Here is a 143,559-nt window from a genome sequence, read left to right on the forward strand (position 1 = left end):
GGGCAAGTACTGTCTCTGGTCGTCGCGTACGAGCACTTTCACCGCCACCTTCTTGGCGGCGGGCGCTGACGCCAGCAGGTCGGCGGCCATCTGCCGGCGCTTGGTCTTGTAGCGACGGTTCTGGAACCAGATCTTCACTTGCGTCTCGGTGAGCTTCAGCGACGCGGCCAGGTCGGCGCGCTCCGGCCCGGACAGGTAGCGCTGGTGGTTGAAGCGGCGCTCCAGCTCGAAGACCTGCGCGTGGGAGAAGGCGGCCCGCGAGCGTTTCTTGCGCGGCTTGGGCGCCGCGGGCTCCTCCTCCTCCTCCGCGCCGCCCGCCGGTCCGCCGCCACCGCCGCCGCCGCCTCTGCCGCACAGCGCCGGGACGCGTGCGCTTCCGGGGCCCACAGCGTCGTCCTCGGCCCTCGGGCTGCGGTCGCCTGCGGATCCCAGGGGGAACAGAAACAACAGACCGTCAGCGCCGCAGAGAAGCGAGGTCGGGCCTCGACCGTGGGGCTGGGGTAGGGTACGGAAGTACACTTTGATCCCCTAAGAACGCTTGGGGTGGGTGTGTAAGCCGCGGGTCCCCGGCAATCAGTCTCGGAACCCTGTCCCATAGTTTCTCGCATTTAGGCCTGTCCTGCGAGGGAAACGCACTCAGCCTGCTCATCCACGCTGCGTGGCCAACATCCAGTTCCCCGCCTTCTCTGGGCCCCAGGCTCCCCTCGGGATCGTGGGGCACTGGGGCCCGAGCACCTCCTCCGCTCTCGGCGCTGAGCCCTAGGGTTCTAGACTACTCCCCTCCCTGGGTTCCCCGGCCTCCCCGCACTCACGCTTACACACACAGTCGCAGCACACAGGCGTCCACTGCACACAAGGGGATGGTGGGGGCCCGAATCCCCGGGACAGAAGTATTCGGGACCTAACCCACCCACCCACCTACCCCCAAGCACCCGGAATTCTGCGGCGGCCGTGGCAACAGGCTGCTCCAAAGCCTTGGTGGGCTTCTCTCTCTCTCTCTTATTGCAAGGAAATGAGGGGAGGGCTAGGGACCGAGGGTGAAGAGAGGGAGGTGCCCCCGCTTGGAGTCCCTGAACCCCAAAACGACGCCAGCTCCTCAGCTTCCTCCTGGATCTCCACACAGCCCCCTAACAGAGAGGTCCAGAGCTCCGGCCTCTGGCAAACACTGTTTACTTGGAGCCAGCGTGAGGCCTACATTGGCGTCGGCCGACAGGGGTGGGAACGGGGGTCTTTCCGACCAAATGACCTGCCAGCCCTAGCTGAGGCTGTCCCTCTCCCTGCTACCTTTGGGGTGACCCACACCAAGCCCTTCTGTCTTCAGCTAGCTGCAGGGTTTGTGGCCAAGGTCTTCGCTCCTCCGCCCTTCCCAGCTCTCCTGACCCTGGGGTCTGGGAGAGGTAAATAAGCCCCCCCCCCCACCCCCCAAAGCCCAGGCTGGGCGGATGGACGACCTCGGTACCACTTAGGGGTCGCCCTCACCACCCATCCTTGAGCTGAGGGCCGGGCCCTGGGCGTTTCTGCTTTATGGGCCAGGGGCCAGGGCACTGGCTACCCGAGGTCTCTGGGCCCCGGCTCTTCCCTGCCGCTGATTCGGGGGATCTGGACCCAGACACGGCCGAAGCACTGGCGACGCACTTAAAGCCAGGGCGCGGCGTTTTTTTCCTAGCCCCGGCTAGGGCACATTTGTCCCTGGACCTCTCAGGCCTCACCGCAGGACGCAGAGCCCTGCGGAGTTTCTCGGTTCTCTCTCGGGCTCAGTTCCCGGAGGATCAGAGCAGTCCGCGCCAGCGCCAATAGCTTCGGTCCCCGACCAGCCACGGGGCCCCAGAGCGCAGGGTGCACACAGCAGGCCCACCCCACTCGGCGTGTTTGCCCTCCTCGCCCGACCTCCCCCCCCCCCCCACTCCGCCCGGCCCGGCCCCCTTCCCCGCGAAGCCCAGGCAGACCTGAGACGCTGGCCGACATCTCGCTGTCGCTCCGGCCTGCGGCTTCCTCCTCCAGGTCCTTGGCGGCGGGCAGCTCGCAGACCGGCTGGCCGAGGCCCAGCGTCCCCCCTGCGCGGCCGGCCCCGCTGGCCCCCGGCGCGTCCGCACAGCGCCGCCCGCCCTCGTTCTCCTCGCTCAGCGCCGAGTCCGAGTCCCAAGCAACCAGGCTCTCCGCGGTCCGCCCTGCAGCCGTTCTGGTCCCCGCCGGCGACGCCAGCAGAGAGTCCTCCGCGCCCCCCAGAGCGCCCGCGTCTGTCTCCCCGAAGAGTCGCCAGCAGCAGACAGCGGGAGCCTCAGCCACTGGCACCGCGGTGCCCCCGGGCACCGGGCGCCCCTCTGGCGCGGGCAGCCCGCCGCGCTCCTCTTTCTTGTTGAGGATTGCCTGGATGGAGAAGGGCGTCAAGGTGTTGGCGCCGCGCACAGCCATCTGCGCCGCGGGCCGGAGCGGCCGGCCGGCCGGGCGGCTGGGGCGCGGGGCAGCTCCGAGCTGGACGGAGCGCGCGGGCCGCCGCAGCGCGAGTGAGCCGGGCGCGCGAGGCCCCTGCAGCCCACTCCTGCGCGGCCCAGCAGCCCCCGCCCCCCTCTGGCCCGGGATCAGCGCCGACCCTCACCCCCACTTCCGAGGCCCACCCCGCGCGGAGACCCCCCTCCCCCCCAATCCAGCGCCAGACGCTCTCCTTTCGCAGCTCAGCTGGCTTATCTCATCGCCTCGCGCCCTTAGGGGCGGGCCGGGGTCTGCCCCCTCCGAGGATGCGGAGGGCGGATCGGCGGGGCCCCCGCCGCGGCCGCAGTCCCCTTCTGGGCGCCTCCGGGGCGCACGGCCCGAGTCACTTTTTTCTTTGCGCCTCGGTCTCTTCCCGGGCTGCAGGATTTCGCTGCTGGCCCGTCCTTTCCCTCCCCGTTGGTCGGGCTCTTCCGGAGCCCACCCCCAGCGGCGGCGGCGACGACGGCGGCCTCTGGATTCCGAGAGGCGCGGGGCACCTTTTTACCCCCTGCTCTGGTTTTATCTGTTTCTTCTCTCTTTCCTTCCCCGGCGTTCCACCGTATCCCCCCCTCCCGCCCGGGTGTCATTCCTCACCGCTGAGTGACAGCCTCGCGCCACGCCCCTTCACTGGGCCGTCCCGGGCCCTCCCGGCCGCCTATTGGCTGGCTCCAGCTGGGCGACGTTGACTTTAACAGACAAAACTGGGCACGTTGCGCCGAGAAAGTCAGGGTCTGACTTAACCCCTTTCCTCCCAAGCCCCGGTCCTCGAAGCATCCTCCGGCGACTGGGAGGCTCACCCACCCACACACTCTGTCCGAGAAGCCACGTGTCTTACCGCTGCGGAAGGATCCGCCCATTCCAGCGCTCTTATGGAACACGCTATTTAATAGTCGAGATCTGGCGGTGGGAGCGTGGGGAGGGGGGAAATCCAAAATAACGCAGTTCGGTAAATCGCGCGCGCAGTTTTCCGTTCTCTAGGAAGGTCCAAAGAGAAGGACAGGATTCTGCTGCTGCTTTTTTAAAAAACCTCTATGTTACAGATTCGTGGCTTCCTCATTGCTAATTCTTTCCGCTGAAATAATCAGTTAATTAAAATCATTAGAAATATTGTTTTTCCTTCTACACCTTACTTTATTGATTCGATTACTGTAGAGAAATCAAAAAAAAAAAAAAAAGGTGGTTCAGTTAGAGGACTAAAGTCAGGCGAGAAATGAGAAGGCATCTTTGGGAGAGTGTCTGGAAATCGCGCGGTCATTTCCCTGGACGGTTAATACTGAACCTAATTGGAGCTTGTTACATTTTGCACCAGGATGGAGGAGGAAAAAAAAATCTTTCCATTTGTTCTTTACATATTCTTTTACTTGTGAGTTGAATGAGATTAGAAAAGATATGTGCTTGCTTAAAGGACTGTATAGATATTACTGTGGCAATGATCTTGACGACATGAAATTCTCTTTAAAAAAGTAAGTCCTGGACTGTTTTACATAACAGAAGGAACCAAGCTAAGAAACACAAATATCGTGGCATGAAAACATTTGTTACTTATTTACGTTATTTATTTTTAAATAAAAAAATTTGCTCAAGTGACATATGTTACTGTCTTCCATAATTTTACCGAAGGTGTAACAATGCCAGAGACACAATTTGAACCACTGAGTATGTTTAAAGAACCGTGATTTTGGTTTAGTAAATGCTGGGATTGGTGGTGTTGGTGTCACTAAAATAAATAACATTTCCCCCTGTTCTTGCTGTTTCTTCTTGTGCACCGCAGTGTGAAATACATGCACTATTCATAATTTTCGGGCTCAGGGTGTACGTTTGGGAGGGCTTTGCCGTGTCTACATTTTTCCAGCACTTTAGCTACATGATGCTTTGTTGCATCCCACACACGGCGGTGCAGATCCGTTAGTGTACTTGGGTGAAAAATTCGCACTTGAAGACATCATTGCCCTTTACAGCTCTTTAGGATTACATCACTTTTAAGGGAAAGGTGCTTGAATTTGGTGTTAGCATCTGGCCAGTGTAAGGAACGGACGCTCTTCAGGCCGGGAGGGGAACAGAACAGGATGCTCGTGAGGTTTCAAAAGAAAGCGTGTCCTTTCCTCCCTCCCGCTGACCTTTATTTACTCTGTAAATGACCTCCCTCCCCCACCATCCTGTTATTCTCTGGGGAGCGCATCCTGGAGGACATTGACACAGGTCGCCCAGAAGGTGAGAGATGGGCAGGTGTGAACTGTGCGTCCCAGAACAGCTATGCGTTTGTGGGGTCAGGACTTGGCGTGGACAAACAATAGAGTTCCGCACCCACAGGCAACCGAGATGTTTTGGAGGTCGAATGACCTAGTATCAGGGTAAGTTTGGGGGCTGCACCAACACTTGCTTGAAAATAGTAACTACTATTTCCTTGCCCCTCACACGTATTTATTTATTTATTTTTAAAGAAACCCAAATCAGAGCAGGATCTGCCCTTTGCCAGTCTACGGCAGAGGCTGACAAGGCGTTAAAGAGGCAGTTCGGTGATTCTGAGTTGTCCGTTTTTCGTGCGTGCCCGGAGCGCAGGAAAGTGGCCGCATTCCGAGACTTCAGCAGGCGAAAGCGACAGAGACTCGTGTCATCTCCGGGCAACTGCGGCGGCTGAGGACCTGAAGGTCTGGTGAGTGGCTGCAGGCTGGGCCGGGAGGTGGGTAAAAGTACACCGGTCTCGAGCTACAACTAGAAGCTGCTCCTGGTAAGGCGTTGGCAGGCGGGTGAAAAGGCTTTGGGGGACGGTGAGCAGACGTAGTAGTAGGCTGAGGTTGCCCGGGATACGTGCAGAGTCCAGGCCGGTGAGTGGGGGCGTGTGGCCAAGGCTCCGCAGGTCAGCGCGCGTAAGGGCCGCGGGTCGGCGGGGAAGGGGCGCGTCCGCGCGGGCGCAGGGCCCCGCTTCCGGAGCTCGGAGGGCGGTGGGCCCCGGGCGCGGCCGCGAGCTCCTGGAACCCCGCGGCTGCCTGACCGCGCCTGACCTTCCGTCGGCGCCGCGCTCTGGCCTGGGCCGGCCCCGCGGATCGGCGGAGCCGGGAGCCCCGGCAGCCGGCCAGCCTTCGAGGAGGCGGCCGGGGAGCTCCGCGCCCGAGCCTTCCCCCCCGGCCCCTCGCCCGGCTCTCTCCTAGTCCTCCCCTCCTTCTTCCCCCCCCTCCCACCCCGCTCTCCGCTCCCTCCTCCGCAGTTCGGTTCTTGCGCGCCCCCTGCCCAGCTGCGCCCTCCCGCCCCGGGCACTGCACTGCTCCGCAGCGCTGCTGGGCGGCGAAGCCTGCGCGGGCCGCGGGCGCAGGGTGGGAGGGGGGTGCGGGAGACGTGGGGGCCGGGGAGGGGGGACCCGGCTCTCCCGCGCGCACCGAAAGCTGACGCGCACGTCCCGGCGCTCCCCCGGACCTGAGTCCGCCGGCATTTTCCCGCGGGGCCACCGGGGGCGCGCCCCTGCCGCCCTCCACCTGCGCCCTTGGCCGGCCTCGGTTTCCGGGGGAAGAGACCGCCTTCTGTGCCCGGAGTGGCCCGAGGGAGTGGGAGGCCACGCGGGACTCGGCCCTCAGACGCCGATGACCTTGACTGAAGTCACCTGCTTTCTCTAGGCCAAGGTCTCCAATCCTTCAAAACGAGGGCTTGTATCTGGTGCCCTACGAGGCCAATGTGGAACGGCGCGAACTGGCGAGCAGGCGGGAGGGGGGAAGCGCGCAGGCCCGCGGAGCCAGGTCTAGGTAGAGGCTGCGCCGGGGACTGACCGCCTGTCTCCACCCGCACTTGTCCACCTCCACCTCCCCCAGGCTTCTGAGGGCACTTGAAACACCCGCAGCACCCCAAGCCCCAAGCTCTATGCCGCTTTCCTGCCAGCAGACCTCAGCTCCTGGCCTCCCGCGTCAGGGCTTTTCACAAACGTGGTCCGGGTGTATCAGTCCGAAGACAGCAGCTTTACTGTGGACCAAGGGAGTTTTACATTTAAACAAGTGTTGTTTACCAACGTGTACCAGCAGTCATGGCCTATTGTGTTATTTAACCTACACAACCGTGGACGTGTGGTTAGTAGAAAACATTGTTATCCCCATTTTATAGGTTAGTAAACTGAGACGGGGTTTAAAAGTGGCGAAATCAGGATTCAGTTCTGACTTTGTCAAAAGCCAATCTGGTTGGGTTTTCTACCCTAACCGTTGTCTTCTCAAACCTTCACATTTATTCTCATTAAACGTTTTCCATGGCCCTCCCTACGGATTTCTGTGCTACTCATTCATCAGAAAAGGAGCTCAGAACTTAAGGAAATCAAAGAAAGAATCCAGGCAGGCAAGTCTAACGATTTTTTCTGTTCCGGGCATTTGGAAATAAAGGACGCTAAGGCCTGCACATCTGAACCTAAACCTTGTTGTATACAAAGAAAGAAACACAGCATTATCATTATAATCAACAAACTAAACCGTGCGTAGAGGGAGACAGCCAGGTGATGGAAGTTGGTTGGGTTCAGAAATAGGGGGACCTGTGTTTGCTCGCGGCTCTGGGATGCGGTGATACGATCTCACGAAAGATACTTTGGAACTTCGTTTTCCTACCTGTAAAAAGTCAGGACTGGAGATCACCTCTCCTGGTGAAAAAGCCCTGGGCGGACTCCCGAACCCGCCCGGGTACAGTGGAGGACGGGCGCCACCTAGCGGGCGCCCCTGAGGGATGTGTGGCGTACCCGTGTAGAGACGAGCCGGGATAAACAGCTTAGGCAGGAAGAAAATGTTGGCTTCACAAACGGGATGTCTTTGCTCCTAGTTTTCTGTTTCCAGAGCCTCACGTTGTCCGTGATGTAGTAGCGGGGGTGTTCCATTTTAAAAACTCACGCAGACGCGTTCGGGACCCCCCACTGGAGACTTTCCCACTCCAGGCCAGGGGAAGGTTGGAGCCTGGAGGGACGTACACGGACCGGTTTCAGAATCGAAGTGGTTGCAGTGGGGAGAGCCCAGACACCTCCTGGCCTAACAGCCCCTCCATCCTCTGTGCTGGCTCCGCGGGCTGCCTCTCCAGAGTGCTGGCTCCAGGCTCCTGATGGGTGGTCATATAGAGCACACGCTCTCAGTGTGTTTAAATGGTGCGGTAGGAAGGTTTTTCTGTTTCTTCGGAAACCAATTTCTTCAGGACACTAATTGGGGATATTTCGCCCTAAACATCGGAAAGTTCAGGCATTAAAACGAACCCATCTTGTCCATCAGGTTTTTTTTTTTTCTCATTTGGGTTGTCGGGCGGTGGGTGATGATGGTGATAATCTGAGGAGTGGGGAGGTTAAGTCACAGGAGCAGGTCTGAGTAGTTAAAGAGGAAGATGTTATGTGCTGCTGCTTGGTCGAGTCTGAGATGCTTGTAAAATACAAAGTCTTCTGGGGCGCTGGGGTGGCTCAGTCGGTTAAGCATCCAGCTTCGGCTCAGGTCCACGATCTCACGGTTCGTGGGTTCGAGCCCCGCGTCGGGCTCTGTGCTGACAGCCGGAGCCTGGATCCTGCTTCGGATTCTGTGTCTCCCTCTCTCTCTGCCCCTTCCCGCTCATGCTCTATCTGTGTCTCTCAAAAAATAAACAAATGTTTAAAAAATTAAAAAATACAAAATCTTCGGGGCCGCCTGGGTGGCTCAGTTGGTTGGGCATCCGACTTCAGCTCAGTCATTGGGTGTGAGATTCGAAGCCGAAAGAGATATGGAGGAAGAGATTTTTAGAGGGAAAAACTAGTGCCCGGGCACATGGTGGGGAGAGTCGGTGAGCTCAAGGCCCCGGACACGACACTCCTGTGGCCAGAGTGAGGGGGGAGGGGCAGAGTGGTCAGAGACCAGACAGCACAGAACTTTATAAGCCACAGTCAAGGGGGTGACCTTTATTCTAAGCATGATTGGAAGCCACAGGAAGATCGGAGGCCCAGAGCTAACTGAATATGAGTTGCATCTGGCTGTTCTGCAACCAAAAGATTCAGGCGGCGGCGAATGGAGAATTGGGGAGAGCAGCTAGAAGCTAGTGAGTCCCTTAGGCGGTGCTAGAGATAGAAGAAGAGATGGAGGGGAAAGCCAGGTTTGGCATCTGTTCTGGTAGTATGTTTTTTAATGGGTTTTATTTTGAAGTAACCTCTACATCCAATGTGGGGCTCGAACTTACGACCCCAAGATCTAGAGTCACCTGCTCCACTGACTGAACCAGCCAAGTACCACAGGAGTATGTTCCTTTTACTGATTTCTTTTAAAAAGTCATGGTGAAATGATTATAACATACAATTTACCACCTTAACCATTTTGACGTTTGCAGCTCAGTGGCATTTCCGTACATTTACGTTGCTGTGGGACCATGACCCCCATCCATCTGCAGAATGCATTCTTCTTGCAGAACTGAAGCTCGTTGAACTGTACTCGTGAAATTAGCTCCCATTCCTCGGTAGCCTCCATTCTACTTTCTGTCTCTACGCATTTGACTGCATTCATTTCTTCCTGTAAACGGAATCCTTCACTATTTGTCCTTTGGCGACTGGCTTATTTCACTAGCATATTTCACTGGCTTATTTCATTAGCATAATGGCCTCATGTTTCATCCATGTTGTAGCATATGTCAGAATTTCTTTTCTTTGTTAAGACTGAATAATACCCCATTGTGTGCATATATACCCCATATTAAACAATTCATTCATCCCTCAGTGGACACTTGGGTTGCTTCTATACATTGGCACCATTGTGAATACTGCTGATATAAACATGGGCTTACAAACGTCTCTTCAAGACCCTGGTTTCAGTTCTTTTGGGTATACACCCAAAAGATCATATGGTAACTGGATCATATGGTAACTTGTGTTTAATTTTTTGAGGAATCCCAATGCTGTTTTCCATAAGGGCCGCACCATTTCACATTCCCATCCACAGTGGCCACGGTTCCAGTTTCTCCACATTGTTGGCAACACTTGTTTCTTGTTGTGTTGTGTTGTTTTTGCTAGTAGCCATGCTAATGGGCAAGAGGTGGCATTTCACTGTGGTTTTGATTCTCATTTCCCCAGTGATTAGGGACATTGAGCTTGTTTTCATATGCTTATTAGCCATCTGAGTATCTTCTTTGGAGATGGGTCCGGTCTCCTCCTTTGCCCATCATTGAAGTGGTTGGTTTTGTTTTGTTTTTTTCATTATTTTTTTTAATGTTTATTTATTTTTGAGAGAGAGAGAGACTGAGTGTGAGCAGGGGAGAGAAGGTGAGAAATAGTCATTTTGGACAACGGGGAAGGAAGATTCCAGGGTAAGGTAGAACAGCTGGGCAGGATTGAGGGAGTCTTTGGGACTCACATGCCTACACCGAAAGTGTGACCGGTTAGCACGGATGTGTCCTTCTGTCCAGCTACATTCCCCGGCTCTGGGTAAAACAAAACAAAACAAAACAAACCCAAAAGCCAAAGAATGAAAAGAAAAAAAACCAAACAGGTAGACTGGTAAACAGTTGGGCTTCCCGAGGTTCGGGTGTTGCGGGGCCGTGAACAGAGAACAAGACAGCTGGGGATTTCAGGCTCGGAGCCAAGGAGTCGAAGCTGGATCAGGGCAAAATGACGACACGAGGAAGGTGATGGATAGATTTAAGATCGACGGCTTAGAAGTTCTGGAAGAGTAAGATGCGTGCTGGAGCATGCGTATCAGGGATATGAGTTGGAAAGAGCCGTAGTCACAGATTGGGGAAATTAGTCAAGACTTCACAGGTACTCAAGTTGTCAGTGACACCGAGGTCAAGGGTGACGGCGTCCGGTGGAGGCGTTGATCACTGAGGGTGCTCTCCGGCCTTATTTCCCCCAATATTTCTTATTTCTTATGTCTGCCGTGATGTTCCCACGAAACCCTCCAACCTTGGCTCCTGTTTCTTCCACCTACCCGCCGTCTGCCCTATTCCCTATGGTGGAGATCCCACTGACCCACAAAGTTGGCAAAGAACACGGAAGCAGGAAAATGTACTTTTTTTTTTTTTTTTTCAAAGATACTGTCCTCCACCTGCCAAGCTCAGCTCACGTATTGCTTTAGTTCGGAGTCCTTCTGCTCCCCTCCCACCCGTACGTGTTGTGACCTTTCCCTCCTGGAAACGAGGAAACCCAGTACTTTGGAATGATTTGCTGGGACACCTGACCTGAGCACTTTGTCTTTAATTTTTTTTTTCCACGTTTATTTATTTTTGGGACAGAGAGAGACAGAGCATGAACGGGGGAGGGGCAGAGAGAGAGGGAGACACAGAATCGGAAACAGGCTCCAGGCTCTGAGCCATCAGCCCAGAGCCCGACGCGGGGCTCGAACTCACGGACCGCGAGATCGTGACCTGGCTGAAGTCGGACGCTTAACCGACTGCGCCACCCAGGCGCCCCTAAGCACTTTGTCTTTAATTAGAGCAACTCATCTGGGCAAACTGCCACCCAGCGATGATTAACAAAGATATTTCATTCGAAAGTGTGGCTTTTTTAGAATAGCGTTTCCTACATTACAGTATTTGATACCTTTTCACATTTTTTTTTTACCATCTGTAGCCACCTGTCATCATTAGTTGCTTAATAGATTTATTTAAATGACTACTTTTAAAAACTCTTTTTTTTGGTTTATTCATTTATTTTAAGAGAGAGAGCTGGGGAGGGGCAAAGAGAGGGAGAAAGAATCCCAAGCAGGCTCCATGCTACAGGTGCAGAGCCTATCAGGGGACTCAAACTCACAAACCGTGAGATCATGACGTGAACCCAAGTCAAGAGTCAGATGATTAACCGACTGAGCCACCCAGGTGCCCCTAAATGACTACTTTTTTTTTTTTTTAATTTTTTTTTTCAACGTTTATTTATTTTTGGGACAGAGAGAGACAGAGCATGAACGGGGGAGGGGCAGAGAGACACAGAATCGGAAACAGGCTCCAGGCTCTGAGCCGTCAGCCCAGAGCCCGACGCGGGGCTCGAACTCACGGACCGCGAGATCGTGACCTGGCTGAAGTCGGACGCTTAACCGACTGCGCCACCCAGGCGCCCCAAATGACTACTTTTTAAACTTGAAACGGGGCGCCTGGGTGGCTCAGTCAGCAAGCGTCTGACTTCAGCTCAGGTCATGATCTCACAGTTCGTGAGTTCGAGCCCCGTACCGGGCTCTGTGCTGACAGCTCACAGCCTGGAGCCTGCTTCGGGTTCTGTGTCTCCCTCTCTCTCTGCCCCTCCCCCACTCATGCTCTGTCTCTCTCTCAAAAATAAATAAACATTTAAAAAAATTTAAAAAAATAAACTTGAAAAAGATTTATTTTCAAAAGAACCTTTGTAGAAAGAGCATGTATTTGGATATAAGTATGTAAATAAATGGGGCACTGGGAACCTCTTGCCAAGTATAATCTGAAAAACCATGGAATGCCAATAAAACAGCATTAGTAAACTAGCTGGGTAGAATGGGATGCCGAAGACTGGGGGCCTGAGGTTGGCTCTCTTACAGGAGCGGCTCGTCGTGTGCTGGAGAGACAATACAACGTACAGGCGTCAACCTGAGCCTCTCTCTCTGACCTAATGAAAAAGACTGAAAGGGAGTTGACCCAACAGAAATGTGCAGGTACGTTCTCCAAAGACATGTACCAGAATGTCCATAGCCTCGTGTTCTAGTTTCCAAAAACCTGGAAACCACTCAAATGCCCATTCAGAATATCATGGATAAATCACGTATGATGTAATCCCAGAATAGGATTCTATGCAGCAATGAAAATCACCAGTCTACAGCCACAGGCAGCCACGGGGATGAATCTCATAAACACAATGTTTGTTTGTTTGTTTGTTTGTTTGTTTTTCTTTCCTTTCCTTTTTTTTTAAATTTAAATTTTAGTTAGTTGTCATACAATGCAATATTGCGTTTAGGAGGAGAATTCAGTGATTCATCACTTCCATACAACACCCAGTGCTCATCCCAACAAGTGCCCTCCTGAATGCCCATCACCCATCTAGACCATCCTCCACCCAATGTCCCTCCATCAAATCTGGGTTTGTTCTCTATAGTTAAGAGTCTTGTGATTTGTTTCCCTCTTCTTTCCCCCCACTTTCCGTATGTTCATCTGTTTGTTTCTTAAATTCCACATATGAGTGAAATCATGTGGAATTTACCTTTCTCTGGCTTATTTTGCTTAGCATAATACATTCTAGCTCTATCCATGTCATTGCAAATGGCAAAATTTCATTCTCTTTGATGGCTGAGTAATATTCATATATACGTGTGTGTGTGTTTATATATATATATGTGTATATATATATATATATATTCATGTCTTCTGCCCATTTCTTTACTGGGTTGTTTGTGTTTTGGGTGTTGAGTTAGATAAGTTCTTTATAGATTTTGGATACTAACCCTTTATCGGATGTGTCATTTGGGAATATCTTCTCCCATCCCATAGGCTGCCTTTTCGTTTTGTTGATTGTTTTACTGTGCGGAAGCTTTTTATCTTGATGAAGTCTGGATAGTTCCCTTACCTTCAGTGACCTAAACACAGTGTTTTAAATGACTCCCTGTCGCATCCCCAGTGCCTGGAGGCGGGGGGGGGGGGGGCGGGGGGGGTCTGGCACATCATAGGCCCTTGGCAAATATTTATTGAGTGTATGGTCTCATTTGATCCTCATACAGCACAATGAGACTGGTGGGACAGGAATCAGAATTTCTAGTTACAGATGAGGAACCTGAGACTCAGAGGAGCCAAGTGGTTTATTCAAGGTCATCCAGAGCATGGCCACTGCATTGGGATGCCTGCTCTGTAAACGGGTTAGTTCTCCATCATCCTCAGTTACACAGCTCTTCCCCTAGCTTTTTAACACAAATAACATATTTCAGTTTCTTTTGTTGTTGTTAAATCATCTTCTGAGGCCCAACTTGGAGATGTTTATTTCCATTATGAGATATTTTGGACCGGGCTTTGAAAGGGAAAGGGCCAGAAGGCTGTGCTTTCAGAGAAAGGGGTGTAGGGTGGGGGAGAAAGCTCACTGGGGAGATTTATGTCAAAGAATTACAGCGAACTGTCATTCTGTCTGAGTAAGTGTGGCGAGGAACAGGAAGGGCAAAAACAGGATGTCGTGGTAGCACGTGGACTTCATGGAATGTCAGATGAACAGATGGGCCTGAGCTGTCCTGGGAACTGTCAAAGGAATAAGCTCGAGGAGGCTTTGGAGAAATCCCTGCACAAGTGCAGGTGACCTGGGCTGGAGACACGTGCTTCTTGTAGGTCAGAAAGGATTCTTAGTGAAGTACACAAAGGCAATGCAGTGGTATCTTCTGTCTAAGCTACGACTCTGCAGTCAGTCTAGATTCAGGCCGGAAGGAAGTAGGGTTCCGGGGATTGGAGGGGGGACACATTTATTGAGACATGGATTTCACTTAAAGGTTAGATTTGCTTTTTTTTAATTTCAAGAACCCGAAACAGCTAAGTGTATCCTTTTAAACGCCAATCGTGTTTACTGGGGAAAGAATTTTTTAAAGGACCAGAGGGCCCCCACAATGACGGGGGTGAAATGAACAACGGTGTCTGAGGGCAAACAGGGACGCGTGAGCCAAAAATAGGAAAAGGCAGGTCTTGTTGAATACTTCTTTTCGGTTGAAAAACTGTTGACTATTTCAAGTAAGGCTTGCGGAAGACTGACAAATTGGTTTCCGCAAATAAAAACAACTCTGAGTTTTGATGATAAACTCATTTTGAAAAGATGACAAAAAAAAGCATTGCATGGATTCCGCGAGTGGTCATAGGAAACACATTTATTAAAAGTGAGCGGAGAGGCTGATCCGTCAGGAGATATAAACTGAGTCAATGAGGACACAGACTTCTGCAGAGGCTTTGAAAAATGTATTTGGAGTTTCCGCTTTAGGAACCATGGCACAGAAGGAATTTAGCAAGGCCCTACTGCAACGAAACGCCCAGATGCTAGTTGAATTACATACCGGGATTGCAGACGTCAAGTGCAAGCAGACGTCAAGTGCATTGCTGAGCTTGCTGGAGAACGAGGGAAATGTACAAGCCGCCCGTTGTTCCTGGGTGCAGAGCAGGGTGTGGGGGGTGAGTCGTCAGGAGTGTGGCGTGTGCCAATTACTAAGCTACTGTTTCTTCATCCCGGAGCCACGCCTCTCGATGCTGCTTCGTGGCATCGGGACCGGCCGTCTGCAGCCCTGGTTTCTCCCTGGGCGGCTGGCTCTCCACCGTCTGTCAGCTGGAGGCACTAAAAAGAGACTGAGGCTGAAGCCGGGGAAGGGATTTGCTGCTTCCTGTTGGCTCCCTCTACCCTTGCAACGTTTCTTCGCCACAGCGGTGGCAGCTGATGGGTCACCGTTGGCTTCAGTGTCCGATTTTTCCTCAGTCTCCTGGAACGAGCCCCCCTGTCCTGTGTCGGGCATGCCAGCACCACCCAGACAGCCTTGCTGCTGAGTCTGAGTCCCTGAGCTCTGCAGGGCTTCCCCTCCGTCTCCTGCCACACTCAGTCTTGTCTTTGCGTTCCCCCAAGCCACGCTGGGGTGATGGTTGCTTTCTGAAGTTACTCTGTGTTACGTCTGTGTGATTCCCTCTTGAGCTTGTTAGTCAAAGCCAGTTCCCTATATTAAATGATTTATTACAATAACTGATGTGGGTTCTCATATCCGACTGGACCGTGATGAAACAGGTCTAAAATGATTTTCTATACTGCTGGTGGGAATGCAAACTGGTGCAGCCACTCTGGAAAACAGTATGGAGGTTCCTCAAAAAATTAAAAATAGAACTACCCGGGGACCCAGCAATTGCACTACTGGGTATTTATCCAAAGGATACCAAAATGCTGACTCAAAGAGGCACATGCACCCCAATGTTTATAGCAGCGCTATGGACAGTTGCCAAATTATGGAAAGAGCCCAAATGTCCATCGACTGATGTGGTATCGGGACCCCCCTCCCTCCCCCCCACCCCTGGTGGCTCAGTCGGCTAAGTGTCTAACTCTTTTTTTTTTTTTTTAATTTTTTTTCAACGTTTTTTATTTATTTTTGGGACAGAGAGAGACAGAGCATGAACGGGGGAGGGGCAGAGAGAGAGGGAGACACAGAATCGGAAACAGGCTCCAGGCTCCGAGCCATCAGCCCAGAGCCCGACGCGGGGCTCGAACTCACGGACCGCGAGATCGTGACCTGGCTGATGTCGGACGCTTAACCGACTGCGCCACCCAGGCGCCCCTAAGTGTCTAACTCTTGATTTCGACTCAGGTCATGATCTCACAGTTCATGAGTTTGTCTCATGCTGATAGCGTAGAGCCTACTTGGGATTCTCTCTCTAAAAAAGAAAAAAAAAAAAAAGAAGATGTGGTCTATATACACAACGAAATATTACTTGGCGATCAAAAAGAATGGAATCTTGCCATTTGCAACAATGTCGATGGAACTAGAGTGTATTATGCTAAGCGAAATAAGGCAGAAAGAGATAAATATAGTATGATTTCACTCATGTGGAATTTCAGAAACAAAACAGGTGAACACAGATGAATAGAAGGAAACAATAAGGTAAAAACAGAGGGAGGCAAACCGTAAGAGCCTCTTCAATACAGAGAACAAACTGAGGGTTAATGGGGGTGGGGGTGGGTGGGGAATGAGCTGGATGGGGGATGGGCATTCGAAGGGCACTTGGGATGAGCACAGGGTGTTATATGTCAGTGATGAACCACTGAATTCTACTCCTGAGACCAATATTTCACGGTATGTTAACTAACTTAAATTTATAAATAAAATCAAAAAATAAAATGATTTGCTATAATGTAATACGAAGAATATGATTACCATCAGGCCTTTAATCCGATACTGAGAGATGCCCTGAGAAAGGGATTAGGTGACCTGGAGCTAGAAATTTCCAGGCAAACAAGTGATGGCTTTTGCTAGAGACTTGATACTCACAGAATGCTTTTAGCGGGATGTACCTGGGCCCTCCAGGATCGCTTGTAGCAACAACACAGCAAACGACCCCACCCCTTGGAATTTGTGATTTATGGGCATAGCTCCTTGGAAAATGTCACACAGGCTGTGTCGCCATCTGGGGAGGGATGTGCCATGACTGAAACGTCTTCCTTCTGTGTAAGCGATGGAGCTACAGGTAGTTTTTAGAGACCTTATATGCCAACATGGGTATGTGCGTGTCCTGGCCCAGATCTCCATGCTTGAGTTGTGCCCAGCAGCTATGCGTGTGCTTGACGTTGTTACAACCCTTGACGCTGGGCGAGAGCTCCCATTTATGATGAGTCTGACCTGACAGTTGGTCCTTTGTGTTCTTACAGAAGAAATTTCTCAGAATGTTACCGGGGCTTTGTCAAAATATGATGAAGGTGTGTGATACAGGTCTTAGGGGATCCGAGGGACGAGAGCGGTGAAGGGCATCCCCAGGGCAGTGGTTAGAGGACCCCAGGATGTGAGGGCTGCCAGTCCACACTGGAGAAGTGGAACTCAAAAGACTGATTGGTAGAGAGCTGTTTTCAGCAAGATACCTTCTGGCTTTAGACTGGGAGAACTTGGCCAGATTTCTTTGGGTACTTGGCTTGCCTGGATCTCACACGAACACAGCCCTTGCTTTCCTCTCCACACCCCCAATGTGAGACGCAAAACATAAAACTTGTAGAAGAATAGCTATTTGATCTCGAATCTCAAGACAATAGCTAGCTACAAAATGAAACTTATATTCAGTGACATTAAAATTAAAAACCGTTCACCAAAAGTAGTGCAAAGAAATGAAAAGATAATCTACACAATATGTGCACGTGTGTTTGTGTGTGTGTGTGTGTGTTTGAGAGTGTGATATTTGTGACACATATACACAAAGATTATTGCCTCCAGTACTAGAACTATATATTTACATCTTAAAAAATTTTTTTAATGTTCACTTATTTTTGAGAGAGAGAGACAGAACACGAGCAGAGGAAGGGCAGAGAGAGAGAGACAGAGACAGAGAGAGCAAGAGGGAGACACAGAATCCGAAGCAGGCGCCAGGCTCTGAGCAGTCAGCACAGAGTCCGACGTGGGGCTTGAACTCATGAACCGTGAGATCATGACCTGAGCTGAAGTCGGATGCTTAACTGACTGAGCCACCCAGGCATCCTATGTTTGTATCTTTATATAAAAATATATGAAGAACTCTCACAAATCCATAAGCGAAACACAAAGAACCGAATGAGAAGATGGACAAAAGGCATGAACAGGCATTTCTCAGAAGAGGAAATGAGACGGAAAATAAACCCATGGAAAGATACTCCTTCCACCTTCTGGAAACCAGTGCAAATAAAAACCCCGGTGAGATATTTTACCTCCACCAAATAGGCAAAAATCACGAAGTCCTCAACTAAAAGGTCAAGAGAGGGAAGCGTACAACAGGAGGACAGGTGGTAAACCTGTTTGGGAAACACTTGGACCTTACCTCGCAAAGCTGAAAACATGCTTACCTTAGAGGTTAGCGGCTGTGCCCCTGGGGCCGAAAGCTGGGCATGTCTTGAAGTGGAAAATGGGGGTACGCTCATCTGGCCGTCAAAGTTGTCGGTCTGAGCTGGTCCTCTGGTTCACAGGCTGATGGTCTCCCCAGGCAGCAACCAGCCTCGTCCTTCTTACTTCAGAATTCTGCCCCTGCGGTAAATGTAATTTTCTATGCGTACACAGATATGAGTAACTTTGGGAAGGTCTGCCCACAAAATATTCATAGAATGCTCATGGAAGCATTGTTTAACCCAGGAATGACACAAAGACCAGTAACAGGCAACTAAATGGCTTTAGTACATTGTGGTCAAGTCTTTCACTGGAATCCTACACGGTGGTGAAAATGAGCCAACTGGAGCCACACCCGTTACTGGAGATGACTTTTAAAACACGGTGTGAGGGGCGCCTGGGTGGCTTAGTCGGTTGAGCGGCCGACCTCAGTTCGGGTCATGATCTCGCGGTCTGTGGGTTCGAGCCCCGCGTCGGGCTCTGTGCTGACAGCTTGGAGCCTGGAGCCTGCTTCGGATTCGTGTCTCCCCCTCTCTCTGGCTCTCCCCCGCTGACACGCTGTCTCTCTCTCCCTCTCAAAAATAAATAAACATTAAAAAAAAAATATTCTCTTTATGTAAAGTGTAAAAATGTTCACAACTTGCAATGTTGTTTAGGGTCGTATGCGCATGTAGTAAAATGATAAACTTGTATTTATAATGGTCATGGTAACCTTGTGGGCATGCTGGGAACTTCCAGGAGGTGTTGGTATTTATGATTCTGTGTCTCAAGCTGAAGGGTGAGTAAATGAGATTTTAAAGAACAATTCTGTCAATGGAGTCTGCTTAAGATTCTCTCTCTCCCTCTCTCTGCCCCTCCTTCACTTGCGCGCACACTCTCTCGTTCGAAAATACATACATACATACATAAATACATAAACAAACCCATTCATGGGGCGCCTGGGTGGCTTAGTCGGTTGAGTGTCTGACTTTGGCTCAGGTCATGGTCTCGCAGTTTGTGAGTTCGAGACCCACATTGGGCTCATTGCTGTCAGCATGGAGCCCACTTTGGATCCTCTGTCCCCCTCTCTCTCCTCCTTCCCACCTGGGCTTTCTCTCTCTCTCAAAAATAAATAAACATTAAACAAATTAAAAAAATTCTTTATAGCATAGGTACATACATCATATATATGTATATACACACATATACATTATATATATAATCTTAGAGCATATGTATATACATATATCCATACTTACATACTATGTATATTATCTTATTATATACTTGTATATATCATATGTATGTACATATATTTTATATATGTATATATAAAAGCTCTCTATTCTTTTGATTGTAAGAAATATTCCATAAATACGTAATATTTTAAGAGTATAAAAATGTAGATACGTAAAATCTCATTTTCGTAAAAAATCTATCTACCTATTTCATTAATTCAAAGGCACACTTTTGCCTCCCGTGTTTTAACACCTCTGGAATTAGAAAGTATCTTTTTTTTTCAAGTGTATTTATTTATTTTGAGAGAGAGAGACAGAGTGAGAGAAAGAAAGAGAATCCCAAGCAGGCTCCACACTGTCAGTGCGGAGCCCGACTCGAGGCTCCATCTCCCAAACTGTGAGATCGTGACCTGAGCCGAAATCAAGAGTCAGCTGCTTAACCTGTTGAGTCACGCTGGCACCCCAGAAAGTATCTTAAAATTGCTACTGATCAAGTGGCAGTTAGGCTATAGTTATCGTCATGTGTTCTCGTTTCTAACTACTGATACTGCTGTGAATGATGTGCATCATGGATTCTGTGTGCTTTGATTTGAAACATCATTTAAAGTGTCTTTTCAAAGATTGCAATCATGATTTGGCAATAAAACAGAGGTAGTGTGTATTCAGAAAGTCCCAGGAACCTGGCAGCAAGAAATACCTGACGTATCAGGGAGGCAGATACTGTGTTGGAGGAAAAATACCTGTGATTTCATCTTTTCTTGCAAAGTAACCACCAAGTTCCGTGTGAGACAAGAAAGGAAGATATCCCAGAGCAAGTGAGGCTGTTCCATCTTGTTCCTGAGCTATTTTTCAAAGGATTATGTGGTGGATTCCCAGGCACACAGCTAGCGGTGGGAGGAAATCATCAATCCCTTTCATTTCAAAGCAACAAGTGGATATGATGGATTCATGCCTCTGGTGAGACTATGATGAGTGTCATACTCTCAGTTTTTTCTTTCTTAGTATATAAAGTAATGATGATGCATTTTATAGTCAATAGCATCTTAGATTTCATGAAATATGGCATATGAGTTTTATATGTACGTAAAAAGAAAAGTCTGGAGGAATTGTGTATCAAAGTAATAACATATCTGACTTGTGGGCTTACGAGTGGTTTGGTTTTTTTTTTTCCATCTTTGCCTCCTGTTTTTTAAAATGTTTATTTATTTTTTGAGAGGCGTGGGGGAGAGAGAGAGAGAGAGAGAGAGAGAAAGTGCAAGTGGAGAGGGGCAGAGAAAGAGGGAGAGAATCCCAAGCAGGCTTCGTTTGAGGGGATCGATGCCACAAACCATGAGATCATGACCTTAGCTGAAATTAAGAGTTGGAGACTTAACTGAGCCACCCAGGTGCCCCTGCTTGGTTTCGTTTTTAATTTTTTCCACAACCAAGACATTACTTTTAGAACAAAAATGCTACTATTTAACAAAATTCAGGTTTTATATCATTTGTTTAAAAAGGTCAAGCATACAACTAAGAGGGAGCGAGGACGCTCCAGCCTACGTGTGTCCGCGGGTCACCTGGCTCCTGCCACAGCAGACACTGTCACGGCCACACTTGTGGACGCTGACGAGGCTCACGGCATCTCGGTTCCAGTCCCAGCAACACGTAGTGTGTGTGTCCTTAGAAGTCAGTGATACAACCTGAGTGTCGCCTCTCCTTGCCATAGAACAGGGGGGCCGATATCCTTCACAGGGCTAAGAACCGAGTGGAGTTTTCAGTTTTGAACCTCATCAGTTTCCGTGGATGTTGAATTACGTTTCTGGGTGTGCAGGTGTATGTGTGTGCGTTGGGGTGCGGAAACAGGGGTTTTAGGTTTAGTAACTTCCGGGTTAAACTAACCTGATTTCTTGGAAATTTATGTGCACTGCTGATACATCCAGTGAACTTTCCAGAAGGGCCGCAGGGTGAGGAAGCCTCTCCTGGAACTAGTGCTTTGTGTGATGTGGAGCTATTGAAACAGTTATCGCCTCCAGGAACTTTCTGGAAAGTTGACCTGGTGGTAAAGATGGCACCCATCATGGCCTCCAGTTCTCCCTGCTCGTCAGCTTCTAGAATGCTCTCTTCTCTAAGTTCTAACCTTGCTTAAAACTCGCCTTATACTTAAAAGAAAGCAAATAATGACCTCTTCCTCTGGTCTGTCAGGAGTTAGTCCTTCATCTGGCTTCTCTCTTCCCCCTTCCGGGTCCTGTGCCTGGACAGCAATCTCTGTGCAGCACAGCTGTTTCACTGATGTCACCCTTCAACACCTGGGTTCAGACTCGAATTCCTGGTGCCAGGCCTGGTGCAGGAGCTTCTCAGATACATATTCCCCAGCATGGTGGCTTCGATGGGAAGACAGGCCCTCGATTTCCTTCGCCTCAAGGAGGTGTCCGTGGATGGTGAAGAACGCCTTATTCTTGACTTCATCATAATGATGGCTAAGCAGTAATTCGGGGAAATGTAAAGTGATCTTGCACATAGGATGAATACAAGACACGAAAATCACAGAAAGCAAGCAAACCTTTCGGCATTTGAGTTCGAATCGTCAACCGCCAGCCTCAAATCGGTTAGTAGGTTGACCAGTCGCTCGATGTCTGGGCTCCACTACAGGATGGTCCTGAGGTCGGTGGGCCTGCTGTTGAATTCCATCAGTGGCCCCCTCCCACGGGGCCTGGCACGGAGAACCCCGACCTGGGGGTTAGGAGAGTTGAGTCCCAACTTTGCCACCAACCCACTTTGAGATCTCGCCGGGAAGAGGAACACTAGATGGCCATTCCTAATTGGGGTGCTTAGGGCAGGACATCGTTCGTAGGTTGTAGTCTTTACACAGCCTAGGTGGTGGTGGTGGGGGTGGGGGCATAACGTGCAGAGGCCTCAAGTTGGCAGGGAAGGACTGTGGTCGTGCACGACCAGCTTTAGCTCAAGAGGAATTAGCCACATCACTTTCCACCAGGGGATTTTTCTGCCCCTTCGGGAAGTCTTGCTGGCTTATTCCAGCCCTGTCTCAGCTCTGCGATGTGCTGGTGTTCATGTTGCTCGCAGAGGGGCAGAGAGTGGTGGGGACAGTGGTAGCTGGGCGGACACCAGGGGAAGCTACAGGCATTTGGCACAGACGTTTCTGTGGAGGCGAGGGCGGTCTCGTCCCCTGCAGAACGTTCAGCGTTCTGACCTCCTCCCTTCTACTAAACGCCAGCAGGACTGAATCATCGTGATGACCGAGAACTGCTCCCCTGTAGTTCCGGTGCCCCATGGGATGGTGTCCCCTCCCTACCTGGCTTTTAGAACAACTGGAAGCCACAATGGCCTGAGTTCCCACCAGAAAACTGCATTTCCCAGTGCCGATATTTAGCTCCAACTTTATAAAGAGGCAGCATTTCCTCCTGGTCCGACGACTCTGTTGCTGTCAGGCCATGCCCAGAACAGCTGTGACCCAACCGCATACGCAGGTTTCGCACTGAGAATACAGTTTGAGGTGTTTCTGGTAATCCAGTCTAAACCCCACGGTGCAGAGACTGTGGCTCCAGGACTTTGGGGCCTTGGAACCAACTCTGGCTTCTTCCTTTGACTAAGAAAAGCCACTTTCCATTTCTGAGCTTTGGTTAAATTCATCCACTTAAATGAAAACGAGTAACTCTTCTTGTTCTTGTGTCCAAGGTCCCTTCCAGATCCAACATTCAGTTCTACCGAGGGGCCACCACGGACTCATATTTGAAAGTGAAAATGGAACAGTATCTCCAACACTAAGTATTTGAAGAGAAGAAGTGTTTTTCACAGGAAGAACATTTAAAATACGGAAAAAAAAAAAATCTTACCGCTCAAGTTTTGGAAACATCTTATAATTTATATATAAAATCTTGTAAGAAACCATGTAAAATGACAGAAATATCCACCTTACATTAAGAGTCAAAAAAAAAATTCACACACACTGAATGTAAATTTTAATTATAAAACAATATGAACAAAACATTTTAAAATAATCTCAATTATTTGGCAACTCATCACATCCATTGCTAGAGACAAATTTGATCTTAAGAAAAATTTAATCTTATGAAAAAACTTAGGTTGGACAGTTTGTTCATATGGGAGTTAAAACATGTTTAAAAAAGAACCTGGCGATAAAGCCAGTTTCTATCTTGAAATCACTGTGTATAAAACAACATAAAATCCTGAAGCTCGATAGACAGGAGTGACCTAATCTCAATGCATTTCTCGTCACCGAGAAAGGACAATATGGAAAGAAAATGGGTGGAAGCCTCGGAGTAGCACAGAGGGGAGGAACGAACACCGACAGAGAGGTTTTTGCTGCAGGTGACGGGATGTAGGACCTCGCACGCCAGTGGGGCTGGAAGGAGAGCCACACAGGCGAGCATAATCTAAAAACAAGGTACATTCTTAAAAACAGTCACAGCTGTGAACAGAAAAGCAATGCAGACCCTTTCTGGAGCTAAACTACTTTACTGGGATACATGCGAGAAGATTCTGTATTTCCTGCCGGGTCATATTCATATAGTTACAAGGCAGGCAGCGTCCTAAAACATCTCTACTGATGACTGCATAGCATTGAAACCCACCCCACCCCCTTTTTTTTATAAAAAAAAAATAATAAAATAAAATAAACAGATATATAGTAAAGTTCACAGATAAGTTTTCTCTGTAAAATAAATAAAGTGTTCATTGATTAGCATCATACATAGAGTAAAATACAACCTATTTTTACATGTTTATATACTGTACACAGATTACCAGTAGGCAGCCTGGTGTCTGATGGGCTGGAAGGGTTCGCATTAGTGACGTGTCCCATCGGGAAATCCCAATTTCACATGTTAAAATATACAACTACTTTGTTTTGAGTTCAGATACAAAGTAAACTTATTTTCCTTTATCTGAAATAAATGTACATAATATCTTCTATGAACAGTAGTTTATAAAGCTGTTTAAAACAGAACAAGAAAAAGCTTGCACCTAGAAACTCAGAGCACATGCATGTCCTTTCCCTGGTTTAAAAAAAAAAAAAAAAAAGCTTATGGCCCCACGGCTCGTCCCTCCTCTCTCCACGGTGTCCTCCACAAGCCAGGGGCGGCGGCGGCCAGGATCACCGCTTGGCCTTCTTCGAAGGGGCTTCTTCCACCCTCTGCTGGCCTCTAGTTCGGGCTCCGGGGGGGCTGGCCTCCCTCTTGCGCTTGCTAGGAGGGGAGAGCTGGGCCTTCGATCTGCAGGAAAGAAAAGTCAAGGCAGTGATGAGAGCTGAAGGGAACGGCTTCAGTAACTTGGGAGTTCTTTAAACAAGGGGAGGTTTTGGACTTTAGAGCCAGGAGGAGAAAGCCCGGGTCACGTTTCCGCAGGACGAGGCGGCTCTAGGGGGGAGCAGTGCTGACTGGTCATCCGCTGACCGCCTCATACAAACGGCACGAGGGCAGCTCGGAGGCCTGTAATCTGCTTCCAGCTCCCTCACGCTCCGGGTGCCCGCCTGGGTCCAAGCACCTTCTTCTCTGGGTCCTAGTTCTTCTGTCTACAAAGTAACCAACAGCCAGTCCTCCACGCACTGCCCCGAGTTGAGACGGCCAGCGGGACCCCAGCAGGGCTGTCCGCTACGTCTGGGCGAGGGCCTGATCGTGTTTCACGGGCCAGTTTACAGAGAAGGGCTGGCAATGGTAGAAAAGGCACCAGAGGGGGAGTTCGGGGCGGGTGGGGGAGGCGCACATGGGTGGCTCAGTCAGTTAAGTGTCCAACTTTGGCTCACATCACGGTTCATGGGTTCGAGCCCCCCATCAGGCTCTGAGCTGACAACTCGGAGCCTGGAGTCTGCTTTAGATTCTGTGTCTCCCTCTTTCTCCGCCCCTCACCTGCTCATGCTCTGTCTCTCTCTCTCAAAAATGAATAAACGTTTTTTTTTAAAAAAAAAAAGGCACTGGAATTTCCTAAGAGCATTCTGGCCAATCTCTTCGCTCTCCTGTCTGCCGTGACAATGATCTGTTGGAAACCCCAACGAATCGTGTCACTGTCCTGTTTAGTATTATATGGATGTCCCTGTTGACTATCTGATGCTTTCAAGATAAAGTCATCCCGAGAATTCAAAAGTCCTTTACAGTTAGCCCTTGACTTCTACACCACCCTGGGCTACGGTCCTGGCGAAGTCCTGCCGTTCCCAAACACGACATTCCTTTACGTTTTCGTGCTTTGACATGTGAATTCTTGGAGAATCACCCACACCTCCCGTCTAGCAAATGTGCGCGTTTTTAGGCCCCAGTTCAAAAGCAACTCCTTCCAGGAAGCCGTCGTCATCACAGAGCGAGCTGCTCTCTTCCAACTAGAGGATACAGTCATCGTTCTAGAACGACACGTGAACAGACCTCAACAGGAAATGCCACCAGCATTGCTTCTATTAAATTTCGTTCACGAAAATCTCGTTTCAGTGATAGTGGCAGAATGTGAACACAGGTGATGCTGCAAAACCGTTTTGGCGCGGTTGGGGCCAAGGAAAGTTGAAAATCACGTCCACGCGTCCGCATCCTAGGCTGCTTCTCCAGGGCGGCTGCTGGGTCCAGTACCGGGTACGAAGGCACGTGTCCGCGCCTGTCCGTGTGCTACCCGGGAAGGAGAACACCGCGGAAGCCAAGTCTGCAGGGGCGGACCAGTGGGGCCACACCGACAGGAGAATGCGTTTTCTCTATCGTTCTTCTGACGGCACAGGGACAGAACGCAAACGGAGTCAGCTGCGCTTGTACAGGACGCGGTTCCGGCGGGCCCGCGTGAGCGAACGGCCACCTCGAGCCGAGTCGGGGAAGCCGCCGGCCACTAAGTGAACACCTATTTGCCGAGCAGCCGGTGTATGCCGGGCCTGTGCCCCATGCCATGTGGCGGGGAACAGCAGCTCTCGGTCAGGGTGCTTCTTCCCGGCCGGGGGGGCTCGGTGGGCCCCCCAGGATGCGGTCTGTGACCAGTGGCACCAGCATCACCTGGGGCTGTTGGCAACGCAGACTCTCGGCCCCCCCCACCCCGCAGAATGGCAATCTGGCAATCTTCTTCCTAGCGAGAGTGTCCACGATTGGTCTGCAGTTCCGCTTTCGGAAATACGGGCCAGCCTTTCCTGAGATTCATCCCCTCCCTGATGAAATAAGGGTAAATACTACATTCCACATAATGAGGATTAAATGGAGAATCTATGTGAAAGGCGCCTGGCCCTTTAGTCCGCTTCCCTTTCCAGGACGTGGGGATATCAGCGCATGTACACATCATACACACCCGTATGCTGTGAGGAGCAAACTGTCGTAGGACAGGTCGCGACAGCCTTTGTACAGCGTGAAGAGTCTTCTATCTTTCGGTGCTATGACGTACGGAAAGTAAGACACGCCCCGCATCTCAAGGAAGAAGCTTACAGTCCGGAGGGGGACCCACTGCTATCCTCCGCACAGCAGGCGAGAGGTGCGGCAGGAAGGACAGCAAAGACGCCGAAGCAGCAGGGGGGGCGGGGGGTGCTCCTGAGGAGGGAGAGTCAGGATGGCAGTGCCTGGCTTACTGGGGGCTGGTGGCAAGGGCGCTGGAGACCCAGCACAAGCCAAGGCCAAAAAGGAGGCCTCGGCGCAGCCTGTGGGAAGCGGCAGGACGAAGGGGGCTGTGGACGGTGGGGGCTGAGCCAGAAGCGGCCGTTTTGCTCGTTACCCCATCGCCTCGCCAACGCTCCGGCTAAAACACAAATGGTTCTGGGCTACGAGCTGCCCGACCGTGCTGTGCTGGGTTAGCCAAGCACTGAGACCCGTGGCCACCTGGGAAGAAACACGCCTCGCCCTCGGCCCTGGTGGACGGGAGCCGGCAGGGAAGGCGCACAAGGGTCAAGGGCAAGTCCATGTAGGAGGGCCGACATTCCTTCCACAGCCACTCCAATTCCTTTTGGAGGAGGTTTCCGTTTGGGAAACCAATGATCCCAAAAGACAGATCTTAAAGGAACTTGGGAAGAAAACATTATCGTACCAAAAATAGGCTCAGGGCATTAAAAAAGACTTGGAGTGTAAGCAGGGACTTACCTTCCTAATGGGGGAGAGTTACTAACTTTCTCGCTGGCAGATAACTTCTCTTTTGCTAATTTTTGGCGATTTCTAGAAGAAACTGTCTCTGGGCTGCCATGTTTGGATGCTGCAGGTGCCGATGGCTTGCTAGGATGCTTTCTGAAACAGATTACAGAAACACCGGGCAGTGGTACCCTCAGCACTCCAGTCCCGGGGCCTGTCCCGAAAGGACAAGGCTCCTCGTGGGTGAGTCAGAGAATGGGGACTAAAAGCAGAAAATGGTTGGTTTTCCGGACCGATGGTAAAAAGTGGACCTGATGTCGTCTACCACGAACTGCCCGCACGGGTCTGGATTTGCTTTGATTGTGTGGGAGGTTTTTCCATGATTTAGAGGAAGAGGAATCTGTGATAATAACAAATACACTGGCTGACAAGACAGCAATCCCCACAGTGCTCCCCGCGGGAGAGTAAGGGCCCAGAGTCACAGAAGTACAAGTCACAAGGCCAACGGATGAGGCCCTGGGACTGGGCCGAGTAACGGTCTGCACAGGTGACAGGGGACCGGAGAGCTGGCTTGCCAGGAAGCCCGGGAGAGAAAGCTCGTGTGAGCTGCTGTGCGGCTCCAGTGGAGAATGGAGAGCCGGGCGCACGCTGGCTGCAGCGCGTCCCTACGAGATAAGGCGGGGCGATCCTCTCCCGGGTTCCTTAGCCCACACGTTGTGCAGGACACGTGTGCAGAGCAAGTGCTCCGGAGTGACACAGAAACTCTGGGGAACACATGGATGATGAGGGGGTTCAAAGTAAGAGGACACCTAGAAGTTGCCCACAAGCGTTTAGGGAAACGCTGGAGAGAAGCCCCCGGAGCAGATCCAGAACAAGGGCAGACGCCTCTGGGAGGCCAGCTCCTACTGCACACAAGGAATAGAATGCCAAGCAGGGGTGGCTTCCCCGCCCCCGAGGACCCCGCCGAGGGAAGGCCTTCCGAGAGGAGCTGCGGGCGCAACAGGTTAGCAGCACTGACCCACGGAGACCCCGGCCAACACCCAGCATCTGGAATTAACCAGAGCCAGAGCCCTGGAACCAATCAACGGATGCCGAGGAATCGAAACTAAGACAAGAGAATCCCTTTGTAAGTCAGAAGCCCTGAAGGCACGTTAAGGAGAGCGCCGACAACCTAGGCGATCACGGAATCCGAAGTCGAGTCAGGTTTGTTTTCAAAGAATGAATTCGAAACACCTGACCGCTACCTGCAGACGCTCACTCAGAGACCACAAGAAGGCCCGCAGACTGGCCGTGAGGCGGGCCCAACTGTCCCGGCGGAGGCGGTGGCCCTGCAGTGGTTCTGAGCCCGATGCAGGGGACTGCGCTCCACTTCCCGCCCTCTCCCACGCACAGGGGACCGGACTCTGGCTCTTCTGCTTATCTGAGCTGCTCCAGCTAAAAACCAAGTACGAGGCCACCCGCCACCTCTCTTCACCATGCGAGCTCCTGAAGTCTTGTGGCTCTGAAATCTGATTCTTGGAGAAACCAAACTGTGGCGCCAGTGGCTGCTGATGAGTTAAGTATGGAGTGATCAGAAACGGTGATTTCGGAGCACCTGGCTGGTTCAGGCGGTGGAGCGTCCGACTCTTGATTCGGGCTCGGGTCACGATCTCACGGTTCGTGGGTTCCAGCCCTGTGCTGGGCTCTGCACTGATTCTCTCTCTCTCTCTCTCTCCCTCTGCCCCTTCCCTGCTTGCTCTCTCTCTACCTCAAAAAAAAAATAAGCATTAAAAAAAAACCAAAAAACTAAAAGAAATAGGTTGATTTTAAGTTTTCACGTAAACACACGTCACTATTACTGCTACACGACGGTGATAGATATAATCAAGTGATACTCTTGAAATAAATGTTCCTGAACTTTTTGCTGAATCTTGGGTAATGGAAGGACAGAAGATGATGCCACAATTAGCGGCTTGTGAATCACCTTAAACATGGAAAATAGTCTCGCTTTAGTAGGTTAATAAACCATAAAGAGATGCAACAGGTCTCAAAATGTGCCCTGGGGAAAAGAACACTGACTGCTACTAACAGGTGCGGGTGGGGGTATAACTGGCGAATAATGTCTGTTCAGACAAAGTTCAACAGGTTTCTTTCCTCTAGGACCGCGCCAAGCCCTTGATATTCTCATGTGCACTGGGACTCCTGAAGGACAAAGAATTCACTGGCACTCCCAAAACTCATTTGCCCACGGCACTCTGTCTTCCAGAGGCTTCTGGCTGACCCAGGGCCTGGGAGAATGAACTCTGGGAAACGTGAAGTAACTTATGTGAGGAAAAAATGGTCGCGTGCGGGCAATTTCCCACGGTCAACCTGGTCCGGGCCACCGGCTGCACGCGCCTCACCAGTGACGGGTGTGCCTGCCTCCTCTCTCGCTGGAGCTGAGCCGGCCGCAGGCGGGGCCTGTGTGCGCGCCTCCCTTCCCCCACGGGCCCAGCACGGAATCCGAGACACCGAGTGACGCTCAGTAAGGAGCTGTACCGGGACCGAACGGGTTCCACCAAACGGGCTTTGGGACCCTGGCAAAGACTCGAATGTGAGGGTGGAAGGTGGGTTTCTCCGAGAACTGCAGGGTGCGAGGGCTGAGAGCACGTGCTCTCTGCTCAAGATACAAGGAAAGGACACAGCTTACACCGCGGCACGAGGGGGTCAATGAAAAGAGAATCCCGTGAAACCCGAAGCTGCTTTCTGATGGGAGAAGCTGGTGAAGGCCTTTGGAAGCTCTCTGCCCCCGTTACCTCTGAGCCTCGGATCTGGTGGTGGACCTCGTGGTGGCTCCCGAGGGCTCATCCTCTTCCTCCTCTTCCTCGTCCTCCTCAGACTCCGGGTCTTTCTTGTCCTCGGTGGCTTCAGACACTGATTTCTGGCGTTTCCTTTCTGGCTCTGAAGATTCTGCTCAAACAGAAGGGTAACACCTGGATTCTACAATTCCCCGAGACACTTCCAGAGGAGAGTCATGGCGCTTAGAGCGTAGGATATGAGGGACTTGGAGGCAGAAGAAGCGGTTTTCCATTTCCTTTTGTTTCAGCACTTGCAACTCAGAACTGTTTAACTTAATCTCAAACACATTTGCGATAGTTTACTTAGGCAGTTCACAGCCAGCATTCACGAAAAATCCACATGTACTCAGAAAAGCATCTGGGATGTACCATTTCTGACATGGGATTAGAGCCATTTCACACATATTTATGTAATATTAATACTAGCTGTGCCCCACTGGATTTTCCCTCATCCAGAGAAAAACTCTTAAAAAGGTGATTTTGAAATGGTAAGACTCCGCAATTAAGAACGTGCCAGAAACATACCAGCGTCGTCTGACAGAGTGAGCGAGCGCTTGGGCTTTCTTCCTCTCCGACGCACGCTCGCTACTGCTTTTTCTTCACCATCATCCTAGAAGCAGTAACGATAAAGTGAAAAGGGTGGTTAACTGAACATTTACTAAGTTTATTCCTAAAGGATGGACCTTGATGAGAAAATTAACACTTACATTGCTTGTACTTCTTTCTTGTGGGGTAGTGGTTTCTTTATTGGACTCATCTTTAAGAAAAGGAAAATCTCTGCATTAATACTTGGTGTAAAATCAATTTTCAACAGTCTGGCTTGTTGTCTCCGAATGTACCAGTGCTGATTAATGCCCTGTTACCCCAGCTGTCACCATCTTGTATCAGGCAAGCGGAGCTCGAGTCAGAATACCCAGCAGAAAGTACATCTGAATCCAAGTCGAGACCTCCAAATCTGTGCTTCAGACCCGTCAGAGGTCACCTGCGCCATCTGGGAAAATTATTTAAATTCCCCAAGCCTCAGTGTTTCACCTGTAAGCTGAGGACCTGGCTTAGCCCACCCTTTCAGCTCGAATGCTCTGAACCCAGAAAAGGAGGAGGAAAGGGACATCTGGGACACCTCGGGACACACCGGGAGCTGCGCATCAGGACGAGAGACCTCACAGAGACCTCAGTGTAGCTCCCTCTCTGTTATAATCCCCATTTTACAGTTAGGAAAAACGAGGCCCAAGTAACTTGATGTGAGTAATTTGTTCGGAGTCACATCACAAGTGCATGCTAGCTGGAATGCTCTGACTGTAAACAGTTATATCGGAGCAATGAGAAAAGCACATATTAGAGGCCAATTTTAGGTTGTGTGTGCCTGGTCTTTACATACATGCTTCCTGTAGATGTTACAGCTTTCTGACGGTGTATCTGAAGTTTAGTTTAAGGCGCTGTTTGAAGTTATTAAAGTTATGTAGATGGAACAGTCACGTCAAGAAGGCTGGCAGTGGAGAAGCCTGCCTCAACCGGCCATCGTTACCGAGACTCAGAAAATCGCTGCCAAACCACTGATCACGCAGCTCAGATTAGACTCTTTCGAGGGGATTCAAGTTATAAAGGTTTCTTGTTATATGGATTCAAAGTATTATAAAATTATGAATAAAAACTGGTTAAAAACCAAACATAAGAAGTCCCCTTTGTAAAAAAAAAAAAAAAAATAATAATAATAATCAGCCAACCTTAATTTTCCAAGAGACAAGAAAAACCGGAATTTGATCACAAGATCAAATGTGATCAGTTAAATGCGGAGAAGTTTTTAAATCATGTATTTGCTTTACCTTGCTGAGAACATGTACTTTCCTGATCTAACCAGCTGTTTATTTGATCCCAAATCGTGGTCACATTCATCTTTTTGCCTGTGCCAATCCTTTAAAACCCACCAATGGGTCTTGTTGGTTTTAAGTACAAAGTTTTAAACCACGAAAGTAATATATACACATTGTACAAATTCTGGAAAATGCAGGTAACGAAAAGAACACGGAATGTTCCCATGATCCCACCACCCCGGGCCAATCATTGTCAACATTCTGGAGTATTTTTCTCCTTGGAACGAGGACCAAAATAACGGAAGCAATTTTATCTCTTGCACTCTGCCTCTAGAACTGCACAGGCTACTTTCAAAACTGTGTGAGAACAACAGGCTTTTGAATACCAATTCCTATCTTCCTGGTACGAGTGCCCAGTCCCCAGCCTGACCCATCTCTCCCTTAAACATACCTAGTAAATTATGGTTGGGACACGGCAGTGTCGCCCCTATTTTACTTTTGGTTGCCTTCACCCTCCTCTCTGGAGGCTTCCTCAAGAAGCCTGAAGCCAAGAAGGGCTCCTGTCACAAGAGAGGCCAGTAGCAAGAGTCTCCCAAGGGCTACCAGGGCAACTGTTGAAACCCACTTCACTGAGAAACAATGAAACTCTGAAACCTTCCCCCATAGGCGGCCACCTCCGCTCTGTCCCTAGATCCCGTGCAGAGCAACACTCGAGGCATACCTGCTTGTGTTAATTTTGGTTTGCTGCCAGGTGGAGACTGTTCTACCTAAATTTAAACAAAGAAAAAACTGAAGTCAGCAGTTAGTTGTCACCACCAAGAAAGTCAGCAATTACGTAAGGAAGGTTCAAGATCGCTACGACGTAGGCAGAATCTGTGGAACCTGTCTCCTGCCGTTGGCTAGGTCTACCAAGAGAACATGGACGCCGTGCTTGTGAACGCATGGTCTTTCCACAGGAGGACCGGGGCTGCCACGAGCCTCGTCCCCGGCCGCTCTGCTGCTATGCTGGGAGAGGAGCACCGGAGGGGACGTGGCATGGCCCACTGTTAATATCCCCCAACTCGGGCAAACCATCTTACACGTTGTAAAGTGCATTCACACGTGGCTCCTCGGTCCTGCTGTCTTCTAATAACTCTACTGAGAGAAGCACGGCAGGTACTGTTACGGTTCTTTACATCCAAAGACACGGGAGTCTCTGGAGGCTCACGTCACTAGCCTAGTGCACAGCTCTGGCAGTAAGCGGCAGAGTGGAGACTCCAGTTCCGTTTGGTTTTGTTAGAACACTGGACGTGTGTTTGTCCTTCTAATAATGCTGCCCTTGAAACTCATGCAGTGAAGCCTTGACGCAATGATTTTGTTGGACGGTACACGTCAGGGCCAAAGACAAAGAAAAGATAAAGTATCGCTGAGGATTTTCCTGCACTGATATCGGGGTGCATTTTATCACGAAAGGAACTCCATAGGGAGTAGTAACAGGTGAGACACAGTGAGGGTTTCCATAAAAGAAGCCATTATCTAAAAATCACATACAACAGCCATTTTCTACATCTTAATCAAGGATGACAAGAAGGTAAGTCCCTGCGTAATTTCCATATAACCAAACTCACACGTGAGGGTGGGATAGGACTGAAAAACAGTATGTTTACGTAAAGTTACTGGTAACTGAAATGTTATTTAAATGGTTATTCAGGATTCTATTTGAGGAACTCGTTCAATGCTTTCCAAATATTAAAAAAAAGTAAAGTGGTTAAGAACACGAATGCTGCAGTATATACTATCCAGGTCCAGAGCAAATGCTCCCAGATTTCTCATGCGCTGCAATTACTCACAGTGACAACACCAGGATCTGTTTTGCAATCTTCTTCTAAAAAATACAAAAATAAAAAATCTCACTTAGAAAATCAGTTTGAAAATATCCTTTTTTTTTTTTTTTTTTTTTTTACATAAGCTTATGCCCAATGCAGGCCTCAAACTCACAACCCTGAGATCAAGAATCTAACGACTGAGCCAACCACGCCCCCCTGGAAACGTCTTTCCTGTGAACCGAGAACACATGAAAATAAATACCTACTTGTTTTTAACGCTGTTTCCACGGGGTATTTACGGGGTCTTCCTCTTTTCCTTTTAATAATTACTGGCTGATCCTCCTAAGGGGGGAAGGAAACAAAGAGCAATAAAATTTTGTTGTTGTCTCCAAATGAGATTTAGAGTTCTCTCCTAAGACGTAGGTCTCAGATCCCAGCTCCGTCACTTAAAAAAAAATGCCTGGCCCAGGGCTCCATTCCCTGTCGTGCATTCTGTCACCTTGTAAACACGGAGAACTGTACTACTAATTCACGGAGTCCTGGGGATTAGGTGATGAGCTAACGGAAGTGAGTGCTTAGTGTCAGCTTTTACTTCTGCAGTCGACATATATGTGCACTTAAATATGGATTCAGTCCTAGTCACTTGTGACCAAATGTTATCCCTTATAAAAAAAATAAAGCAGGCCACTGATCTTCTCATACACAAGTGTGAGAAAACAAAGAGAAGTAGTCAGAAGTTGTATCAAGTCAGGCAAACTTGGTCACAGTCATCTGGATGTGGCTGGTGTATAGGTTGTTTCCCTTGATTTATGGGCCTGTCTCAGGCCAGCGGGATTCTGCCTCCACCCCCCCCCCCACCCCCAGGCTCTGCACATCCCCCAGAGTAGAGGGGGATGTGGCTGGAGGTCGGCCTGCCCTCCTGAAAGTGGGTCCCATTCAGCACTCGCTGTGGGCCTTCTGTGCACCCGGCTGTGCTGTCCCCGTTTCGTCCTGTCTAGACTCCAGGGCTCAGCAGTCCTGCTCTCTGACCTAAACACTGAGGTACAGCTCTGGGCTGATCCTACATGGTCGTGACAGAAATAGGTCTCTTAAAATGTTCGGATGAAATGAAGTGAAAATGAAGAGAACAAGATTAACCACAAGACACCGATGATACGATGCGTGGCGTGAAACGGTGGCCCAGCGCGCTGAAAAAACGAACGACCTCAAAGGCACCTGGCAAAACCTTTCGGTAATCGCCTTCAATGCACTCTATCTCTCGTTAGTACTCGCGTATCTGAACAAGAAGACAGGAAGGACACTGCTTACCTCCTGAGATTTCACCGTGTCATCGTCATTCTGCTCCGTCTTTTCGCCAGCAGCTTCCCCGCCGCTGTATTCGTCTGCAGAAAGAGCACAGCTCAGTTCACTGCTGGGGACCCCGGGCAGCCGCGTCGCCACCACACCCGTCCAAGTGGCCTACGTGGTCCCAGTCACCGACGCGCACACACGCCATCCTCAGGCCTATGCCGCCCAAGTTAAGGCGCTGCAGTCTGGCTGACTGATAAGCATACTTTGGGTAGAGTTAAGATCCAAATTCAAAATGATTCCCAAGCCCTGGAGCTATGAAGTGTGAGCCACCGGATTCTCCGGGAAGGACAGCTGAGTCATCTGCAGCTGTGGCCAGCGAAGCCTGGGGACAGACACGCTGGCCGTCGGAAGGATTAGTCTCTCCCAACAACGTATCTAAGTCTGTGTATCACTCACCTTTTTCGTCCGTGGCCCGTGAGGCAGTGCTGTTCGTCTTAGAGTTCATTTTAGATAATTCTTCCAGATCTCCTGCGTTCTCCTCCTATGGAGAGGTTGAACAAGACCAGAAGCTTCCTCACCCTGCCTCCTTTTGTCCTTCCCAAAGTTTTCCTTTCTATTTCAAAACGTATTTCCTAGGAGTTTTTGTAGAAGTTTGTTGCACAATTTTTAAAAAGTAACTGTTTTTGCTGCTAGTGAGGCTATACCAAAAGATACAAATTCCCAAGGTAGACCCACAGGAGATAAGGCTAGACTCTACAGCAACAAGGCCATTCTTTTTTCCCCTGCAAAACAGAAATCACTCTTCCTCCCTCAGGCTGGATTTTGTCTTTTTGTGAGAAACTCCAGAGAAGAACTGATAGGAATTTGCAACAGATTTCTTTTGTTCGTTGGGAGGTGGAGGAGGGGGTAGGGGGTGGGGTGGGGAGGGATAAAGGGGAAAGTGCCTGCGAGAATCTGGGGGGATCCAGCCGGGCTGATTTAGAGCAATGATCTCGCAACACATGAAGTCATCCCTTAGGGGCAAAAAAGTTTTGAGCAAGAAACATCGAAATGCTATACTGTAATACTAACATAGTATGTAAACAAAACCACATAAATTAAAATATAAAATGGGAATTCTGTCTTACAACATTGAAAATATTATCGGTATGTGATTTTTTTAGTGAAAATGGTTGGTATCTTTGACCTAAACTTAACATGAAAAAACTTACATGAAATTGAAGGGACAATATAAAGGTACCCCTTCAACCTGGTCTCTCCAAATCTAGGTGTACTGTCTCAGGATTCTTGTTCAGCACAGGGCAGGGGGAGGGATGTGGTTAAAATCCTCTTTCTTTCCTTCACCATGACCAATTGAAATTCATGACATTACATGGCTCCCTCTCTGGTTGTTAAAATCCTGCCATTACTTTTTATTTAGTTCATTGGTCACTGGGAGAAAAGAGAGACACTGAACTGGTTTTACTAAGCTAGAATTCAATTGCATGTATGGATATAAGTTGACTTCAATACTTCTGGAACAAAGTGGAAAAAATAAATTAGGGAAAGAGAGAACAGGGAGACAGAACTAGTTTGGAAGAGACAAAAAGCAGTACTGAGTCTCAGAAATGGAAGCGTGCCCAAGAAGAGGTGTCGCCAGGAAATGCAGAAACGGGGGCCTGGAGAGCAAGGGCAGAAATACAAATTTGTGAGCCGCCTCCCTGAGTCCTCAGGGGAGAATAAGACCATGTGAACGAGAGGCAGTGGGTGAGGCCAATCCTTGGACTAATTCTATTTTAAGTCCAGGAAGTCAAGTAGAAGGCAGAAGATCGAATTTTTAAAATAACGTGATGCGTCACTGTATTTCAATGTTTTGGTGCAAGCACATCGGTAGCATATGACACTTTGGAAGAAAACACCTAGAAACCTTAAGTAAGTGAATATGACTGAACAGAAACCTCAGCAATGGTTACATATAAACTGTGATGTTACTGCCCTTACAGCTTAAAATGATAAAGTGCAGTATTTGTTGTTTTGCAGGATCCTAAAAAATATACCTTTTATGATAAAGTGACTATTAGAGATACATGAAGTAAAAAGGATACGAGAATGAGAAAGAAGATCATAATAAGTATTCACAATGATGTAATTAGGTTGCCCCAAAACCTAAAATTAATATGTGGAAAAAATACCTTTGTATCTTGCGGCTCAGTTTCAGAACACTGTGCTGTTTCTATTCTGGAATCTAGGACATCTGGATTTTCATCTGTAAATCAGTTTGGACAGAATCACAAAGGGATAAAAGCTAAATGAAAAATGAAATGCATAGTTCTATTTTAAGACACTTTAAGGCTTCTTTTTTAGTCTTGTGATATAGTGAACCCAAAAGTTACTCTAAATGTATTTATGTCACGTGACTTGAGCACTGAACACTGATGGTGGCCCTGGCAAAACCAGGAAAGCAAAATATAAAAAATAAAACAAGAAATCCACAAGTGCTCAGATGACACCAAAAAAGCAGCAGGTTCCATGGAAAGGGCTTAGGGCACACGGAGTTCCTGGAGATACGTTAGCACCCTCAATGAGTTACCACCTAGAAGGTGTAGTTTAGGGATTAAGACCACGGGCTTGGGAATCAGATTTACTTGGTGGGAATGAAGTCATCGTCTCGCCAAACCTTCACTTACAAATTCATTTACAAAATGGTGATGATGCCTAACTCACACAGTTATTATGAACGTGTATAAAATAACATGAATGGTGCCTAAAATATGAACTCGAGAATTAAAAAATAATTACATGCTCCTAACCAAAAAAGGAAATTCTTTTTCACATATTCTTTCTCACATATTATTTAATAAGCATTTATTGCATTTCTATTTTGTGTCAGGTATCAGTCTCTGTACCATCCAATACGGTAGCCATTAGCGACACGTGGCTGTTGAAATTTAAATTAAAATTGAATGAAATTATAAATCCAGTCTTCCGTTCACACTGACGGCATTTTACTGCTCAACAGCCAGCCACATGTGGCTCTGGCTACTGTACTAGACAAAACAAATGCAGAATATTTCCACCCCTGCAACAAGTTCTATTGGATGGCACTGTTACAGACCGTGGGAAAGTCAACAATATGAAGCACAGAAGGGCTACTGTATTTAAGCTTCACTAACACACTTCACGAGCTCTGTGGGGCATCTGTTTATGATATAAAATAAGGAAACTGGTGGCCCCTGGCAGGGTCCAGGCACAGGTTACAGAGGGACCCATAAAACCCAGGGTTTATGTCAGTCCCAGTGATTGGGTCTTCTGCATGTAGTTTCTAGATCAAGTCCAGAAAAATCCTTGAGGTGCCAAGCCAGTCTGGACACAAACTGGACTCAAGAGTTGTAAAGTAAGTAATTATCACCCTCTAAAATTTTCTAGGATGTTTGCCCAGTATTTTGGATGTAAAAATAATATGTCAAAGATGTCTAAAAGAGGAACATATACATTCTACATACCCTGTTCATCTTCTGAAGAGGGGTAATGCTTCTTTCTTTTTCTTTTAGGCATCTGCCTTTCTTCCTCTTCAACCTGGAATGAAGAATGACTATATTAAAGGCAATACAATCTGGGACCACATCTATTGAAATGACAGCACATTATATTAGCTTCTAGCCTCTGAAATAAATTTTCATGCAATTTTTTTTTTTTTTTTTTAAATCTAGGATAGCATTTTTGGCATCTAGATTTGGATGAGACTTATTTTGTGAGCCTGAGTCTTTTTTTTTTTTTTTTTGGATCTGAATGTAAATCCATATGAAACATCTAAATCTGTTTCTGGTTAGATACTGTAATCCAACAACTCTAAAATATGTTCTTAAAGAAGTATTTCTCGTTTTTACCATCCCTGAAGTCCAGCTGTGTCTTACAATCAACGGCATGTCATAAATGAATCGGTAGGGCTCTTCTCCTCCTCAGTGGCCCAGAAAAGAGCCAAGGAAAGGCAGGGTACGAAGTAACACTTAACCTTCCTGACTGTACAACGTGGACACATCCCAATAACTACTTACACAACACAAGAGCATAAACAGATAAAAGGGATACGGAGATTCATTTAATTTTTAATACATACAAAAAAGTGAAGCCTTTCTCCGTGCACCGGTGAAAACACTAGGTACAAACCGTGAAATACTTGAGTTTCTTATGAAAACTCACCTCTTTAGGATTTGCTTCAACACTGTGATCTCTTAAGGCTTCTGTGTTCTCTTTTCTGCCATTGGACATCTCTGATTAATAAACAACAAAAAAGAAAAAAAAGGTTAAATTATTCATTCCGGTACTTATTTGAGGGGCGTGCGTGGCAGAGGGAAGGACTTCATAAATCTTTGTGACGGGGTCCTCACGGCAACTACGTCAGGTAAGCTCCGTGATTTCCATTTGTAAAATGTGAGTAAATGGGTTTGTGGAAGGATGAAGGTCACTGGACTCTACACAGAGTAGCGCCATTTTCCTCCAGCTCATGTAGCAACATCTTGTGAAGACGTATCCAAGGAAAACAAGTCCTTGTTTCACAGTCCTCCGATTAGCGAACATTCCTGAGTCTGATAATACTAAATATAGGAGACGATGTGGAGCTATAATTGGTACACCACCTGGGGACACTTGGGCACAGTCTGTGAAGCAGAGGAGGCGGCCAGCCGCTCAGCAACTGCACACCCAAGTCACAGCCACACGACTACGCGTTGGGAAACAGGTACAAGATCCCGCACGGCAGCACTCTTCGTAATTGGGAAAAGTTGCTAGAACCCAAACGTCCACCAACCAAAGCAAAACAGGATGAAGGTGGTCTAGTCCCACAGTGGAATACTAATGTGATTTCAATTCTATCTGTAACATTTTTTTTCCCAAAAAGCCGATAGAGCAGATATACCAAATTTTAAGATATGACAAAAGTAGGTGCTGAGTATTTGAGTGTGTAGAATTACCGCTGCTTTACTTTGGTTTGAAACACGGTACATAACGTGTTACAAAAATACCTCTTTCCCCATTCTTGGAGTAAGGTGCCCACAGCAGGAATCGACTAAAGTCTATGTTCTGCTTGAGAGGAGAATAATCCCTCTGCAATTGGCAGCCTCCATAGGTTTCGTGCAGGCCTGACTCCTGGGAGAAGAGCCACATAACCGTGACACCCCTGATCTACCAAACTGGGACTGTCTGTCTGAAGGCAACACAGGTACTTAGCACAGGTACTGAGCACAAGTACTAGGAACTGTTCTTACAGTACAGACCACGGGAACTATGCGTTTTGTGTTCCCGCCGGATTTAAGTCCACTGTGAAGTTACCGGCAAAGTTCTAGTAGCTATTTACGGCAAGCCACCACTCACTTATCTGCTAGAGGGCCTTGAACAAACACTGGACTTCTCCAAGCCTCAGTTTCCTCAGCTACAGAAGTGATGCTGCTAACACCTACCAAATGATATGACTTGACTAAGGGCGACTTTGTGAAGTAATTAGCATAGGGCCTGACAGACAGAAGGCCCTCGACAAATGGTAACCACAATTAATACTAACGTCAATAGTACGAAATTCATTAACTTACCTTCTTGGTTATGAGATTTGCCATGAATTTCTTCATTTGTTCTGGGGCCTGAATTTTTGACCTAAACATACCATAGGAAAGGTTATTTATGGATTGTGTCACCAAAGTCTTAAAGGCAGAGAAAACAAATAAGGAAGATAGTGGGCACAATCTGGTAGTCTGTGGGAATGCTGAAATGGACTACAACACATGCTCAAATTTCACCCAGGAAAAAAAAAAAACACGTTCAAAAACTAAATTTCACCCAGAAAAAAAAAAAAGTTCAAAAACTAAATTTCACCCAGAGGCATAAGAGCAGAGTGCTTTTGAAGAAGTTTTGGTTTAACAAATTATCATCCCACTGTGTTTACTCTCCTTGTCTTTAAAATGGTTATGGTAAAAGTGTAAGAGGTAAGAAGAATTTTCTGATTTCTATGAATTCTCTTCCCATCCAATGATCCCTCATGACCTTTTCCCCCCTCTTTATTTAAAAATGCTGAAGGATTCTGCCATTCTGTCATCATCTCTCTCTGGCAAATCTTGTCAATTGTGCTTTTATTTTTTTAGCTGAGGGAAGTCTTAGAATACCCTACAACACTCGAAATCTTAGCTACAGAACTTTATGAATACTTGGAAAGGACAGTGATGCCCTGACTGGGGAAAGGCAGCTGCCGGGGGGCCTCAGGGAAATGAGGCGGGGTGGAGGCCTCCACATTTGGAACCCTTTTGGAGGATAAAGCTGAACCAAACCCAGTGGGCTTTTTTCTCTTCCTTCTCACTCAGCTGACTGTGGAGGAGTTTCCAGCTACCATACAGGATGTTTCAAAGGGGTGAAGTTAGCCCTCTGATATCTGCTGGTGCAGAGCTCCCCCAGTTCTCTGGGGCACTGGAAAGAATGTGTCTCTTTGCAACTTGCAAGCATTTTACAAAATGTTCTCTCCTGGTAAGATATCAGGTCCCTTGTGCGTTAAGAGAGACATAAAATTTCTTCCCAGCACAAAAGGGATTATGACAGCCACCGCTGGGAAAGAATACGTATGCATGACAATCACAGTTGAGTATCTTCAGAAAAGCTTTCCCCAAACATAAAACGCCCTGTAGTTTTCAAACGGTTTTGTCCACAGCACCAGGATAATTTCAGACGCCGCGTTCCAATGATCAAACTTGCTACCATTCATAAAAAATAGAAAATTCATAGTTCTTTGAAGGATTGCATTAGTAATTACCAGGTGAGTTTCCTAGTCTGAGGTACGCAGGCCTTCTTCTGTTTCCTTAAATGCTTCAAGACACCGGTCTAAGGAGTCACTAGCACGCGGTACTGCTGAATTCAGGGAGACCCTTTCCTTCTGAGGAAAACAACTAAATTTCACGACTTCAGGGGACACAGTTGAACGCTGGCTGGCAGTCAGTGCAGCGAGAGCAGTCAGCGTGCTGCTCTCGAGTGGAGAGCACATTACAAGCAGCCTCCTGTCTCCTAAAGAATGTACAGGACTGCCCTTCTGCGAGACGCCCCTATACATTTGCTCAGAACACCAGACCCCGCGACAAAACCCAAAACACGACGGTGACTTACGTTAAGTGATTCATTCACTGAGAAAGGCTCCCCCTGTGGTCCAGCTGTTCAAAAACAAAAATGAGAAATAAGGAAACCGAATACAGTTTCTGAACCACAGAGAAACAAATTGAGAACTTTCTAAGGTAAGGTAGGGGCTATGCCGCTAAGTGGCCTAGCTGCCTTGTGAACTATGAGATTCTGACCAATTGTTTTCTACAATTCGTGTCTGCCATTATGCCAGAAAAACAGGAATTATTGTTGTCTGCATTTTTATAATAATGGCATTGGTCCATCAAATCGCTGCAGCTATTTAACTATGTTGGTGATCTGAAGCTTAGAAGAAAGGGAGACCTTTGCAAAGTGACACGGGTTTAGGTGCAAAGTGACACGGGTTCATTTAAAAATAATGTCATCAAGCAAAAAGTCAGATTCTATCCCTTCAAACAGCAACGGTCTATTTATATTCTCTGGAAACTTGAAGTACAAGGTCTACTGTTTCTACTCAACAATGACAGAACACACATTTTTCTTTTAAACAACTTCCTTTTACGTAAGTAGATCTCTTATTGAATCGTACCTAAACACAGTGAAGTCATCTGGATTACACTGTGGGAAAAAAGACTTCAGAATCCAAAAACGTCACCTTGACAATTAACAAGGGGATGTTAATTATTTGTACTCTAACACATACAGACCAATTTTAACTAACGCATCTAGGTTTTGGATAAATTAGTCACTTTTCTTTTTTTTTTAACGTTTATTTATTTTTGAGAGAGAGAGAGAGAGACAGAGCATGAGCCGGGGAGGGACAAAGAGTGAGAGAGGGAGCCATAGATTCTGAAACAGGCTCCAGGCTCCGAGCTGTCAGCACAGAGCCTGACGCGGGGCTCGAACCCACAAGCTGTGAGATCATGACTTGAACCGAAGTCGGACGCTCAACCCACTGAGCCACCCAGGCACCCCAGTCACTGTTTTTTTTAAATTTTTTTTTTTTTCTTCGTTTTTATTTATTTTTGGGACAGAGAGAGACAGAGCATGAACGGGGGAGGGGCAGAGAGAGAGGGAGACACAGAACCGGAAACAGGCTCCAGGCTCTGAGCCATCAGCCCAGAGCCCGACGCGGGGCTCGAACTCACGGGCCGCGAGATCGTGACCTGGCTGAAGTCGGACGCTTAACCGACTGCGCCACCCAGGCGCCCCCCCAGTCACTGTTTTTAACATGTCACCATGAATGGCTTCTCAGGTCTTGGGGTGATCCCCAAGGACTATTTGGTATTTCTGCTTATAAGGCTCTTGAGATCATATACTCTGGAGGCTGTGCCTTCAGATGGTTTTGCCTTGGAGGGTCCCTGTTCTGACCACTGTGGACAGTCCTGGGTGAGGATCCACACACACCGCTCCCTACACACCGTCCTCCTCCGTCGCCTTGTCTACCTAATGCACACCTGCTCATCCTTCCATAATTTGGCTCCAACTTAGGGGGAGTGACCAGCACTTAAGGAAATTTAAACCTTCTACATTCTTTGACCCTTCGATTCTCTTCCATGGAAATACTTGGGGGAAACACAGAACTATATGCCTATGAAAGTTCATCGCAGCTTTATTTATAATAGTAAAAACCATAAAAACTGGAGACCACTAAAGCTCTAACAAATGGGAAAATGCGTTACAGACTACTTTCAGCTGTTAAAACAAATGAAGTCAACCTGTATATGCTAACACTGAGTTAAAAAAAAAAAAGAAATTACAGAACACTACACATACTATGATTTCATCTTTGTTTAAATACAGAATTGTATTTAAGGTGGGTATCATGAAATGTGGGAAACCTTGCTATGCACTTCTATGTATCTTACTTTCTATAATTAAAGGGGAGAGAGAGACTGGTTCAGCTTAAAGCCAGGCCCTCCCCAAGGCCCTCCCAGCAGAGCTAGCCCCACTGGTCATGCATGTATCTGTCTTACACAGAGAACCTTCCTCACTGGCAGTTACTTCTGCAAACTCCCTGAGCACAGGAACCACATTCTCCACCTCCATTTCCTTGGTACTCACAAGGAACCCCGCTTACTAATGTTTGTCGGGGGAGTAATTTAAAGAGCCAAGGTCATCATAGTATATATAATAGCTGCTCTCCTAGCCCCTTCTCCAAGAACTCAGACCGTGGTCTCGGATACTACATGCTTCCAAAGACACTAACTCTACTCTTACCCCAGGAACAGAGAGCACTTGATTCACTTTGAGTCAACCAGCAAATCATATTCATCTGGTCATAGCAGTTAGTTTAGAGTGGACAAAGGTATGTAAGCTGAAATCAGAGTAAGTCTCAGGATTTTGGCCAGGAATGACAGGACAAAGATATTTCTCTAAAGGCTCACAAATGAGAAAGCAATTATCTCTGTTGGGGGCTGAGGGAAAGGGAAGAAATTGGGTCTTTGGGGACCTCATCATGCTCCGAGATCTTGCTCTGCCTGAACTTTGCAGTTGTGTGAATACTATGGATTGGATGTTTGAGTCCCCCGCAAATTCATATACTTAAACCCTAGTCCCCAGTGTGATAGTATTTGGAGGTGAGGCTTTTGGGAGGTTTCAATATCATGAAGGTGGAACACTGTGATGGGAGTGGGGTCCTTGTGGAGAGCAGAGGAGGTAGGAAATCTCCTTCTCTGCATGCATACATGTGAGAACATAACCAGAAAGAGAGCCCTTACCAAGAACCTGACCATGCTGGCACCCTGAACTTGGACCTCCAGCCTCCAGAACCATGAAAAATAAATATGTCGCTTCAACACTCAGTCTATGGAATTCCGTTCTAGCAGCTGAACTGCCTAAGATGCTGAGCGCACACATTCCCCATAAACATTGGCAGGGTTTCTGTTACTTGCAACCAAAATCGCCTTGACCGTTCTACGTGGCTTATATGGACATTCCAACATTTAAAAACAAACAAAAAAGAACAGACTTAAATTTGGTCACATACTCTCAAGTTCCTAGTATCTTTTTCCCTGGTTGATGTGCAAACCAGAAGAAGATGTTACAGTACTGATTAGAAACAAACCAGAAATAATTGTCCATTGTCACCATTCTCATATCTATTTCCCTAACCCAGTGATTCTCGAAGTGTGGTCCCAGGACTCCTAGGACTCCTGAGATCTTCCATCAAGGGGTCCACAAGGTCCAAACTACTGTCAACACACTAAGATGTTATTAACTTTTTAAGTTCATGAGTCCACAATGGAGTTTTCTAGAGGCCATGTAATGTTCCCAGAATTATCTGAAAATGCTATTAAAAGCCAACCATTTCAGTGTGATGCTGGGTTTTCTTCATATACTTCAATCAAGACAGCATCAGCAATACACTGAATAAAGAAACAGCCCCGAGTAACCAACTGCTTTCTATTAAAGCCAGACTTACAGAGATTTGCAAAAATGCAAAACAACGTCACTTTTCTTGGCACATTTTGCCGTTTTGGAAAATGTGCTATTTTTCATGAAAAAACTGTTACTTGTGCTTAACCTATAGTGAGCTGGTGATATTAACTCAGTTTTAGTTTCTTATTTGATAAATGCCAATGGGTATCATCCACGTAACAAAAGCCGTCTGGGATCCTCAATAATTTTTAAGAGTGGAAAGGGGTCCCGAGACCAGAGTTTGGGAGCTGCTGTAAATCCTGGGGCTCTCTCCTACGAAGCCTGCAGCGGACCCTGGAGACAGCGCACAGAGACCGGGAGGAGCCTGTGCGTGCCGGGAGCAGCTCTGTGCTCGCTGGGGCCCAGCCAGAGTCCAAGGGACAACAAGCAGAGCTTTGAAGGGATGCACGGGCTTTCCAGCTTTTGGAAAGGACCTGTGACAGCATCTTCCGTGGCAGGAAGGTGCAGGGAGCCAAGAGCTGGGGAAAGAGCAAGAGTTTGCTCCAGAGCAGTTTGCCTCCTTGCACACTTACTTGGTAAGAAGAGATTTAAACAAGTACCTTACATGAAACTGACAAAGAGTCAGTTTGATGAGAAACTGTATATGCTAAGATAAGAAAGAGTATATGCTAAAAATGAAATAGGAAAGAACTCTTTCCAACCTATTTTAAAAAGTGAGAGGAAAATTCATATAGCCTGTGTTTTATAATTATGAATCAGCTATTGATTTTAAGCTGCAACAGAAAGTAAAAACTGTAGACCAAGAAAACAGTAACATGGACAACCACTAAAAAGGGCTTACCTGCTCCACTTGGCTGTCTCCCATACAGACTTTCTGGTGCTGCTAGAATTTCCTGGGTTTTCTCTTCCTCTGATGGTACAAATGTCTAAAAAGTCCAAAGCACCATAAAACACTAAGTTAACTGAGGTTCTGACGACAAGAAGGCAAGACTAACATCAAGATAATGAAGGCATCTTGCATCTTGTAACAATATAAAAGACCACGTTCAAGTCTGTGCAGAATTGAAAGCGAACACATGCCAAACTTTGAAAACGAAAGTCAGTCTAATCTCATATTTCATCCATCAGTGGTTGCCCCGTCCCCTTAAAAGTGAAACGCCACCGTAATATGACACACAGACGACCCCCCGCCCCCATCACGTCCCCTCCCTCGTCAGGCCTCCGTTCCCGCCCCACTGCGGGGTCTGGGGCTCACAACTGCCCTCCTGCTCCACGTCCAGAACACACTTCTTTGCCTTCAAGGCTCTTTTCCGTTTCGTTCCCCTCTGGTAAACCCCTACTCTGCTTGTGAACCACCACTCAAATGTCTTCTTTGCAAGCCCTCCTGTCTGCGCACCATTGCTCCTGCTGGTAAGTTGACCGTCCTCTGCACTGTGCATCGTTCCCGTGCTTACTGCTACCTTGTCTCACACACTCAGAGGGGGCCGTGAGATCCGGCTGCAGAGATTCAAGTCACATTTTGGACATGGAACGCGTAGGAACTGGCAATGGCTTAAATGTAGGGTGACACCGAGAGACTGCGGGTGACTCCTGGTTTGAGTACATGGAACTGATGATGGCACTACGTGTTGAGATTATTAGCTTTCCTTGCACAGGACTCGACCATGACAACGTGTAAACGTCCGAAGTACAGTGGCAACAGGAGCCGTGTGATGCTGAAGGACGCACACGTCTACGCGTGGTGAGATAGTACTTACACCACGTGCAGCCCAGTGTAACTGAACTGTCAGCCATACCTCAGTTTTCAAGCTGCCTTTCAGTGCCCATCCTCCCAAAACACTCGACGGAGATTCTTCAGTGCCTAAAGAAAGCCAAACCGTTAACCAATTTAAGAATTTGCTTGCAAAAAAAAAACAACATGCTGAATCAAAAGGTAACAATGTTGTTCCCTAGCCTGCCGTGACCCCTTCCTCTGCTGTTTTATTTTGCTGTCAGTAGAAAACAACAAAAGGAGGACGTGTGAAAAATCGTGGCTGAAAGGCAGGAGTCGTTTGCTAAGTTTGGGGGTGAAATTGTTTCTCGCTGTTAAGATGGCTGCCCAGAAAGAATAACAGAAGATTATTTCTGGAGACGTGATATTTCCAAATATTTTTCTACAGTGTTCTGCATCAAGTTTGGCCCTAAAAGAAAAAACTCTGGGCCGCTGAGCTATATTCTCAACAAAGAACATGTTTATGAACAGATTCACTTTGCTTGCTTCACCCTGACACAGCAGAGTTGAAAATAAAGTTAGGAAACCGGGAGGCAGAAGGAAAGAAAATGGCATATTCTCTGGTAAGACTCAGTCCTATCCCTGTTGTGATCCTTCCTCTCTCGCCCTCGTCCCTCTGTGACTGTGGCCTCCAGTTCTTTCATCCACCCGCACAGAAGCCTCCAAAGAAAATCCTTCCTTTCTCTAAGAGGATGCGGGCTTTTCCTTGCTAAAATCTCTTCTACTTTTTTTTCTTTCTAACGTTTATTCATTTTCCACAGAGACAGAGCACAAGCGGGGAGGGGCAGAAAGACAGGGAGACGCAGAATCCGAAGCGGGCTCCATGCTCCGAGCTGTCAGCACAGAGCCCGACGCGGGGCTCGAACCCACGAACTGTGAGATCATGACCTGAGCCGAAGTCAGCCGCTCAACTGACTGAGCCACCCAGGCGCCCCAAACCTCTTATCTTGTTCCTTCAGGGAAACAAAGCAGGGGAGAAAGGAGTAGCAGACTGTAGCAATAGTTAATGCACAAAAAGTTGCAGAACACTTGGGGCGCCTGGGTGGCTCAGTCAGTTGAGTGTCTGACTTCGGCTCAGGTCATGATCTCGTGGCCTGTGGGTTCAAGCCCCTTGTCGAGCTCTGTGCTGACAGCTAGGAGCCTGGAGTCTGCTTCGGATTCTGCGTCTCCCTCTCTCTGCCCCTCCCCCACTCATTCTCTGTCTCTCTGTCAAAAATAAACAAAATTGGCAGAACACTCAATTTCCCTAGGCAAAAAGCAATGGAAAAATTTCAAGTCCCTTATTTCAACCCTTGGAACACTTCTTAATGCCCCTTAAGTCCCTATAATGAACAGGACTCAATCTATTGGCCTCAGCTTCCTGAGGCTGTATTTGATGACATCTAAGGGCTGTTGCAGTTTAAAAGTCCAGAACACTCTAATTCACACACCCACAGAAAAGAAGTCGACGTCCCTGACTCCCTCAGGTCCAGCCCACGACGTCCCTTTGACTTCCCACAGCATCTAAGCGCCTGCCATCAGAGCGTCCCTGCCTACTTAAAATGCAAAGCCGGATTCACAGCTGCTCCCCTTCCCCAAAGCCCAGCACAGTCGTGGCTGGCACAGGGTGTCCCAAGTTGGATGGCACAGTGAATGACTGAGCCTAAAGGTTACCCCTTTGAAAGTTACCAACTGTTTCTACCAACATCTACTCTCTGAGATCTGTCAGGAGGGAACACGTTTCTTTTTGTCTTTCCAATTCCAAACCAGAAGCTCACTTTACCTGAATGAAAAACTCCGTTAAAAAATACTGTGCTCCCCTGATGACAAGTAGCCAGCCGGACTGAACTGACACTCATCGCAAATCTATAGGACGTTAGATGAGGGCTGAATCATGTTTGTTTTTGCACTATTATCCGCCTTTTATACGATGGAAAACTAAGGCTCAGAAGTAATTTTTTTCTAAAGGGCCCTAAGTACCATGCAAGTTATTTAAACTCTCTGAACCTATTTTCTCATGTGTAAATGGAGTGATAAGAAAATGCTCACTTCACAGGGCTGTTGTAAGGTAGTGTTCATTTTGACAAAAACCCGAGGCTTCAAGGTTTAGTAGCTTGCAGCAGTCATGCAAATCACACACGGGTGGCTGACCTCCCCTCCCCCAGCTTCCTGCCTCTGCTCTCCTGGCACATGAGAAACGGGTCTAAGGTTTTAAGTTTTTAAACCCATGGTTCTGAGCTCAGTCTTCCTACTTGAGAAGTTATTTTGTGACATCCTGGAAGCAAAACCACCTTTTGAAAGATGGTTTTAAACATACTCTACGTGCAATCACCTTTGTAAAACGCTAGTATGTGCAATTAGGGAGAGTCTCACCTATATCGTGCAAATTCTCCTCAGGAGGAACAATGACCTTGAGGTCTCTTTCCTCCTGGAATGATTTCCTCATGCCACTACTGTCTCCTGCTTTCTCACTGGACCCTTGGATTGTCCGTCTGCCGTTGTGGTCACTTGTCACGGTCAAGTCCTGCTCACGTCTTGGAGCCGACGGAGCTACAGCACAGGCAGCTGGAAGGGGCACCGCGTGGGAAGGACCAGTTTCTGACTCTCGGCCATTAACACATTCACTGGTGGTGGTTTTCCCGGGGTCGGCCGGCCCACGGTGCCCAGGAGAGGGCGGCTGCGCTGCAGCGCCTGGGACAGGAGGCACGTTGTCGGCCCTCCCGGCACCGGGACTCACTGCCGGCAAACAGCGGCTCCCGAGGGAGGCGTCCCCGGCCGTCCGCCCCTGTCCATCCTCGGGTGCACCCGCTCCCCTCTGCTCGCCCCTCCCTGCCCAACAGGTGTCATGCCCTGCCGCGGCGGCCGCCTGGCCCCCCCGCCCTCTCTGAATGGAGCTCGGCCACGTGCTCCTCTCTGCCACGCCGATGAGGGGCGAAGGGCTCTCGCTCCGTTCTGTCACTGCCGGTGGCACCTCGCAGGGACGGTCCTCGGGGCCCATGGCTCTGGCCCCTGGCGGCGGCGCTGGGTGTGGAGGGCTGTTTGCGGCCATCGGGCTGGGCGTCGGGGCCTCGCCCCGGCTCCTCCTGGCGGCCGAGGGGTCTTTTCTGTCAGCGACGCTGGCGGTCAGCGGGCTCTCCTCGTGCCTGTCGAGGCCGGCAGGGAGCAGCACGCACTCGGCCGTGCTGGTGGAGATGATGGCCGTGTCGCTGGAGTCCTCCGTCCTTGCAGCGGCGGGCCGCTCATCATCCCGTGGGACAGCGCCCCGCATGACCGCCTCACGGCCTTCGGAGGTGCTCGTGGAAATCATGGCGGTGTCGCCGACCTCCTCCGCCCGCACGGCCGAGGGGTGGCCTTCCTCCCGCGGGGCGGCACTGGACACGGGGCCCTCGCAGTCCTCCCCCGAGCTGGTGGAGATGATGGCACTGCCGTCCTTCTCTTCCAGGGCAGTGGCGGGCCGCGCGCCTGCCACGGAGGCCTCACGCTCCTCCGCTATGCTGGTGGAGATGAGCGCACACTCGTCCTTCTCCTCCTTGCTGGTCGAGGCAAGGGGGCTTTCAGCTTGCGTGGGCGCGCTGGGCATGGGCACCTCGAAGTCGTCGGCACTCGCCGAGCCGGCGCCTTTGGCACTCTCCTCTGCCGTGGCTGCCGGCGGCTGACTTTCGGCACACACGAGGGTCGTCGCGCTAGAAATCGGCACCTCGAACTCTTCGCCGATGCTCGTGGAAATCATGGCACACTCGTCTTTGTCCTCATTTCTCACGGCAGCCAGCTGGCTCTCACCTGACACCGCACTGGGCATGGGGGCCTCGAATTCTTCCCCATTTATGTCGGCACCTTCCCGATCTGCCCCACCTCTCAGTGCGCTTGAATGACCCTCCCGTACATCAGCAACTGTGCTTAGCTGAGGGGTGCAATCGTTTGTCGTGCTGGTGGAAATCAGCAAGCCTTTGCCTGGACTTTTGCCCCCAGCTACGCCAGCTGGGTTGGAAATGGTGTCACTGGCTGTAGTGGCCAGAAGGCCATCACACTCTTCATTTTCCCCAGAGGTGATGATTCCTTCGTCTTCCTTCCCACCAGGCGACATGTGCCCAGCTTCACATTGTGGGACTGCACCCGACCCGAGTGCCTCGTAACTGCCCCCCACCAAGCCAGTGGAAGTAGTGGTGTCGTCCACTTTTTCCTTCCTGGTGAGCAGACTGTCACTGTGATCTGAAGCTGCACTGGTCATGGGAGCCTCGCAACCTCCGGGAACTGGGGCCACGTCACCCTTCCCTGAAGCCACACTGGTCACGCTGCTTTCTACGACGCCTTTGGCGCTGGAGCAGATCTCCGGATCTTTCATGCCCTTCTCCGCACCGCTCAAGCTGTCAACACTGCTCTCGTTGGCGTTGGTGATGGTGGCTCCGGCCTCAGCTCCCACGCACCCTGCCGCAGTACCAATCTGACTGTCCCCTTCTTCGGCACTTCCGCAAATCGATACCCCCTCGCTTTCCTCCTCTGCCCCGGTGCAGGTGGACGCATGCCCGATTTCATTTCCCCTTCCGGTGCTGGTCACCACACCTTCACCTTCCTCGTCCTCCTCTTTTGCGCCGGTGCTCGTTACAATGCCTTCGTCGTCACATGGGCCAGCGGCGACCAACGGCACGTTAGTGGCTTCTTTGGCTACCGTGCTGTCCATTGCGCTCTCTCCATTTTCTTCTGATTCAGAGCTCAGAGCAAAGCCCTCGCTGCCCTCTTCCGAGCCTGTGCAGCTGGCTGGCCCCTCTCCATCTTCTTCTGTTATCCCAGTGCTGGTGACGGCACTCTCACCTTCCGCGCCGTCATTCACAGAAGCGTCTCCGTCCTGGGGGGCGCTGGTTCCTGGTGGCACGTCATTACCCGCCAGGGCCACGGCTGCGCCTGTAACCACACGCTCCTCCTGTCGCTCTGCACCTGTGACGGAGCACATGACAAAAGCAGCGCTTCTCCTTTCCGCTCCGGTGCATGTCACAGTCCCCTCGGTTTCTTTTTTAGGGCCCGTTCTCGTCACATTTCTCTGGAACCCATCCACCTCCTCACTGCTTAAGGAGCCCTCCCTTACTTCTGTCCCAGCACTTGTCACCGCGCCATCGCTTTCAACCTCACTGATAAAGGTGACAGTTCTTTCTGCCATTTCCAACGCACTACGTGAAGAGCCGTCACACTTCTCTTCAGAGCCGGCGCTGGTGACAGCATCATCTTTCTCTTCTGTCACCCCACTATTGACATTGTCTTCAATTGTTACTGCGTGAGCAGTCACGGGGTCTGCTGCCCTTTCTTCGGATTCAGCCATAGCACACTCTGCACTCTCTCCCTCCTTGGTGCTTGTGAGGAAGGTTTCACTTTCGGCAAACCCTTCTGTGACAACGCCTCCGCCTTCTTCGGCCGCCGCGAAGACAGTGCATTCGCTGGCTTCTGCCCCGATGTGAAGAGGACTGTTTCCAGAGCAGACACCTGCTACGAAGCCTTCGTCTGCCTCAATGCTCATGCAGGGCACAGCCACCTCACCCTGTCCTGTTTCTGAAGACGTGGTTGTAGCATCCCCCGCCTTCACGGTATTGAAGGGAACACCTTCGCCCTTCCCTTCGGAACTAGTGGCAAAAGAAGACTTTTCTGCTCTGCCAGGCCCGGCAGTCACACCCTCAGCATTTCCACTCCTTTGCTGCAAAACTGGGGAAGCGGCATTACATCCAACACTGGTGTCCACCTCGCTGTTTTCAGTCCTTCTTTCAACATCAACTGATGTGTTTTCTATTTCACCTGGGCCACTACTACACTTGAGCACAACTGTCTCGGCAGCTTTGTCTGTCCGCGTGGCGAGCACTGGGTCAACAGTGACACCATGCTTTTTGCCATTTTCTTGCACAGCTCTCACTGTCTGCTTTGAACTGGGCTCTGTGCTTAAGTCACTTTCTTTCCTGGCCACGCCCATCAAGCCATCTTCTGTGTTAACACTCTCACTTTCCATCCTCACATCAGTTAACTTGCTACCAACAGGCATATTTACTTGTCCCTGCTTACTGTGCAACACAGTGGGCTGGTAACCTTCTGGAATGTGTCTTTTGCTATCCACGCTTGCTTTTGCCGGTGTATCTACTGTGGAAACTGCCCCACTTTCTTTGCTGTCACCTGTCATAAGGACTTGTGATTCCCTAGCAGTCAAACTTGTGTTAGGAATACCAGAGTGCTCCACAAGTGAGGGGCTGGCTGGGTCACCTTCTAAAACAGTCCTCCCGTCAACCAAAGAAATTACGTCCGAATCAGGAGACTGTTTTGGAGGCACGACAGTTACTGAACTTAAGGATGGTGAAGGATCTAAATTTGGGGAATATACACGATCAGCATCTCCTTGGGCAGCATGTTCTTCAGGGGGTCTGGTTGTATTTTTCAAATTCTTTTGTGCCCTGTCATTGTCGGACGGGGCTCGAGGAAACGGTGTAGGACTAGTTTCGGAGTCTGTATTTGTTTCATGAGTTCCCTGGTGAATGGGTTCTTTCTCCCCAGGGTTCAGTTTGGACACAGCACTTTGGATATGCACTTTCTTGGTCAGGGTGCTTTTATGGTCAGCGTGCTTTTCAGAATTACTAACAACTCCTGTTCCACGTCCTGATTTACAGGCTGGAGGTGCTGTTTTTGAGTCTACTGTGGAAGTTCTTAATTCATCCTTTAGAACCGGGACTGCGGTTTTTTGTTTCGTAACATTTTCAGAGTCAACGTCTTGTTGAGAGATAGTATTGCTGTTGTCTTGGGTTTTAGGTGCTTCAGACACATTTTCAACAGCTGGCTCGGAATCAATTTCCATTGGCTCTTGTTCAGGCATCGATGTGGTATCACCACTCCTTTTTGGTCTCTGAATGGAGGAACTACTGGTGGTGCCCAAGGTGTTTGCTGATCTTTCTTCTCCTTTGGTCATTTCTTGGGATAAGCTTCCTCTTCGGTTTTCACACAACTTCCTACTCAATTTCTTTTCTATAACCGAACTATTCCCTCTGGCCTTGTCGTGATTACTGTCAACTTCTTTACCATCTTTGTCATCTGATTTATTTTCTTCCCTTTTTCTCGCTTCCTTACTGCTATGCTTTAAGCTTCTGCTTTTGTGCCCATCTGATAACTTCCTCTCAGGTCTGGAGGGGCCTGAATCTTTTTCAGCCTTATATTTCTCCTTTGCTAATGGTAACTTGGCTCTGTGACTCGAAGAGTCCTTCTGTACCCCGTGTGAAGAAGCGGCACTGTCCGATACAGCTTCTACACCAGTTTCCTCAGAAGGTTTGTCTTCAACTTTAGACTTTCGCTGTCTATCTGGGTTGATCTCTTCTGCATTCTTCTCCTTATCTGGTTTTGGAGTGGTCACCTGTTTCGTGACACTTTCTTGTAATTCCGGTTCAACTACTTTTAACTGCTTGCCTTGACTTTTTGGTTTTGACTTTAACAAAAGCTTCTCTTCCAGTAGGCTCTTTGTTCTTCGCTTCTCCTTGTGAACCATCTCTTCTGGTTTCGAATTACTATCTACATTAGTTGGGTCCATATCACACTTGTCCTCTGAATAACTGTCACTTCTTCTCTGCAATGGGATTCCGTGTTGCTTTGAACTCAGAGAATCTTTCTGAACTTTAGAATCACTTGATCTTCTTGATTTGTGTTCTGCCTTAGTTTTCTCGGCTGAAACATGTCTCTCTTTTTTGTTGTTTTCTTTACGAACATTCTCATCTGTTTTTATAATATATTCAGAAACTGGCTTCCCATCTTTGCCTAAAATTGATAATTTCCTCTCATTCTTATGTTTACTTTTTCGTTCAGTTTTATCATCCGAAGACAGTTTTGGTTGCTGACTTTGCTTTTGAGTATTTTCATCCACTTTTAAGCTTTTCTCAGAAGAGTGAAGCTCCGTCTCCTCACTCGTTTTATGCAGACTGTCACCTTTATATTTATGTTTCATAGACACTTTGTCTTCTGACAGAGTCTTCTCTTTTTCAGGCTTGTCCTTTGAGGACTTTGCCTCCTTCTTAGGTAGGCTTTTCACATGTGGTGTTTCAGAATCATCTTTCTTTAGATGCTTTTCATTTTTAAGTGTGTTCTTCTGTTTCTGGGGCTCTTCGGTGCCAACCTCTGACCGTTCTGCCTGCCTCTTCCCATCTCTTGCGTCAGCCTCTTCCTGTGCCCCTTCCTCCACGACGGGGGTGGATGTGCGTCTTCTGTGTTCTCTCTCTATCTTGGATTCATTTTTGTTTTCATCAGCTGAATGCAACGACTCGGAAAGTCTCCGGGCAGGTTTACTTGGTTCGCTTTTTGTGTGAACATGCTTCAGGTCCTTTGAAGAGGACACTTTTTCCTTTTCGCCATGCTGTAAAAAAAAAAAAAAAAAAAAAGGTAAAATATGAGCAATACTAAAATCAAACTTAGCATTTGGGTACCCCCGATATGCTGACTGCCGTCACGTGTTACATGTCACTTAAGCTCGCCAGCAGCCTGTGGTAGGTACTGGTGACCCCACTTGGTGCATCGGGAAACCGAAGCTCAGTGGGAATTGATGACCTTGTCCCCAGGCCAACGACTTCAGATGAATTCGTTCGCAGTCTAGGGCTCTTCCCACTGCACCGCAGAGATCTGTGCAGAGACCAGCTATCTCTCCTGAGACCTGTCCCTGCATTTGGGAGGCCTCCTTGAACTCCAAACCATTAAAGCTCACTAACACCCAGCAGCCACTAATAAACATAAGCTGCATGAATGAGAGCTCAATGTTCTTTTCAGTTCCAAAACATGATGAAGACAATTTAAAAATTCTACACTGAAATGAAGGTTTCTTACATTTTAATTTAGGAGCCTGAATGATTTGTGGAAACCTCATGAATTCAGGCTCCTTAAAGGACATTCTAGTTAGGAAGTTTCAAATGCACACAAAACCTCACTGTAACAGTAACCTTATCACATATCAAGCACGTGTACGTTTATGTATCCGAAGGAAGACAATGATGGACCAGAGCATCCAACCCTTCCTCCCTGTCCCACAGTATGGCACCGAGTACATTATTAATGTTAGTCAGTGAACGCAGACCACACATACTACAGTCTCATTGACCACTACCTATAATTTCTCATTCAAATAATGAGCTGAAGTTCTCAGAAGATCTGTGTCTCTGGGTTAGTTTATCACTGCAACTTCTTACAATTTAACACAAAGATTAATGCACTTCTACAGATTCAGGAGTAGGACACAGAAAGATCTTAAAAAAACACTTTAAAGTGAAATTCCTCAAAGAAAGAACAAGGATTTTATTGCCTAATTTTACAGTAAGCTTCAACCAGTTTATATGAACAAAATTTTATGAAGTCATTTTTAAAAGAAATTTATCACAAAATGAAGTTAAATATTTTAAAGTATGCCATTAAAACATCAGGATATACTTATAAATATGCCTCTAATTTCTGAATAAAGAAATCAAGATTATTTACTGGCTATGAATAAATAATCACTAAATTATTAGTTTTCCCTTGGAAATGTGAAGATAGTTTCAGTATAGGGGTGCTTGGCTGGCTCAGACAGTAGAGCCTGAAACTCCCGATCTCAGGGTCGTGAGTTTGAGCCCTAGGTTGGGCGTGGAGTCTGCTCAAAAAAAAAAAAAAAAAAAAGATAGTTTGGCTATAGAATTATAAATATGGCAGAGTAAATAAGGATTTGAATCCAGTGAAAGCAAAAGTTTATCCCAAGAAAATAATCCAAACGGGGAAAAAATGTATTCATTAAACATACTTGAGTACTTACATTGGTCAGATCTTGGAAGTAATCTAAGTGTTCAACTATAAGGGAATGCTTAAGTTACAGTCTATTCAATACAACCCTATGCAGTCATTAAATATAATAACTAGAAACTTACAAGGTAACATGAAATGAGCAAGAGGGAGTGTTAAAATCATTTTGCAAGATTGTACATTTGTGGAGGAATGTAGGAGAATGAAGTGAATAATCTGCCCTGGAGAAGGGATTTTAGCTACCCTCTTTCTTTTCCATTATCATTACTGGCAATTTTGCTATTGCTAATATAACAAATGAGGGTGGGGGGCTGGGGAATGAGGGAAAGGAAAGTAGAAAAGTAGCTATTACTTGGATAAAAGATCACATGAATCAACTTGGTCAAAATGAGGAATTCAGGTCATAATAAGATGGGGGTTCAAGAATGTTGAAGGTGGGGGCGCCTGGGTGGCGCAGTCGGTTGAGCGTCCGACTTCAGCCAGGTCGCGATCTCGCGGTCCATGAGTTCGAGCCCCGCGTCGGGCTCTGGGCTGATGGCTCAGAGCCTGGAGCCTGTTTCCGATTCTGTGTCTCCCTCTCTCTCTGCCCCTCCCCTGTTCATGCTCTGTCTCTCTCTGTCCCAAAAATAAATAAACGTTGAAAAAAAAATTTAAAAAAAAAAAAAAAAAAAAAAGAATGCCGAAGGTGATACATTTTTTATCTAACTTGGAAAAGATCAAATTGCATTCCAAGTTTTACTCCAAAGGACTGAATGGCCTTTATCTAACAAAAGAACATTTAAAATGGGTTTTATTAATTCAGACACACCTCACTTGTCTTGAGAGTTTCTTTGGAATCTTCTTCACATTGCTGTTTCTTTTTAGAATTCTCCTCAACATTCCTAAGTGGGAAGAAAAAGTCATATATGAGCTTAATTTGAATAAAATATAAGAATTTCGGGGCGCCTGGGTGGCGCAGTCGGTTAAGCGTCCGACTTCAGCCAGGTCACGATCTCGCGGTCCGTGAGTTCGAGCCCCGCGTCAGGCTCTGGGCTGATGGCTCAGAGCCTGGAGCCTGTTTCCGATTCTGTGTCTCCCTCTCTCTCTGCCCCTCCCCCGTTCATGCTCTGTCTCTCTCTGTCCCAAAAATAAATAAACGTTGAAAAAAAAAAATTAAAAAAAAAAAATAATAAGAATTTCTCAGTAAGATTACTGGTTCAGCTAAATCCAAGTCTGTGACAAATGTACACAATGCAACTTGACTGTAGCCTATGGCTCATAGGCCTTCAGGCCACTTTCAGAGTCTCTTTGGCTTTCTAATTCTTATAGAATTCACTATGACAATGCAATGACAGATAAGCATTTGGTTCAGCCCTCTGGTTTATGGGGAGAAGCATGAGACACTGTTGAAGGGAATGCCTAGCAAGACTAGAAAATGGATGCAGTCATTGGGGCGCCTGGGTGGCGCAGTCGGCTAAGCGTCCGACTTCAGCCAGGTCACGATCTCGCGGTCCGTGAGTTCGAGCCCCGCGTTGGGCTCTGGGCTGATGGCTCAGAGCCTGGAGCCTGTTTCCGATTCTGTGTCTCCCTCTCTCTCTGCCCCTCCCCCGTTCATGCTCTGTCTCTCTCTGTCCCAAAAATAAATAAACGTTGAAAAAAAAAAAATTAAAAAAAAAAATAATAAAAATAAAATAAAATACAAGAATTTCTCAGTAAGATTAATTACTGGTTCAGCTAAATCCAAGTCTGTGACAAATGTACACAATGCAACTTGACTGTAGCCTATGGCTCATGGGCCTTCAGGCCACTTTCAGAGTCTCTTTGGCTTTCTAATTCTTATAGAATTCACTATGACAATGCAATGACAGATAAGCATTTGGTTCAGCCCTCTGGTTTACGGGGAGAAGCATGAGACACTGTTGAAGGGAATGCCTAGCAAGACTAGAAAATGGATGCAGTCATTGGGGCGCCTGGGTGGCGCAGTCGGCTAAGCGTCCGACTTCAGCCAGGTCACGATCTCGCGGTCCGTGAGTTCGAGCCCCGCGTCGGGCTCTGGGCTGATGGCTCAGAGCCTGGAGCCTGTTTCCGGTTCTGTGTCGCCCTCTCTCTCTGCCCCTTCCCCGTTCATGCTCTGTCTCTCTCTGTCCCAAAAATAAATAAACGTTGAAAAAAAAATTTAAAAAAAAAAAAAAAAAAGAAAATGGATGCAGTCACTATAAATAAGTGGTTAAGTGGCTACTGTAGGGATACTTCCTGAGTATTCTAGAGGGTCCATAAACTCTGAAATTCTCAAAACAACTGTGTGTTTATACACATGCATTTTTCTGGGGAGATCCGAAACTGCCATCAGATTATGAAAAAGTTCCGGGCCCCCCTCTCCCAAAAACATTAAAACACACTACTTTACAGTAGAGATACTAACACAAGGAATGAGGATATAAAGAGTTCTGAATCCCCATGGTTCTCATAAATGTGCAACAATAACACACACTTTCAAGGTAAGGTTCTTTACTGTCACTGCCAATGCCTCCCTTCTGAAAGTATGCCAGGGGGAAGTTATAATGGGAGCACTGCCAGATACAACATGTACCTTGAATCTTTCTTTCTTCTTTTGCTTAAGGCTACCTTTTTCTCTAATACTTTCCGCTCTTTAAGGACTTCTTTAATTCTGGGGGTTTTCAGTTCCAAAGTCTTTGTTGATGATTCTTCTAAGTCCACACTATTTTTGCCTAGGAAAGAAGCAATATCAATAAGCTGTACTTTAGAATGGAATTTATAAACAGTGTAATATTTATTTTTCATTGAGAATTTCTGATCAATGTAAAAGTGCTGAATGGCTTTAATATCCTTAAGTTGTACTAGAAGAAAAGTAATATTTTAGATGGACAAGTCTTAGCTTTTTTATTTCAAATGCTTATGTGTGTGTATTTTTTTTTTTTTTGTATGCTACAAAGGATCAGTGCCCAGAGAAAGTTCAATTTTGTTCAATGAAATATTCCAGATAAATGTTTGACACTTTAGTAAACAAAAAAGCACAGATTAATTCCACTAATATCACCAGCAAGGCTTGATTACTCACATGCAAACAATCCATTTTCCAGTGATAATTCATTCCACAATGGCTGGAAAATAAATTGCTAATGAGAGCTGTATAAGCTGGTACCTGACAGAATGTATAACTTAGATACAGCAAAAGAATTTAAAAAGTGAAACATCAGAACAAAAAAAAAACCTTCCATATTTAAGAATAATTTTTTTAATACAACAGCTTTATTGAGATGCAATTTAGATCATTTTATATCATCTCATAAGTAATATGAATATCTAGAAAATAATGGAGTATACAAGATAATTTAAAATATTAAAGTTAATACCTCCTATACCTTGACTCTTAGCTTTTGAAGACTTTGTCTTTTCTGCCTTCTGCTTTCGTTTTTCTTCAAGTTTCTCTCTATTAATTTGTCTTCTTAAAAGCCTCTCTTCTTTTTCTTTAGCCTAAAACCACAAAATATTCACAATTATCCTGACCAACTATTAGGCAAAAGCAAAAACAATGAAAACAAGTATGTTTACCCTTCAAATATTCTTACAAAATAATGGGCTTTGCAAAGGTGCATACACATTATATAATTTGGAAGCTAACAGAAGAGACAGATCAGAAAATTTTCCATTACTCTTTCAGATTGCCATTAGTTTAAGGAATAGGAAAGGTATCATTTTGGGAAATGGTGGTTTAATAAACCAGTTACTTCAATTAAAAGGCTGGCTGTGAAAATATATATGAACATCAATGTACATCATATGTACACAGGCAAATCTGTGTACAATAATTTTTAAATTATTCTTAAAAAAAATTTTTTTTAAACATTCATTTACTTTTTGAGAGACACTGAGCGGAGAAGAGGCAGAGGGAGAGGGAGTCACAGAATCCAAAGCAGGCTCCAGGCTCTGAGCTGTCAGCATAGAGTCCGACGCGGGGCTTGAACTCAAAAACTGCAAGAGCACGACCTGAGCCGAAGTCAGACGCTTAACCGACTGAGCCACCCGGGCACCTCAAATTTTTAAATTATTCTTAAAGGAGAAACTGAAGTGCAGATTCAAGAGACAGGCTAGTTCTACAACAAATATGACTTGTGGGTTATGCTCTTGGGACCCAGGTTTTGGACATGGGACTTTCTGCTATCCTATGTTAAAAAAACAAGGGGCGCCTGGGTGGCTCAGTCGGCTGAGCATCCGACTTTGGCTCAGGTCATGATCTCATGGCTTTTGGGTTTGAGCCCCACATCGGGCTCTGTGCGGACAGCTCAGAGCCTGGAGCCTGCTTCAGATTCTGTGTCTCTCTCTCTCATTCTGCCCCTCCCTCGCTCATGATGTGTCTTTCTCTCTGTCAAGTATAAAAAAAAAAAAAAAGAAATTAAATAAAATAAAAAAACAAGAGTCTGGTCATTGTGGGTTACGCTCCCCCACCCTTTTCCAGCCAGAACTCCAAGTCTCAGAGGGCCAAAAACCCTAAGCATTGGTATAACCTCTGATGAAGCAAACTTCTCAGAGACAAGCAACTATCAGCATTTCCACCTCCTTCAAATGACCATCATAGGTAACAGCATTTCCTCGCTCTAAGATGTGCAGCTCCATATTTTAATGTTTCTAAAACCGTAAGTCATCTTAAAAATGACGTACACCTATGATAAGGTAGCAAATTTTTTTCTCTAAGAAGCTGTTAATCCAATGACACATCTTGTACCTAGGACATTTGTAGACTGCACTTCTCTCTTTTTGAAATAAAGTTTTTTAATGTTTATTTACTTCTAAAAGAGAGAGCGAGCGCATGAGAGAGGGAGGGGCAGAGAGAGACAGAGACAGAACGTGAAGCAAGCTCCAGACTCCAAGCACAAAGCCTGACACAGGGCTCGAACCCACAAGCAGCGAGATCGTGACCTGAGCTGAAGTCTGACACTTAACCAACTCAACCACCCACCTGCACTTTCCTCTTAATCTTATGTTAATGGCTGCACATCCTATCTTTGTATGGACTGGATCCACACTTGATTCAAACATTTCCATACTGTGAAACACTTGTTGCCCGGTTTTCACTATTAACCATAATGACACAAACACCTACGTCACACGTTTATGTCTGTTCTGCCTAAATGACAGGCTGCTGAAGGCAGAACCTCCATGTCATGGTTCTGTCTGCTGCCCAGTACCTTGCACACAGACTAGCCAGGTTTGTCAACCTGATGTGACAGGTTAAAATAGCGACAGATCGAATCTGACTTACAATAGACTGGCGTCGTTGTTCTACGGTAAGTTCATCATCAGAGTCGCTATAATACTTTGAGTAAAGATATGGTTTGTGAACATACGCATGCCGCACGCTTTTTGCTTTTCCTTCACTGGGGTCGCTGTTTTGAGTTTTTGTTTTGTTCTGCTTGTTCTTCTCCTCATCTGGAAGAAAGCCAACAGAAAGAGGAGTGCTTCTGTGAATTACCAATAAAGTCGACACCATGCTTGATCAACATCAAGCAACAAAAGCAGTTATTGATATAGTTCAAGTGCATTTGTCAGCCCAATGGAAAATATCAGGATGCAAAAAAATCAGAAATAAACATTTTTAAAGGCTATCATCCCATCCATATCGAAATTTACTTCTTCCAATGAGCTTCTCACACATAAGGAAGGCAAAAAAAAATTAGACCCTGTCACCATTCAGGGTTCCCTGACAAATACTTAATTCTCACTAGTACGTCAGTAGACTTGGTATGGACGTGGCTTTGCCACTGTAAACCTGAACAAGTTCAGTTGAACCCACACTTTAAAGTAGGCTTGAGATTTTTTTTTTAACTTTGAGATTTTAATGACCACCTGAGAGTCTCTCACTACGCAAGAGGCAAGAGTCAATAATTGGCCCACACCAAGTATGTACTAAAAGCCCTCTACCCTAGGAAGGTGGGTATGTTTCCCACAACACAGCAAGTGAAGTAGAAAACCTGTAAACAAGGTCTTCATTTCTACCACTTAGTAGTCTCCAACCAGTCACCTTCTTACTTCTTGGATCTCAGACATATAAAACCTAGTCCTGTCCAGGAAAAAACGTGGAAAGCCCCACAAAAGCACCTAGAATGAGAATTTTAGTCAGGCTTCAGAAAGTGGGGTACACACAAGATGAGTGATATCCATCATACACACAGGGCCTATGGAACTGACCTCACAACGAGGTATGAAAAGCATACCTGATGTTGTTTTCTGGGCTGGTCATTTCGGTTTCAGGGGGATACTAAGGATGCAAACCGGGATGGACTGAAAATAAAGGTGGAATTAAAAGCTTCTACTTTTTCTCCTCTAGGATTTTCTCTCTAGGTGTCCTATCCAAAAGCCCACGGCAAATTTACAAAATGCTGCTTACAAGTAGTTGCAAATAATATTTCATTTTTAACAAAGGTCGTAAGCAGAACTTAATCACGTGATACAGAGTAGCACAAAGTGTTGGTCAGAAGCCCAGACCAGGGTTGAAACTGACACCGGAGCTCAATAGCTGCGTGACCCTAGATAGGACACCTTCTCTTGGTGACTCTCTTTCCTCACCTGGACCTACTTCTCAGGACTGTTGAGGATTACAGGAGCTAGGACACAGAATAGTACACAGTGCCTGGAACACAGTAAGTGCTTAGTAAGGGCTGGGTGAAAAACAAACTCTACAGAGAAGTATGGTCTTGCCCGTAGCTTCTGGGAGGTAATCTCTAAGTCTGTGGAATGTCATGTCTGACACAAGTGTTTGTCTGCCTGGGGGTCTTGGATCAAGCTAAATCAACTCACGGGATGATCTGGGTCAGTAGCTTTGGGCCATGGCATATCAGCCTGACCTCTGGAGGGGCTGGAGATTAAGATCTGACGCTATGTCTCCATGATGGAGCCCCAGTAGAAATTTTGGACATCAAGGTTTCTGTGAGCTTCCCTGGTTGGCGATTAGCCATATACATATTTCTGACATCAATGCCAGGCAGGTAATGCTCTCTGTGACCCCGCAGGGAAAGGGCTTCCGGAAGCTCCGTGGACTCTGGCCTGTGTGCCTCCTCCCTTGGCTGATCTGAATGTGTGTCCCTTCACTGTAATAAACCACAACCATGAACTGTAAAGCTTTCAGTGAGTTCTAGGAGTCCTCCCAGAGAATCGTCAAACCTAAGGGTAGGCTTGGAGACCTCAACTTTGCAAATGGTGTCAGAAGTGAGAGCAGCCTTGGGGACTGTGCTCCCCCAACAACGCCCATACAAACCCACAGACACCCACACCCACAGCACCGTCATATACACTGTCTCCTCTACATCTTCTAATAAACCTGCGGGATGGAGTTCAAGGATGGAGAACCAAGGCTTGTGGAGTAACTTACCAAGCTTGCTCAGACAGACAACCTCGGAGCTGGGACTCAGAAACACATCTTCCAACTACAAAGTCCCATGCTCTTGCCAGTATACCACACTGTCTTTCACGATATAGCCATGTGAATATACAAACAATGCTCGACAGGAAGCTTCCCAGAGGCATTATTAAGTAAAATGCTTTACCGTCTGATGTAATCTCTCCTTCTTCCATGCTATCAGACATTACAACTTCCTCCTCGGTGTCTTCTTCAAAAGATGAAAGGTCACTGGTATGGACAGAGCTAACTGTGATGTCTGTAAGTCCATCCACATCAGAATCTATCAAAGAGCAATCTTCGAGGAGGAAATAAAACACAAAGATAAGTCATGTTATAAGAACAAACTCAGCACCCAATTCCTAAATTACGTTTAAAATACTCTGCATTAAATACAGGTCAAAAAAATTGCCCCCCCCCCCCAACTGACACTCTTTGATCTGTAAACTGTTGTAGATTTTTGCAAGTTTTTATATACCTTCTTTTGTCCCTTCAGTGGTTTTAGCTTTATTACTATTCTTTTCTGACGGGAGTTTTGAACACTCTACTTCTTTTTCCTTTGCTTGCTTTTCTTCTTTCGCTTTTTGTAGGTCCTCACTCCTTTTTGGGTGGTCAAACTTCTTTTCGGTCTTTTCCTTCTTTTCTTTCTTTCTTTCTCCTTTGTCATTGCTCTCTGGTTTCTTTTCACCTTTGTCCGTTGATTTATTTTTTTGGTCAATGCTTTCCTGTTGAACATCCTTATTTAGCAGAATTGAACTATTACTCTCTTTCGTGTGATTTTTAATTTCCTCAACTGGACAAGGGAGATCATTTAATTCTTCAGACTTGGGGGCTGTTTCCTGTCCTTCCCCTGCAGAGTCGGGTGTAGACTTTTCTTTGTCAGCCATGTCCTCTGAAGTTCTCTCTTTCTCAGTACTAGTGTCAGTGCTGGGCTGAGATGGGAGTTTTTTGGACACTCTCTCACTGGTCTTGGTGTTTGATGTTTCTGTTGAAGCTCTGGCTGCACTAGCTTCTTGATTAAGAGAAGTTATGGTTTCCAAGATTGACATGGCGTCATTGGCTACATTAGCGCTGGGTCCAGGCACTGGGACACCTTTGAGGGAAAAATGAGCGTTAGAAAAAACTTATGCAGAAGTAAGCCCCTCTGATGAATCGATGCTACAAGACGCTCTCATCTTTATAAGACACGTATGCTGTGCAGACCATTCATATTCTTTTAGACTTTCGGATACCAATGCTAACACCGAGCACATTCTAAATCCTCTACTGTTCTAACACTGTGTCATAGGAAAGGCACCATGCAAACCTGAGAATAGTCTAATTCTCTTCGGTTATATTAATTATTCCCTCAGTTGAAACACACACACGTACAGACAGCCAACACGTCAGGAAAATGTCTACCATTTTGCATTAATCTCAAAAAGAAATGTTCTATCAGTTGAGGAATGTGATATTTGAAATAAATACAATTTCACTAGAGTAGCCAAGGAACAAAATTGATAATTATATCCCTAGCTTGATACCCAGTTCAAGAAGCAAAGCAAAGGAACTGACCAAGAGTAAAAGCAAAGCACCTTGTGTAATGACGGAAGAGTCTGGTTTCTCGTCATCGGGGGCTGTGCTGCCACTCGCTTCCTCTTTGTGGTTTAGGGTGGCCAAAAACTCATGCACAGCTTTCTCCACCTGAGGTCTGAACGTGTGGTTGATCTTTGGATCCACAACCTGAGAAATAATTCGGTCAATACCAGACTCCAACATTCCTGATCTGAAACACAAAATAAGTTTTACAGAAAGGTAAAACACAATTTCATATGATTTACATTAACTGCTTTTAAATAAAATTGTACCTGTCACATATATGTTCAACCTGAAATTACCCAATCCACTCGTCTCAATATATGGAAAGAATAGGCAATGGGGAGTCAGTTTCACACCAGGCAGCATTTAGGTCGATCACACTGCAAGAAAGTCTGTATACTTTCTACCAGCGGTGTCACTAGTGGAAACGCTAAAGCAGGCAAAACAAGAAACAAAACACCTTTAGAACTAGACACAATACGGGGCGCCTGGGTGGCTCAGTCGGTTAAACGTCTGACTTCAGCGCAGGTCATGATCTCACTGGGTTTGGGAGTTCCAGCCCCACGTTGGGCTCTGTGCTGACAGCTCAGAGCCGGGAGCCTCCTTCAGATTCTGTGTCTCCTCCTCTCTCTGCCCCTCCCATGCTCATGCTCTGTCTCTGTCTCTCAATAATAAAAAAATAAACGTTAAAAAAAAAAAAAAAAAAAACTAGACACAATACATTATCTAGAGCCCACACTTCCAGGTGATGCTTACCTTACCCCACCCTGGCCAGGGCATATGGGAATAAATGATCATTAAAGCTGAGTTCTGGGTATAAATCTATGGACTCCACAAATTTTTTTTTAGAAGAAAAATGTAAGCCTTTTAGAAATATGAGAATCTCCAGGAAAACTGAAGAACATACACAGAGTGTAATTTCAACAAGCTTATAAAACAAAGAAAAGAAAGCAAACTTCAGAAAAATAAAGAAAAACTTAAGACTTCTCGTTTTCTTTTTATTACATTATCTTCCTGCTGTAAAAACTGATGATTTATTCATTCAACAATCAGGTTACGAGTGTCTTCTCCATAACAGGCACCGTGCTGGGGATTGGTCTGTTACAAATCAGACCTGGTTTCTGGTCTGGCGGGAGAGACAGACACGATTAAAATACCAGAGGGCAGGCACCATAAGACACCGTCTACTCTAGAAGTACTAAATATGTTTAAGGTGATCTGGGAATGCTTCACAAAGAGAAGACACTTCCACTGAGCCTTGATTTCCATAGAAGCAAAGAGGAGGAAAGAGCTGAGAGAAATACATGCAAGAGACGGGAGGAGCAAAGGGGGCGACACAGACTGAAATGTGCAGAAAATCACAAAAGCGTGAGTAAAATAAGAGGATGTGGATTTGTTTTAAGAAATGCACTTACACCTCGTTTCTTGCTAAAACAAAACAAAACAAAACCAACCACCTGAGGAGCCAACGTTTCTGGACAGTATTGGATGAGCCAGGGGCCGTCTCTTCCAGCTTCTAGGCCTCGGCTCTCTCCGCAGAACGGGGGAGCCATCTCTCCTTACACTTGACAATGCTATTTTTGAGTGCAGCTCTTTCTGAGTGGAGGATGGATTTGATTTCCATTTCCTGAGGTACCTTGCAGCCTTGTGATACTATAATTCTACTTATGTGGGCCATAGAGAAAAATGAGTCAACACCAGACAAAGTAGGTAACCTGCTTTTTAAAGTTCTAAGATAAAAAAAAAAATGCAAATCCTGCACACATCGTTACATCTTAGAGGTGCCTTTAACATGTAGCAGGTGTAAAAGAAATAAGGACAAGCAATCTTAAAAATGTTTTCAGGCACACTACAAAGGCACAGCATAAAAAATAAAACCCACTCACCCTAACATCACTGCTGCAGCCGATGTTTTTCTGCCTCTATTCCAGGCCCTCGTCTATTTCAGTCTAGTCTCCCGCGAGGTCAGCTCTGATCTTAAATCAAAGTGGGGGCCATCCTAATGAACACACTGCTCTTAGTGGGCCCACTCTAGTATGGTGTGGTCACAGCAGCCTCACCAGAGGGAGATGCTACAGCCTTGGACTCAAGGGCAAAGCCGAAATGCCAGTAGGTAGTATTTTCCTGATTAAAGCTACTTCCTTTTCCTTTCAAATTCTGTTAAGATCATTATTTAGAGCTATCTGGCATTTTAGATTCTGTTGTTCAAATGAATGCATAAAAAGAACACTACTGAGAGGTGCCTGGGTGGCACAGTGGGTTAAGCTTCTGACTCTTGATTTGGGCTCAGGTCATGATGTCACGGTCGTGAGATCGAGCCCCACGTCGGGCTCTGCGCTGAGCATGAAGCCTGCCTGGGATTCTCTCTCTCTCTGCCCCTCTTCCACTCGCAATCTCTCAAAATAAATAAACATTAAAAAAAATACCACTGAGTCCGAAGATCAATTATTAAGTTGAACCATTTGAAATTGCCGTATTTTTGTCCTACAAAAATGGGAATTGTAGACGGTTCAGGCTAATGGTCAATTGAATATTTCTCAAAGTCTTTGTAGGAAAAACTGTTTGAAATTGTATGTATAGGGGCTGGTCCCTCTCTACAACAACAGCTGGACAACTAAATACTGTGGTATCTTTCCTTAAGGAAGCTTGAAAATGATATACTCAAGTGATATGTAACTTTACTCAGTAAGAGAATATTTTAATTAATGGGGCATCTGGGTGGTTCCGTTGGTTGAGCATCTGACTCTTGATTTCGGCTCAGGGCATGATCTCATAGTTTGTGAGTTCGAGCCCCGCGTCGGGCTCTGTGCTGACAGCGTGGAGCCTGCTTGGGATTCCCTCTCTCCCTCTCTCTCTGCCCTTCCCCAGCTCATGCTCTCTTACTCTCTCAAATAAACATTTTAAAAAAAATAATAAATAACCTAGCTAGCAGAGAATTTACAGATGTTAGTCTAAGAAGAGCAATTCCTAAATTATCCAAGGGAAGCTGTTTGTCCTGTTATAAAATGTCTCTAGAAGACAGGCGCGTGGGTGGCTCAGTCGGTTAAATGCCAGACTTCGGCTCAGGTCACAATTCAGGGCTTGTGAGTTCGAGCCCCTCGTCCGGATCTGTGCTGACGGCTCAGAGCCCGGAGCCTGCTTCGGAGTCTGTGTCTCCCTCTCTCTCTGCTCCTCCCCTGCTTGCGTGCGCTCTGTCTCTGTCTCTCTCTCTCCCAAAAACTGAATAAACATTAAAAAAAGAAATTTAAGTGTCTCTAGAAGATAGTTCCCAAGACCCAGGCTGGTGGTCACAAGAACCCTTTTCTGCAATGTACAGCAACCCCTCACTAAGCATGATTCTGTGAAAATGTCTTATAAGGGGGCTATTAAGAATTGTTAAGTGCTTTTGATTTTACAGGGGTGAGAAAAGAATGAAGGACTGCTTCCCTCCTTGATAGGTTTTGCCTGCTGAGGGATAAATACAATGCCAGGAAATCTGCCTATGACTTCGGTCGCTCAACTTTTGAAAAAAAAGAATGCACCTCCCCCACACCGCCCCAGTAAAAACTCTATGCTTCCAAAGGGATGTAATGGCTGGTTTGAAAAGGGGGGCAGCTCCACCCTCTGTAATCTGGAGTGCTCTGTAGAAGCGAGGGCAGGCCCCGACCTTGCCCCGAGGTTTGCCCCACCCCCACCCCCTGCTATTCCGGCTACTGGTCGGAAAAGCCTGGAAACGTTGGCAGCCACAGACCCTTGGGTTTTCAGGAAAGTCTTTGGCTTTTCCCATCAGGTATTAACTCTGCAGCCTTCCCTGGCATCTTTTGACCTCTTGGGGACTGTTTTATAGGTTTCGCAAACATCCTTTAAAATGCAGACAACAAAGCTTTTGTTAAATTTCCCTCGTCTCTTATTCAGTAGGAGACAGTCAGAGCCCCCAGGTTCCAGGTGTCTAGTATTACGTGTGGCTAAATGGGTCTTTGAGTCAGAGTGTGAAGCTTTGTTTGTGGGGCTTCCCTGGGGCCTGCACACCAGGTAGGCTCGCAGGGTTCCTACCCGGTTAGAGGGTTTGAAGAGGTGGGAGGTAGAAGATGAATTTGTTTAACTGTTTAAAAGTCACATTTCATTCTAAAAGATGAGCTTGAACGTAAATATTTGTCAAGAAAGGAAGACTGGGCACTCTTTAAATAACTCAGTCACCCCTTCCGCGGGGAGGGTGACGCAGGGATACGAGGTCCGGGTCTTCCTGTCTTGGCAAATATTTATATTCAAGAACAAGATGGTATTGTAAATCTGCTTTTCTGGGAACAAATATGATTTTTTTTATAGGTCCCTCTAAACACTCCAGCTCTTCTCACTCTCTTTATCTTACCCAAAATGGCTCTGACAGGTCCAAACACACTTTCCTGCTTTTTTTTTTTTTTTTTTGGCTATATCATCACTAAGAAGCAGACTTAAAAGTCACAGTAAAGTGCAAAAGAAAAACAAAAAGAGGGGAGTCGTATTAGAAGATAGGAGACATGGCCTCAAATTAGGGGAAATTATTTTAACTGCCGTGATCTAGAATGCCTTTTTTACTTATCAAAGCAGAATAATAAAGCCTGATCTTTATGGGATATTCTGGCACTTACCAGCAATTAACATTATACCCTAGTATTTTGTTTCTGGAGTCACACTGGCATCCTGGTCCTTCAGGTATTTCCAAAGGTCTGCAGAAGTCAGACTGCTAAAATTCATGGGGAAATGTGAAGCGATTTGAGCCCCCTCTAAGACTGCACTGCATCATCCTCGAAACAGCCAACCAGACGTGATAAAATGACATCTAGCTTCCACAAAATGGTCTCGGCCTTCCACAGAGCAGACTGACGCCTTCAAGCCTGCCTAGGGACTCTGGGTCTGGAAGACTTACTTGAGCACCTGCTGTCTAATGTTGTTTCTCAGCTGGTTCTTATTGAGGTGAGGACTCCATGTATGAGTTGCCAAGTGGTTCGCAACAAAGCTGTCAACCCGTTGTCTCAGGTTCTGATAGGCAGGCTGGGAAGTGGGGGGGAAAGACAAATGTTAAAAATCACAAGTGTTACATAACATCAATATTTCTAAGTCTCAGGAATTTGAGGATGCTTAACAGTGTTAACGTTTTTTACATTACAGCATCAATGTGGCCACAAGGTTTCTCAGCTTAGGACCTTCGTGCTTCAGGATAACTGAGACATGCAAATACTGCTTATTTTGTCGAAGCCAAGATGTTTGGAGATAGGAGGACACAAAGAAGAAAGACATACCTCTCATCCGTAGACAAAGGACTCGAAAATCAGATACAAGTAACTATCTGGGTTAGATTAGCTTCAGATGATCTGGAGCCAAGAAAGGGAGGGGAGCAGAGGAATAAGTCTTTGCTGAGGATGTGGCATTTGAGTTGGACCCTCCGAATTTCACAAAGCAGCTGGTCATCGGAGACGCAGGCCTTGCACATACTGCCAACAATAGAAGCAGTGCAAGTGGATGAGAAAATGTGGGGTCAGGAGCATCTGGGAGCCTCCAAGTTGGTGGGGGAAGAGAATATAAAAAAGCAGAGATACGAGGTTGCAGACAGCCTGCGGCCACGGGCTGGAGGGCTCTGGGGACGTGTAGACGTCTGGGATTATGGGGTTGAGGACAGGAACTCACTGCACGTGAGCAGAAGGATACGCTATGGCTGAGCTTTCTGCCCAGTAATCTTCCGACAGGGAGAGAGTAAAGAGACACACGATATACTTCGGAAAGGAGGCAGTAACTACAGCGATGAAGATGTGTACCGGGGGAGTGGAAACGGGCTGAACCAACACTGCAAGCAGGCATTCGATCTAACGTAAGCGGTGGTCCTCAACCAGAAGCGATTCTGCCTCCACCACCCCCACCCCAGGGCACTTTAGACAATGTCTGGAGACAGTTTTGGTGGCCACAACTCAGGGAGCTGCCACTGGCATCTTGTGCGTTGAGGGCAGAGATGCCGCTGAGTGCCCTAGAGTGCACAGGGAACCCGAACAACAAAGAACGTTCCAGCCCAGAATGTCAACGGTGCTGAGGCTGAGAACCCCTAAGTTAAGGGAAGCAGGAGAGAGAACACATGGTATGTCACTTTTTTTTTTAAGTTTATTTTTGAGAAAGAGAGAGAGAGAGAGAGAACAGAGGAGGGGCAGAGAGAGGAAGACAGAGAATCCCAAGCAGGCTCCACTGTCAGCGCAGAGCCCGATGCTGGGCTCCAACTCGCAACCCGCGAGAGAACCGTGAGATCGTGACCTGAGCCAACATCAAGAGTCGGATACTTAAGTGACTGTGCCATCCAGGCACAGACTTAAGTGACTGTGACATCCCCGCATGTCACTTCTTAAAAGGACATGCCTAGGGGTGCTTGACCACCCTATCAGGACTGCACCCCTCCTTCCTAGAGCCTGCCCCCCCACCCCCACCACTCGCGGTCTGTCACGTGGCTTTTCATGTAGGGGAGTGAGAGTCCCTGAATGGCCATACGGCTTCATCTGCTGTTTGTGGCTCCTAACCTTACCCTTCAAAGCCCGTAGTCCAGTGAAACATTCTCACGCCTTCAATCTTCTGTACCTACCATTCCCTCTACTCTCTATTTGGCAAACTTCTCGCCTTCAGAGCTCACCCTCATCTGTGATGTCACCCCTGGCTTTCCCCCATGTTCCTCCCATCCTGTGTACATCCCCCCTTTCCAACAATGCTTGCCCTGTACTGTATTTTGGGGAGGGGGGTATTTATCTCTCCACTGAAGAGGAAGCTGGGTCCTCACATTCCCTTCATCTTTGTTTTCACATAGCTTCTCACACTGCTTGGCAGATAAGCAATTAAAAAAGTAGCTGTCCGCGGAGACGGCCAGATACCTATCTCAGGCACAGATGATAAGACTTCATCCCTTTGTGATGCCCCCTCATCCCTCCCAATTTCCAGACTTTTCCTGATTCCTATTTCCTGTCCTACAAGAAACACTCAAGATCCCGTCTCACATCCCTCTCCATTTATCCAAAATCAACGTGAACTAAAACGAATTCTTTCTCCCCACTGACTCTAAAACATAATTCTTGTCTCCAGTATCCCCCAATCCCAGAACCACTGGACTCAAACATCATCACAAAGCATTCAGCACTCTAGCTGCCCCAAACAAGCTCCAATCTGAACTACAACAGGTAAGTCTCCTTGTTGCCACATTCTCCTTTCAGTAAAAAGCCTAGTGACTTCAGCAATATTTTGGATCCCATTACTCCTCTGAGAAGCTTTCCTTTTCCTCTTTTCTTCCTTTTCCAGTGCTCTGCTCAAAAGCCTTGGAGTCATCCTTGACTCCTCCCTTTCTCTTCCACCCCACCTCCAAACCTTTGGCAAATTCTGTCCACAGTAGCATCAAAATACACTCAGAATCTGACCACTTTCCACCCCCTTTACCGCCACCCCTCTGGTCCAAGGCGCTCTCATCTCCTCTCTCGATTCCCAACCCATCTCCTTACTTCTGACCACTTGCCCACCTGAAGTCTATTTTTCACACAATGGCTCGGGTTAATCTTCCAAAATTAGGGTAATCATATATTTATTGTCCAAACTACATCATGACTGAATGTGAAGGGGACACCCTTAATAATTACTCACCTAAACCCAACCCATCTAAAAGGGGAGTCAGACCACGTCCTTAGGCTCAGAAGGTGCCAATGGCTTCTCAGCTCCAGTAAAAGCCAATTTCTTACCATGGCGTCCAAGGCCTGCCAGACCCATGAAGGGAGGGGGGACGGAGGGCCACTCCTATCTCACCTTCTGTCACTTTCTCCCTCACCAGGTCCTGCCTCAGGCCTTCCCACTGGCTGTGGTCTCTACTTAGAGCACTGAGCCCCACACAGCTGGCTGGATGGTCTCTTTGGTTCCTTCAGTGACGGCTCAAGTAACACCTTCTCGAAATCTTCCCCGGACAACTTACTGAAAACGAATCAGCAACCCTTCCCAACCTCACCCTGCTTTATTTCTTCCACAGAACCTATTACACGTTATCCCCTGTCTGCTTTTCGCTGCTGGGATGCAAGCTCCATAAAAGCAGGGAGGTGTTGTTCACTGCTGTATCCTGGCATCTGAACAGTGCTTTGTACATAATGAATATGTGTTGGGTGAGTAAGTTTATATACTCTGTCTTCAATATTCCTTTCAAATCTAAAAAGGAAAAAAAAAAAAAAAGAGGCAATAGTCACAGTGACCAGGAGCCACTTGTAACCGAGAAAGTATACAAAACTTGGCCTTTATCACCTGGGGAGAAAGGTGCCATATTTATTTGGTTGGTGAGTTGTCTGCCTGGGACAGAAGGACAGGCCTCTCTTGATCTTCCCTCTTCACACTCTCCAGGGTGACCTCAGAGCCAAAGGGTCAGAAACGGCAGGGATCTGAGAACTAGTAATCTACAGCAGAGGACCCTCAGCCTTAGTTAGATCTTGGGATGACTAAGGTTCTCATTCTTTGGGTAGGAGGGCTGATTGGTTTGCTAAGGTCAGATCCCTCTCTTGGTTGGTTAGAGGCCATCAATAACCCCAGGGCAGTCTGGAGGGTTTTCTGGCCGGCAGGAATGCCAGCGGACTTTCGTACTTCTCATCTTGCTGTAACCACACTGGGCTGGATGGTGGCTTTGCTCTTGGAGAGCTCCTGATAGGTGTCAAATGTCTTGATTCTTAAATATGCATGTGACTGACAAGCCAGTTACTGCTATAACCCTATAGATTCTGTACTGCAGGTCAGAGTTTGACATAAAGCAGGTCAGTCTTCAGGGTTCAATTATCAAAAGCACCATACCACAAATGGTCTCAATTACAAGTTGTTCTTACAGAGCAGATTCGACGGTTCCCTAAAAGTGATGCTCCTTTGCATGAACAGGGGATCTTACGTCTACTCTGACCCACTCATCGCATGGAGAGGAATGTCAGGCTCAAAAGAAAACCTTGGCTTCTGTAGGATTTTTGAGACTTTCAAATTTAAGTCATATGTATGTATACGTATATACGTTTATGTGAAAAAGGATATAAAATGCTACAAAACAAGAAGAAACACTTTAAATCAGATTAAAATCTGCATAATCGTTAGTAAAGCTAAGGAACAGGAAGAGGGAGACACTCATGGGGGAAAGAGGAAAGAGAACCAGAACCAGGAGGCACAGAGGTAGAAGACAAGGAGGAAAAAGAGAGGAGGGGAGGCATCAGGAGTGAAGACAGAGGGAGAAAGCAAGCACAGGAGGGGTGAGGAAAGAATTTCCGCTGCACACAGGCATCCTTTTCCGTCAGGGAAGGGGTATTATTTCAGTTCTCTAGTTTCCAACATTAAAACAAGGGACCTTGTTCTGCGGCCCCTGAAGTCCTTGCAACTGGGTATTAGGTTGAGCCACATGTAACTGCCTACAGTCGACCGTTTCTGAATGACGAAAGTTTCACTTTAATATGCACAGGTACATTTTTTCTTGGGAGAAGGTCCTGGCTTCATTAGATTGTCCAAGCAATCGTCCTCCCTTCCTTCCCACCAAGAAAGGTTTTCAGGCTCCACTTTGAGAGGATCTGGCAGGGGCATTACAAACACGTAACAATAACATTTAGTGGGGATGGGGGATGAAGAAAAATTTGAGCCTTAGGTGTTGCAGCGCCCCCTTTAGCATATTCAAGTTTCCAATGTGCCTGCGCAAGGGTAACATAGAGATGTGGTTTCTCAGAACAGCAGAGTGAAATCTCTATTTGCCCGATACAAATAACCAGCGTCATCTACATGACACGTACCTGGATCTGTCTTATCTCCCATTTTTTTTTTTTAAAAAAGGGCAACAGACATTATTTTCAAAAAGATGGCTGTGCATATTCCCTGAAACAAAGTGAGAAAACTATATACTTCCTACATAGATGAACATCTCCAAGTATCTTGAATTCTCTGTGGTGTAAAAACCCCAACACCCCGAAAAAGCACATTCTACTTCTGGTCCACATGGTGGATCAGAGATCCCCAGATTCTCCAGAGGGTTTTCCCAGGGAAGACAGCAGAATCGTGTGCAGTTTCCATCAAATCCTGGTGGACAGAGTCACAAGGAAAAATCCGTGTAAGGATGCAAACACCCCTTGTCTCAAAGACATGAGGTTCCTCAGAAAATGTGAGGAATGTGTTGAGAAAACCCTCACCCCGTGCAAACTCCAATCTGAGGGACCCAACCAGATATAAACCAAATACCCCAATTTCCTAATTGTTTCCAACTGAAGCTTCCTGCTTCAGTCATTTCCAGAATTCCAGACTCTGTGTCCCATCCTCCTCACTGATTGCTCTATCCTGGTTGCCCACTGCTCATTCTTTGCAGAATCAGCAAAGTATACTCATTCCGGCTACCACCCCCTTTCACTCTGACATTTGGTACAAAATCCTTCCCCTTCCCAGCCCCTAACTCTTTCCATGCAAGGAAGCACCTTGCTTGCTGACCTTTCCCCTCTTCCCATTACTCTCCAGAACTCTCTTCTTTCCTGTCCTTCTTCCACTTCAATCAATACCTGCTGTCACCTCTCCTCCAACCTTTCCTCACTGAATGGCTTGGTTCTCCCTATCCCCCTGCCCCTTGTCACTTCAGAGAAGTGACTTGGCCTGAGCCACCTTAATCAGGCAGTGAGCGGTGGAAACAAGAGTCTCAGTCTCTCTAGCCCACCTTTCCACCGTCCGGCTCTGTCTCCTTACCTCTGCCCCCACGCACACAGTGACCAGCAATGCACAATGCTAATAATTTGATTCATTACCACTGGATTCCTCCAAAGGACACAGACATGACCCTTCCCGCCCAAAGATCTTCAAGAGAGCACGCAAAAATAACTTGGATACAAAGTAAACCACGAAAAAAAAAAAAAAAGACCAGAGACGAAAGCCCTGTTAGCATTAGTGTTTCCAGACGAGTCTCCCGAAGAACCATGACTTAGTCTTGCTCACCACCATACTCCCCGCGTCCAAGCAGGGCAGGTGATTAACACGAGCCCGTTAAACGAACGACAGGATCGGCGAATGAATGAACGCACCGAGCTTCGCACAGTGCCCGGCCCCTGGCAGCCGCTCAAAGAGGAAGCGGCTGCCCAAGGAACCTGGGGAGGGAGGGGCGCGCTCAGCAGGGGCCCCAGCTGGGGAAGTCGAGGCGCAGCCGGCCGACGGACGGGTGCGGGACACTGCCCGAGAGGGCCGCCCTCGGGGTCCTCCCCTTCGCCCTGCCCCCGCAGCCCCCGTGCGCCCCGAACCTTGGTGTCCACGTCGGCCAGGCAGTCCCTGCGGAACTGGTCGAAGAGCCCCTGGCTCTTGAGGTGGTTCACGATCATGGCCACGAGCTGCGGGTCCCCGGCGCCGGCCCCCGCGCCGCCCGCCGCACCCGGGCCAGCCCCGGGGCCCGGCGGCGGCGGCGGCGGCTGCGGCTGCGGCGGGGGAGGCGGCGGCGCCGGAGGAGGCGGCTGCGGCTGCGGGTTGGTGGCCATGGAGGCCTGGGCCGGGGAAGGCGCGGGCCCGGGCGGGCGGGCGCTCCTGGGAGGCGGCGGCTGCACCGGTCCCGCCGCCTGAGGGAAGCCAACGGGATGTTGTTACGGAACCAGCGGATCCAGAGCAACCCCGGAAGTGAAAGGGAACCAGGGGAAGAGAGGAAAAGGAGGTGACAATAGCAACGGAGGCTTGGCGACGGGAGCCGCGAGGGGCCAGTTCCGGCCGCCCGCGGGCGCCCTCGCGAGGCGCGCTTGCGGCGGAAGCGGCGGCGACCAGGCGCTGCGAGCCGCGGCGTCCGGGCCAAAGACCAAGGTCAGGAATCAGGGGTGGTCGGGCGTGCGAGCCACGCGACTCTCTGGGCCAGGGGGCCAACTGGGCGCCCGCGCGGCACCGGCCGGGTTCCCTGCGCGGTGGCATTTAGGCCTGACGCCCTTGTTTCTCTTGCACGGAGCAGTCGAGATCCATAGTCGTTTGTAATGCGAACCGTAGGTGGAAGTGCTTCTCTAAACTCTCCCAACCGTCTTCGCTCAGCCTACGATCCGGCCCAGTTTTCTTCCAAGCAGGTAGCTCCAGCCGCCTCCTGTCTTTCTTCCCCTCTCCCTCCGGTTTTTCCGTGGGCGTCCCCCTCTTACTCCGAATGTGCCCGTGGTCTGGAACTCGCTCCATCCCAACAGCACCTTCCTGCCCGTGAAGACAAGCCCCCAGGCTTTTAGTTTTAACGGTTTGTTATGGATTACTTTGATAGGAACAGGTAACGCTCCTGTAGCTCTCATGCAGCACTGTGTGCCCCGCATGGCCCTGAAAGCTTCTTATATGCATTAATTAGTTCAGTCTTTGGAACGACACTAAGCTACTAGGTCTTAGTACTGTCATCGGTCTGCAAATCAGGAAACGGAGGCCCTTGAGACGTTAAGTAAATTGCCTAAGGTTACACAGCAAGCAAATCGCCCGATTCTAGACTAATCTATTTTTTAAAATTATTAGTACACCAAGTGAAATAAGTATTAACAAATTTTCGTAATTATTTAGTAGAATGCAAAATTTATTGGAAAATACATCTTGGTTAAGCGGATACTGTTGCTTTTACAAATTCATTTGTCTCTGGATGAATACGCTTCATTGTTGGAAGGAGAAAGGCTGAGCATGACTTCTGTTGTTATTTCTAGTTTTTATAGCTCTACGCCCTGAAAAACCGTGTTCATATAAACAAGTACATACCTGTGAATGGAGTCTTATTATAGCAACGTCACTCAATTCTTGATCTCAAAAAATTAGAGTTGATGACTTATGAGTTCACTTACTCAATTCAGCCTCCTTCAATTTTGTTGAAAGCAAAGAATTGAAAGCCACCCGACTTGCCAAAGGATTTGTGTATCTAGTCCTTATTGTTCTACTTTTTCAGTTTCTGGGAAATACAACAAATAGGCTTAACAACATATCAAATGACTATGAATTAGACTTTTTTTTTTTTTTTTCTTCAGTGAGATGTATCTTGTGTAACCTGACACGCTCAAAATTTGGGGAAAATCTAGACGTTCATTTTCGTAAGTGGCTGCAGATAAATTTTTTTTTAATTTTGTTTTATCGGATAGCTCAGTTTTGTTTTGTCAAGACTTTGCAGCTAATTATACAGCTCATTCCAGTTGAAACTTTGTCAAGCATGGAAAATGTTTGTCATATACCCTAATTAATAGCGCCCGTTTTCGCCATCGAACCAGCCAAATTGGATTTAGTTTCCGTGAGAAACACTTTGACTTCCTTGTTTCAGTTTAAATAAAGTGTCTTGCATTTTGAGGATTGTAATGAATACTGCGGAGAGAAAAAGTGGTTGAATGAACTGTGAAAGATTTACTAAAAGCAATAAAGATTAAAATAGTGTAAGACAATTGTTTTATCCATTTTCAAAATTAGTGAAAATAAGATGCAAATATGATGTTTCCCTTAGTTATCAACAGTGCAATATAATTTGCTAAGTATATTTATATTATTTATTAAGTGTGTCTAGTATGATAAAAGGCATGCCATTTGGTATGTATGGGTGCTTGTATCACCAAACTTATTCAGCTTTAGGGGAATAACTAAGTACGAATCATCCATAAAAATTCAGCAGAACTCCATGAATATAGTCAGTCATAGTGATCAAACCTAAAAAAAAATAATAATAAGGCATTTTTGCTACTAAAAATAAATCGGTTCATTGGCTAGTAATTTTTTGTTTTGTGAACATTTTAGAAAATCCTAAATATTTTCTATGTAAGAACTGATTATAATTTAAACAGATGATCCAAAAAGACCAGTGTCATTTCTTAAATGACCCTCCACCCACCCAAAGCCCAGTTAAAACCCTGAAAGTTCACTTTTTCAATGACACTAGAACACGTTTTTAGGTGGGGTTCAAATGCCCATTAAGTTGGGGTTTTTTTTATTGTATTATTATTTTTTTTTTTTAGTTTATTTGTTTTTGAGACAGAGACAGAGAAAGATAGAGTGCAAGCAGGGGAAGGGCAGAGAGAGAGGGAGACACAGAATCCAAAGCAGGCTCCAGGCTCCGAGCTGTCAGCACGGAGCCCGACTCGGGGGCTTGAACTCTCATGAACTGTGAGATCATGAGATCATGATAGGAGCCCCCCAGGGGCCTCACCCACGAAGTTTTTGTAACAGTTTTTGTCAGGTTGTGGGGAGAGGAAAGGATGTGTGGCTTGCCTCCCCACAGCAAGCTCCGCAGTCACAGCCAGCCCTCCATTTCGGCTGTAGTATAAAATACCCGGTAAAGACGGAAGTGGCCGTTGCACAGAGCGTTATAAAACGTGAATGTGAGAAGCGGGGAGCGGGGGGTGCTTTCTTCTCTGGAAGGAACTTCGAAGAATTGCCCCTTGCTCCAGGGTCAGGACCTGGAGATGGGGTGTCAGAGGGGAGACGGTCAGGTAGAGGGCTGGTTGTCCAGGGCAGCATTTGGCTGGCAGGCACTGGAAACTTCCTTGTTCCTTGCCGGTCTGGGAGTGCTCAAGAGTAGAGGTGCTTTGGCAATGGTGGCTGTGTGAGCATATGCTAGAGCTGCAGAGTTCGAGAAGGTCGCTGAGTCCTAGCTGGTAGGACAGTGGAGGGTGGGACTAGCAGAGCAAGATAGCAGTGATGGCAACTGAGAACCAGGGCTGGGCCGTGGGATACTGGGGCAGGAAGTCCAGAGGAGAGAAATCATGATGTGGGGTGTGGTGAGGGGAGCTGGGAAGGGACACTTTCTGGTGAAGTAGGACGTACCCATCACCTTAGTTACTCATACTTTACGTGATAGGAGAGTCCTGTGTGGGTAGTCAGGAAGATTAGCAGTGGTGCTCAAACTTTAGCATGCACCAGAATCTCCTGGAGGCCTGGTGAGCACACAGTGCTGGCCCCATCCAGGCCCAGAGTCTAATCTGGTAGGTCTGGGACAGGGCCTGAGACTCGTGTTTGCAACAAATGCTGATGGATCACCGTCTGAGAAACACTGGATAGACAAACCACACCCCACAGGCCTAGTCCCGTTTACCTGTCCTTATTAAGTATTCTCTGGAACCTAGCCACGCCCACTGGGTTTGCTTGGTTTCCAACGTCTGGCTGCTTTCACTGCAAGGTTGGAGTTGAGATGAGACTGTGTGGTTGGGAAAGCTGAGACTAGTTACCATGTGGCCCTTCATAGAAAACGTCTGCCAAACCCCTGGGCTGGAAGGAGGCCGCAAAGGTGCGGTGGTGAGGCTTTCCATTTGGGAAGCCTGTATTCCAGAACTTCTGCCATTCACTAGATAACAAGGTACTTCTCCCAACAGAGGAGATAATGCCTACTTAGCAGGGAAGCCAAGTCTTATAAATGACCGTGGTTTGTACTGTGCAGCCCAGATGAAGTGAATTATTAAGAATGGGTGGAGTTTTGGAGAGTCCGGGTGGCTCAGTCGACTGAGTGTCCGACTCTTGATTTCTGCTCAGGTCAGGATCCCAGGGTCATGGGATTGAGCCCTACCCAGGGTTCCGCCAATGGAGCCTGCCTAAGCTTCTCTCTTTCCCTCTGCTCCTCTCCCCTGCTCGTGCCCCAGTGGGTGTGCTTTCTCTGTAAAAACACAAAAGAAAAGAAAACAAAACAAAACGGAAGAAGTTTGGATAGAGAGAGAAAGGAGAAGCTATGCCTTGTTGAGGAAAGAACACGCTCTAAAGGAAAAGAGAGTGTGCCTTTGTTTCAGTCTCCAGTCACTCCATAACTGAGAATATAATCAAGGTAGAAAACCAGGTCTCTAGCATGGTGCTGGGCACACACTATGGATGTAACAGGTGTTCATTTATTATGGCATATTTATTTCATTTCTGTTAGAAATATTCTGTGATGTAGCCCGTCAGTTAACATTAAACTGTCCATTAACACACATGGAGATTTGCTACTTTGTGAGGAAATTGCTGTTGGTCTTGAAGGAGGGAGGGGCTGGGTATACCAACCTAGAACTCTAAAATAGGAATTTTCTCATCTACATTTGTGAACTCTGATGGCCATTTATCTTTCCCTTAAGCGATAGCCTTTTTGTCATATTTTTATTCCTTGCTTTCTAGTTTGAACACTTTTTTTTTATAAGAAAATACTCCTTTAATGCATGTAACGTCACTTTTTTCATATTTCTTTGCTTTTAAGATTTAAACTTCTGGTAACGACAGTAATCAGATTAACAAAAGTAAGATTTATTATGAAGTTAAGAAGCCAGTATCTGTTAATGTTACTGAGTTGCTGGCTGTTTTGACAATTGGGGTAACATAGCAGATGGCTTGAAATAAAAAAATATTCCTTTATGTGCTTATAAAGATGGAAAGGAACTTTGCATTTGTGAGTTAGTCGTCACGAAGACTCTCTTTATTTTTAAAATAGCTTTAGTTTGTGTATATGTTCCTTGAATAGTCTAGAAGGTACATGGTGCCCTGAACATGAAAAGTCACACCTCCAGGAATGAAACGAGGAAATGCAGAAATGAAAGGAAGATCTGTAGAAATTATGTGATATTATCTGAATACCCTAAATCTAATCCAGGTCTAAGTGGAATCTAGGGAGAAATTCTAGTTAGAAATTCTGAGGAGGAGGAGAAAATACTAATTATAAGCAAGAAATTGTATACTTAAGTAATGAGAATATTCTACCTCTGGAAAAGGAATATTTTCAGAGGGGAGATGACAGACAAAGTTTCTGAAAAGGAGGGATTTACAGTGTCTGGAATCGGCATTGTCTCCGCGGAGAGTATATATTTGCTGTGTCGGGACAGAAGAATTTTCCCTTCCTCCCCACTAGGTTATTTGGCTGGTCAAACAACCAAATGGAGATTGGACAGGATTAACAGGAGAAAAACTAGTGTAATTCTTCACATCCAGGAGCCGCAAACCTGTGACACCTGAAGGACAGCCAGGTAACAGGCTTCTGTAACATCCTAGCCGAAGAGGCTGGTAGGGGTCTGGGGATACAAAGGGAAGGAAGGCTATTCACGGGAAGGGGAGAGATGTTTGGAGAACAAAGCTTGCCCTGTTATCCAGGGAAGTTTCTTAGGTAAGAAGGGATCTTCTAGCCCCTTTCCTCAGCTGGCACTAAAGTGATCGGTCCCTCCGAGGAAGCTGAGGCCATGCTTACCTGCCTGCACTCCGTCCTTAATCTGCAAGGTGGGGAGATGACCCCCACAGAGAAGACCAATGCCCTCAGTAGAGCAGCCGGTATAGACGTTGAACCTTTCTGGCTAGGCTTATCTGCAGTGGCCCTGGCCGATGTCAACATCGGGAGCCTCAGCTGCAGTGTCGGGGCTGGGGGACCTGCCCCAGCAGCTGGTGCGGCACCAGCAGGAGCCCCCGCCCCCTCTACCACTGCTACCCCAGCTGAAGAGAAGAAAGTGGAAGCAAAGAAAGAAGAATCTGAGGAGTCTGATGGCGAGATGGGCTTTGCTCTTTTTGACCAAACCTGTTTTGTAACGTGTTCAATAAAAAGCTGAATTCAAAAAAGTGTCTTCTGGGGCGCCTGGGTGGCTCGGTCGGTTGAGCGTCCGATTTCAGCTCAGGTCATGGTCTCGCAGTTCGTGAGTTCGAGCCCCACGTCGGGCTCTGTGCGGACGGCTCAGAGCCTGGAGCCTGCTTTGGATTCTGTGCTTCCCTCTCTCTCTGTCCCTTCCCTGCTTGTGCTCCGTTTCTCTCTCTCTCAAAAATAAATAAACATCAAAAAATAAATGTCTTCTGGTAATTGTTCTCTTCCTGGTATAGGCTCCCTTTCCAGTGTAAATTTAGGCAGCTGAGGTGGAGATAAAGAGATTTTCCTAAATCTGCTGGGTTTTGGCTACCTGAATTTAGTTCAAGATAATCCTCATGTCGGAGGGCACTTGTTGGGGTGAGCACTGGGTGTGTATGTAAGCGATGAATCACGGGGACTCTACCCCAGAAACCAAGAGCACACTCTATACACTGTATGTTAGCTAACTTGACAATAAACTTAAAAAAAATAATAATAATAAGTAAATCAAAGATAATCCCCATGCCAAAGGGGCATATTTTGGAGACACTTCTTCTGAACCCCCTCAGCCTTTAGGTATCAGCCATTGGGATCAATTAGAGAATCTTGGGGCGCCTGGGTGGCTCAGTCGGTTCAAGCATCCAACTCTTGGTTTCTGCTCAGGTCATGATCTCGTCGTTTGTGGGTTTGAGCCCTGGAGTCTCTCTCCCTTTCTCCCTGCCCCTCCACTGCTTATGCTCTCTCTCTATCTCAAAATAAATAAAAACTGAAAAAATATATAAAACATTAAAAAAAAGATCAATTAAATGATCTTAGTTGTTCCTCTTATGACTCTGATCCTTAGGCAACCTTTGGGGGACCTAATTAGCTTCCTATTTGTTCAGCAAATATGGGAAGCTCTTGACTTGGTTATGTCTCTCCCCATGAATGATTTCAAGGTGTTTTTTTTTTTCCAAGTTTTTATTTTAGTTCCAGTCCTCTGAATGATTTTTATGCATAAAGCTCTAAGAGCTTGGTTTACTTGTGAAACTATCTGGGGTTCAGATACATTATTTAAGTACTGATATTCACCTTCTGACCTTGCAAGCCTGAAGGCAGGGCCCACACTGTGGTGAAGGAACTGAGTCATTGCCTTGGGCAGTATGGGTGGCCACTGGCCTATCTCAGGTCACCTCCAATTTTATTGGTTTTAAATTCAAGTGGCACTGATTGCAGTGGTGACTCGTGTTCTTTGTAGACAAGGAGGAAAGTCTAGAAGTTTATTGACAACAGCTAACAATCTAGAGATAAGCCCCTGATCCGAGCTGCACTAATTAGAATCATCTTTGGGACTTTTGAAGTCCTTTTTGGTATCCCTTCCTGGTGGCCACACGGTAAACACATGTCTGGAGTAGTCAACCACCAGATCATCTCCCACGTGGTCAGAACCGGTCTCTGGGGGGAAAAAAATCTTGCTAACCTACAGAGGAAAGCACAGAGAACACAAAGGCCCAGCCTGCATCCACCATGTTCCTGCAGCCCAATTATACTTGTCCCTATTCATCATTTGATGATGTAAAACAAACTCCAAAATACATCCTAAGAAAAGTCCCGTTGTTTAATATGGAGCATGCCTTTCTGTGGTCAAGGGAGAGACCGAGAATGGGAAGGGCTGGTGCAAAATGGTAGCATGTGAGTGGGAACCCATGAACACCAGCATCGGTCAGTGTTTACCCCTTTGTAAACAACCTGAGCCCGGCACTTCCTGCTCCTTGCTGCTGGCAAGCATCGAGGCGTCCATACAAATGTGATCTGCCAGCCAGACAAATTGTTCTTTTCGCTTCAGGGCCGCAGTTACTCAGGGGGGCCGTGGATTGGGTGGGGGCATCTCTTTAAAGGCAGGAAGTCTCTTGCTACAAAGATCTGACTCAAGACTGATTTCCGTGGGGTTGAACCATGTGCCTCAAGAGATAATCAAAGTTAGTTGGGACAAGAGAAGACAAATGCGCACTTCTTAAAAGAAAAGGGCGGGGCGCCTGGGTGGCGCAGTCGGTTAAGCGTCCGACTTCAGCCAGGTCACGATCTCGCGGTCCGTGAGTTCGAGCCCCGCGTCGGGCTCTGGGCTGATGGCTCAGAGCCTGGAGCCTGTTTCCGATTCTGTGTCTCCCTCTCTCTCTGCCCCTCCCCCGTTCATGCTCTGTCTCTCTCTGTCCCAAAAATAAATAAACGTGGAAAAAAAAAATTAAAAAAAAAAAAAAAAAGAAAAAAGGGCATAAAAATATTCATCAGCAATTATTTCGACAATACCAAACCAACAGTTACGCTTCTCCGGATGTAAGTCTGGCGATCGTCCGGGTGTTTTACATGCTCTTTCTGTGACAAGGATGAGATCGTGATTAACAGGTGAGACTCCGGTAACCGTTTAAAAAAAATAATAATAAAAGCCTGAGTAGCTGTCAAGATTCTTTTTGCTTGAACGCAAACTTGAATTTCTACTACTTTAGGTTATTGGAAATAAACGCTTTGATGTGGTAAACATGTTGAACAAGTTACAATGCTGGTTAAACAGTGAATTTTGTAATAAAGCGTTTGTGGTGTTCCCCAAATCTGGACATGTCAACAAGGAATGGAGAAGAAAGTGCATTTTTATTTATATATTCACATTTTCTGCTAATAGGCACCTGAACACCTGTTCTCTACTGGGTTGTTGGCCCCACGTGGATTCGCCTAAGATAGGAAGCCCAGTGGGCATGGGTTCCATTCTCAGGGAGCCGGAGTGCTCATTGTAAAGACAAAACATGCTTGTCATGCACATACAGTGCATATTTTTAAAGCCTTGATTTAAATTATAATACATATTTAAAATAAAATCAGTGCAGTAGGGTCATGTAAAAATGAGGGCAAAATGGAAGAAATGGATGTGTACATATATGGAACAGTGCTGGGCTGGGCTCAGTTAATCCATGAAACACTCTGTGGGAAGGCAGCCTTGAACCTGGTTTTAAAAGAGACAACAGACACTGGATGGGCAGGGGGAGGGGCTGGAAGGTCTGAGTAAGTTGTTAAGCAGCCTAATTTTCAAGGTCAGGCACAGAAACAGTGTAGTCATACAATTATAGGCATATTCACTCCCGAAGTGGGCATTTTCCTTAATTTTGATTTACATAAAATAGTACATTAGCCCTTTTGCTAATGAAAGCGGAGCCACAGGCACCTGGGTGGCTCAGTTGGTTAAGTGTCCAACTTTGGCTCAGGTCGTGATCTCACGGTTTGTGGTTTCGAGCCCCGCTTTGGGTTCTGTGCTGACAGCTCAGGGCCTGGAGCCTGCTTCAGATTCTGTGTCTCCCTCTCTCTCTGCCCCTCCCCTGCTCATGCTCTGTGTTTCTCTCAAAAAAGGAATAAACATCTAAAAAGAAAGCAGGGGAACCGATTTAAAGCAAGGGCAGAGTTCTAGACTAACTGTAATATCTATCACAATATACAAGTGAAGAAGCTTGTTTGTACAGGCATGACGATGAAGGGGTAGAGCCTGGGGGCTTTGGAGCCACATCTGGGTGTGCATTTCAGCTTCGCTGTTTTCAAGCTTCATGACTGTGGGCAAATTGTTCCACCTTTCTGTGCCTTGTTTTCTTATTTGTTAAATACAGAGAATAAGAGAGCTACCGTAGGGCTTGGGAGAAGATTGAGTGAGGTCATTCATTCATTCCACAAATATGTTTTGGGCTCCTGCTACATGCCAGGAAATGTTCTTGATGTGCAAGAGAAAGCAGATAAGCAAGACAGACAAACCCTTGGTCTGGTCAACAAACAAACAAATACATGAATAAAATATCAGGCAGAGATATGTGCCCTGCAGAAGATTAAGTAGAGCCATAGGCTAGAGGGTGAGGGGAGAGCAGCTTAGGTCCAGTCTTTCTCAGACCTGAATGTCCTAGTGAAGTCAGCAATAAGAACATGAAGAGGAACAGTCCTGACAGGGAGAACAGTTCGTGTAAAGGTCCTGGGGCAGGAATCAGCTTTAATGTGTTTGAGGAGAAGAAACAGTGTCATTGGGGCTGGAGGATATTAGGCAAGGGGTAGAGGGGTAGCAGATCGAATCAGATCATGTAGGGCTTTGACATCAAGGATAGGAAATGTGTTCTGTCTTAAGTGCATGGAAAAGCCCCTGGAGAATTTTAAACCAGTAAATGACATGATTTCCTAATGGATGTACAGGGCTCACCACCGGTCCTGGCATAGGCTAAACATTCAGTATTTGTTAACTGCTATTACGATTTCATTTAATCCTCATGCCAGCCCAATGTGATGGTTACCATGAAAGGAAATCATTCCAAATCTCATCCGGGGCAGAACTTGGTGGGTTGATGTGATTTTCAGCCCCTTTGGGAAGGATCTAGCATTCCTGATAAAGCACTGGTGTTTTTTTTTTTTTTTTTTTTCCTGATGGACTTCAATACGATTTAGAGTCCTTCTGGGGACTTAGTTTGACTCCATTCCGCTAACTCTCATTCTTTCGAGGCACCCAATATCTTTTAACCAGATATTCAAAGGTAGAATGCTCTTTTAAGCCAGATGCTATCCTAGTAATCTGTAAGCCACACATTCATCTTTTAAACCTCTAGTTGGATAGTGTTCTTTAAATCACACTTGTTTCCTCTCCAAATAAAACCTTGGAACTGGTTTTTCTGACGTCTTTTCTCTCGCCCCTAACAATGAAATAAAATGTGGATAAATGTTCACACAATTCATCTGAGAAGCTGTTTTGAAGCTATCACGAATATCCCCATTGTACAGTCGAGGAAACTGAGGCTTACAAATGTTAAGTAACTTGATCAATGCCACAGATTGCTTCCCAAAGCCTGCACAGGTAGGCACTCCACGTACTTCTTCCCAGAAACACCAAACTTAACCCAGAGTTCTAAGAAGCAGCAAAGCACATCTGAGCCCAAGGGAAAGGATGATCCCTGGTTTCCACACTCCTTTTTCTTTTATTGAAATCCCAATATTATTTAAGTTTATATTGATTTTCAAAGACTGATTCATTGTGACCTCCTCTCCCCCACCAAGGTGGTGATATATATATATATATATATATACACACACACACACACTACATACATATATATTTATACATATATACTATATATATGTACATTTCCTAGACATAGGGTATATGTAGTTCACCTCTATTCCCACTCTGCTTTTCATTTTTAAGAAAATTTGTTCCTTCACTAACTGAACCCAATTTTGTCTTGGATGGATTTTTTCTCCAGTTTGACTCATGAAACCTATTCTTCTGGTCTAGAAAGTCCCTTGCTTGAATTTTCAGTCCGTGGAACCCAGAGCTTGAAGTCATTAGTGTTCTGTGTGCAATGCCAGTCACACAACCAGACTGTGTGGGTCTGCCAGACTGAAGTAAATTACGCATTAGCCCTCGTGAGAAGAAACCTGGATGAGACCATTGAGGGATGCTAAGACACTCTGGATTATTTTGGACTGGAGGATGGGAGAGTCCCTACTTCTAACTAACAAATATTTTCTTAGAATGGAATTGCTTCCATAGGTGTCCTGGAGCCAGTTTCAAACAACAAGCTCATGTTAAATTTTCAGGTAATTTTGCGAAGTAGTTGATGCCAAGTTGGTAGATTGAAATTGGTCACAGTGAAGTATTTATACCAGAAGTTGGAAAATGCCACAAATGAGGGTATTTCTCCCCCCCCCCCCGGAACCAGTGTTTAAATATGTACCAGTATATCACTCAAGTGCCTTTTGGTTCACCCTTGTTTTCCGACTGGTTACAGGCCAAGGAGAGGACATGGAAAGACAGTGGGACAGTTGCCAGGACAGGTTTTTGGCTGGCATTCATTTCCTTTCTGCATTTTCCCCCATCACATACTCTGCCAGGAGTTCCTTAGTCAGACAGACCCCACATTCCTAAGAGCAAATGAGCGTCAATATCAGCCCCCACCCCCACTCCCTGGCCCCAGGGTTGAACCCAGCTAATTGCCACTTACCCTGTGGCTTGAGCTAGTCAACTATCCACATCTCTAGGCCTGTCTCCTCCTCACTATAATGAAGAGAATACTGCCAACCCCAAGGTTTGCGTGTGACATTTGGGGTTGGGGGTGGGTGGGTAATAAAGGGTGTCCATGGAAGGCTTTGCTTAGAACTTAGTGCGTTGTAAGCTTTCAGTATATGATAGCTCTAATTGAAATTCTAAATGAAGCTCTAATTGAAATTCGCCAGGTATTCACAGACACTCAGGGACCCCCTGCCCTGGAAACGCTTGTAAAGTGCTAGTTCCCAGAGGCCACCCCTCCCCGCCATCTCTGGCGATGTCTGCAACCCTGGAACCAGCCTGGCTTGTGCCATCTCTTCCACCAGGTGGCAGTCTCTGCCTGCCTGTGCACCGTGTGGCTGGGAGCCCAGGCACGGGCGTGACTCTGGGGTACTTCAAGCCGCCCCAGCGACATACCCTTTCATTCAGTACCCACCCCCAGGGATACCTCTAGTGCTCCTGGCTTGACAACATGTTCAGCTACAGAGAAATGGGGAGAAAGAAACCTTTCTTGAAATATGTTGATGCTTTGGCCCGGATGGCTTTTCATTGATATACAGGAGTGTTTTGTGTCATAGTGCAAAAATCCGCCTTTTACTCAATGCAAGGATGTTTTTATTTTCTTTCTTTCTTTCTTTTTTATATTAAATATAATTTATTGTCAAATTGGTTTCCATACAACACCCAGTGCTCATCCCAACAGATGCCCTCCTCAATGCCCATCACCCACTTTCTTCTCTCCCCCACCCCCATCAACCCTCATTTTGTTCTCAGTTTTCAAGAGTCTCTTATGCTTTGGCTCTCTCCCACTCTAACCTCTTTTTTTTTTTCCTTCCCCTCCCCCATGGGTTTCTGTTAAGTTTCTCAGGATCCACATAAGAGTGAAAACATATGGTATCTGTCTTTCTCTGTATGGCTTATTTCACTTAGCATAACACTCTTCAGTTCCATCCACGTTGCTACAAAGGGCCAGATTTCATTCTTTCTCATTGCCAAGTAGTATTCCATTGTGTATGTAAACCACAACTTCTTTATCCATTCATCAGCTGATGGACATTTAGGCTCTTTCCATAATTTGGCTATTGTTGAGAGTGCTGCTATAAACATTGGGGTACAAGTGCCCCTATGCATCAGCACTCCTGTATCCCTTGGGTAAATTCCTAGCAGTGCCTCAAAGATATTTTTAACAGGCAGAAAGCTGAAGTTTTGGAGGGTGTTTCTGTTCTATTTTGTCTGTCTTGGTTCCTTTTTTTCCTCATTCTCCAGAGTCTGAAGGCGACATGATAGAGTAAAATCAATGTGGGATCAGCAATCGGATAGACCCAAATTTGACATATGATTCTGCTCCTGACTGGCTGAATGACCTTGGGCTACTCATCTGAATTTCTGACCCTCAGCTTCCTAATCCATAAAATGGGGGTCTCTCTCCCCCTTTCTATCCTGTATTCCTCGATCTTGGATTAGTCCTGTACTTCACAACCCGGCCACGCATTAGATTGACCTAATTAGGGAGCTTTTCGGAAATCACTGCTTCCTTGGCTCCACTCCAAAAGACTCATTCAATTGGACTGGGTTTCAGCCCCAGCGTCAGTCCGTCTTAGAAGCTCCCGGACAATTCTGTGAGCAGTGAAGGTGGAGAATTGCCGAGATCCTCTTAGTAAGCCTCTCTAAGCCTCCGTTGGCCCATGTCCTCATAACCTGGAAGTCCCTGGACCTCAGCAGCTCATAGAAGTACAAAATGAGCTCCCTTCGGGAACGGTCACTTTGTGACTGCAGTCCTCCACCTGTTCAGGCAGTGCAGTCTGTTCACCTGCCCCCACCCCTTGTCTTCAGGGGCCTTTCATGAGGCACCCAAGACTCCCCATTGGTGCTCTGCAGGGGAGAAGAACAACAATTGGCGTCCTTATCCCCACGCTGAAGCTGGGCAGGCCCTGTGGCCAGCAGAAATGCTGCGGTGGTTGCTCAGAACAATGGACCATGGTCCTTCTCTTGGTTTACCTTTGGTTACGGGTACTCCCTTATATTTGCCCTGGGTCGCCAGGACCACGCCCATCAGATGTCAGGTCTTCCACGTCACACAGGAGCAACCACGTTTTCTAGGGCACAGCCCCGTAACCAGAGAGTGGTGTCATGAGTGACAACATCGTTCACTCACTGCTCAGAGCGGGACAATCTGTTGCAACAACCTATGTGGTGGTTGCTCAGTCCATGCTCCTCCCTCTTGATGAATTTCCTCTTGGAGATCTTTCTTTTTCATCTCGCTCTCTGGCCTCAGATGGGTCCACCCTTGTCCATCAGATGCGTTCTAATAAATGTAATTAGTGGCTAAATGGCCACCTTCTGCTCCCAGAAAGATTCTTGGCCCACCGAGTAGATTCATGCATATATATATATATATATATATATATATATATATGCATATATACATATATATACACACACACACACATTATATATATATAAATGTATGAGAGAGGATCCATGATCACTTATCAGCCTCTCTCTTCTAAACATAAGCTCCTTCCAAGCCTCCTCTCCACTAAAGCAGCCCCTTTCCCAATATTGGTGGGCAGGACTGCACTTACTTTGCATATGTATAACTCAGAGGAATTATTGAAATGGTCATTTCCAAGACAAAGGACTACTTGCCCCAAACGAAAGTTCAAATTTTTACCATGAGAAACCACAGAACACAGCCCAGATGGTAGTTTTGTTCGTTTCAACCAATTTTAGGATTCAGTCTCTTCCGGGCAGCCCGTTTCATGTAAATGGGGTTGATGTGAAAGGCAACCTCGCAGGGTGGTTGAGAATAGGATGTGGAAAGAGCAACTCGTAATGTCTTATTGTTATCTCTGTTACTAGTTAGTGATGCTAATCGGCATCTAATCAGAGTTGCCCCTTTGGACAGTGAGCACCCGGTGACGGACTCATCTCCCCTCCTCTTACAACCCCATGCAGTGGTCAGTGTAGTGGTCCCAGCCCCTGACCAGTATGACTCCATGACCCTAGGTTCTCACAGTATCACCAGCGAGGGAAGCCACATGAAGAGTGATGGGGCTCTTCACTGAAATGCAGGCTATGGGTGCTGTGTTATTTGCTGTCTCCATCTCTGGTTCTGGAAACTGAGTCCTTACATTGAGCTAAAATCTGGTGGACAGAACAAGATTGTTCAAAATTTCCTCATTTATGATCCCACCTCCAGCCTTCAGGGGGAGGACGACCCTATCGCCAGCAGGTGTGGGTTGTGCTGCCTGTTTTCTGTGGAGCAGCTTGACGAGTGGGGAGATCTGCAGGGGCTGGCGTGCTCTCCAGGCAAAAGATTGGGGATCCCCTGAGAAAGAAAGACCCTGAGAAAGGATGCTGGAGGGGCATGGCCCAATAGGAACGGGGTGAGAAGAAACAGGGAGGGGACGGAGGAAAGAGGCAGAGGCATGGAAACTGTCCCAAATTATTCTTCAGTGATTCTGGAGTAGGATTGGGGTTTGCTTGTGGGTGTGTGTGTAGATGCTTCAATCAACTGAAATGTCTGTGAAGGGAGAACAGGGGGCCCAAGTTGTGCAGGGGCATTTGAGTTGTGTCTGCTCCCCTCAAGTACCCTGCATCAGCGTTACATTCTCAGTGCAAAGAGCTTTCGGAGCTCTATCACCCTGGCCGTGGTTGTCAGAACGCCACCTTGCTGCCTTTCTTCCTGGCCCAGATTGCCTCTTCTCTCACTTCAAAGGTTGTTCCAGACCAGAAGTTGTGGAGAGAGAGGAGGAGGAGGCAGGCCATGTGTCATCTCTGACCCAGGGTGGAAGTTTGTCCAGGGCACGGGGTAGCACAAAGATCTCCAGATCTTTGTCAGATGTATGTCAGAGGCCTTGGGCTCAAACTCTTTTCTGCAGTAACTTCACATGCAATCTTTTGTCATCCGCTCTCTTCTCTGTGCCTCAGTTTCCGCCTCTGTCCAACAAGAGGCCAGGGCTAGAGCAATGTTTCAAATGCTGCTCGTTGCACACTGCATGATCTATAAGGGGCGGCCAGGGGCTTGGGACAGGGTGGCAGCAATGTGGCTACTTAAAGGGCTGGCTTCCTGGCCACTGTCCTCAGAGTGGCTCTGTGCTATATACAGGACAGGCTGGGGTCCCTTAAACCCCCCTCTTACCACGAAGTTTCTTTGCTTCTCTAACTTGGAATATTTATTTATTTATTTATTTATTTATTTATTTATTTATTTATTTTTAGTGAGCTCTATGCCCAAAGTGCTTGAACTCACGACCCCGAGATAAAGAATCAAATGCTCTACTAACTGAACCAGCCAGGGGCCCCTAGTACCACTAAATTTCTGCTACTAGAGAAAAAAAAAAGGCTAGAATCCAACAAACTTTATCAATATTTTGTCCATATGTGTGTGGTGCATGCCCCACTAGAGGGATACATGTTGACTTCATGTGTTAGATGGCTGACCATTTTTTTTTTTTTTTTGGAGATCCACTTGGCACATAATCTTCTATTAGTTTCAGGTCCACAGCATTATGATCTGATACTGTGTGGATTGCAGAATGATCCACATGTAAGTCTCGTTACCATCCGTCATCCCAATGATTATAATTTTTTTTCTTGTGATGAGCACCTCTAAGATGTATTTTCTTATTAGCACCTTTCATATCAACTACAGTCACCATGCTGTACATTACATCCCCAGGGCTTACCTATTTCATATCTGATAGTTTGGACCTTTGAACCACCTTTACTTATTTCTCCCATCCCGCATACGCTGCCTCTAGCAACCACCAATATAATCTATCTATGAGTTCCGTGTTTTTTAGGTACCACCTATGAATGAGATCGTTTGGTACTTGTCATTCTCTGACTTATTTCACGTAGCATACTGCCTTCAGGATTCATCCATGTTGTCAAAATTGGCAGGATTTTGTTCTTTTTTTATGACTGAATAATATTCTATTGTATATACCTACCACATTTTCTGGTTTGGCCATCAGTGGACAGTAGGGTTATTTCCACATCTTAGCTCTTGTAAATAATGCTGCAATGAACACGAAGGTAAAAATATCTTGGTGAGATGGTGGTTTTGATTCCTTCAGATAAGTATCCAGAAATGGAGTTGCTGCATAGTATTGTAGTTCTATATTTGATGTTTTATTTCTTTTTTTTAGTTGAAGTATACTTAACATATAGTGTTATGTTAGTTTCAGATGTATAATATAGTGATTCAACACTTCAATACATTACTCAATGCTTATCATGATAAGTGTGTCTTACTATTTTTTTAACGTTTATGTTTGAGAGAGAGCACACGTGGGGGAGGGGCAGAGAAAGAGAGGAGAGAGAGGTTCCAAAGAGGGCTCTGTGCTGACAGAGGAGGCTCGAACTCACGAACCTGAGATCACGACCTGAGCAGAAGTCAGACACTTAACCGACTGAACCACCCAGGTGCCCCACTAGTTTTAATTTTTTGAGGATCCTTCATACTTTTTCCATAGTGGCTGCACCAATTTGCATTCCCACTTGTAGTGCACAAGGGTTTCCTTTTCTCCACATCCTTGCCCGCTCTTATTTCTTGTCTTTCTGGTAGTAGCCATTCTAACAGGTGTGAGGTGGTATCTCATCATGTTTTTGGATGAACATTTTTAGCTTTCCTGGTTACCATGTTTATTTTAATATCTGTAAGGAAAAATATAACGAGCACATGAAGTGTCTAATTTCACTGTTTATTGCCCAAGATGAAGGTAAATGTAGTCAAGTAAGCGGACTTATTTAAAGGAAGAGAATAAGCCAAAGATAGTACCGATGCCATAGGAATATGGCGGTCACGATTGATATTTGGAATGGGCAAAATGGCCTCTGCAGGTCTTCCTGGCTCTGACGTTCTGACGTTCTTACCCCTCCCTGTCTTTTGTCCTGTCTCCTCTGCCTCTCCAGGAGAGAGGGCATTACGTTATGCATTTCCAGATTCAAAACTGTGCTGGGTGGCTCTTCTCCGTCTTCCCCAGCCAAGAGCTCTGTTTCGTCAAGAGTCAGCTCTGTTGTCCCACCTCCGTCTCTGATGAGGCACATGAAACTGGCAGGAAAGCAGACCCAACTGAAAGCAAGAAAAAGAAGCGCGGTGTTGTGGACAGTTGTGTGGCTGTGCTTCACCTGAGATTAGCCAAGGGGCTCTCTGCTCCATTAGCAGAATACCTCAGGCCCTCCTGTTTCCAAAAGCAAGTCTGCAGAAACAGCAGCCAGTGAATTGTTAGTGTTGCAGACCATTGGTTCTGTGCTGCTCCTTGATAGCACCAGGGCTCACTTATTTTTTACCTACTTCTTGTCACGAAATCATTTCCTATATTCTCTTTTTAACTCCCTCCTAATGGCATAATGTGTGTATTTTCCTCATTCTGGATTCTGAGTGATTTGTCCATGATTGTCTGTTGTCTAATGTCAGACGCGCATTGGTTTTCTGCTGTTGACGAAGTGTGGCACGTCGTGGTGGACACACCTTGGGCGTTGGGCCAGGCAGACCTGGATTTGAACCTGGCTTAGCCACCTATGACCTGGAGACAGGTGTTCCTTACAATAAGCCTGGGTATCATTTTCTTTGACTACTCGGCAAGAATCATGCTTCTCTCACAAAATCTTTGTGAGGATTTAAGAGGTCCCACCTGTGTGTATATAACCCTGGTCCGAGTCTGTTGAGTTTTAGATGTTAAATAGATATCAAGTTCTTTCATAATTTTCCGCAAGCTTGACAAGTCTTTGTACTAGATGCTACAGACAAAGCAGAGATGAACTTGACCTAGGTCAGGGCGGCACATAGGTTTTATTTCATGTGCCAGCCCTCGTGGAACCTGCAGCTTCAGGGACAACCTTGGAGATGGATTTTAGGGCCCAGCAGGGAACAGGGGTGTCATTGGTTAGTCATGTCCTCAGGCTCAGGAGGGGACAGTGGGGGACGTGCCCATCCCACATGTGCCACCACTGACCCAGCTCTGCTTTGGGGAAGTCAAAGCTAATGGAGCGTAACATTCCTGGAGAAGAAATGAATAGCTATTGAGCACAAGGACAGTGGTAGGCGCTTTTACTGGTGTCATGTCTCGAACCCTCTCAGCAAACTGGAGAGGATTGAGTTATTGTCCTCATTCTATTTTTTTTATAATTTTTTTTAACGTTTATTTATTTTTGAGACAGAGAGAGACAGAGCATGAACAGGGGAGAGGCAGAGAGAGAGGGAGACACAGAAGCTGAAGCAGGCTCCAGGCTCTGAGCCGTCAGCACAGAGCCCGACACGGGGCTTGAACTCACAGACCGTGAGATCATGACCTGAGCCGAAGTCGGACGCTTAACCGACGGAGCCACCCGGGCGCCCCATCCTCATTCTATAAATGAGGAAATGAAGGCTCAGCCAAGCCGAGTACGTGCCTCCAGGTCTCACAATGTAGGGAGTGGTGGAAATGAGATTTGATCCTAGATCTCTCTGATTCCAGAGGCCTTTTATTTGCAGTTACTAACTTGGTAAATTGGGGTGTTCAAATAGAGTCCTTTAAAAGACCTGAGGTAATGGGGTGCCTGGGTGGCTCGGTTGGTTAAGCGTCCGACTCTTTGTTTCGGCTCAGGTCTGATCTCACGGTTTCGCGGGTTCAAGCCCCACGTTGGGCTCTGCACTGCCAGTGCAGAACCCGCCTGGGATTCTCTCTCTTCCTCTCTCTCTGTCCCTCCCCCACTTGCCTCATCTCTGTTTCTCTCAAAATAAATAAATAAACTTAAAAAAATATAAAAACCTGAGGTAAAATTAAGTACTTTAAGGTTTGCCAAAGTGCTCTAATCTTAGGTGTTCAGCTTGTATAACCATCACTTGGATTAAGACAGAACTTTCTCACCTTTCTGGAAGGTTCCCTTGTGTGCTTGCCCCATGAAAACCTTTTCACTTAGAGATAACCACTATTCTGATACTTACCATCAGTGATTAATTTTGACTGTTCTTTATTTTCATAAAAATGGCATTTCATAATTTTGCTTTTGTGTCTTGCTTCTTTAACATAATGTCTCTGAGATTTATCATGTCGTATTAGTACTTTATCTTTTTTTTTTTAATCCGTTGTACAAAAACACCATAATTTATTTATCTGTTCTTCTCTTGGGGGACGTTTGGATTGTTTTCAGCTTTTGCTTATTATGAATAAAGCTGCCGTCAGCTTTCTCATAACGTCTTTGGGTGAACATATACCCTAATTCCCTTGAGTGTGTGACTACTAATGGAATTACTGGACCACGGGCTGGGTGACTATTTAACTTCAGTCGATATGAGCCTTTGCTTTTTCCAGTGGAAGCTCCATAAAGTCATGGACTTAGGTCTTTTCCGTCTATGCTGCATCCCTGGAACCCAGAGAAGTTTCTGGCTTTGAGTCGGTGCTAATGGGTTGTCTTTGAGTACATGAAAATATTTACATATTGTGCATTTTGCTTTTTGGCTTTGTATTGGGGCTGTCCTGTTTCAGTGAACAGAGAGGTCAGAACCTCTCTCCCTGTGCCCAGAGCCCCCCTTTTAAACCAAATATTTAATTAGTAATTAATTCATTAAATGTTTATTTATTTTTGAGACGGAGAGAGTGCAAGCAGGGGAGGGCAGAGAGAAAGGGAGATGCAGAATCCGAAGCAGGTTCCAGGCTCTGAGCTCTCAGCACAGAGCCTGATGCGGGGCTTGAACCCACGAACCACGAGATCATGACCTGAGCTGAAGTCAGATGCTTAACCAATTGAGCCATCCAGGAGCCTCTAAAACAAATATTTTATAATGCCTTTTTATTTATCTGGAAATGAAGTTCATAGATATTACAGCTTGTCTACACATGTATGTTCTTTTTAATCAATACGATGTTCTAACTATTCTTCAAAGGAAAAAAATAAAAGAAAATAATTTATAGTAAGGTAATGAGAATTTCAGTATATAAATGCCTGAGGATGACTGCCTCAGAAGGACACAATGAGACACACAGACACAACTACACATGTGATCAGTACAAATGCAGAATGAAGTGAGAGACGTCTGATGGCCTTTTAACTCCTGCCTTGAATTGCACTGTTGTTAGTGATGTGATTTTCCAAATGGTGACCCGCTCTTGGTAATGTTTCTAATAAAGGAAAGTACAGTCTTCCTTTGATCGGTTCTGGAAAAGTCACTGTCTATTAAAACTGTGCGAGAATGCTTTCTCTATGTAAAATGGAGCTGGGGTCTAGGTTCAGATAACTTCATCAACTACTGGAACATTCTGTGGCATGACACATATTCTGAATTGAACAGGATTGTCCCAAGCATCACATAGAGTGTCTACTCTTTGTGGTCCTCAACCATGAAATGCCAGTGGGGGCCCTCTTATCACAATACCAACCATCCCCCCCAAATTTCCAAAATATCTTTGGGACTACCCCCATGTGAACCGCGGTTCTCATTCAACACCCTCATTTTACAGATGGGGAAATCTTGGGATTTCCCCGATCATACAGGGACTTGGAAGCTAGGCGTGGACCACAGTCTTGTGACTCCTTTGTCTAAATGTCCTTGGTCTTCTGTCCACAGTTGTGGCTGGAGCTGGGTCTTTGAGTCAAGTCGACTTGGGTTCAAATCCTAGTTCTGATCTTAGGCAAATTGCTTCATCTTTCTGAGTTTCTGTTTCATCATTTGGGAAGTTGAGATTAAAAATAACATTTACCTTGGGGTGCCTGGGTGGCCCAGTGGGTTAAGCATCTGTCTCTTGATTTCAGCTCAGGTCATGATCTCAGGGTTGGAACTAGAGAATTGGCATTGGATTCAAACGCTAAGCCCTGCTTAGGATTCTCTCAAGAGAATTCTGGGTGGCAGCTGGGTGGCTCAGTTGGTTAAGCGTCTGATTTTGGCTCAGGTCATGATCTCGAAGTTTGCGAGTTCGAGCCCCGCATCGGGCTCTGGGCTGACAGCTCGGAGCCTGAAGCCTGCTTCGGATTCTGTGTCTCCTTCTCTCTGCCCCCCCCTCCGCCCTGCTCTGTCTCTCAAAAATGAATAAACATTAAAAAAAAATTCCTTTTCCAGTCCTTCTAATCCCTTCCCCACGAAAGCTGTCTTGAGGCACGTTCATGAACAAAAACGTCTTGGGCTGGGCATCTCTGAGCATCCTGACAACTAAGAAGAAACCTTAGGGCTGGAATTTGGATTGAAAAGGAGGAAGACAGATAATGACATCTTTGAGCCCTTGTTTTGTTTCGGATGAGTTGCACGTGCTTTATTTTTTCATTCTCTCGACACTTCGTGAGGTGGATATTGTTTATTATTACCTCTGTTTACCAATTGGGAAAGTGAGGACTGTAAGCCGCTAAGTTCCTTCCTCGAGGTCACAGCGCCAAGATTGAAATCAAGTCTGATTTGGGCTGTTTTAAGAGCAGACCCTGAGACAAGGATATGGATGCAAGTAGTTTATTTGGGAGGAGTCTGTGTGATTAACTTATTGCTTCTCAGCTCTGAGGCAGCCCTTCAATCTATGCTCTGTGATAACGGAATTCCCTTAAGTATTTTCATTTTATGTGAGCACGGAGTCAAGCTTCTCAGTAGAGGGCGCTGGAGGGCTGTTGCAGAAGAGGAGGGTCTCCTGCCATTTTTGTACCAGAGGGGGCTCAACTGTTAAGGGTGTGAGGACATTCAGTGGGGCCCCCCTCAGCCACGGGCCAAAATGCGGTCCTTTGGCAACGTGGCAAAGGTGGTGATGACATTTGTGCAGCCCCCTCGACGCAGAAGCCAGAGCCTGGGACATAGACGTATTCTCTGAAGGACTCCTGGCCCTGTTGGCTTCCCAACTGCACACCCTAAGGTCGGTCGCTGGTTGTCCGCTTTCTCACACGCTCTCTGGAGTGTGGTCTCTTGTACTTACAGCGCCTCTGGACCAGCCCCAGCCTGGCCAAAGCAGCAGACTTCTCTGCTATCCAGTGGGCAGAGTTACACCTCCAAAGATGTCTGGACCCCTCGCAAGTTTGGTTCTTCCGTGGGTACCCCTCCTAAGCCACAGGGCGCCTTTCTAGAGTTTTCTTGTATCTGACAGTTACTCTATCACAGTTAATGGTTCTTTGTACTAAGCGTGCTCTGTTGGAGTTAGTTTGTGGTCTCTGTCTCCTGTTTGGATCCAGATTGTCATAGGAGGTGATCCTAGGAAGAAAGCAAGAGAATGGAGAAGGAAGAAAGCCAATAAAGGATGTGTTAACGAGTGGCTCACTATTGTGGGCTCTTGGGGCTCAACTGTACTGGTGTCCCTCTGAGAGTCTGGGTACCACACGCTTGAGCGTTGCTCGAGCAAGAGGCAAGGGGTCTGGATATTTATGGTATGTATCTACCAATTTCCATCTGTCACTGGTTGAGCGTTGCTGTATGGGGACCCTAACGTCCTGGCACTTCTGTCCTGCCTTGTGTGCTTGGACTGTCCAGGGCACACTTCGGTGGACAGAAAAAGCCCTTGGGTGGAGAGAAGCAATTCCTTGATGGTAAGATATCCGTGTGCTCGTGGGAACTCCCCCTGAAGCTGCCGGTGGCCTCCGGGGTGGGACCGAGGAAATGTGGGTGGGCACCAACGAATTTACTAGTGACATGTCGCAGGATGCAGGGTGACAAAAGGAAGGTGGTCTGCTGGATGCTGGTCAGTTGCACCGACTGATCTGCGGGCGCATTTTCTGGAAAGGCCAGTCGTAGGGGATCAAACGTTTTTCCGACCGGTATAATTTAATTGTATGGTCAAGTGTTTGTTATAGATAACTGGGTTTTTCTTTGACCTTGACAGTCTCACTGCCTTAATGTCTGCGCTGGAGGCACCGTTTTCTAACTGTTTCGAACACGACAAGCCAAAGCCGGCTGCCACTGCTACGTTCAGGAGGTGCTGATGGCCGCGGTACCCAACCAGCAAAAAGGCAGTGGTGTTTGTATTTCCCGTTTTGCCCTTTACGAGAGCCTTTCAGCTGAAGCGAAAGGCTTTCTTCTTCACCCTGGGTTTTTAATAGAAATCTTGGTGCATAAAGCCGTTTCAGTTCTGAGCGCCAGCTTGCAAAGTTCAGTAGCGACAAAGCTCTCTTCTGGCGTGGAACCCAGTGGGCACCAAGGTGAGAGACGCTCATTGGCAGGAGCACCAGGATGCAAATCTAAGCAGGCGACAAGTTTATTACCAAGGACAATATGGACCGTGTTCGCCTGTGGGTGATGTGGGCCGAAGGTTATGTCTATACCAACCATTTTAAATCACTCACATTTTGCGGTAATTCTACCAATGTGTATGGTTTGCCAACTGGCAGTGTGTGTTTTTCCCCCCATATTTGAAATGCTCAGTGAGAAAAAGAACAAGGAAGCTTACGTCTCTGAGATATGGTGTTCAGTGACAAAAGCAGTATGTGGAACAGTGGTGAGTAGGTACCTATTTTATGAGAAAGAAGGAAGAAAAGATTATACAGCCACACTTGCTTATATTTACATAAAAGATCGAATAAAAGCATCTGGGCATGGGTAAGGAGGGCATCCACAAGATGGGGCCTTTTTCAATTTATAACTTTTCTTTATAGTGCTCTGATTTAAAAATCATGTCAATGCATTTCCTGTTCAGATCAAGAAACAGCAAAATGTCCGGTGAAAATATAATCATTGGAAAGCAGGCCTCTGTCCTATGGTCACTTTTGCAACCTTTGAGGGATAGCTTCAGATGGAAGAAGGCATTCCGTAAAATTCAAATATCCGCACATAGAGAATCCTTTGCAAATATTTAGGGCGTGAGTGGAAATTTTTTACATCGATGCTGCTATTTACCGTATGGACAGCAGGGGGCAGTGTTTCTCTGTTTTTCTTTATGCCTCCATCCACCTCCCCGACTTGAGATGCAAAACCAACCGCGAATCCTCTAATTCAAATCTATGCACAAAACGCACCACATTTTCTAGATTCATGGTGTTACTCTCTCATCCCGAAAACCTTTTGGGGACTTGGAGCTTCAGCAGGCTGCTGCTGATTATTCAAATGGGGCTGACTGATTATTGGGCTTGCTGGTGTAAAGTCTTTCTTCCCTCTTCTCTGCTCCCTTGTCGAGCCACTTGGCCCCCACCCATCCCTTTCCATCATCAGGCCGTAGGAGAAAACCCTTAAATTATGAGAATGCACAGCACGTGCTCTCTCTCTGTCTCTCACTTTGTTTTACTCTGTAGACGAGACCCAGGATTTGGAAGGCAAAACAAACAAACCGATATAGAGAGGGCGTATTTTGGATCTCCAGAAATGGTGCCAAAGTTAAGAATAACGGAAAGAGGAACAGAACGAGTGTTTATCTGTGTGCCTGCCTGGCCCCGCACCTGCCAGAACTCCTGACGTCTTCACCACAGAAGCATGTGCGTTCAGAGCCATTTCGCAAAAAAGGAGATCGAAGCTCAGGAGGGAGAAACTTACCCAAGTCTATGCTGCCGAGAAATGATAGAACCGGAAGCGGATGCCAGGCTGCGTCCAAGGAGGAAACACCGGAGTGTCTTTTCCCCCCCGCACCATCTGAATAAATGAAGGCAGTGCCTCCCCTGTGTTCTCCTTCCTGCCTCTGCCCCCCAGTCTCTATCCTGTTCTCCCCCCTCCTCTTGGTGTCTCTAGAAAGGGGAAAGGGGGAAAGGGAAGCCACCCCAGGGGCTCCCCAGATACTCAGTGGAAGCTGTTCTTGGTGGTGCACGGGCGGCGATTCCTTTCAAAAAGGCAGCGAGTTGAACGGCCCAAGGTCAGAGCCCCCGGAGCCTCGGACTTGGGGAAGCGCCAGAGAAGGCGGTGCGCCGTTTGCAATCTGCTGTGGAGCGTTTCGTGCTCGTGCGTGTTTTGAACTGCTTCCGCTTCCTCATCCCTGCTCCCTGGCAGTGCCCGCAGGTGAAGGAGGTGGGCGAGTCGCAGACACTGACGCCTTGGAACGTTGCACGGACTAAGTGTAATGGTGGGCAAAGACCAACGGTGAAGACATTTCACCCAAAGTGAAGTACGCGAGATTGATCTTGGGTGGTGCCGCGTCCAGGCTCTGTGATGGATAGTACACCAGCACAGCTTGGGAGAGAGCTGTGGCCCTTTTCGAGGTGGAGCAGGGCCAGGAGAAATCGCCTTTTGTGCAAGCACGACGTCAGTAACCTTTGGACACTAGCCGTGCTGCCATTTCAACGGAGAGGTGCACGCGACTGGCTGGTGTCCTTGGGCGGGCAATCATACCCAGCTAGAATTTTCTTTGCTTGTTTTACTTTCCTTAATTATGATTCTATTTACGGCAAGTGATTACGGTTTTCGGTCTATGGTAGTGGTAAGTTGTCCCTTTAAAATACGTGCCTTGGGGCGCCTGGGTGGCGCAGTCGGTTAAGCGTCCGACTTCAGCCAGGTCACGATCTCGCGATCCGTGAGTTCGAGCCCCGCGTCAGGCTCTGGGCTGCTGGCTCAGAGCCTGGAGCCTGTTTCCGATTCTGTGTCTCCCTCTCTCTCTGCCCCTCCCCCGTTCATGCTCTGTCTCTCTCTGTCCCAAAAATAAATAAACGTTGAAAAAAAAATTAAAAAATAAAATAAAATAAAATAAAATACGTGCCTTTAAGAAATAAAGTCAACTTGAAGAAAAATAGTTGGGTAAATCATAGGATAGGTGGTATGCAGATGTGGCAAATAATGAAACGGCACTAAAATGATTGAAGTACAAGGATGCCATATTGGATTCTTTCTTTCTTTTTCTTGTTTTTAATGTTTATTTTTGAGAGACAGAGAGCACGAGCGGGGGAGGGGCAGAGACAGAGGGAGACACAGAATCCGAAACAGGTTCCAGGCTCTGAGCTGTCAGCACAAAGCCCGGTGCAAGGCTCGAACTCACAAACTGCCGGATCATGACCTGAGCCGAAGTCGGATACTCAACCAACTGAGCCACCCAGGTGCCCCATGGAGTCTTTCTTTCTCTCTTTCTTCCTTCCTCTCTTTCTTTCCTTCTTTCTTTCTTTTCTTTCTTTCTCTTTCTTTCTTTCTTTCTTTCTTTTTTAATGTTTATTTGTTTATTTTGAGAGGGAGAGAGAGAGACAGAGAGAGACACAGAGAGAGAGAATCCCAAGCAGGCTCCCCATTGTCAGCACAGATTTTGATGGGGGCTGGAACTTACAAGCTTCGAGATCAAGACCTGCACTGAAGTTTAATTCTTAACTGACTAAGCCACCCAGGCGCTCCCATATTGGATTAGTTCTAAACATATCTTCCATCTCAGACAATTTGGGACTCTATTGTCATCATTTGAGAATCATGGCAAAATTGGAATTGTGTAATTTCAGAACAGGAAGGGATGACCTAGTCCGATCTCCCCACGTTATAGTTGATGAAATGTAGGCTGAGAAATGAAATGGAGGCCCAAGGTCCCACAGTTCTGTTGACTAATAACGTGGGTGCGTGTGTGCGTGCCATGAGGGGTGGCTTTAGCGGGGAGAGCAGGTCCAGACAGTAGCCAAAGGTAGCTCTGCTTTAAGTAATTTGACTTGTCTTCACACCGTGGAGGGAAAGAGGGAATAGGAGGGGGACACAGTGTCTGAACAAAATGAAAACCCCTAGACAGCAAGGGGGAAAATATCCTGAAAACCTAAGTTTCTTTTGCTTGCTGCAGCAGCCAAGGACAGAAGCTGGTGGGTTTTGCGAAGTAATCCCAAGCAGTAGCTTTTTGCTGCGGAACACGGCATTAAATACGATAGGTCGGCACCGAGCTTGAACAAAATGTGATGACTGATTAGGAAATGAACGGTAAGCCATGGATAGTGGTGATGCTTATCAACATCCTCCCCCGCCCCCACTGGAACAAACAAAGCTACACTTGCAGGCTCATGAAGCTGAACCCTGATGGCCTTGTCCTTGGGACGATGTAGCTCTGGCTAGGACAGTCATCGATGAGGAAATCAGGTGTCACAGGGAGAAAAGACTCAGCTGTGCTTCAGATGCTGCGCGGGGGAGAGGGGGTGCCCTGGGGGACTGTGGCCCCTTGTCTCCTCTTCACTGTGAGATTTGTTCTGAGTCTTGCTTTCCTATGTGTATACTGAGATTATAAAACTGGAGTGCAGGGGCGCCTGGGTGGCTCAGTCGGTTAAGCGTCCGACTTCAGCTCAGGTCATGATCTCACAGTTCGTGGGTTCGAGCCCCGCATCAGGCTCTGTGCTGACAGCTCGGAGCCTGGAGCCTGCTTCGGATTCTGTGTCTCCCTTTCTCTCTGTTCCTCCCCTGCTCATGCTCTGTCTCTCTCTCTCTCCTTCAAAAATAAATAAAAAAACATTAAAAAAAATAAAACTTGGGTGCAGCCCTGATTTAAAGACAGCTTCCCTTGCGGATGGGACTGGGGAGCCCATTGCATGGTGGGGGGCAGGGACTTAAGATGTATTTGTGGAATAAATGACCACAAGTCTGGATAAATCAATCAGTGATCAATCAGTGGGTCTTGCAGCCAACTGCTCACCCACCTTCCTATGCGGACAAATCGATTTTTCAGAGTCACTGGTTCTTCATGCCTAAACTTTACATAAGAAACTGCATTCTACAAATATGTTGTCGGGATATGAGAGATGAGTCTGGTGAGTGTGGGGGTTGCCTGTCTATTCATTCACTCATTAAATCATTTATTCGTCCAACCAACTGATATTTATTAGGCACCTAGTGCACAGATGGCCTCGGCCCCTTCTTGTAAAGGTTAAGACCTAGTGGGGAAGTCAGGTAACAACCACATAGAAGAGGTGGAAAGCCAAGATAATGCTTTCAGAATATACCGGCTAGAATAAAATAGCAATTAGATGAAAATACTAATACTATTGGTGAAAGCTAACATTTATGAAACACCACGTAGCATACCTGTTGCGAACATTTACCTGCATGATGCATTTAACCCTTACTGTCATCCTAAAAGAGGTATAATTATTATCTTCATTTAATAAAGGGAGACTGAGGCACAGAGTGAGAAAGTCGTGGGGAGAGGTGGGACATTTTAGACAGCATGATCAGGAAAGACTACAGGGGAACGACTTAAGCAGGGGCTGGAAGTGCACATTTCTTGTGTGTCCCTAAAATCCATAATTCCTTTTCTTTCTTTCAATGTTTATTTATTTTTGACAGAGAGAGAGACAGAGCATGAGTGGGGAAGGGGTAGAGAGAGAGGGAGACACAGAATCTGAAACAGGCTCCAGGCTCTGAGCTGTCAGTACAGAGCCCGATCCCGGGCTTGAACTCATGGACCTCGAGATCATGACCTGAGCCGAAGTCGGACGCTCAACCGACTGAGCCCCCCAGGCGTCCCATAATTCCTTTTCTAATTGCTCCACTTTCACCCTACCATCGTTTGGTGAGGCTATCCTGCCATTCATCATCATCATAATTACCTTTAAGTAGACTGGCCCTCCTTGCAGCCAGAGTGGTGTGACAAGTATGAGGAGGACAGAGAGATTGGCCAAATGCATTGGCCCGCTTGTTGCTCTGTTGACCGTGCTAGGGTGTGGCCTATCGATGGCCTTTAAATTTAGAGGGCTGAGAGCTCTAGGATGATATAGCATGGAGTCACAGCTTGCCACTGTGCACTTACCCATGGAGAGGTCTGGTCTACATATTCTCTTCCCTTAAGCATTAAGTCACAGCCACTTTCTGTGAGGTTGGGCAGATTGGTGGGGGTGGTAATCACAATAATTTCATCCATGCACACAATACATTGTTTCAAGACCCTTCACATCCAGATCCCACCTGGGAATCCCGAAGACCTTGGGAAGCAGAGACTGTTAGGCACATTTGGAAGATCAGAGACAGGGAGGTTGAAAAGCTTCAGAAGTTTAGCCAAGGCCATACAGCTGGCAGGGGACAAAGCCAGTGCTTGAACTTTCTGAGAAAAGGAAAATCTACCAATCCATCTGATCATAGACTATAGGGATAATATCTGTCTTCACGGCAACAATGACCACCATCCACTGTTATAAGCGCTTACCCAGTGTCACGTTCTGAACCAGGACCTTTAAACACGTTAACTCATTCAATCCGGTTACATACGGCATGGAGAGCAATTGGCACAGTGTCTATCCAGGTGTGGTTAAGAATTCAACGTTAACTTACGTGGCTCTATTTTTGGATAAGTGGAAAGTGAAGTCCAGAAAGCTTGAGTAACTTGTCCAAAGTTGCACTGTCGGTAAACAGTGGGGCCACGTGGTTATGAGGTCCAGTTCTTGTCCACGATGCCCATCGCTGGCTGCCCTGCCTCAGAGTTGGGTCCCCTGTACCTCCGTGTGTGTTGTGGGCAGTGCACGCTGAAGTTTCGCCTTGTGCGACTTGTCTCTTGAAACACTTAGACTTTCTTCAATTTCACTTGAATTACCCTTCAGAGTCATTTAAGCCTTGGGTCTTCAGCCCCGCGGGGACAATTGGGACTGTAGCTTCCTCTGTGGTTCCCTAGAAAGGCCACTCATGTCTTCACTCAGGAGAGGCTGAGAGTCTGGGGACCGGACAAGAAGGCTTTTCCCTCACCGTGCCCTCGGGGATTCATGTTTCTTAGAGGGGTTGGTAGAATTCCTTCCCCATGAATGCAATTGGATGTGGAATTCCAGTTGTAAGGGTTTCCTGTTTTGAATTTTGCCCACGTTTCCAACATAAAGCTGTTTCCTAAGTAGACAATGTCCTGGCACACCTCATCTCTACTCCAGGCTGCAGATTCATGTTTACTTTCCTTCAGTTCAAACAGAATTTATCAGTGGGGCCTTGCTCTCAGCAACTCAGAGAAGCCAAGCTGAGGGAGATCCAGACTGTTTCCCGGCCTGTGGGATGTGGCAGAGAAAGGGCCGATGATTGTCACTGGAAGTTTTATCAAGGAGGCAGAATTTTAGCCAAGGTTTGAAAGACACTGGAGTTTGATTGATGGGGGAAGAAGGCAAAAACACAGCAAGCCATGTATCTGACAAGGGCTTAGTATCCCAAACATGGAAGCAACTCAAACAACTTAACAGTTTAAAAAATAAAAACAATGCACATGATGTTTTTTAACGTTTTTTGTTTTGTTTTGTTTTGTTTTTTGGAGACATAGAGAGACAGAGTGTGAGCAGGGGAGGGGCAGAGAGAGAGGGAGACACAGAATCGGAAGCAGGCTCCAGGCTCTGAGCCATCAGCACAGAGCCTGATGCGGAGCTCGAACTCATGAACCGCGAGATCGTGACCTGAGCCGAGGTTGGACGCTTAACAGACTGAGCCACCCAGGAGCCTCAAAACAGTAAACGTGATTTTAAAAATGCACAAAAGATCTGAATAAACATTTTCCCAGAAAAGAAATACAAATGGCCAGTGTGTATATGAAAAGGTGCACAACATCACTAATCATCAGGGAAGTGCAAATCAAAACTACGGTGACATATCACCTCCCCTGTCACAATGGCCCTTATCAAAAAAGGCAAAAGATAATAAATGCTGGTGAGGATGTGGAGAAACTGGAATGTTGGTGGGAATGTCAATTAGTATAGCCACTATGGAAAACAGTAAGGGGGGGGGCGGGATTGTCAAAAAATCAAAAAACGGTCTCACTTCTAAGTGTAGAGATATATATATATATATATATATATATATATATATATGCATGTGTATATATATGTGTGTGAAATGAAATCACCATCTCAATATCTGCATCCCCAGATTCATTGCGGTATTATTTGCAATAGGCAAGATATGAAAATGACCTAAGTGTCTGTCGATGGATGAATGGATAAAGACAATGTGGTATTTGTATGTATGTATATATATATATACACACACATATAAATATGTATATATGTATATATATATGTATATATGTATGTGTGTGTGTGTATATATATATATGCACACAACGGAATATTATTCACCTTAAAAAGAAAGAAGTCTTGCCATTCATGTCAATATGGATGAGCCTGGAGGTTATTATGCTAAGTGAAATAAGCCAGACACAGAAAGACAAATGCTACACAATCACAGATCTCACCAACATGTGGAATTGATAAATGCCAGACTCATAATAGCAGAGAGCAGAACGGTGGTTTCCAGAGGTTGGGGCGTAGGGAAAATGGGGAGATGTTGGTAAAAGGGTATAAAGTTTCAGTTATGGAAGATGCATAAGTTCTGGAGATCCAATGTGCAATACAGCGCCTTCAGTTAATAATGCCGTATTGTACACATGACATTTGTTAAGAGAGTAGATTGTAAGTGCTCTCCCCACACAAGAAAGGTGGTAACTATGTGAAGCGACGGGTATGTTAATTAGCTCGATCATGATAACTGTTTCACAGTATATATACATATATCAAAACATCACAGGATACACTTTAAATACATTCAATTTTTATTTGTCAAGTTTACCTCACACACACACAAAAAAACCCGCCAAATACCACAGGCTCCTGGGTGGCTTAAACAACAGAAATGTATTTTTCTCACAGTTCTGGAGACTGGATGTCCGAGATCAAGGTGTGGGCAGGGGCTCCTGGTTTACAGATGCCCGTCTTGTGCTCTGTTCTCACAGGGCATTTCTCTGTGTGCATGTATCTTTGGTATCTCTCTGTGAATTTCTGCTTTTCTCCATGTGAATTTTTGCTTTTTATAAGAACACCAGTCAGATTGGTTCAGGCCCACCAATCTGTACTTAATCACTATTTAAAGGCCTCCCCCCCTTAATCACTATTTTGTACTTAATCACCATTTAAAGGCCCCCCCCTCCAAACATGGTCACCCTCTGTGGTACTTGGAGTTAAGCTGGTAAATGGCAGAGCCAAGATTTACCTACAACCAGGTCTGTCTGATAAAAGTCTTCATTCTTACCATCCAATCTGGCTGAAGGCAACCGGTTGTCTTCATGATGGGTATGTTTAGGTTGTGGTCAAGGGCGTGCTGTACCTCATTATCAGCTCCTCTTAATTTGGTCTGGAAAAACAGCATCAGCAGGGAAGGGTTTCCAGGAAGGTGGAGAATATAGGCAGAGTTTCATTATTTTTCAGATAGGTATTTTGATCTTGGAAGGGAGTGGCAGTTTTGGGAAGGGCACTGCTGGCTGTGTACATGGGGTTCCATCATGGGATTGGCATCCTGAGCTCAGGAGGAGATGGTGATGACTCCTTGGGCTGGCTCCATCCCTGGGGATGAAGAACAGGCTATTTGTTCTGTAGTTCAGCCGACTGAAGCACAAGGATCTGAAGTGAGTAGCAATGATGTTCTCCATTGAATTGTGTTTCCTCAAAAACATATGTTGAAGTCTTTACCCCAGTACCTGTGAACATGACTTTATTTGGCAATAGGATCTTTGCAGATATAATTGGTTAAGATGAGGCCATACTGAGTTAGGGTATCCCTCATCCCAGTGATTGGTATCCTTCGAAGACAGTGGCCATGTGAAGACACAGAGATTGGAGTGATGTCTCTACAAGCCATGGAACACCATGGATTTCTGGCAAACACCAGATTCTAGAAGAGATGCACAGGACGGATTGTCCCGCAGAACTTGCGGAAAGAAGCGACCTTGTGGACATCTTGATTCTGTGTTTCTAACCTCTAGAACTGTAAGGCAATACATTTCTGTCATTTTAAGCCACCGGGTTTGTGGAACTTTGATAAGGCAGCCCTAGGAAACTAATACAGATGGGAAGGGAGAAACGTTCATGGAAATAATTGCTTTGGCCGATAACAAGTATGAGTCAGAGAGAAGAATGGAGATGCAGAATGTGTCTGGGGACTTATGGGAAGGAACGATTTTAAAGGAGGTGGGAATTAGGGTCTCAGAATCTCCATACAAATTGGCAGATTATAAGAAAGAAAAGAAACTAATGACAAAATGTGGTCAATGTGATATTTTAGAATCACCAAGACTTGAGCTGGAATTCAATATTGGTACATACTAAAATGAGTAATATACCTATTATGTGAGGAGGTAATTTGTGTTTAAAAAAAAACCATAGACATACTGATGGAAATGAGGGCATGAGAGGGAAAACAGGTCAGCAGAGAATAGGGTGAGGCTATAAATAAAGATGCATGGAAGGGCTGCTGCTACAGGTGTAATAAAAGCCATGTGAATCTCGAAGGAAGTGACCAGATGTCTCTCTCACCCAGGTCACAAAGTGCTCAGAGGTAGGCTGTTGTAGTAACGGGGGCTCACATCACCGCTCCAGATAACTGCTGCGAGCTTTATCTGGCTGAAAGTGGAGAAGTGTGCCATATTTTTGTCTTGTTTTACGGACAACTGCCCCTCACAGGGGGCAGTGACTAAGGAATTTCAGCTCTGGACCTAATTATGAGTTATTAATTGGCTGGTGAAGTAGAAATGACAGAATTGTATGAGAGAGCCAGATGAGATTTCTCCTTTAAGGTTGAACATGACCTCATAGAGTTTATGAGCGCCAGTGAAAAGAGAAAAGACAATAGTGAAAAGAGAAAAGAGAATAGTCCGGACTAGACCCTAGACGTTGGGAGGAAATACTTTTAAAAAATTAAGAGAATATCCTTTTCTTCAGGTCTTATTGGCAGATTGCAAAATTCCAGAAGTTTTTTTTTTTTAATCCTTCCTCCCTCCCTCCCTTTCTTTATAAAGTGAGAATACTAGAACCTACCCTAGTGAGGACTAAATGTCATCATGCATGTCCACTGTTCAGACAATGCTCAATAAAATGGGAACTAAAACCTACCAATACTTGCAAAGTGCTTACAATTAGGTATCATATGAAGTGCTTTATGTATACTGCCTAATTAATCCCCAGAAAACTCCATGAGGTAGATATTAATTACTATTGCACATGCTTTATGGATAAGGAAAAATCTGAGGCGGAGGACTTTTAGGTAATTCTCAAGATCACACAGTTGGACCCTGGCAAAGGAGGGATTTGAACCCTGGAAGCATGGTTCTAGACTTATTACTGGTAACCACCATACTGCGTGGGATGATAACAAGAATCATCCATTTCTTTACTAAATGGGTCTCACAATGAAATCAGAGCCAAGTCAATGGTCTCTCTTCATTCGCAAACCATTTCTCTCCTCATTTGCTATGGCATCTCGAGGGGCGGTGTCTTGCTCACTCCCAAACCCCTAGAACTTTAGCTCAGCCCTTGCTCTATGAGTGGCTGAGTCAAGGCCTTTCCCACATTGACCTTTTCAGTCATCCACGCTGATGCTGCTAACTACGTATTGTTCCATCTGGGAACACCGCCTGGACAGAAATCGTCCCAGGTTCCACTTTGAATCCAATGCTCCTTACTTAGGGCGAACATTGTTGAAATTTTGTGAGGTTAAGCATCCACCTGATGGAAACCATCCTGTTGAGCGTCTGGACAATGTCATTTTCTGCTAGTATTTCTTAAAATTCATGGAGCTGACTGATGATAGCTGTTTAGTCTCGAAGAGGACCTTTGTGATAGCCTAGAAGACAGGAAATAGTGATCCAAAGTTGTAATGTTACCCTCTAGAGCTTAGTCAGGGGTAGATTTCAGACTGGATACCAGGACTCCCCACACGTGTCCAGTGTACTTTTCCATTTGCATATAGTAGGAAAAACTGGGATATTTTCCAAGCTAGGCTTTGCTTATATGTCACGTAACATTCACGCTAAAGCTGAAAAATCCAAATAAATATTCATGTATTCCTTTTTTTAACTAGTGGAAACTGTGTCTTTAAAAGGCTCTTTTAACAATGAACATTTTTTAAGGACATTCGTAGAAGGCTCATGGACAATGAAACTATGATAATATGACTTAAGGCCCTCGATGAGATCTTAGTAGAGGTTCTGTACGATTGGTGTTTTGTTTTGTACACCATACATCGAGTAGGTAGGTATTCTACAAAAGATTAAAGACATCCAAGATACTCAGAAGTGTATCATTTGTGGAAATTTCTAAGCACCCACAGAACAGACTGACAGTGCTTTGGACAAACTCACCTGATTCCACTAATGGAAACCCTAGAAAAGAGGGCTTGAGTGAGGTTTGAATCAAGATCCATTAAAATATTCCTTTAACAGATGAGCCATTTGTGAAATTGGATTTTCAAACAAATGACTACACCATATTTTGAAATGAGTGGCTTACAGTTTTGCTTGGAAAGGAAGAAATTTGTGAATTTAGGGGAGAGATATTTTCACAATGACTATATTAATAGTGGCCAAAGATAACAATGATTATTGATTAATCAATGCCGGGAAATTACTAGATATATGACCCAGATACACCCTGTCACTCCTTCTTCAGAGCTACCTCTGTCCTTTATACATACTTTTAGCATGGCAATAATCTCACCCTTAAAGTATTTGTAGCCTATAGGCTACTATGGGTAGGGATGCTGCCTCCTTATTTTTTTTTAAATTTTTAAAAATGTTTGTTTATTTATTTATTTATTTATTTAAATGAAATTTATTGTCAAATTGGTTTCCATAGAATACCCAGTGGTCATCCCAATGGGTGCCCTATTTTTGAGAGAGAGACAGACAGAGTGCGAGTAGAGGAGGGGCAGAGAGAGAGGGAGAGACAGAATCCAAAGCAGGCTCTAGGCTCCGAGGTGTCAGTCCAGAACCCGACATGAGGTTTGAATTCACGAACGGTGAGATCATGACCTGAGCCGAAGTTGGACGCCTAACCGACTGAGCCACCTAGGCGCCTCGTCTTTCATTTTTTTTTTTTTTTAACTGGTGAGGCAAGTTATTCAATGCCATGTATGGAATGAGTGGAAGATCCAGGATTAAAACTCTGATTCTTTGATTCCAAGCCCTGCGGAAATAAACAGAGATCACCCAAATAAACAGAGATCAAATGGGGAAAGCAAAGGCTATTTATTCTGAACTTGGGATAGCAAAAGAGTCAGCCACCATCACTTGGGTTTTGGCAAAGACTCAAAGGCAGGCAGGGAAAGCGTTTTAGTGGAAAACAGGGAAGGCTTCAGGTATGTCCTGATTGTAGGCTGTGGGCCCAGGGAAGCTGCAGGCAGGATATTTAGAAGCCAGGCACCCTGTGTGATTGGGTGGGATGCGTATTTGGCTTTTTCTTGTCCTTTGTTGCAAGTGAGGATGAACATTAGGAAAGCTGTCAGTCGTTCATCAAGCCCTGACTGCGGTTGATTGTTACAGGATTTATTGTTTGGCCTGGCCTGGGTGCTGGAGACGATGGTCTCCCCTCCCACAAGCCTGACTTGTAGTAACAGGTTGGTTTCCTGCGCTGGTTATTATAGGTCATGGACTGGTTTCTTGAGATGGCTGCTGTAGATTGTGGGTCAGAATTCATATGGGTTTATGTGAGTCAGTTTTACATTTGGTTGGCCATGTATGTGTCTATATTTGTACATGATATATATACAATGGCAATAATCTCACCGTTAAAGTATATGTAACCTGTGAGCTACCGTGGGCAGGGACTCTGCCTCTTTAATTTTTAATTTTTATTAAAATTAAATCGACCCTAAGTTCTGTGGAAATCAACGGAGATCAGCCACATGCAAAAAGCAAAGGCTCTTTATCCTGCCCTTGCTATAGCAAGGCAGGCAGCTACCAAATCTTATTTGTAGATGATGTATATATATATATATATAATTTGTACACAGCCTCTCCGATCAGTTCTCCTCCTTCTACATCAGGGGTGGCAAACTTTCTGTAAAGGGCCAGATAGAACGTGCTTTCAGCTTTATGAGCCATACGGTGTCTCCTGCAATTACCCACCTCTGACATTTTAGCACAAAGACAGCCATGGACAGCATGTAAACAAGTGGCTTTGGCTGTGTCCCAACAAAACTTTATTTATAAAAACAGGGGGCTGGCTTGACTTGGTCGCAGGTCTGCACTTAGCCGACCCCTGTTCTACAATGAAGAGCAGGCAAAATCAACAAATGTGCACATGACAGTGGCCTCCTGGACAGTGACTCATTTCCTTTAGGCCTGTGTTCATGCTACTGAAGCTATGATCGCTGTGGTCTAGTTTCTGAGTGGTTTCTATTCAAGAAACATAGTTCAACCACCAAAAAAATTTTCAGAAGTTCTATTATTTCTTCCTTCCTCTCAGAGGATGTTATATGGTACCCATTGAGTAACTAAAGTGATTCTTCTTCCAATGTTTTTTTCTGTCTCATTCCCCTATAGACCATACTCCCTTTTCTGAACCTCTTATTTGTCTTCCGCCCGCCCCCCGCCCCAAGAAACACACTGTCATCATGGGGAATCAGCACAAGGAACCATCTTCCTTTCAACACACCACATGTCAGTCAAGAGCAGGTAAGAGCAATGTCGTTAGATTGGTGTGAATCCTGGCTCTGCCACTAACTAGTCTGTGACCTTGGTCCGTCCTGGTCCCGTTATGTTTGCAACACGTCTGCCACAGTTCGAGGTATCGCATCTAGATTAACAAGAAAATCCAGAAGAAGTAGAGGGCATTTCCTCCTTGTATCCCCTTGAGAGTGAAGAACCATCTCCCAGAAGCTTCCAAGCACACTCATCCTCATATGTCATCGGCCCAGTTGCATGACATACTCCTAAGTCCACATAGGTAAGGGGAATAGGGCCGCTGTGACTGGCTGAGATTAAGCAGGAGTCACCCGCTGAGACCGGGGTACATCCTGCCTCCTCTGATGCACGTGGCCTTACAGAGGAGGGTGGGATGCAAAGGAGTGAATCCCAGAGTGGGCAGGAAAGATGAGGGAGAGAGGTCCCTCTGGAGACGTCAACCAGCTGCGTCTTCAGCAAGAGGCAAAGGGGCAGCGAGGGCTTTGGCCATAGAGGGAAGGCAGCAGGAGGTAATAGAGGACATGTGAGGAGTTCAGCTCTAGGTTTTTTAACATTCCTCAAAGTAGAAACAGTCAAGGATTCCTTTTCATGGCAGACAAGGCTTGGGTTTGTTGACGGAGAGCTGTGTCCCATCTTCCCCCGAACACATCACGGACCAGGCACGGGTGGGTCACGACCACATTGTCAAACTGGCAGATAGCAAACAGTGTCAGACTGTCAAACTGGTCTGCCTGTGTTCTCTCTAGCCTGGTTTGACGTCTGCTTTCACTCTTTCCCCTGGCCTCACCCACCTGTGCCTGAGGACCTTGCACGCTTCACCATGTAACTCACCATGAGCTCACCATCCGTGCTTTCAGCTGGGGGAGCTCGGCAGTGGGGAGGGGAAGAGGTGGGTATGAATCCCGACTCTGCCACTTACCAATCTGTGACCTTGGGCACGTTACTGACCAGCGACAAGGATTAGTCACCCATGTGTAATGAGGGGAGACGTCTGCCTTCCTCACTCAAGCAGTTGCTGTGAGGATGAAGTGAAATTTTTCAGTGCCTGTGGCATACAGGCACTAAATATATGAATTTTTTTCTTTGGGTTGATTAAACCTGTCTACTCATTGTTCCCTGAAGGCACTTACTTATTTTGTCATTTTCTACCTTTACGTGTAGCCCATGCCCTTGCTGCTTCTTACTCTTTTTATTAAAGGTTTTTTTTTTCAATTTATTTATTTTGATAGAGAGAGAGAGAGAGAGAGAGAGAGAGAGAGACTGAGAATGCAAGCAGGGAGGCACAGAGAGAGGGAGAAGGAGAGAATCCCCAGCAGGCTCTCATGAACCATGAGATCATGACCTGAGCCAAAATCAAGAGTCAACGCTTAACCAAACGAGCCATCCAGGCCCCTCCTGCTTCTCACTCTCACACCCCAACCACTTGCAATGCCTTTCCCTCCCTTCTCCACCGCGGATCTTCTCTGCTGTCTGAAGTCAAGCTTGACTCCACATTGCTTGCAAAGCCCTCTTCTGCCTTCCAGACCTAGGGCCCCATTCTCTGAAGGAGCCATCAGGGATCTGTGGCATTGAGGCTGTCACTGGAGAAGCCCCAGAATGTCAGCGTTGCCCAGGAGATAAGCAGTCCTCAGGGTTGCCGGAGCAGGGGAAGCAGGAGGCCGCCAGCTCTGGGATCAGGGTTACACAAGACAAGGAAGTGGAAGCCCAGGACTAGATGGAAAGAAATGACACTGGGAGATTTTGCCTACAGTCCTATTCTTCCACACGTCCCTTTCCTTTCCTTTCCTTTCCTTTCCTTTCCTTTCCTTTCCTTTCCTTTCCTTTCCTTTCCTCTCCTCTCCTCTCCTCTCCTCTCCTCTCCTCTCCTCTCCTCTTCTTTTTAAATTTATGAGTTATTTGGGGTGCCTGGGTGGCTCAGCAGGTTAAGCATCTGACTTTAGCTCAGGTCATGATCTCACAGCTCGTGAGTTCAAGCCCCGCGTCAGGCTCTGTGTTGACATCTCAGAGCCTGTAGCCTGCTTTGGATTCTGTGTCTCCTCTCTCTCTGCCCCTGCCCTGCTCACGCTGGGTGTGTGTCTCTCAGAAGTAAATAAACATGAAAAACTTAAAAAAAATTACAATTTATGACTTACATATGCTATTTGAATATCAGTTTTCCCATCTCCAAATTGGGTTCCATATCTATGTCTTCCTCCCTCCTAGCCTTTATGAACATGTGAAATCAAGAGGCAGGGCCTATATTTTATTTTCAAGGCAGCAATGTGTCCAGCTTATAGTATACTAACTGACTCCTAGGAGGCACAAGATACACTTGTTGAAAAATGAAAGGAGTGTGAAATAAAGAAAACATAGATGTTAAATGTTTGTAAACTTCAGTGCAATACAAGTGGAAGGCATTGCTCACCATCTCCAGGAGCTTAGCAAAGATCTCTGTATGGAACAGTCATGCAGTTCATGTTAGCTGATGGGCCACATATTCTGTATGGAACGTGGAGCCTACGCAATGCTGTTTTAATCAAAATGCGGAGTCTTCTACAGCAGGAGAATGTGTGTCTTGTGTCAGGGGAGCACCTATAAATCCTACCTCCAGGTTTCTTAACATCTAAAGGCAGGTAGGTACCATGCAAGGCTCTGTCTTTCTCCTCTACGCCCAGGGAAGACATTGCTAATTGATCGTGACACTTTCCCACCGACCCTGGACATTGCCTCCACAGTCTTTCACAACCATTTTTATAGACAGCTGCTACCAATTGATCAGAACTGATCAGAATTCAACTTAACTCGAGGCCTGTTTGCTCTCCCTGGTCTTAATTCAAGCATGCTCTCTTTTTGCTTGTTTGTTTTCCTGAAGATTTCCATTGATGGAATCTCCAGTCTGGTTTTGTTGATGACTGCTTCTTTTTCTTCTTCAGCCATCAGAAGGTTCATATCCAAATACAATCTCTCCCTCTGTAAAAATAGGGCTGTCCTTATCCTTCAACCCAAACAAATATCTCAGAGAAATACGATTTGGTTTTGCTTCTCAAAAATAAGAGACATGTCAAAGGGGAAATGAATCAATCCACTTCAGGAAGATTACGGTGAAATTTATTAGAAGTAAGCTCCTGTGCACGCAAAGGCCACACCTAGACCACCAGATTCACGGGTAAGTGCACTGCCCTGTTTCTGTAATGGGATGAGCTCATCCACGCTTTCTACTTTCTTTTAAAAAATATTTTTTTTTAACGTTTATTTATTCTTGAGAAAGAGAGAAAGAGAGACCGAGCACAGGTGGTGCAGGAGCAGAGAGGGAGACACAGAATCCGAAGCAGGCTCCAGGCTCTGAGCTGTCAGCGCAGAGCCCGATGTGGGGCTCGACCTCGCCAATGGCAAAATCATGATCTGAGCCGAAGTCGGATGCTTAACCGGCTGAGCCACCCAGGCACCCCCTTTTTTTATTATTATTATTTTTAATGTTTACATTTCCTACTTTTTAAAGCACTTTACAGACTTTTCCTAATTGATTTTTCGCCCTGGAGCCAGTTTAGAACACAACAACAGGGTGGCTAAAAGACCAGAAGAACTGATTTATGATGAATGAAGGAGAATATGGGGTACGATCTGAACTTGGCCAAAGATCTAGAGGCAGACACCTCAACCGCCTTTAGCCATCTGGCAGAGCAAAGACTCCAGAGCGAGAGACAAATTATGTCACTTGGCTGTAAGAGGTTTCAGAAGAGAAAGTTGGTGGTGCTTTTTCGTTTTTTTGTTTTTGTTTTTTTTAGTGAGGAAAAAGTCAGTCAGGCAGATGGACTCTCTGGGGCTATGGGCTGTCCCAGAAAGTGGCCGACTCGAGGTTGCCACAGGACCAAGTTCGAGAGCAGAGAGAATGAAGCTCTGCCACGTTCAGGAAATAAAACTAAAGTCTCCTTCTCCATTGTTCCCATCCTCCCCTCTCTCACGGTACATCTGCTTTTCATATACGATTTTGGGACACGTTACTTCTCTGCGAATGAACTGAGAATCTGCAGCCCCCAACCTGTAAAGGAAAATACAGCCTGATTCACGGTGGAGGACGCTCCCTGCCAAAGAGATCGTCTATTGATCAGAGACACCAACCTGGGCATTTGTATGACTTGTTCTTCCAGGTGTTTGGAAGCAACGCTTCTCAGGTTTGCAGAAATTGTGTAGTAATGAAACCAACAAAATAGCTCATAGATCCTTATGTTTCAAAAAAGGGTTTTGGTTTAATTTTTGTTTCTTATTGTGAGAATGCACGTCCCAACTAAAGGTAAATAATATTTCTTAACTCCAAATTATTCATTAATGTGTAGGTGTATTTGCCTAAAAAGCGTTAAATGGATAATTGCTATATACACCTTATAATTTAGCCGATTGAGAAAAAGTGTGGTTTTGTGTGTGTGTGTGTGTATATATATATATTTTTTTAACCAGCCCTCTCCTCCCTAAGAATGGGAAGACATTAGAACAAGGATCCCAAGAGGCCCATGATCCAAGCAGAAACTGGTTAACACAATCCCCTGGGGCCAGTTCCATGGCCAGGTGGGTCTCCTGCTCTGAAGTTTCTGTTATTAGGTGATATCTACTCACAGCATAGTTTGGCTGTTGAGTGTCTTGTAGTTAGATTTTTTTTTTTTAATAGAGCCTTATGCAAATTTGCCTTCCTCCTTGCTTATGCAGCAACCCCACTGACCAACCTGTCAGTGCCCTTGGCTTGGCCAAACCTAGAAACAAACAGTACGTGCCTATCCAAAGACGTCAAAGAACAGGGCTAACGGCTTCTAATTCATTCTCCTAAAGCCTCTGCTAGAAGCAGCAGCCAGGATAACGCCAAGTTGAACTGGGACAATAAATTATATTTAATATATATATATATATATATATATATATATATATATATAAAAGAAATTAACCTAAATGCCACTGAGCCTGGTAGGAAAATGGGCGTTGAAAGAGAAGTCACCCCACCTGGGGAGAGAGAAAAGGTTCAAGGAAGTAGAGGTGTGACGGGGCCTGCAAAGAGCAAATGCTGAGACTCAAGAGACAAGGGATTCCAGACTCTTTTCCTTATTGCCACAGTGTGGCTGAATTCTCATCTTTGCAATGAAGCCTGGGACTCTGGCCAGGGTGGAGTTTTGGGGCTTGGTGCTGCCTATCCGTGGCAGAAAATGGCCCTGCTGAAAGTCAGTGATACCGCCCCAGACGGAGGTAAACTTGAGAACTGTTGGAAAAACAGACACCTGCGAATCCCAAAACACAGAGTCTGCCAAAGGGGTTCGTCTGGTGGACCCAGTAGGTTGGAAGGATGGGTGGACCCAGGAGGCAACCTGAGGACCCAGCGGCGGAGGAGAGAGCCTCTGAAAAAGAGCTGTGGTCGTGCCCACAAGTGGAGGGTTTGCTGCGGGGGTGGGAAGGGAGGGGCCTGGGAGACAGCGGGGTGCCCAACTGATTGGGGTGCAGAGGCTCAGCGCTGCCATGTTGGATACGGCCAGGGAGTCCCTGTGTTCAATGGGAATAGTGCCCCTTGGGTTGTGGGAGGTGAGTGCAGGAGCGCTGAACGGGCCACGACAGAGGACTCCCGGGGCGCAGGCATGGAGACGAGAGCTATCCAAAAGTGTTTGGAAAGAGTTTCAGAGGAGATGTTATACCAGCTAATTCGTGCTGATGCAGAGCGAACTAGAAGGAGAGAGAGCGAAACAAATGTCAGGCAGAAGAAACCAGCTGTGGATGTCGGGGGGTCTGGCAGAGCAGGCTGTCCTGGGCAAGGCTGGTAGAAGAGCAGAAGACAACACTTAGGTGGCGCAGGAGGAGTGGAACGGAGGAGGCAGGGGAGAGGCGAGCCAGTCTCTGGCGATCCTTGAACAGCACGCTGGGGTTCAGTCTTCCTTTGCTGTCATGGGGAAGCCATTGCAGAATGACGTAGGCAGCCATGGCGAGGGGCAGGGAGGACAGAGAGGGGGGGAGACCAGTGACAGGGAACCGATGAGGAGGCTGTTGAAATAATCCAGGCCGGCAGCAATGAGGGTCTGAAAAACGCCACTGTGCGAAATGGCAAAGCAAAAGGGACAGGACCTCCGCTCTCTCCTTCATGCTTTGGTCTGTGTCCGTTTCCTTTCAGATGGAGCAGGTCGGGTATCCTTCACGTCTATGCCGTCCAGGTCCCTGCCGGCCGGAGCGTGGAAATACCTGGAAACATTTTATTCTCAACTTGCTTGGGCGTAGAGGTTGACCATTACCTGGAGCCACCGGACCCCAAAGTCCTTCGTCATCCGGCAAAACGACCTTGCCTTGTGAAGCGAGGAGGCCACTTCGTGACTCTTTTTGCATTTCTAACAAACGCTTCTCTTTTTGTGGGGTTGACGAATTTGAGAAATCGCTGGAGCAGCATGGAAAGGTTATGCGGACCATCACACAGAGCCCACAGGTCGAGAACCAGATGGATTTTAAGGCAGAGACTCTAATACTGTGTGATAGTACAGGGAGCGAGACACAAAAAATATTATGGCAGGTCCCAAGCACCATACCTACCACAATCTCCCGAGTTTACAGCTCTCCCGCGAGAAACCTAATATATAAGATTGCCGTGCAACACCATAAAAGGACTTACACAGTCCATCCTGAAAAACTGATACTTCAGTAAAGAAGATAAGTGGAGAAACCAGGATATAAGAAAACATATAAAAAACCTTTAGAAGGTCAGCGAAGCCTAGGGAGATAAAACTCAATAGTTCAGGGACAGAAACAAAATGGAGTTTTCTTTGTTTTAGATGGAAAATTACAAGGTGCTGTTTGAGGTTATAGCCGTAGTTGGATGAGTCCCGTGAACGAGGGCAATTTAACAAGCCAGCTAGGAATCTGATCCCATCCGCGTAAAGGGAACGGACAACTTCTGCCGGCTTTTCACCGTGATGGGAGATGTTTCACCGGCAAGGAACTCTGGAGGGGCTAGAAAGTGTCCTGCCTTGTGGTGGGTGGTGATTACAAGGGGTGGCGGTACAGCTGGCAAAACTCTGAGCTAAGCATTTCAGACGGGTGCATTTTATTGATATCAGTACACCAATAAAAAAATAATACAAGTGATAAAATGAGGTAAAGAAGGAGAGGAGCTATTCTGCCACGGTGTCAGTGGCAAATAACGTGCACTGGCCGGTGGGGCAGGTCAGACTTGGAACGGTCAGGACCTTAGGATGGGAAACCTACCCCAACCAGACCAGTTGCTTGGATGAGTGGCCAAGTTCATTTCATGAAACTATGGGGCTTAGGGCATCTGTAAGTCGCACATACACTGGCCAGACTGCAGGCACTATTTGCCTTTGCTTCCATGGCCAGGCACAAAGCTAATTAGGTCCCTCTGTGAACTTGGAAGCCAGTATGAGTATAATGGGTAGGTTTCATTTTCTCTCATCCATGAATCACACACAGAGCTCTAGGCTAATGAGGACTCCAAGACCTCATCCATATCCAAAGAGGAGAGTCAGCATTGATGAGCGATGTCCGTTGAGGGTGTGGTAGGGTGGATTGAAGGTGTATATGCCAAATACTTACTAACCACCCCTGACCTAGTTCTTTCAAGGGATACAGAGGATGGGGGCCAGAGTTTTAAGGCCACCAGGAGATTTCTCCAGTGGTAGGAGTAGTGACCATGGTGATGGAGAGGATGTTCAAGCACATCGGGTCTGGAGATTAAATTCTATCCCTTCCAGAAGTTTTCAGAGGTGAAACTGGCTTGAGAGAGCCAAACAGCATGACCGAAGCACCAGTCTGAAGGGGCTGGGTTGGGGTGGAAACCAGGTCCATGGAAAGGTGACTGAAGCCATAGAGAATTGGGGCAGAACGAGTGAGTGTTGACTAGTTTGGGAAGTGGCTCTGGATTGGGTGGGGGTATCACCCCAGGGGCTTTGTGGGAGAGATGACTGTTTCCCACATTGTATTCTTGAGCGAATTGAGGCCCTCAGACAGGAGGGAGTTTTGTCCCCAAGTCACCAGTGCCTGCAGGTCTGGAAAGACCTGCGAGTATTTTAAGAATGGAGTTAATCAGTACTATCTGTAACTGACTTGCCTTCCACAATTGGTCTGGACCATGAATAAAAAGCCCAGGGATTGCTGCACTCTGACTCCTTTAACCATCTCTTCCTTCCTTGAGGACAGATGTGGTGCCAGGACCTGGGGTCCAGGAGTCAGATGTAAGGGAAGGACAGAGAAGGGGGTGGATGAAGAGGTCCATAGGGGTCTGGAGGGGAAATACCCACTTTGGGTACCGTCTCCTGCACTGTTGACCATCTCATTTCTCCAACTGCTCATCATCCTTTCTAGATTCAGGTCTACTTTTTTTTTTTTTAAGGGCAGGATATACGTACATTACAGTGAATGGAGTATCCCAGTCCCAATGGGTTTCTTCTGTGACTCTTTCTAGTCTGTAACCTCCTCTTATGGGTTAGTCATAGGGTGACCAATGGTCACAATTTACCTGGAACTAAGGGGTTTCCCGGCATGAGAAACTTTCTGTGTGGAAATTGGGAACGTCCCAGGCAAATCGTGATGGTCGGTCCCCACAATTCTGGCCTTAGCCATCATTGACTAAGTTTGCCTGGTTTTGAACTTCATTTGGTGGAGTCAGATGCAGGTACTTCTCTGCATCTGGCTTCTTTCATAGCACGTCTGTGTGAGTTGAATTATATTATTGCATGAAGCAGGGTTTTGTTTTTTTTTTTTTTCATCTTATTGCTGAGTAGTATTCCATTGTATGAATACACTGAAGGTTGCCTCTTCTCCCGTGGGGCTCTCCCATTCCTATTAGGGCTCAAATACTTCCTGATGTGAATAATAAACAAATTGACTAACTTTCAAAGTTAGAAATTAGATGGAAGGACACATTTTAAGCACATCTATAATCAAATAGGGGATGGTGATTACTCCATTTCCTTAAATCAATTTCAGGTACTGTGTCAGGGACCAGATAAAGAGCTTAATTATTTGATTTTTATGACGCCCCTATATGGTGCCATTGAATAATTGAGAAAATTGAGGGGCGCCTGGGTGGCTCAGTCAGTTAAGCGTCTGCCTCTTGATTTCAGCTCAGGTCATGATCTCATAGTCGTGAGATCAAGCCCTGTGTCGGGCTCGGTGCTGAGCGTGGAGCCTGCTTCAGATGCTCTCTTCCTCTGCCCCTCCCCCACTCACATGCACATGCACACGTACTCTCTCTCTCTCTCTCTCTCTCTTAAAAAAATGGGGACATTGAGGCACAGAGAGGCTAAGTAACTAGTGTGTGCCAGAGACGGAATTTGAACCTAGACATCTGGCCCCGGAACCTGCTTTCTCAACCACTTCATTCAATACTTCTTGCAGAAATGAGTAAAAACTTGTCAGGCAGAGATTCCGCCTTAAGTCTCCGCAAAGAGAATACTGAAATCTGAGTGGCCTCTGTAAATTCAGAAAGTCAATGCTTTCCCCCCTACCCCAAGGGTATGAATGAGTGTAGACTCGGAAGGGGTGTGTACTTGTATGGAATTCAGAAATTTCGTCTGATAATATAATTGTCCAACCATTCTATGGCTTCTGACTGACGTTCTACCATACTTTGTTCCTTGATTTCGATGGCCTCTGATTTTCCATGAAATTTCTAGGCTTGAAAAATTATGATCATCGAGAATACAGGTATTTATCGAGTGTGTTCTGTTTCAAATAGCTGGATGCTTTGAAGGACATAACAGAGACAGAACAGGGAGACCTCAGTTTTTTGTTAGCAGAGTGAAAATGACTATCTCCCACATGGTGCTCCCGAGCAGGGAGCTCTGTCCCCAAGCCCCTACCTACCGTGGGGGGGCCTGGAGAGAAAGGACCGGCGAGTGTTTTGCTGGAATGGTGTTGATCGGTTCCATCTGTAACTGAATTGTTTTCCACATAAACAGAAGGGCAAAGGTGACGTGGGCAGATAACACAAATACTTGCTTTCTTTCGAGGGTGACTCATTTCCAGCCCGAGGCACTAGATCCAGATTTCAGTTCGAATTCATCCTATTTCTCTAGTTACCCCTGCTTTAGCACAGGGATTCATTTCCATCCTGGTGGGCTTGGGTGGTGAACTCATTAGGATGGTTAGAGTTTTAATAATTTAAGCAGATGAAGATCTGTGAAGAATCAGTTTCTCAGGACTGTGACTTGAACACAGGGCCCAGTGAACTGCTTAAAATCAGTATTCATCTGAAAAATCTTCTGCGCTCACACCTGCTTTGTCTGTATCCCTCTCTCCTTAGCTCCCTTACTTCTCTATTTTTCTTCCCCGTCTGACCCCTGTGTGTCTCCTGCTCCTTTCAATTTCTTCCTCGTGTCTCCTGTTGGCCTATGTTCACTAAGGGGCATGGGGTATAATGGAAGCACAGAACCCTAGATATGAACAATAGTCTCCGTGTTTTGTCGGTGAGGAAACTGAAGAATGGCCCAGGGAAGGGCTTTGATACAGAGCTGGTGTGGGAGCGTGGCTCTCGTGGTTCACTGCTCAATATTCTTATTTAGTATTTACCAGAAGAATTAAAACACATTGATTAATTTTTTTTCTTGCTATGAAATATTATTTGGCTTATGTAAAATGTGTTTAAAGATATGGAAAATTGTAGGGGTGCCTGGGTGGCTCAGTCAGTTGAGCGTCCGACTTCGGCTCAGGTCATGATCTCACGGTTCGTGGGTTCGAGCCCCGCATCAGGCTCTGTGCTGACAGCTCAGAGCCTGGAGCCTACTTCGGATTCTTTGTCTCCCTTTCTCTCTCTGCCCCTCCCACACTTGTGCTCTGTTTCTCACTCAAAAATATGTAAACATCTTTAAATTTTTTTTAAAAAGATAAAACTGTAAATAAAAAATGAAAATCAACTATGACTTCACCCAGAGATAACCCTGTTAATGATTTTGCTATGTTTCATTTCACTCTCTTTTCCATTCATATCGACAGACTTTATATATATATTTTATTTTATTTTATTTGTTTTGTTTTGTTTTTATTTATTTTGAGAGAGACAGAGACAGCACAAGTGGGGGAGGGACAGAGAGAGAGGGAGAGAGAATCACAAGCAGGCTCTGTGAAACGGAGATCAAACCCATGAAGCCACGAGATCATGACCTGAGCTGAAACCGAGAGTCTGACATTTAACTGACTGAGCCATCCAGGTGCCCCGACATTATATACATTTTAAAGAAATAGGATTCTCTTATAGAGACACATTAGGATCCTATCTTTTAATTTTTTTTTTTTAACGTTTATTCATTTTCTGAGAGAGAGACAGAGCGTGAGTGGGAAAGGGGCAGAGAGAGGGAGACACAGAATCTGAAGCAGGCTCTAGGCTCCAAGCTGTCAGCACAGAGCCCGACTCAGGGCTTGAACTCACAAACTGCGAGATCATGACCTGAGCCGAAGTTGGACCGAGCCACCCAGGCGCCCCTGGAATACTATCTTTTATGCTTAAGCTTCTCTTATTAGCATTGTCTCATGGCATTAAATATTCATGAAAATACGACTTTTAATAAGAGCATGCTATTCTAATTTATGGTCATACCATAATTTATTTAACCATTTGTGGAGCTTATTGAATTAAGCTCCCTGTTTTTGACTTAAAAGCAGGGGAGTGAGTCATTTTATATGTCCCAAACGGGAGAAAGAAGCTCTCCAGTAATCCTAAATGAGTTGCTTTTTGTTGAAAGCTCTCAATGGATTTCCCTCCTGTGGATCAGAGACTCGGAAGAGAGAAACGAGAATGGTTCTGTAACTTGACTGGGTTGACTTGATTAGTATCTTTGTCTAGAGACTTGCTTTGCCTTCTCTTCTGTTCCCATATGGGGCAGAGAATCCATTTTATTCTGTGTCTCCTCCCCTTGCCTCCAATCTCATTTTTTTAAATTATTTTTTTATGTTTATTTATTTTTGAGACAGAGAGAGACAGCATGAATGGGGGAGGGGCAGAGAGAGAGGGAGACACAGAATCGGAAGCAGGCTCCAGGCTGTGAGCTGTCAGCACAGAGCCCGGTACGGGGCTCGAGCTCACGGACCGCAAGATCGTGACCTGAGCTGAAGTCGGACACTTAACCGACTGAGCCACCCAGGCGCCCTAACCAAACATCTTTAGAGCAAGGCACTGAACTTTTCCTTTTCTAGATGCTTCTAGGCCTGTGAAACTCTGCAGATACTGACTTTGAGAGCCCGCAGCCTGCCCTCTGAACTTCCTGGACAACGGCCCGTTTCTGGGAAGCTGCCCCACAGATCTTACTGGTCCCCAGAAAGATGACCCCAGGTGACCCCACCTGCTGCCCTTTGGCTTTGGAACCTGACTGGAGCTGTCGCATCCACTTAGACAGACGTGACCTTCACTGCTCACCTGAGAGTGTTCTCTGTGAGCTGAGTCTGGATGTCCTCGGTGCAGAAAAGAAGTTCTGTGCTGTGGAGAGCAATTCAGAGGAAAATCTGCTCATAAACACGGCCGTTTGCTCGGAAAGTGATGCATTAGCAGGCTGGCGGCTGCTCTCCCAGGCTGAACGGCAGTGACATCTGAATCACCTTCCGGAAGCACCTTGTGGCAATTTGCTAATTATTTTTATGATGCCAGGTCAGCAATAAAGGTGGCTTTCCTGCTTCACTCTTTCTCCACAGCCGCGTGACGGGAGGGACCATTTTTCAAACCTGAGTTTCAGGCTCAGCCTGCCTGGTGGGGGAGGCCCCGAACACTGGCCGATTTGGTTTGCACTCAGTTCCCTTTTCCTTTCCTTGTCCCAGGCCTGATTTCTTTGTCCTTCTTGGAGTTGGAAGGTGTTTTTGTTTCTCAGGGCTTCCACAATAAATACCACAAATTGAGTGGCTGAAAAAAACAGAAAATTTGGGGCGCCTGGGTGGCCCAGTCGGTTAAGTGTCTGACTTTGGCTCAGGTCATGATCTCGTGGTTCATGAGTTCAAGCTCCGTGTCAGACTTGTACTTACAACTCAGAGCCTGGAGCCTGCTTCGGATTCTGTGTCTCCCCCCCTCTCTACCTTGACCCTACTCATGCTCTGTCTCTCTCTCTCAAAAATAAATAAACATTAAAAAACAGAAAATTTATTCCCTCATGGTTCTGGAGGTGGGAAGTTCCAGAACTGTGTCAGCAGGGCAGTGCTTGCTCTGAAGGCTCTAGGGAAGAACCTGTTCCATTCCGTTCTCTTGGCTTCTGGTGTTGCTGGCGATCCTCGAAGGGCTGTGGCTTACAGCCTTATCACTCCAGCCTCTGTCTCGATTGTCACATAGCATTTTCTGTGCATGTCTCCGTGTCTGTGTCTTTTTCTCATTTAAAATTTTTGTTTTTAACATTTATTTATGTTTGAGAGACAGAGAGAGACTGAGCGTGAGCGGGGGAGGGGTAGAGAGAGAGGGAGACACAGAATCTGAAGCAGGCTCCAGGCTCCGAGCTCTCAGCACAGAACCTGACGTGGGGCTCGAACACGCAAAACGTGAGATCATGACCTGAACCAAAGTTGGGCGCTTAACCTACTGAGCCACCCCGGGCCCCCTGTGTCTCTACGCTTCTAATAAGGACACCAGCCATGTTGGATGAAGGGCCTACCCTACTACAGTCTAACCTCATCTTCCCTAATTTCCTCAGCAAAGACCCTATTTCCAAGTTAAGGTCACGTTATAAGGTACTGGAGGCTAGTGTTTCAATATATTTTGGGGGGGCCACAATTAAAACTAGAGCAGAAAGTATCTAAAGGTATCTCGTTTATGAAAGTTGGGGGCATAATGATGGAATACCTAATGATCTGTCAAGCCAGAGACTGTTAAGAGATGCTTTTTGTGTTTGCTTTGCAGGTAGAGAGTGTGGCTCAGCTCCAGGCTTACCCTAGTGTGCACGCATGTGTTTTTTCGCTCTGTGAGCTACGTTTGTTTGTTTGGGTGAACACAGCTCTCTCATTATCCTAACAAGATCATGGTGTTCCAACGAATAAAGAAAAAGAGGGCTCCCACCTTTTTACTGAGTCACAAGACCCATTTGCCGGAAGCTACCTCATTTTTGTGGCCCCCTCTTCTGTGACAAAACCCGGTTTCCAGCCCGGAGGAAAAAATTTACAGGGTCATATTAAATTACCAAAGAAAAGCTAAAACTCTGGAGTTCGTCATTTCAGGAAAGGCTGAATTCTTTTAACTAAACGGGCAACTTTGAAATTTAATGGAAACCCGAGAGCTGTAATATAATGTGAAACCCTCTATTCCTTTTAGTTATTTCATGAAAAGCTGGGCATTTCTGTGGTGACTTTCATCCGAAGTGCCTCAAATGTCACGCTAATTTTACAAATTACGCCGTCTATGGGGATTCTATATTCTGCCCGCATTTCTTCTCCATTTCCAGAACCTTTGGAAGTGCAGCCCTCTCTGAGGTCCAGGTTGAAGGGCTCTGTGCAGTAATGCCTCGAATTAAGTGATCTTTAGGATTTTGAGAATTCTTATTCCTAATCGGTATCAGAAGGAAATCCTTGGCATAGTAGAAAGGAACACGGATCTGAAATTCGCAGTGGGAATCTGGGCCTCCGTTTCCTCAACTGGGAAATGAAGCATTTGCAGTGATAACTTACGAGGTTCTCTTTCGAGTCTGAGCTTCCAGGAGTCTATGGTTTGCGATGGCTTTTCTAAATTGCTTCAAAATGTTGATCAGGAAGTTAACCATGCTTTTAGAGAGAACCGTCTGTGACTTGGCAGTCTAGTCAGGGCTGCTGACAAAAATCTTCTGTTGCATGAAAGATTTTCCTGGTATTCGACCTGTGTGTTCTTCGGGCTTGTCAATGCCTGTAGCACAGCAGTGACCTTGCAAAGGTAACAGCCGCTTTGTATTTTTTTCTGCCCGTGTTCCTGTTACCCGATAGGCTGTCCCAAAGATTATTGATGAAGGCTCTGGCCCAAAGCGATCCCTAATATTTGGGTAGCTCTTCACACTTTTCACAGTGGATTCATGAACATTCATTTATTCAATCCCTATAACAGTCTGAGGTAAGCTAGACTGGCGTTATTATTCTCATTTGAAGATTGAGGAAACCAAGGAACATTGAGCCTGCATCACCTTACCAAGGTCACAGAGGAAGTCAGTGGCAGAAGGAGGGCTGGAATACACCTTTTCTGCCTTCTAGTTCAAGTTTTTTCCATTCCATTCCATTTGGGTTGAAACGTACAGATGTGGAAAGGAAAACCAACCAACCAACCAACCAATCCAACCACATACACACCTACTATGTGCTGGAGACTGTCCTAGACAGATTCAACCATCACCTATTTGATTCCACAGACTAAATTCCTGTCATTACGTAATATTTCTTCCTTGATGACTGGAAACTAAGTTTAAGCACCAAGTGCCATTGTATCAAGGAGATCAAATTAGTTTGGCTTTATAAGCATTTGGGCACCCCCAGTTGCGATGGGCTGTTGTGCTTAGGGGCACAATGAGCCCTGGGCTGGGTCTGTCCCCTTGGTGTCTTCCAGAGAGGGTCTATGGGAAAGGAGTGGGGGCACAGAGAAGCTGTATTGGGAATGCATTGTTTCTCTCTGGGAGATTCTACTACAAGACGGGAGGAGCCAGGAACATCACTGTCCTCCCACCTGAATGGATGATGTGATTGATGTTCAAGGGTACCAGGGATTCCTTGTATCCACTCTTATGTCTTCCTCTGTTGATGGCTGGACCCGCAACTTTATCTCTAGGGACTGACCTCAAGGAAGTAATGCCAAATAACTATAATAATGCCAGCCTTATTTTCCTTCTTGTCTGCTGTGAAGGTCAAATGAGATAACATACGTATTTGTGTTGTGCAAAAGCAGCCAGCTGATCATAGTAAGAAAATGTAACTTTGAAAAAAAGTTTATTTATTTATTTTGAGAGAGAGAGAGAGAGAGAATGGGCAGGGGAGTGGCAGAGACAGAGGGGGAGAGAGAGAATCCCAAGCAGCCTCTGCCCTGTCAGCATGGAGCCCGTCGCAGGGCTCAAACTCATGAACCATGAGACTGTGACCTGAGCCAAAACCAAGAGTCAGAGGCTTAACTGACTCAGCCACTCAGGGCCCCCCAAACAGCATTTTCATTAGCGAATGAGCAGGGTGTGTAAGGGCTGCTCTGCCACTTGGGCAGATGCCTTATCTTGTTGGGCCCCCGTTTTCTCATCTTGCCTGATGGTGATCCTGAGGCCTCAGTGAGTTGGTCTCTTTAAATTGCCAGGCCCATCACACCTGTTAGAATGGCTAAAATCAAAAACACAAGAAACAGCAAGTGTTGGTGAGGATGTGTACAAAAAGGAACGCGGTGCGCCGTTGGTGGCAATGCAAACTGGTGCAGCCACTGTGGAAAAAATTAAAAATAGAAGCACCCAGTCATCCAGTAGTTGCGCCACTCGGTATTTATGCCACAAATACAAACAAACAAATAAAACAACAGATTCAAAGAGATACTCCCACCCCTATGTTTATCACAGCAGTATTTACAATAGCCAAATTACGGATCATGCATCTATCCATTGATCGATGAACGGATATGGAAGATGTGGTATATATATACACAAAGGAATATTATTCAGCCATAAAAAAGAATGAAATCTTACCATTTGCAACAACATGAATGTAGCTAGAGAGTATAATGCTAAGTGAAATAAGCCAGTCAGAGAAAAAAAAACACCATATGATCTCACTCATATGTGGCATTTAAGAAACAAAGCAAATGTTGGGGCGCCTGGGTGGCGCAGTTGGTTAAGCGTCCGACTTCAGCCAGGTCACGATCTCACGGTCCATGAGTTCAAGCCCCGCGTCGGGCTCTGGGCTGATGGCTCAGAGCCTGGAGCCTGCTTCTGATTCTGTGTCTCCCTCTCTCTCTGCCCCTCCCCCGTTCATGCTCTGTCTCTCTCTGTCCCAAAAAAAATAGATAAACGTTGAAAAAAATTAAAAAAAAAAAGAAACAAAGCAAATGAGCTAGAAGAAAGAGAGAGGGAGAGAGAGAGAGAGAGAGAGAGAGAGAGAAAGGCAAACCAAGAAACAGACTCTTAACTATAGAGAACAAACTGATTACCAGAGGAGAGGTGGGTAAGGGGATGGGTGAAATACCAGATGGAGATTAAAGAGTACCTTTATCATAATGAAATAAAAAAATGAAATGATTAAAAATAAGAAAAATTGCCAGGCCCAGTTCCTGGTCTTTTCCACAAACAGTCCCCACTAAGAAGCTCCCCTTTCTTCTCTTTTGGCTTAATGAACTTCATTCCTGTTAAGTATTCTGGGAAAGGAAACATTTTTGGGGGGAAGTGGTTTATGCTTTTCAGGAACACAGGATCTGCAAGCATAGCGTTTTTTGTTGTTTTTTTTTTTAACTAAGTTTTCAAAGCTGCTTTCTCACATCAAGCTTGACAGAATTTTGTTCAGTCCTTCCTTTGTAATATACTCTGCCCAAAGATGATCTCTTCCTTCTGGGAACTCTTCTCCCTCCCTTCTTGTATTTTTTTTTTTTTTTTTGGTGGGGTGGGTTGACAATCATGTGGCTCTGATGCCCTTGCCACGGTGATTGGCTCAAGAATGGACATGTGACCTGAGAGGAACCAATCCTAGTCTTCGCTTGAGTTTGCTGTGGTTGCTGTAGATAAGAAGCAACTCTCTTCTGTCAGGATGCTGGCTGTGAGCAAGGTTAAGCCTGGAGCTGCTTGTGGCCATCTCTCATGCTTTGTGAGGGTGTTTTGTGAGCTTGCTGAAGATGACGCCCTCATGATGGAAAGCAGGAGAAAAGAACGTTGGAGAGAAAGATTCCTGATGGAATACTTAAACCTCTGCATTTCACCATGTTAAAAAGTCATCTCTGCATCTGGTCTGTTCAGTTCCTTGGAACAAAAACTCCCTTTATGGTTTAAGCTAATTTAAAGTGGTTTTCTATCCTTTCTAACTGACGGGAGCTCTAAAGAGCACTTGCAATTCGTGGAGGGACCAAGCGTCCTGGGTGTCTAAGAAGGCATGTAGTAATGGGTCCCTATGGATGCCAGTCAAGGTATTGAAGTGGATCATTAATGACAAGCTTTGGCTAACTTGCAACGGTCAGGAGCTGGGTTGCTCTTCAGAACAGACTTGCACAGAAAATTCTCTGTGTACAGATGGACTCATAATTTCCAACACAGCTATAAGAATTACAGATGTCTTGAGGAGGCGGCCAAAATCCTATGTAATCTTTTAGACCCCTACCAAAGGCAATTATGAGGCTTTACCTGGCAGGCCTCATGGGAAGAAAGCCACCCTCCTCGTATCAGACTTGCATTGCCATTTTCTGGAAGGAGATGCAAGGACTCAGGATCCCCCTCCCTTGGCCAGCCGTACTCAAAAATGATCGTCTGCCACCCTAATCAGGCACTTCCATTCAGAGGCCTCTTTACTGGGGGGCCTTGGCTGAAGCACTTTGCTCCACTTTGAGTACCTTTCTATCTCTAGCCCTTCCCCCTTTGTCCCCTTGCTTACATGCTCGCAAAGAGGCTGGAGACTTTGCTCAGGGCATCCCCGATCTGTGCTGCATCCAAAGGACCCTCACCTGGGGCCACTCTGTGGGGAAGAGTGGAGCACTAGGGAGTCAGCCCCTCTTTTTTGCCTCTTGCTCGCATTGTTGCAGTGAGGGAGCCCAGGCTCGACTGTCACTTTCAGTTTGGCTCGTTGTCCTAATTGACCACCTGGACACCTGGAAGCTTAACGGCTTTCAATTCATTTCTCTGGATCCTTCTAAACAGTATCATGCATAGTTATCCAGACTGGCTTGGAAGAGAGAAGCATGAGGACAGTGAGTCTCACACTTCAGTGTAGCATTTTCAACTCCCGCTGTCCATTTAAAAGTTTTGATGCTCAGGTCCTATCCCAGACTAGCTTTATGAGCGTGCTTGTGGATGGAGCCCAAACATGGTGTTGTTATTATTATTATTATTTTAAAGTTTATTTATTTTGAGAGAGAGAGAGAAAGAGAGAGAGAGAGACAGGAGGGGTGCAAGGAGAGAGGGAGAGAGAATCTCTAGCAGGCTCTGCACCATCAGCAGAAAGTCCGACTTGGGGTCCCAAACCCACAAACCATGAGATCATAACCCGAGCTGAAACCAAGAGTCAGATGCTCAACCGACTGAGCCACCCAGGTGCCTCCCCTCCCCAGGCAAGGTATTTTTAAAGCTCCAGGTGATTCTATTACCAGCCAGTGTTGTGAACGCCATTTTATCTGGGCGTCCAAATCACTAATCTGGAAAATTAACAGCAAAAACTCATGAGCTTTCATTGATCTCCTGGGTGAGACCCATGTAGGGGTGGATCCTGGGAATCTGAAGAGTCCAGATGGTTCTGATGCGGGTGTAACTAGTTTGAGGGGAGTTGAAAAGCATTGGTCCAGCACATGAGTGTATGTGCTTGCATGTACTGGTTTATTGGAGGGAAGGAAAAAGGAAAAAAGAAGGATTAAGAACCCAGAATCCAAGGAATAACCTCCAAAGAATTTATATTCACCCACCCATCCATCTATCCAGGTTCGATGGCCATGTAACACGACACTTCAGAGCATAGGATCCTATCAAAAACACAGCTGAGGGGCGCCTGGGTGGCGCAGTCGGTTGAGCGTCCGACTTCAGCCAGGTCACGATCTCGCGCTCCGTGAGTTCGAGCCCCGCGTCAGGCTCTGGGCTGATGGCTCGGAGCCTGGAGCCTGTTTCCGATTCTGTGTCTCCCTCTCTCTCTGCCCCTCGCCCGTTCATGCTCTGTCTCTCTCTGTCCCAAAAATAAATAAAAACGTTGAAAAAAAAATTAAAAAAAACACAGCTGAATCCTGGCTGTGCAATCATTACCTCTGTCACTCTGGGCAAATCATGCAACCTCTGTCAGTCTCACTTTCTTCATCTCAAAAATAGGGACACATATAATACCTTCTTGCGGGTTGCCGTGACACATAAATAATTAATATTTGTAAATTATTTAGTATAATTTCCAAAACTGCACTGCCTTGATATGGGAGCCACCAGCCACATGTGGCTGCAGAGCCCTTAAATGTGGCTGGTCCGAATTGAGATGCGCTGTAGATAGAAAATACACACTGGATTTTGAAGATTTAGGATGAAAAAAAAGGAAAATGTAATTTTAAGAATTTTAAAATGTTGAAATGGTAATATTTTGGATGTATTGGGTTGGGATGATAATATTTAGGTATATTGGGTTAAATACAATATATTTGAAAAATTAAAAAAATATTTTACCTATTTATTATTACTTTTTAAAGTGTGGCTACCAAAATATTTAAAAGTAACATATATTGGTTGCACTTTCCGTCCTTCCTTTTTCTTCCTTTCCTCCTTTCTTTCTTTCTTTCGTGAGAGCGTGAGCAGGGGAGAGGCACAGAGGGAGAGAGAGAATATTAAGCAGGCTCCTTGCCCAGTGGTGGAGCCTGACCTGGGGCTCGATCTAATGGCTGTGAGATCATGACCTGAGCTGAAGTCAAGGGTCAGACGTTTGACCAACTGAGCCATCCAGGTGCCCCTGTATTGTAGTTCTATTGGACAGCCTTGGCCTAGAACATAGTAAACTCTCAGTAACTGTTCAGTGTATTATTGGTATTGTTTTATGTATTTAATTCAAAAGCAGCTGGTGAACATTTGCTGTGAGGGATGTAAACATCAATCATTGGTCAAAGTGCTTAGAGTCTAGCGAAGGCAAACAAAGTCACCAGGAGTGTGTCGGACTTGATTCACTCTAGAACTCCGGGGTGTGCCTGGCATCGTCCACATTTTTACAACAAACACGAGATGAGATGCCGTCACATCATTCCTGGGACGTTGCAAATTGTGGCGATTGCCTTGGGTGCCCTGAAGCATGTGCACTGTCTAGTGACAAGAAGATATCTCAGGGAGGACATCAGAGTTGAAGAACTTTCCAGACATATAAAACTATTTTAGAAAATCCAATTTTGATACAAATCATGTAGCTCTCACCTCTCCCTTCCCCAACGTTACAGAGAAGGAATCAATGCTCTTTGGGGTGGTGGGACCTCAAATTCATGTCCAACTGGAGATTTAGAGTACAGCCTTACTTGGAAATAGGTCTTGGCAAATGTCATACATTAGCATGAGGTCATATTGGATTCGGGTGGGCTCTAATCTAATGATTGGGGTCCTTGTATGAAGAGAAAACAGAGACACAGACACACAGGGAGAATATATGTGAAGATGGAGGTAGAGACTGGAGTCACGTAGCTACAAACCAAAGAATGCCAAAGATTACTGACAGCCACCGAAACTAGGAAAGATAAGGAAGGTTTTGCTCCTAGAGCCTTTGGAGGGGGCATGGCCCTCCTCACACCTGATTTCAGACTTCTCTCCTCCAGAGCTGTGAGAGAATAAATTTCTGTTGCGACAACCCTCCTTGTTTGTGGTAATTTGTTAGGACTGCCCTAGGAAACAAATATATTGGATGTTCCTTGAACCAGACTTGGTCTTCTTAACACTTTGTGGTACAAATATTAATGGTTTTTTTTGGGGGGGGGTATCAGTGGGGACTCACTCTTGGGTCCAGGGAGAATCTGATAGCTGTGTATCACACTGATGGTCTCAGATAAGGTAGAGACGGGTTCTGGGAGGGACCAAAGAGTGTTAAAACAATGTAGTCACTGCGAGTTTCCAAAATGAGAAGCAGGCTAAAGGTCAATGCCAGAAAACAGTGCCAAGGATTGGTGTCACGTGAAGAGAAATGGAGCAAAATCGGACTCAATTGCAGTCAGACTGGCAAGCAGAGGGTCAGATGGGGAATGGGGAACAAGGCTGTCATCAGTATGAGAGGAACAAGAGCCCCATTTCTCTATTGAGCCCAGCGTGTGGCAGAGCTATGGTCTTTAGGACAAACAGTTGGTGTCAGTGTTTCTTCCCATGTGATGTGGCTGCATCTGGACACACGGGGACGTGATGGGAGTGATGTAAATCTACAGGACACATGCAGAGCATCTCCTATCGTCACGACACAAAAGCAGACATATGTTTAGGAATATAATGCAAAATTTCCATGATATGCGTAGTCTAAAATATACGATTTGGAAAGTCTTCCTTTTGTGTTGTTCACTTCGGGCTATCTTTAGAGCTCTCCAGCTGTACACAACCACTATTGTGTGCTGATGTCGGCACCTCCACAGCTGGAAAGCTTGAGAAGCACTGATATAAAAGACCCAGAAAGGACTGGCTAACAATTTTCGTCATTTCTGATACATAGCCCGTGCACTGTGTCTTCATATAGTAGGCACACGTTAACCATTTTTTGGCTCTTGTATGATAGTCAAAGTTAAAAACTGGTGACGCATTTCTCGCAAGAATTTTGGACCATGCGTTGGCACACGCTTTTATAAACAAAAGAGGGACGCATATACAGGAAGGATATTTTTAGGAGAGGTACGCATGGTAAGGAATGCTTGATGATTCTCAGACTTGCAAACCCACTGGGTACATCAAAGTGAGAAGAAAGTAAACCAAGTGCGAACCCACAACTTCTGCCTTTATCTACACAAGGCTTTCTAACTAAGAAAGACTTGGGGCCATGAACTGTGTTTTCGAGAGCCCGTCTTGTGGCAAGTCAGGGTCTGCCTATGTAGTTTTGTGCGCCAAACTTATGTTCATGTTCACCCTATTCTTCTTTTAGTTAATCCCATGATGATGTGTGCAATTTTAGCCTCTGATCATCAAGGGGAGATGGAGTTTTTTTGAAGCCATTTTCCTGTGCAGAACCAGAGCCACTACTCTGTCTTGATATGGTGAACATTGAAACGATGAAGGGCCCTGTGGAGAAGCCTGGGAGTCATTGTAGATTCTTTCTTCTCTCTTCCAACGCTTCCTCAGCCACCGAGTCCTGAAATCTATCTCTGCAGAGCTCTCAAATGCATCCACTTCTCTTCATCTTTTTGCCTGGGCAAGAGTGGAGTCTAGTCCCCATGGGAATGGGGTAGGGGTGAGAAGTTAAAGGGTCTAGAATTGGCATATAAAGTGAAAAATCAGTTGTGGATAGCATTAGTACTCTTGGGAGCAGAACATGGGGAAGAAAGTCCTTACATTTTGCTTAAAACACCTGACTTGGGCCCATTAAAATTCAACACCATAGAATAAACTGCTACTTGTCTTGCTTTTCCAACTGAGTCCATCCTTGACCTGGACCAAAGCCTGTTTCTGACAGAGGGAAGGATGGAAAGGTAAATAACCACATGTCTCTTTTGAAAATTTCATTTCATGTCTGTTCAACCTGATTACGAATGAACGGATATGATGGCACCAGCTTCCAAAGGCAGGCGTCTCCTCAGTCTTTCCAGGCAGGCCTTGCAAACCATGAGCACCTAGATAAGGGCATTAACCAAATAGGATTATATTGGCTGAAGCTTCAGTTCTGCCATAAGTGTCATTTGGGAAGAATGTATATTTAACAAAAAGCCAATGTTAGACTCAACTGCTAGAAACACAACAAGCCAGAACGTGAGTCTTTTGGGGTAAAAGTGAACGGAGTTATTGATAAAGAAATTTCTGGCCTTCTCTGCCAACTGTTTGTTCCCAAGGGCTAGGTCTGGATGTCCCTGCTTATTGCTCTTACAAAGTGGCCAATGTTGGAAATTTCCCTGCCAACCCCATTTCCACTCCTGGAGGGTGGTGTAACTGAAGGTGGGTGGGCCCAGTGTTCCAGAACTGCCTCTGTGACAGAGCCCATCTAAGTATGGCTGCAGCCACAGAAGGAGTGTCAGGTGCATGGCTGGTCACTCTTTAGAGAGCATGGATCTGAGTTCACATCCTGGGCTTGCTACAGAGCTGGACATCATTGAGGAAGTCACCAAACTAATTTGCTAGTTGGTTCCTCTCATCTGTTAAATGGGGATGTTCTTGCCAACTTCATAAAGTTACTGGGCGGGTTATGAATGCAAATTTTGGAAGTGTTAAAAATGGAGCTCCTATCCTACTTGGCCATTCACAATGGGAGAACATTCCCAGAAGTTCCTAGAGGAAGCAGTAGTTAGAGGAAATATGATACCAATGCACCCTATGTATCACACTCATAGAAGTTACATAAGGGCAAAAAAGTATTTTACAGTGGCTTTGAGAATTCTTTAAACACAAGATCGGTTTCCTATCTTTTCTCCAACACAGTCATCCTCAGATGATTGGAGAGATTTACAGGCTCTTAGGTATTGGGCTCAATTCATAACAGCAAGGTTACTCTTGGTGACCATAGAGCTGCATGTGCACATCTGCCTAGCTGTCCTGTCTGGGACAGAAAAATGATTTTCATTTTTCTAACTCTTGATTGAAATGGCATCTCTCAACCACTTTCCAGTTTGTGGTTACCTATGATAATGCCAGGATACACTGAAGATGGGAAATCTGTCTTCTTTCGCCTGTTGGTATAGCCACCCTTCAGTACAGACTCCCATTCATTCCATTATGGAAGTCTCAGCCCTCAGGGCAGGCAAGCAGTTTTAACTTGGAAGCCAATTTGGTCAACTGGTAGTGGGTACCTATGATGCTTTGTTGAGAAGGTATCTGAGCTCACATCTGCCCTGCATAGAAAGAGAGCCCAGATTAATTTATGATACCTTCTGTGGGCATGGATGGAGGAGTGGGCTCACACATTTCCCTTATCTGTGCTTCATCTGTCTATCAATCATAATGTCTACTTCCTCTCTCCACCTTTGACTCTCTTCTAGGATATTGGTAGGACACAAGAAGGAAATGCAGGAAAGGATGACATATATTGACCCTTCCCATCCTTGTGTGTCAAATTTTAACTAGTGTCTTTACTTAATGTAGAGTCATGATTTGTCTGTGGTTGTTGTATATATCTCTTTCCATTGCCACTTTGTGCGTGTCTTGAAATTAGGCATGGTTATTCTTCATTCTCACATTTTTTAAAGATTGAAAAAAATGTTTTATTGATTTTTGAAAGAGAGAGAAAGAGAGTGTGAGTGGGGGAGGGGCATAAAGGGGGGGAGACAGAGGATCCAAAGCAGGCTCCATGCTTACAGGAGCAAGCTTGATGTGGGGCTTGAACCCATGAACCATGAGATCATGACCTGAGCTGAAGTCGGATGCTCCACCGACTGAGCCACCCATGCACCCCTCTTCCTTCTCATATTGTCCCTCATCTTGTCCCTCCCACTCCAGAACCTGGTATAATGCCTTACACACAATAGTCATTGTTTTATTGCTGAGTTTAAATTTTTTAATTATACTCTTTTAAATCATCTACACTACCAACACAAATATCTTTCTAGTCTACAAATATAATCTTGCCTCACTTCTACTTAAAACTCTTCAATGACTCCCAACTGGCTAGAGGATAAAGTCCAAATTCTAAATCCTTTATTTTGACAAAATGAGTCTTTCAAGGTTTTGTTCTCACCCAGTTCTCTGAATCACCAGCCACTACACGCTCTTCCACTTCTTAGACACCATATTATTTTGTATTTTGAGCCTTTAAGTCTATAGGTTGTTCAGTCCAGAAAGCCCATTCACTGTTGCCTGTCCAGTAGACTGCTCTTCATCCTTTGAGATTCTGTGTCTTGAAAGGATGAGGTGGATTATAGTTAAAAGTGTGACTCAGGCAATGAGTACTTGGGTTTAAATCCTGACTCTAGTTGTGTGACCTTGTGCAAATTATTTAACTTTTCCTAGCCTGAGTTTTCTTGTTTATAAAACGGGGGATAATAGGGTAATTGGTAGGAGGATCAATGAACTAGTCTATATAAAGCGCTTTGCACGATGCCTTGCACACAGTGAGTATTCAGCTAAATTGACCTATTTTCTTAACTGGGATTCAGAACTAAACTAAAAGTCCATTGGGGCAAATGGCAAGATTGTAATGTAATATGATGGGGATTGTAATCATGGTGTGAAGAGGATGCAAAGGGAACACAGAGGAGAGCCCAGAAAAAAAAAAAACAAGCACAGACTCCAGGGGTGGGGGGCAGGGGCCTGAGAAAATGCTTCCGGCAGGACAGGTACTTGAGCTGAGTTCTAAAGGATGGGTCAGAAACATGGTGCCATGAGGCCATAGACGGGGATGGTGGATCAATGATGTGTGGAGCAGGGGCCTTGTGGACTTTACCTGACACGTGCTGCTTCATTAGGGTGAGAGGCAATTACCCCAAAGTGAATGTTTTGGACATGAGTGTTTTTGGTTGCTTTTGGATGGACTGGTTTCCTGTTTAGAGCATTGGCACCCCAGGCACCTTGCCCCTTTCTCACAGGCAGAAGAAAAACTGGAAGAGGGCTCAGCCAGCAAAAGCTTTCCTCCCGATGGAAGGACAGATGGAAGGTATGAGCCAGAGGGTGGAAATGGGGCTCCTAGGGAAGCGTCTCCTTAATCTCTCTCTTATTCTTGACAGAATAAACAAAGGTGGCCCTTGTGGAGCAGGCTTTATCTCCTTCCTCACGGTGAGTTGCTGGGGTGGGTTATGCCGTGGCTGGATGGCCCCCTGCGGGGGAAGAGAAGGCTATCCTACCCTTGTCATCCCAGGGTAGACCAGCAGTCCCAGTGGTGATAAGGACTCAAATGCCATAGGTACCTTTGGAAAGCATGAAACAAAACCAACTCCTGGTCTCTCTTTCTCTGCCTAAGAGCATCTTGTCATTATCATTGTTATTATTTTATCTTGACTTTCATGGGTGAATACAAAGAATAAAACCCCAAAAAAGTGGGTAGAGAAGTGTGATTCCTAGGCATTAAATATTTTAGTGACAGCAGGGTAAGACTCGATTCTAGGCCAAACTAGTTCAGGCCAGTAGATTCACATATGTGTGAAAGCCTTTTCTCTGTGCATGATAGAACACTCTCCTGTATTTGTATAGGTAGGAAATCCTTAAATCTTCCATTCTCATTTTTAATAAACAAATGGAGACATTCTCAACATCCTCAAAACAACTAATTCAAAGTCACATAGTAGTGAAAGAACTGAGGAGTCCTGGGCTTAGGAAAAAAGTTCTTATCACAGATGGGCTATGCTTTTATGATAGAAATTTTAGAATCAGATGACCAAAAAGAAGAAAACTTCAGTCATCTAGAATCGCCCTGGCCACAAGTAACAAAGAGCTCTAGGAATCCATATGTGGCAGGTAAAACCTCCCCTCCCTGTGGTCTCCACCTCCACTGGCATGAGGGAGGTAGGGTCCCCAGGACTCTGCAAACACCCCTTCCTCCCCTCACCTGCAGCTCCCATGGCTTTCTCACCTCTTTCTGCCTTGAGATGGCAGGATGAACCATCCCAGAGTTACTTATCTCAGTCAGCCTGGTCCTCCCTCTTGCTCTAGGACTCAAATGCCCTAAAGGTTCTTGTGCCCAGTGTCCCTAACCCTAACCCCCAAACTATCAAGTCTTTTTTTCTTATGAACATGATTTATTATCAAGTTGGTTTACATACAACACCCAGTGCTCATCCCAACAAGTGCCTTCCTCAATGCCCCTCACCCATTTTCCCCTCTCCCCCACTCCCCATCCACCCTTAGTTTTTTCTATGTATTTATGAGTCTCCAAGAGCATCTTTTATGCTTAGTTAAAATAATTTCCTCTGTTCAATGAAAAAAGGGGGGAGCTATTTTTGTGGTAGGCAGGGGAGTCCAAAGAGAGGCGACCTCATGGGATTTTTCCCTGAGGCTCATTTTAATTGGATAGGAGTTTGCCAGTTAGCAGAATGTATGGATGGTGAGATGGAAAGAGGGTACTAGAAGCAGAGGGCAGGGCATGAAGACAAGTGTGGCACTCTGATATGTTAAAGATTAGAAGAGGCCTCATGAATTTTTTTTTCTTTGAAACTGAAATTGGGCATAAATATCACTTAGTAAGACTCAGGGGAAAAAAAATCAAGTATGACATGTGAAAAGACAGTATGAATGTAATCAGAGATGTTAGTCTGCAAAGCTTAATTTCACCTGAAAGAAATGCATAAGAAAATAAGAAGAAATGTATTCATTAGCAATTGCCCTGTGGCAGATGGGAATACTGAGTAAA

General features: G+C 46.3%; 2 protein-coding genes and 1 long non-coding RNA gene across 8 annotated transcripts in view; 1 reads left to right on the forward strand and 2 right to left on the reverse strand.

Moving 5' to 3' along the window:
- Positions 1–2,412, reverse strand: part of NKX3-2 (NK3 homeobox 2) — a 2,529-nt gene extending 117 nt beyond the window's left edge. The window contains exons 1-2 of the mRNA XM_047090697.1: positions 1,947–2,412; positions 1–419 (exon numbers count right to left, since the gene is read on the reverse strand). The exon at positions 1–419 is cut by the window's left edge and continues 117 nt beyond it. Of these exons, the coding sequence (XP_046946653.1) occupies positions 1–419; positions 1,947–2,412 (885 nt within the window). The remainder of the gene's footprint in view (positions 420–1,946) is intronic.
- A 20,671-nt stretch (positions 2,413–23,083) lies between these two features.
- BOD1L1 (biorientation of chromosomes in cell division 1 like 1) lies at positions 23,084–77,453 on the reverse strand. Of its 5 annotated transcripts, none has more exons than XM_047091608.1 (27): positions 77,087–77,453; positions 70,729–70,853; positions 65,840–66,030; positions 64,744–65,358; positions 64,414–64,563; positions 62,133–62,299; positions 60,235–60,346; positions 59,442–59,580; positions 57,681–57,753; positions 49,481–55,466; positions 47,154–47,218; positions 46,199–46,283; positions 42,007–42,050; positions 40,455–40,515; positions 39,070–39,140; positions 38,373–38,445; positions 37,062–37,135; positions 35,347–35,431; positions 34,909–34,982; positions 33,867–33,942; positions 33,625–33,659; positions 32,517–32,562; positions 30,692–30,741; positions 30,510–30,594; positions 29,943–30,096; positions 27,184–27,324; positions 23,084–24,372 (listed from the first exon to the last, which is right to left on the reverse strand). In XM_047091608.1, exons 1-27 carry the CDS (start codon positions 77,315–77,317, stop codon positions 24,255–24,257), a joined length of 9,126 nt encoding a protein of 3,041 aa, XP_046947564.1. In that variant the 5' UTR covers positions 77,318–77,453; the 3' UTR covers positions 23,084–24,254. The 5 variants fall into 5 exon arrangements, with proteins under 5 accessions (XP_046947564.1, XP_046947563.1, XP_046947567.1 ...); XM_047091607.1 differs by having other exon boundaries at positions 60,226–60,346; XM_047091611.1 differs by lacking the exon at positions 27,184–27,324.
- Positions 77,454–77,566: 113 nt separating this feature from the next.
- LOC124520865 (uncharacterized) lies at positions 77,567–83,288 on the forward strand. 2 transcript variants are annotated; one of them, XR_006964413.1, is made up of 3 exons: positions 77,567–77,630; positions 77,773–77,881; positions 82,615–83,048. It is a non-coding gene; the product is annotated as an uncharacterized LOC124520865 (long non-coding RNA). The 2 variants fall into 2 exon arrangements; XR_006964414.1 differs by lacking the exon at positions 77,567–77,630 and adding an exon at positions 83,055–83,288 and having other exon boundaries at positions 77,637–77,881; positions 82,615–82,729.
- The last annotated feature ends 60,271 nt before the right edge of the window (positions 83,289–143,559 follow it).

This window comes from Lynx rufus, unplaced genomic scaffold (assembly GCF_022079265.1).
Source record: "Lynx rufus isolate CCGP_SWC_20201006 ecotype Redwood Valley unplaced genomic scaffold, mLynRuf1.p SCAF_3, whole genome shotgun sequence".
NCBI lineage: Eukaryota > Metazoa > Chordata > Mammalia > Carnivora > Felidae > Lynx > Lynx rufus.

What these genes read in the sequence shown, in the direction of transcription:
- BOD1L1 (XM_047091607.1), bottom strand. Translation starts at nt 77,317, where the DNA reads ATGGCCACCAACCCGCAGCCGCAGCCGCCTCCTCCGGCGCCGCCGCCT. An exon ending in CTCTTCCGTCATTACACAAG is followed by an intron (nt 65,359 to 65,839) that starts GTGCTTTGCTTT and finishes TTTCCCTCAAAG; the next exon opens with GTGTCCCAGTGCCTGGACCC. An exon ending in AGGAGAGATTACATCAGACG is followed by an intron (nt 62,300 to 64,413) that starts GTAAAGCATTTT and finishes GCTTTCTTCCAG; the next exon opens with ATGAGGAGAAGAACAAGCAG.